The 144,179-nt window shown below is 44.2% G+C and overlaps 2 protein-coding genes across 4 annotated transcripts in view; one reads left to right on the forward strand and one right to left on the reverse strand.

Annotated features, from left to right (window-relative positions):
* Positions 1–13,868: 13,868 nt before the first annotated feature.
* On the forward strand, positions 13,869–78,485 carry RAI2 (retinoic acid induced 2). 2 transcript variants are annotated; one of them, XM_049766792.1, is made up of 2 exons: positions 13,869–14,001; positions 76,413–78,485. In XM_049766792.1, the coding sequence occupies exon 2, from the start codon at positions 76,421–76,423 to the stop codon at positions 78,077–78,079; it is 1,659 nt and encodes a 552-aa protein (XP_049622749.1). In that variant the 5' UTR covers positions 13,869–14,001; positions 76,413–76,420; the 3' UTR covers positions 78,080–78,485. The 2 variants fall into 2 exon arrangements, with proteins under 2 accessions (XP_049622749.1, XP_049622748.1); XM_049766791.1 differs by lacking the exon at positions 13,869–14,001 and adding an exon at positions 14,478–14,554.
* A 53,143-nt stretch (positions 78,486–131,628) lies between these two features.
* The window catches only part of NHS (NHS actin remodeling regulator), a 341,204-nt gene continuing 328,653 nt past the window's right edge, over positions 131,629–144,179 (reverse strand). For both annotated transcript variants that reach the window (XM_049766779.1, XM_049766777.1), the window contains 4 exons: positions 142,439–142,570; positions 138,225–141,197; positions 137,844–137,970; positions 131,629–132,495 (listed from right to left, as the gene is read on the reverse strand). In XM_049766779.1, the coding sequence (XP_049622736.1) occupies positions 131,799–132,495; positions 137,844–137,970; positions 138,225–141,197; positions 142,439–142,570 (3,929 nt within the window). In that variant the 3' untranslated portion in view covers positions 131,629–131,798. The remainder of the gene's footprint in view (positions 132,496–137,843; positions 137,971–138,224; positions 141,198–142,438; positions 142,571–144,179) is intronic.

The raw sequence follows: 144,179 nt of genomic DNA on the forward strand, positions 1-144,179 counted from the left end.
TATTCTCAGATGATAAAAATGACATACATGGCACAGGGGAGCAAATAGACTCAACTTTTAAAATGTAAAGTTCAGGGGCTGGAGTGATAGAACAGCAAGTAGGGCAATTGCCTTGCACTCACTGACTTGGTTTCAATCTCCAGCATCACATATGGTCCGGTGAGCCTGCTAGGAGTGATTTCTGAGTGCAGAGCTAGGAGTAACCCCTGAGCACTGCTGGGTTTTGCTCAATCCCCCAAAAAGTAAAAGTCATTGATATCAAATAGTAGCCATAACCAATAGAACAAATAAGGGGTGATCCATTTGTTGTCATTATTACCTACATTTATTTTATCAAGTAATACAAATACATGTATTACTCTGATATAAACACTACAATTTAAGTAATAAACAAGTTAAATCAATAAACTGACAGTTCTCTTAGATGTACAAATAGAAAGAACATGAGTACAAATGGCTCATCTCTCTAGTAGTTGGATAAAAGCAACTTGAAAAAAATTTATTAATGGCCTGAGTAGTGGGTAGAGCACTTGCCTTTTACATGGCTGACTTGGGTTTAATCCTTGGCATCCCACATGTTCCCTCAAGCTTGTCAGCTGTGGTTCCTGAGAACAGAGCCAGGAGTAATCCCTGAGCACAGCCAGATGTGGTCCAAAAACAAAACAAAACAAAAAACTTACATTTTTTATTAAGACACTGTGATTTATAAAGTTATTCATAGCTGAGCTTCAGGCATACAATGTTCCAACAACAATACCACCACCAGTGTCAACTCTTCTCCACCAGTGTCCCATGTTCCCTCCCACCCATCTAGTCTGCCTCGTTGGCAGGCACACTTTTTGATTGTTGTAGTCTAGATCTCCTGCTTAAAAGAACTGTTGGCTCTCTGGTTTAGATTGATATATAGACCTCGCTTCTACACCAATGATTTGCACAAGGCCCCTGCCCCCTGCCACTGTTACATTCTGTTTTCCTCTGCTTTTTTAAACAGGCTAAGTATTGAGACTGGGCTGAAAATGCAAGGAGTTAAGGCACTTGCAGAGAACTCCAGTTCCATGTGCTGGCTGAGCAGTGCTACATCCTCTGGCCATACCTTGAATCACCAGCTAGCCAATTGGCTGAGAATCACCCCCATTGGCTTCCTAAATACTGCTTGAGAGACCACCCCCCCCACAAAGGAGATAAGTAATTTAGCCTAGACTGCTGAGTACTCATAATACAAGTACTCTGAGTCCTCATCTTTGGAGCTGTAAGTGGAATATTTTTTTAATCAGTTGGCAACATGTAAATGTTTTCTGTGTCGGCCCTAGAAATATTACAGCTGTGTATTTATCTTGAGAAATAATTATTAATGGGGAACATTGATGTACACAAAGATACTAATTGTAGTGTTCTCGACAACTGCAGAATTTGGAAATAGCCTATACTTTCAACAGTGGGGTAAAAGCTAAGTATATAGTGATAAATCTAGTTAATAAAATTGTTTCTTGAACCATTGAAAATGTTTATTGTAATTATGTAATGTTACTAGAATGCAATGGCAAATGCTTGTTAGTTAAAGATCCTCAGAGACCAAAGCAGGACTAGAATAATATGTTTTATCATTTCAGTTGGCTAATTCTAAAGAGAAAACTTGAAGAAAATTTATAGATCTATTGGCAGTGACTATTATTGAATTTTTATACTGAAGAGAGAGTAAGCCTTTTATAGCAGTGTTTAATTTTTAATGAATGTCATAATGAAAAACAAATATAAAGGAATATATTTTGTATATTCAACTGCATTTCTAGTTTCACTGTCAATATTTTTTAAAAAGTGCATTTTTTCAAATATTTCTTCAATTGTCAAGAAAAATGTTTGTCTGCAAGAAACAAACAAACAAAAACCCCAAAAACCCAAACAGGCTTAATTTCTACTAAGAATCAATTGAACAGAACGAATGAAACAGTAGTCCATGACAGTGGCTGAAGGGAATTTCTGCAACAACTGCTGCTGTGTTGGGGGCGGGATGCCACAGACTGAAAAAAAACAACACAAACGGTAGAAACCTTAGTGAAACAGAGAAAATCCTTTGGTGAGTTTGGTTAGAAGGGGCCTGACTGGTGCTAAGTGATGCCTTTAGAATACAAAGCATTTAAAGCAGGGGTCTCAAACTCAATTTACCAAGGGGCCGCAGGAGGCAAAGTAGGGGTGAGGCAGGGCCGCATAAGGGATTTCACAAAAAAGTCCTCAAACGTCATTATTAACAGTTTTAATTATTTCTTCTGAGCACGAATAGAACATTGAGTGAAGATCATGAACAGTTCTTCTGAACATGGCATCTTTTGCCTATTCCTTGCTGCCAGAGACTTGACAGCGCTTCTTCTCACAAATCTGAACCACATTTGGCTTTAGAGAGGAAGCAGTTGAGACCCTCAGTATGCCTTGAAGATGATCATCATTAAGTCTAGACCTGTACTTTGACTTATTGAAGTTCAATGTGGAGAATAACTTTTCACACAACTATGTGCTCCCAAAAAGGCACATGGTGCGCTTGAACATGTGGGAAAGCACAGGGAAGCTGGGGGGCAATTCCCTCAAAAATTGCCCATGCATGTCTGCTTTTCCACTAATCTCCCTGAACTTGGCTTTGAGATCAGAGTTGTATTGCAGTTCAATGAGCTCCATTTGAAGCACAGGTGGGGCATCTTGTACATCAAAGGAAAGGGGGTCCTCAAAAATTTGGAAAGTGGTTCTGTGCATTTTGAAGTCTGCAAATCTGTGATCAAATTCCTTCTCTAGCTTAAAAATAGCATCAACATATTTCTCACCACTGAATGGTATGCCTGCATCCACAAGTTCCTTGCATGCTGGGAAATGGCAAAGGTTTGTCTGAGAGAGCTGGGATTTCCATAACACAAGTTTTGTGGAGAATGCTCTCACATTGTCATAGGCAGCACTGATAAGCTGCTCTGGGCCTTGTAACATCTTGTTTAGTACATTCAGCTTATGTGTGATGTCAACAAGAAAAGCTAAGTCCATGAGCCATTTCTGATCACTCAACTCAGAAACAGCATTCCCATCCTTCTCCATGAAGGCTTTCACTTCTTCTCTCAACTCAAAAAATCTTTTCAGGACATTTCCCCTGCTGAGTCAACGTACTTCATTGAAATAGAGCACATCTCCATATTCTGATTCCATTTCCTCTAAAAAAGCACGGAACCTCCTGTGCTTTAAGCCCTTGGATCTGATTTGGTTGATGCATTTCACAACAACAGACATCACATTGTCACATGGCAGCATTTACTGCAAAGGGCCTGCTGATGGATAATGCAGTGAAGAGCAATGGCCTTCTCTACATTCTCCTCTTCAAGTGTTTTTTGAACAAGTGCCACCAGTCCATTTTTCCTCCCTGTCATCGATGGCGCTCCATCGGTTATTATTCCAACAAACCTCTTCCATGGCAAACCTGCATTCTCAATGGCATCACACAGATGCCGAAATATCTCATTAGTGGTGCTCTGGCCATGCATTGGAATTATTGTGAGCAGTTGATCTGTCAATTCAAAATTGCAATCAACACCACAGACATAAATTGTGAGCTGCGCAGTGTCTGTTCTATCTGTGCCCTCATCAAGAGCAACTGAGTATGCATCAAAACATTTGGCTTTCTCACACAGTTGATGATAAATGTCACTTGACATGTCAGAAATGCGCTCTGCCACAGTGTTGGCAGAAAGGCTGATTTTGCTAAACTGACCTTTCTTTTCTGAACAGATAATACTTGCAGCCTGGAACATGCATTTTTTTTAACAAACTCTTCTTCTGTGAATGGTTTCCCTGCCTTAACAATCATCTCACTAACCATGTAACTAGCTTCAATTGATGCAACATTCTCTTTGGTTGCTTTCTTGAAGATATCTTGTTGCCTCATTAGACATGCTTTAAGACTGGCAACCCACTTGGCTCTCTCATTTCCCTCATATTTTGCACATTCCTCAGCATGTTTAGTTGAATAACGGCTTTCAAGTTGTATTCCTTGTGCACTGCAACTTTCTCTGAGCAAATAAGACATGTGGGGATGTCCCTGTGCTCAACAAAGAAATGCTGCGTCTCCCACTTTTCCTGAAATTGTCTGTGCTCATCATCAATCTTTCTCTTCATTGCAGGCTTTGATGAAGTCATGATGAAGGTATGACAAAATCTAATTCTGTAATAAATTTCTCTCCCTTCTCTCCCTTAGGCCTCCGATAATGCAAGGGACAGCAGGCAGGAGCAGTGGAAATGACGTCTATGCTAGGCGCAAAGTATTTGCGATTACTGGCTTACTGAATATTCACAATAAAAATTGCATTAGTAAGAAAAAAATCACATTTAACATTTGCATACCCTGAACGGAACTGCTCAGGGTATGTGAATGTTTAATGCGATTTTTTCTTACTAATGCGATTTTATTGCGATTATTCCGTAAGTGAATATCGTGAATACTGCGATATTTGAAGGCCAGCTGCAGGCCACAAAATGTTGTACGGAGGGTCGCAAACGGCTCTCGGGCCGCGAGTTTGAGACCCCTAATTTAAAGGGTGAAATGCCAGCTTCATCTAGACCCAATATATGACAGGTCTGAAATTAGAAATCGGGCAAGACTAAAAGGAGAAATGGGGAGCAGGGGATAAATTCAGCTGCAAAGTACTAACAGAAAAATCTATGAATGGTGAACCAATCCGGTGAGCCAAGTAGATGCTGACCCATCACAGAGGCCACAATTACAAAGGCTGACAAAAAAGAAACCTGCTAGCCAACCCCTACAAAATATTTCACTCTTGCCCTCTTCCTTCTATGAAGTTATTCTCTTCATAAAATTCTATTCTTTGAGAAGTTCTCTCAACTGAAGAAAAACAAAATATCATAATGTATTATCTGTATTATCCCTGGGTGACAAGTTCAAAATCGAATGACCTTGTAACTCTTTTACTCCTTAGAATTCAGGGCTGTTCAAACCTTTTCAGTTATATTGAAGAGCCCTACAAGGCGCGAGTAGGGACAAACTTATAGGCCATATACACACTGGCCACTTAGGAGCGTGAGAGCCTGCAATGCTTTCTGTGACACAGACCATTTGTGAAACTGATGGCCGTGTTCTCCTTTGTTTATAAACTCTGCACTAGCTAGGTCAGATCTGTTTTATCTATAGGGGAAGTAATCACTTCTAACAGGCAATAGGTTTTCTGGCTTAGCAATCCTTGGGAGCACTTCTTCTAAATGACCACCACAGAAATGGACTCTTGCCCTCATCACATTGCCAATCGCAGAGGATTGGGTGCCCATAGGGATATTTGGGGATCACTGCTAATTGTCCTCTTTAACGTATATGCTCCTGCCTTGGGCAGCTGTGTGTGTGTGTGTGTGTGTGTGTGTGTATGTGTATGTGTTTGGTTGGTCCTTTACATGCTGTATTTTAAGTAAGTTTATCCCATACATTGTCATTCTATCTGTCAAAACAATTCACCTCTCCACAAACAAATCTGGCTCTGTTTCACTTAATCCAAATCCATTGCCCAATTATTTCATACCTCTGGCTCCAATCATGACTCTTGAAGTTATGAACTTTTCTGCTTCTTTTTTTTCCCTCTGTGTGTGTTTTTACTTGGTGACATATAATGGCCCTACTCTGTCTTCTGTATGAAGTCCCACTTGCCTAGTACTCCCTTGACTTGGACAAACCCTGACAGTGACAGGAGACAGTCACATCATATCAAATCTGAAAGCTTCCTGTCCATATCTTCCACACAAAATAGGATGTCATGGGTGGCAGGTAGAAAGCTTGAGTAAGGGGTTGGAAAGCACCTTAGAAAGAAGAGACCAAAGCACAAGGAAGAGGAAGAGACTTGAATGTTGTTGCCTTCTGCAACAGAAAACAAGAAAGATACAGTGGGAGATGCAACCATTGCCCAATTCCGTTTTCCCAGGCAAGACCCAAAGACAGGACCTAAGGGTAAGAAGGGAAGTGCTGCTAAAGGGATGGGGACCTGAGAGATCACTGCTGGCTCAAAGGCATTGGGGCAGAACAGAAAGAGCAGGATCTGGGAAGGATCCCTCCTGGCCCTTTGTCAGAAGCAGGAAGGAGCAAATCCAGAAGGAAATGTGCCCTAAGCACCATGGACTTGACATTCAGCCACTGTTTAGAGTGATTTCCCTTTCCTCTTCATATGCCTCACATGTGTGTGACTTTGGATTCAATCTCTGGCACAGCAGAAGTAGCAGAAGCAGCAATAGTAGTAGTGTGACAGATTGAATAGTAGTCATACTAGTTGTACAGTTATAGTAGTAGTAGTAGTAGTAGTAGTAGTAGTAGTAGTAGTAGTAGTAGTATGAAATAAATGAAGGAAATTTCTGACTTTTTTGGTTACCTTCCTGTCTTAAGAACCATCCTTTCCCTATATGGTACCAAAACCAAACCAAACAATCCTGTAACTAACTGTACATGTGCCTTAGGAGAGCTCAGTTGCCAACAAAGAAGATCCTGACACACAACAGCTGACTTAGTGGGAAGTTCAAGTTCAGGTGGTTTCCCAGTCAATTGCCTGTGCTCTAGTGAAGTTATACAGGTGAGGGACAGATAAAGAATTATGCCCCTGGGGCCGGCACAGTGGCGCTAGAGGTAGGGTGTCTGCCTTGCCAGCGCTAGCCTAGGACAGACGGTGGTTCGATCCCTGGTGTCCCATATGGTTCCCCAAGCCAGGAGCGACTTCTGAGTGCATAGCCAGGAGTAACCCCTGAGCGTCACCGGTGTGCCCCCCCCAAAAAAAAACAAAAAGAAAGAATTATGCCCCTGATATGTGGGATAAAAAGAAATGAGACAAGGAAATAAATACACGAAGGCAACAAAAACAGAGAAGTGGACTTCAATAGGAAGCATATCGCTGTGCTGCAAATAGAGTTGGGGGGAATAGACAGGAAGAGAGAACACTGGAAGAATAACGGAGTAAAGCTGATACTGGTGGAGCGTGTGGTGATGGAAGGTTTTATGCATCAAATACTGCCATGATCAATATTGTAAATCATAGTGCATAAAATAGAATTGAAAAATAACATCTCAGAGACCCAGCAGGCTCTCTCTTTGTTATTTGCTGTCAATATTAGCTTACTCCTAAACTCATACTGCTATGTTAGGAAGACCCCATTGATGCCTTTTGCCAGGACATAATTAGTAGAAGCAACCCCTTTGTCCCCAGTTCTGGTCCAGTTTGGTGTATGTTCAAGTGTGTGGTTGCCTGCATTTGGTCATTGCTGCCAGTTGCAAATATTGATGGTATTATCTGCCCATCCACTAGTAGAAGTGGGATACTGAAGAGTGTGAACTTAGCCATCAAACTCCCAGAAAATCTCTTCCCTCATCTACTGTGTCTCAATTACAGTGGGAAGAATACATGCCATTTGCCTTGGATCAAACTAGCCCCACCCTGCAGCTGGGATCAAAGTCAAAGGTCCATGACCTAATGGGAGAGAGATGGATTCCTGGGCAACGTTGGTGTTCTGTTAGCAGAGGGAAATTAAGAATGCAGACTGGAACAGCCACAAGTACAGCCCTTTATAAGGAGCTACTTCAGTCTCATTAAGATTTCTCAAGCCCATTTGAAAGCAAATGCTCTCCTAATTATAAGGCAAGAAAAAGTGACCACTGAACTCCCAGAGAAGACTGTCCTTGATTTCTGTGTGTCCCAGCACGAAGTTGCTGATCATCAAGTAATAGCCATTCACAATCGACTTCTCTATTGCCTAGCTGCAGACACAACTTACCTGTCCTTTGTTAAAGTTAGCATGAATTGTCTATGAATTATATCTTTTAAATAAAATCAAGGTTTGAGGAAAGCCACATGAAATCTTCAGATGAAGATTTTGGAACTCCCCATGCAGATCATATCTCTGTTCTACAAGTACAAATAGTCCATTTATCTTGTGGGTTCTTCAGATCAAAAGGGCAATCTCCCAAACTATTTCTATTTATGCTTTCCACCCTCTTTCTCTGATTCTGTTTCATATTTCTCCCTTTAACTACCCTTTGCATTACTCCTTATTGCATTGTGAGTCTGTTTTCCAATGTGTGCCTCCCTCAAGCCCTATGGCATTCCAGTACACACACATATACGCATAAATTCAATTTCTGTAAAGTGAAGCATTTCTCCAACCCAAAGTCCAATGACAGATGTATGGTTCAAGAGTGTGCTACATACACACAACAGAAAATGCTATAGCCATAAAAAACATCTGCAGTTTTGCCATTTGCTGCAACTTGGAGGTTAACTGGAGATTATATATGCTAAGCAAAATAAGTTAGAGGGAGAAAGGCCAATGCCATCAGCTCTCCTCCACCTGTGGTATTGAGAGATTAAGCAATGGAAAAGACTATTGAACAATGTCAACTCCCTGGCATTTTATGACAAAACTAAAATGACCAAGTCAGGCGTAAGGGAGAAGTAAAATACTGATTAGAAGTAACATTAATAGCAGTGGTCTGATGGGGTCATAGTGATATCATAGCAGGTAGGGCATTTGCCTTACACATGGACAGCCTGGGCTCGGTCCCCAGCATCCCATATGATTCCCCAAGCATACCAGGAGTGATTTTCAAGCATAGAGCCAGCAGTAACACCTGAGTAATGCTAGGTGTGGTCCAAAACCAAACAAAAAATAATAGTGGTCAGGGCCAGAGAGATAGCATAGCAAGTTAAAAAACAAAAAAAAAGTTAATCTTGGGCACTTTGGTGGTAGTGAGGTGTAGTAACTTTGTACATCAAACCTACATGTTAATACTATTGAAACAACTAAGTTATCTCAGTTATCATAAAGGAAAATAGTCTCTTAATATCACTGGGTCCCTTAGGAGCACCAAACTGACAACTACAATGTCAGGGCTCCCTGTAACTTCTATAGAAACCACACCAGTGTCTTTCATTCAGATCAGATCAAATTATTCTGGCATATACCAGGGTGAGGGGCTCAGCCACCAGTTCAAGCCATGTCTGTCATTTGCAGAATCCTTCCCCTACTAGTGAAACCAGCACCCAGGTAGGCCTCTACAACTCCCCACTCTGTCTACAGCTTTGATTTTAAATGCCAGATCTCTCCATGCAAACCACTCTTTTATGTGACTTCATACATCTCTCCACTCCACTCCAGATACCCTAATCAGAGATCCCTGGAACAGATGATGATGGGGTTCCCCCCATACCTTTCAGAAGCTACCATGTCAATGTGTTTCACAGATATCCAGCTGTCAGCATCTCCTCTTTCCCAAAGAGGGCCATCTGCCCATGCTGGGTGGCAGGCAGAATTGCCAGAAAAATCGCACCCCTGGGCAGCCCCTCACCCAGCTCTCTCACCTCTTGAATGGAACAATCCAAAAGCACAGACTTTTATACTCTGGGTTAAGATCTCGAGCTCACTGGACTTAGGAATCCATTCCCTGTTCCCTGCCAGCATTCCCTTTACCTTCTGAAGGATTTGCTTCTAGGGGAATTGGGGCACATGTTATCCCCAGTCCCAAATTTGTTTCTCTTCTTAGGGACCTCAGCCTCAGTGATCACGCCCCACCTTGTCACCCCATTCAGTCAACCTCACGCCTACTGCCTCCTCTACCATTAAGTTCTGCTGATTATCCCATGCTGAGAATTTCCTGCCCTGACTTATTGTTCTCACTCCCTGCTGACACCCCCTCATTGAGTCCCTGGTCACTGCTGCTGCCTTTTTCAGTGGTTATCCCTGATGCCAAGTTCTCTGTCCTCCAATCAGTCCTTCACAACCACCAGCATGATGATTATTCCTCAGGCCCAAGACTTTTTCACTTACTTCCTTGCTTAAAGTCCATCGATGGATTCCCCAGTAAGAGGTAAAAATCTCCCTCTAGGGCCTCAGTGATAGCACAGCACGGTGAGAGTTTGCCTTGCATGCAGCCCACCCAGTTCCATTTCCAGCATCCCATATGGTCCCCCTGAGCCCACCAGGAGTAATTCCTATGTGCAGAGACAAGAGCGAGCCCTGAACATCGCCAGCTGTGCCTCCCCAAACCAAACCAAAAATCAAACAAAAAACTGACCCACAACTGACCCCCCAGCCTCCTTCCCCCAGTCTCATTCTAGTCTGCCAACCTTTCTACTCCAGCCTCACAAAACTCAACCAGCCTTTAGTACCTGCATTGTCATGCTCTGTTGCCAGCTGTTTCTGCCCCTTCTAATGCCATTCCCTTCCTTTGAGAGACTTCTGTTTTCCTGCCAATATTTTGCTCTTGTGCAATTTCTTCTGGTGCCCATGCCACTCCATAACCCTGCTCAATTCAGGATGGACTCCCCTGCAGTGCTGGCTGGCCCCTTTCAGAGTTCTTCATGAACCACAGTGTAACACTGGACAAAAAACAGTTTCTTTGCTGGCCTGTGAGCTCCTGGAAGTAGGTCAGCAACTATATGCTAACTACCTCTCTAAAGCAGCCTTGAGTTTAGCCATCAGCATACAGCAAGTGCTTAATAGATGTTTATTGGCTAAGGGAATGAGTCAGCCATCTGGTTAGCATGAGTGAAAAGGAGATTAGAAGGGGCCGGGCGGTGGCGCTGGAGGTAAGGTGCCTGCCTTGCCTGCGTTAGCCTAGGACGGACCGCAGTTCCATCCCCCGGCGTCCCATATGGTCCCCCAAGAAGCCAGGAGCAACTTCTGAGCGCATAGCCAGGAGTAACCCCTGAGCATCACAGGGTGTGGCCCAAAAACCAAAAAAAAGGAGATTAGAAGAAGATGCAGTATCAGAGAAGCAGGATATAGATACAAGAATCTTATCCGAGATGGAGATTTATTTTATTGCATCCTTTTTTAAAAAAAAGTCAGCAGATACTAGATTGCAGATCTCAAAAATCACCCTGCCCAATCCTGGAGAAATTGTTTTCATTCTTTCCCACTGTTGGGGCATCTCCTTTCTTCCCTCCTTTTTCTTAGCTACCCAATATGAACATAGTTCTTCCATATCAATATCCTCTGCCAGTTCCTCAATATCTCTCCTCTTCTCACCTGTTTATGGGTTCCTCTTCTTTCCCTTCTCTCTGCCAGGGATGCCACAAAGAAAATGTGGAGGGAGGTCCCTGCACGTTTCTTTGGGAATGGAGTCCACGATACAGTTTTATTATGCATTCATCTGAATCAATATAGTCTTTCCTGAAAACATAGCACATCAAAGGGCAGCAAATATAAATCGCAACTGCCAGCAAGGATCAAACATTAACCCAGGGTTGCGATGAGGCCAACAAAAGAAATAGGCTAGTAATTGCCTTCCAGGATATCAGTGCTTACCTTCCGCGCACATCTCTGCTCAGCACACACAAACCCTTCATGGAGCTTTCATCCATGAACTTGGCCAATTAGAAGTGCGCAGCTGTGTCTTCACAGTTGTATTCAGGCTAAATGCTGGCAACTGAGATCTCCTCTACCTGATTCAGGAACTTCGAAGAGTTCAGAGATAAGAAAGCCTTTGGTTACTGCAATGATTGAAAGACACATCCACAGACAAATATTTCCACAGGTCTTACTCTCAATTTGAAGAGGGCTGAAAAATCCCAAGAGTTTAATTGGGACGAGTAGGAACGAAGACTTTCTGTTGGTATTCCTTAGCCATTCTTAAAAGTGTCCCATATGCCTTTCAAACTCTATAGGGTTGGGTTCTCTTTCACTTTACTCATCTTTTTTTTTTTTTTTTTGTGGTTTTTTGGGTCACACCCAGCAGTGCTCAGGGGTTATTCCTGGCTCCATGCTCAGAAATTGCTCCTGGCAGGCACGGGGGACCATATGGGACGCCGGGATTTGAACGGATGACCTTCTGCATGAAAGGCAAACGCCTTACCTCCATGCTATCTCTCCGGCCCTACTCATCTTTTTTTTAGCAGAGCTGATGAGTAAGTAGCTAGGAAAAGGACCGCAGGGCTGACAATCACCGAAGGGACCTATGCCTTGGGCCCCAAATGCCAGAGGAAATGCTCCAATTTCTTTTCAAATCACAAGAACAAAGTGTTTTTTTTTGGGGGGGGGGCTGAAGAATCGCTTTATTAGGTAATAGTATTAGATTCCTCTTGGCACCAACACAATTGGGAAATAGTACTTTATTTTAAAATCAATGTAGACACCTACACAGAGGCACCAAGCCTGTGAATATGTCATAGATGGCCAGAGTTTCCACGGAATTGTGCTTTCAGCCCAAAGTTAGAAGAGAACCTTTCACAGGCAAGTTCAAGTTCCCGTGCTAATTAAACAACCCTTGGGAAGCTCTCCATGTATTTCCCACTGTGTGGCCACTCCAACATCTCCAAGAGGGTGAGTGCTGGGACTCGAGGAGGTTGATCTTCAAAGGACGCGAGATTCCGAACGCTCTCTGCTCTGATTAAAATAATTTCTGCTCTGCCATTCTCTCTCAAGTATCTTCATCCTGTTTTGATTAGTCGGGGGAAAAAATCTTTACATCTTTAGGGATTAATTAAACCAATGTAGTTTCTTTCTTTCCTCTCTTCAAACATTTATAGGATTTAGGGGTTTTCTTCTACCACCCCCCCTCTTTATTTTATTTCACAGTGATTCCAGAGTGCGGCCGATGTCTCTTATCCAGTGACTGGTTAGCAACGGGCAATTCATCATCTTTGTAACTCCCCGGCGAAGGCGCACACACACATTCGGCGCTTACTAAATGTTCGATTAACAAACGAAGCGCCCTCTGGACACGTGCGGAAGTTCGATTGCTCCGTGCATTAATTTGATCCTGCCTTATCTCCCAAGTAGGCGAGCTGAGCCTGAGCTCCAATCTGTTTCACGTTTTAGGGGCACCGCGGGGGGCCTTCCCCATAGCTGCTTTTCTAACACCACCTCCTCTCTTCTCTCTCCCTCCAGTCCAGGGGTCGGCTCTCTCTCTCTCTCTCTCCTCTCCCTCTCTCTCTCTCCTCTCCCTCTCTCTCCTCTCTCTGTCTCTCTGTCTCTCTCTTTCTCTGTGTCTCTCTGTATCTCTCTGTCTCCTCTCTCTGTCTCGTCTCTCTGTCTCTCTTTCTCTCTCTGTCTCTCTTTCTCTCTGTGCCTCTCTGTATCTCTCTGTCTCCTCTCTCTCCTCTCTGTCTCTCTGTCTCTCTTTCTCTCTCTCTGTGCCTCTCTGTATCTCTCTGTCTCCTCTCTCTCTGTCTCTCTGTCTCCTCTCTCTCTGTGTGTCTCTCTGTATCTCTGTCTCCTCTCTGTCTCTGTCTGTGTCTCTCTGTATCTCTCTCTGTCTCCTCTCTGTATCTCTCTGTCTCCTCTCTGTATCTCTCTGTCTCCTCGCTCTCTGTCTCTGTCTCTCTCTGTCTCTCTCTCTCTGTCTCTCTCTCTCTGTCTCTCTCTCTGTTTCTCTCTCTGTTTCTCTCTCTCTCTCTGTTTCTCTCTCTCTCTGTCTCTCTCTCTCTCTCTCTCTCTCTCTCTCTCTCTCTCTCTCTCTCTCTCTCTCTCTCTCTCTCTCTCTCGATGAATCTGGAGATCTGGAAGGGTCCCCAACCCCGGGGAGGAGACAGCTGTATCCCCCCACCCACCACGCAGAGCCGGCGTCCCCCCAGCACCCCTCCAAGCCCTCCGTGGGCGCCTCTGGCTCGGTGTAGCCCGCGCCGCCCACAGCCACGCCCTCCCCGTGGGCAAGATCACCTGTCCCTCCTCTGCCACCGCCTCCTCGGGTACCCTTTGCCCCCCCTTCTGCTCCCCCTCCTCCGCCACCTCCTCCAAGCCCTCCCCTTCCCCGCCTCCTCCCACCCCTCGGTGTATATAGTAAAGGCCGGGCGCCGCACGCAGACACACATTCGCCCGGACCCCGGCGTGCACCCGCTCACGCACAGCCCGCAGCGGCGGCGGCAGCTCGGTGACAGCGGCGACGGCAGTTCCCCCGCGGCGCATTCCCTCCGGCGGCGGCCGGCGAGGCCAGACCCCAGAGTTCCGGCACCGCGACCACCCCGCGGCTTCCTGGAGGCGGCGGCCCGCAATTGCGAGGTAGCGGCCACGGCGCCCCCGTGCGGGGCTGGGGTCCTCCCGCGCCGAGGACCTGTCGCCCGGACTTGGGGGGCTGGGGAGGGACCTGCCTGCTGCCGGGGGCCCGGACAGCACCCGAGGCCGGGGCCGGCGTGGAGGGCCCTGCGGGGGCGGGGACGCGGGCCGAGGCCGCCACCCGCGCGCTGTCCCCGGGCCCGCGCTGCGGCCGGCGCCGCGCACAGGGCGGCGGGGCCGGGGCCGGCTGGGGAGGCGGCGCCCGCCGCCGGGGCGGGGGCCGCCCAAGTGGATCTCGGGCCGCCCCCGGCGCTGGCACCGGGCGCCGAGGGCGGCGCGCGGCGGTCTCGGCGCCCGGGCACCGCACGCGGGGGGCCGCCCTGGCTTCTGCCGCTCCGTCCCTGCCCGGCACAGCCGGCGCCTTCCAGGCCCTTCGAAAGATGGATTCTGTTGACGTATCTGGCGGCCCTGGCGAGCTGGGTGGAAAGTTGGCTTTTGCCAGATCGCGCCGGGCTCGTCTTTGTGACGCTCGGCCAGCCCCGCAACCTCCCGGAGCCGGGTGAGTGTGCGTCGGCGCCCCGTGCCACCCACCCACCCCCTCCAGTGCCCCGAGTCCCGGGGAGGGGGCGCTGCCACCGGCTCAGCCTGGCAGCTGGGTGGGCGCCGGGCGCTGGGGCAGCAGAGCGAGTTCCTAGAGTCGCCGCCCCGGCTGGTTTCGGGCTTGGGGTGGTGCTTTGCGCGTTGGCTGCTTTGCCAGTTGAAAGCCCAAAGACTATTGTTCCGGCGAAGCTCCGCCTGGGTGGGGAGATGGCACCCTCCTCCCCCCCCCCAGCCCGGGTTGCCGGCAAGGGGTAGAAATGTTGCCAAACAGCTGCTGCTTTGTGTTTCCCTATCAGAAAGCCCCGGAGTCGGTTCGGGGCACGACGGATGGATGGAGGGCGAGAGGCGGCTGGGAGGGACAAGGTGGCCCAGGAGCGGCGAATTGTCACAGCACCCCTGGGCCCCGCAGTCGGCCGCCCTTTGCGCCTGCCAAACTTTTAGGAATCTGTCTTTTGTGGCCCGGGGGGAGCCGAAGGAGCCCGGCTCGCTCTTGCGGGGGGAAACGCCACCCGCCTTTAACAAAGGTTGAAGAACTTAATCAATGAGCCACGCAGGGGAGGCGGCGGCGGCGCTGACACCAGCGCGGGCTGTGGCGGTGGCTGGCAGAGGCAGGTGGGAGAAGAAGTGGGCAGGGCACATCGCCTCGGAACTGTCGCGGGCGCCCTTACCTGTGCCCGCTGCAACCACCCATCCTCGAGCCGCCCTCACCTTGCCGGAGAACTCGGGTTGGGGATCAGTTGATGGAGGGCAGCTTGGCGGAGCCGCGTGCGGCCGGCTGTGAGCGGGGCTGGTTCCCCTGATCTAGCTGGCGTTTTTAAGGATGTGTAAATATTTTGCAGCGGATAAGTGACATCAACAGAATGATATTCCGCAGAGCCCGGGCGTGCAGCGATGATAAATAGATTGAGCCCAACAAAGTTTTGATAACGGCGGATCCGCAGGGCTCGCTCTATTTCCTTTGGGGCTTTGTTTTTGTGGCTTGAGCCCGAGCGCTCACTCTCTAGTGTGACCCATTTCTGTACCCCGATTCTTGGAAGCTTCTCTTAAGAATCGAGGGGGAAAGCCACAGGAGAAAAGAATTCTCCACCTTGCGTGCCGGGCAGGGCTCGCTTCGATTTCCCTAGGGCACTGGTTTCCACAGTTTGCTTGTTTGCTAGCCTTCTGTTGTCTGTCTGTCTGTCTCCTCTCTTTCTCATTTTGGACGCAGCGAAATGTTTGTTGATTGACCAAGGGACTTCTGCTAACTTTGCCAAAGTAGTAGTATGCCATGTCTTTGTTATGGTAAAGCGCTGGTGGTGTGAAAGGACAGTGGCCAAACTGGGAGTGGCTCTGGGTATGATGCCCCCTTCAATTCTGCCATTCTGTTTTGAGTGATTTTTTTTTCCTCCAAGGAGGAAGATGGGGAACTGTGCCATTTTCAGACTCTGGGAGTGGGGATGATGGTTGTGGAAAGGGAATTAGAAGGCAAAGAATTTCACCCTTGGTGGCATCCCAAATTCTCTGCCCCTCAAAGACCAGAAAAGAAACCCACCCACCCCATAACTCACATCTTCACCCTTCCCCCATACAGCATATCTTGCCAGTGGGTACTCACATCCTTACAGATCTGGAGGCATCTCCAAACTAGAAAGGCACAGGGATGGGTCTGGAATTTGTGGGCTGCTGTTTTGACACTAACCCTAGGAACATTTTAGTCACCTGGCAAGGGAATCAGGGTCCTGGGAAGGGGGAGTTAATTATGCCAAGAACCTGCAGTTTCTGCAAAATCTCCACCTTCAGGTGTTCCTCCAGTCTTTTTTGTTTGTTTGATGGGGACACACTCTGAGGTTACTCCTGGCTCTGCCCTCCAGCAAGCATCCTACCTGTCCAGGTGATGAGTCTTGACCTAGACAGACAGCCTGCCTCTTTGGGAAATAAGTGGGAAACCCGTTTTTCCAGGCGATGTTGATGTTAGCATGAGAATTTGTTGGGTGGGCAGCCGAGCAAGGCCTGAGAGTGGGACTTAAAATCCCCGTTAAAACCACACCAGGATGGGGCTTCAGAGATGCAGGGAAGAAACAAAAAACCTGGGAGGAGCGTGATGAGGTGTTGTTGGGGTGCTACAGCACCTGGAGACCAGAAATAACACTACTTGGTGACCCAGAAACAGGCTATGACTGCCTCCCCAAGTGCATACTACCCAGGGCAGGGGGGGCTGTTACCCCATGTGCCCCCTAAAGCTACAATGCAAAATCCAGCAACTGCCTGTCCTTCTGGCCCTTTCTCTAGTCCTAGATTTCAAGGAGAAGGCAAGCGGAGGGGATTTATCCTTGCCCTCTGTCAGACATTTCACAAGTGGGGGAGGGCTTGATGCCACAAGGGCGTTATTTTACAGACCACGCAGCTGAGGCTCCAAGATCTTTGTAATCCCATGATGGATTCCAGACTTTGGGAGTTATGATTTCAAGGGCAATCTTCCTCTCTCAGTGGGGCAATCCAGTCACCAGGCTACCTGCTGATGTGCAAGTAGGTCCTGCACCCTCCAAATCCTCCTCTCTCAGATGAAAAGATAATGCCTTGGGCATCTTGGAACCCCAACATCCAACTCTTGCTGAGTAAATGAGATTTGAGTGACCCAGTGATGCAGCAAGGGTAAGGCACTGTAAGCCAAGGCTCTAGGAATGGGCAAAGAAGCAGAGATTTGAGTGAGTTTGAGGGGGCCTGGCCTGTGTGGGAGAGGGTAGAGCCTGCCATGAGGTCTCATGCATGAAGAGACCAAGAGAGAAGAACAGTTCAGACTTTTAATTGCCTCAACTAAATAAACTCACCATGTGTGGTCAAAGCCAGCTCTTTAGCCCATCTTCCAACCAGGTAGTAGCTAGTCACCCCAAGAAATTTTGAGCCCCCAGACAGTGAGCATGAGGTCTTTTTTGACACGGCAGCGTCCCTGACCAGAAAATGAGGGTGCCATCAGTAAACAAGCTTTCAAAGAGGGGTGTGTGGAGGGATATGTCTAATTGCACTGTGTAGTGCAAAAGCCCCGAGTGTGATTGTGAATTAAAGCTTGATTTGGGGATCAGGGTGTCAACCTAGCCATGGAGTTGGCAGCTCTTGTCTTTGGAGAAGGCGTCTGATTACCACTTCTCCATCCCACCTTGATTGTTTGCCTGGAGCCTTCGCTTTATCCGGCTCATTTTCTGCTGGCATTAGGCGGCTCTCCTTTTTGGAATTCACAATTGGTGATGAGCCTCTTGAGTCGAGTCCTCTCCTGGGTTCTGACGGCAGCTGAGGAGGAGGAGGAGTTGATTTGGGCGGCCACACATCGATTTGAATTGATCACGTGACCCTTCTCTCTGTAGCCAAGAGCACACACAGGAACACACATGCATGCGCAGACCCAGGCGCACATAATTTGATCATGTTTCTGTATCTGCTTCACCAAATTAGATTGCAAAACCAGAATTGTTATTGAAAGAACATACGTGACTGGGGTGATCTTGTGTCCCTGTCCCTGCCCTAAACAGACCCAAAGAGCTGAGCTAGAGGCCATTCATGTAGCAAATAAATTCCTTGAGTTGTGCTGTCCTGGTTTTACTGTGAGGGGTGGGGCAAGGATGCCCTATCAGTGCCAGGCCTTTACTACAAGCCTGTTGCATGGGTCCTTACGTTGCAAGGGCCCTTGGGCCTTTCCTAAGAGCCTCCTTTCAGCTCCCATTTGAGATAGGGCCAGACTCTTAGGAACACCCCAGTCCTTGCAGTTATGCTTTCATTCTTTGCTCCCATAGGCCTGATAATCCTAGCCTAACCCCCAGCCTTTTCCAGCCCATCATATCATAGAACTTGCTATGATGAAAATGCCTCCTCTCCACTCTGTATGCCCTCAGTGGCTACTATCCCACACTGCTCTAGAGCAATTGAAAGATGATTGGCCCAATAAGGATGTGCTAGAAGGATCTATGCACTGGATGTGTAAGACTGTTCAAAAATAGACTGCAAAATAGCGCATTAAGAATCTTACCTTGATTACATGGAGAAAGGTCATATTTTGAATATATTGGTTAAATAAACTGGAGGATTAAAATTAATGCCACCTGTTTCTCTTCATTCTTTTTTTTTTGTGGTTTTTGGGTCACACCCGGCAGTGCTCAGGGGTTATTTCTGGCTCCACGCTCAGAAATTGCTCCTGGCAGGCACAGAGGACCATATGGGGCGCCGGGATTCGAACTGATGACCTCCTGCATGAAAGGCAAACGCCTTACCTCCATGCTATCTCTCCGGCCCCTTCTCTTCATTCTTATTCTGTGCCTTACCAGACTCTGTAAAATGACACATTTGTTTCTGCTAGACAGTGATGCTCAAAGCTAACTAACCACCACCTATGCCTTAAGCTTGGTTTACACCCTCAGAAACTTGGGAAGCTCCATCTTCATTGGGACTGGTTTAGTAATGAAAATCAACTGGAATGAGGAGACTTTGATTTGGGGTAGCAAAGGTGCCATTGTGGCGGTCATCCATGAGCTCCTTTGCACTGCTAAATTGGGGGGTGCAGTGAGGAAGGTTGCCATGTGAGCACTGAAACTTGATGGAGATGAGAGCAGAGGAGAGGGCAGGGACAGGAGTGAGGGTGTGGGGTGAGGGGAGGGCAGCCTGAACCAAGCAGGCACTTCCTTTCCTTCTCTCTGCCCCCCTCCCCCCTCCCCAGGACACATCCTTCTTCCCTGGTCTGTCTCCTGCCCAGCAGCTGATTTCCTTGTTACCTTCTCTGTGGACATCCTGCCTAGGGTATTGGGATTGGGGAACAGTCCCAACTTAGCACCCTAACAAATACTGAGAGTGGCTTATTTGGGGCCCATCGTAGAGAAAAGAGGAAAGTGGGGGGTGCATAGTCATTTTCTGGAAAGCTTGGTGAAAACAAGAGCAAGGAAATCAATTAATTTCTGGGGAAAGAGAACAGTAAGGGGGTCAACTTTGTCCACTCGCGATGGATGTCGCAAGACGAGGGTCACTGATCAAGTGGACAGCTCTGGACCTGGTGGGGCATGGACGGTAGTAGTCACTGTGGTCTTCCTGGGCACTGCCCTGGCCCCTTTCTGAGTAGATGTGAAAAGGGCTGGAGCCACCCATTTGTGCTGCAGCAGTTTATGGGTCAGGCATTTGTGACTCGGGCTGCCCCTGCAGGGGACCCTTGGCTGACTTCCTTGAACTCTTTTGGAAGGATCGTGTTTGGCTTCCCATGGCAGAAGCAAGCTGTTTGCTGTAGCACAGGAAGAAGACATTCTGGCGAGAAAGAATTCATTAGCAGCCAGGGTATTACCCGGCCCCTGCCACAGCTCCTCCAGCTGTGCCCGAGCAACTGCTCCTTTTCAGCTGCAGCATCAGGGCTTTGCTGGCAGCCCAGGCTGGGTGGATAGGGCTGGTTTTTGTCATTGTTTTGATTATTGCCTTTGTGTATCTGACCACTTTGGCCTTCGAATTTAGAGGAAAGGAATGGCGGCCTGGAAGGGTTGACCTAGGCTAGCTGTCAGCCATTCTTCCTTTTGTGGTTTAAGCTTGGAAGCTCCTGGCTGACTCAAGAAAAAGACTTCTCTTTTTAAAATTTCCTAACCAAAGCCTGTCTCTAGGCTGGGGCACTCACTGCAAGGTTACACAGAATGGTCTAGAACAAAAGGAATTTTAGAGACTCTCAACACCTGCTTCTGACCCCCCCCTCCCACCCTGGAAATAGTTGACTGAAATAGTTAACTCCAGCCCCCATGCCACATGTCCACCAGGCAGAAAGTCCGATCTTGGCAGTGCAGAATTCTTTGCTTACTATTAATTGGCAGAATGGGGCCCAAATATGTGATTCATCATTCCAGTTTGGAGGGCATTTGGAAAGCCAGGCAGGCAGAACCAAGAGAATAGGCTACATGTTTTGCTCACTAAGGAATGATTGAATCTACAGTAAATAAAATGGAATGATTCAGGAAGCATTTTATGCTCTGGAAAAATCTGCTTTCAAAAATAAAAGGTTTTGTCTGCCTGTTTGTTTTTTAAAGCCTTGTGCTCAGAGTGTACCTCCAGCTAGCAAGAAATGGGGGTGACTGGCCTTTTCTTGTTTTTGTTCTTGATTTTTTTTCTTTTTAAACTGCAATTTCAAGTTAAATAAGATAGAACATATTGATCTTGGTTTTGTGTGGAACGTAACACAAATAATATTTTCTTTTATGAGAGATTAATTTCTATCCACTTAGATAAAGTATGCACTTAAATTGCACAGTGTCTAGCCCCACTGGTCTCGTACTGTGTCTTTCATGTTCCTAGAATCAGAGAGAACCCATTTATTTCCTTTTCTGGGAAAGGTAAATAGTCAATATATGTATAAACCAGGGGTTTTAAAGACAGTGAGGTCATCCTCTTGCAAACTGCTGAAGAAAATGAATGTGCACGGAGAGGCACTTCTGGCATGGTCTAGAGCACATTCTTGCATTCTAGCTGGTCCATATCATTCTGTACCACAGGCTGTACTGTATCTAGGAGGATGTGTCATAGCATCCTTAGCCTCTACCCAATACATATGGTTCCACTGGTCCCCACCCCCAATGACAACAACCACAGACTGTAGACTAGGTTCAATGTCTCCTCTGGGACAAAGTCTACCCTAGTTGAGGACCACTGGTCAATGCATAGATTTAAGAAGTAATTTTCAGTTTGGAGAAAATTCAATTTGAAATAATAAAAGACACAAATTTTCCCCCCTGACTTTGAGATATATAATTCGTGGGAGGTGATTAATTAGCAATTGGAAGTGGGTCATATGCCTGATTGAATTCTATGGTTGGTAGAAAAGTCTAGAAGATGATGGAAGCAGAGTGGATATTTTTCAAGGCAGGCCACTGAAGAAGTTAGGTCATTGGGAGGCACATAGGTAAAACAACTGACTTTCCTATTTCCAGTTCAGACCACCTGAATGTCTTGTGCCCAGGCACATCTGATTGCAGGTGTGTCTTTCAAGCATTAGGCATCAGCTGCCACCCCACCCACATCTCCTCTCCTCGCTGTCGTTTCTCCGGTAGCATCTCTAGCCTGAGCCAATTAATTTAGCCCTTTAGTGTACTTGGGAGAGCTCTGCTTGGAACACTGTAATAGATTCATTTCAGATCATGGCAGCACTTTTCCCCACCACTAATTTCTCTGTTGTCTAGTACTGTTGAGAGAGGAAGTCAAAGGTAGGGTGGATGGAGCAATTTTCACAGTGATCAGACATCTGAATTTAGGTGAAGGTGTCCCAGTGTTCCCTATTTCTCTTCTCTCTCTCTCTCTCTCTCTCTCCCTCCCTCTCTTTCACACACACAAACACACACACTCACACATTTGTTTCCTTGCAGTAATTCTGTTTTGCAACAAAATTGGCAGCAGAGCTGTTTCAAGTCACTCAACCCTGGTAATACCTGCTGCCCTCAAGAGCCACAGATGAAAATCTCCCTCCAGCACAAGCCCTCAGCCTTCTTCTCTCTGAAGGTTCCTCCCCAGGTTCAAAAGAATATTGTGCATTCACAGGGAAGGCATTGCAGGCTGAGTTTTGGAAATAAGATGGGTATTGGGAGCAGAAGGAAACAAGGGAGAGAGAGCTCACTGAAAAAAAAAAACAGACCCTGGGGATAATATTGGCCTGGCCAGTCTTGGAAGTCAGGAGGTATTTATCTGGTTAAGAAGGAATATACATTGCAGATGTAGAGGGACACACAGACTTCATAGCCCAGCCATCTGGGAGGCTGAAATTCAATTTGAAATAATAAAAAAATACTATTTCCTCTCCCCCCCCGACTTTGAGATATGTAATTCGCAAGAGGTGCCTGAGATTGAAAGGGGGCAGGAGTGAATTCCTTTGTGTAAAAGAGAAAAATAAATGTTCATGTTGTGAAATTACTTCACACATGGCACTGCATACTCAGTCCACCTCCACGAGGCTGTCATGGTGATAATTCACCAGAGGGTCAAATAACTCACCATCATTGAGGGGTCTTCTCTGTTCTCTGGTCTCTGGGTCCCTGTTCAGGTACCAGTTGTAAAATAAATCCCCATGTTGTGTATCACCCCACACATGTGTTTCCCTAGGAGGATGGGTTGAATGCAGGTAGCGTAGCCACAAAGAATTAATAAACCAAACTTGTCAGGAGAGGGTCATGGAGTTAGCTTGATTTTTGCCTCATGGACTCTCTTCCTCAGCTGCCAAAGCCAAACTGCTCTTTCTTTATTCTCCCAGAACAAAATCCACCAGGGCAGGGCAGGGCAGGGTAGAGTGATCCAGGTGAGCTTTTATATATCAAAGGAAGAGGTTTAAGGGAAAGAGGAAGATGGGGAAATGCCTATGTTTTGGGTTAATAGCTGGGCATCATCTTAAGAGACAGGAAGCATCAAGGGGTTGTCCAAGTTAACTAGAGTTGGAATCACTGTGTTCAACCATCTCTGGTGCTTCAAAAGGAAGAGGCTGAGCTGGCAGCTATCTTGCAAGCTCAGATCCAGGCACTCCAGAGGGGCACATGAAACCAGACTATTACATGTTGTGAGCCCCTGTGCAGGCCCAGGATTTGGGTGACAGATACATACTGGGAGAGGAAACAGGATTATAAATCTGGGCTTTGGAAGCCTTGCGCATGGTTGAAAGGCCATGGGGGCTGCAGATTTTTGCTGAAGAAGCAAAAAGATAGGTCTGAGTGGTATGTTGTTCCTCAATATAATGGCAATAGAAATGGCTGTGAAAAACATTTAGACTCTTGTCATAAAAATGCAAACAGTCTTCTTGCTATAGGGAAAAGCTAAATAAACTCTATTGCAGCTGTATTAAGTAGAAACAGATTTGAAAATTGGGTGGGTTTTTCCCCCTTTCCCTGAGACACTTATTTGTAGTAGATTGGGCAAAGGCTGCCACTATCTCTGGCCATTCCGGAAGACTGTTTTCCAGATGGCTCTTGCTGCTTTTCTCTTTATTAAGTATAGTTGAACATGGCTTCCCCAGGAAAGATTCATGAAAATTGGTGTTCTTTTCTTTCCCTTTCTTTTTTTTATTTTAGATGACAATGGCCATTGATTGGCTACCAGATCAATGGTGGAGGATGGATCGAGTCAGCAGCAAAGCATTTTCTCTTGCATCTATCTGAACATGTTTTTTTGAATGTCAAGGAAAGCTTACAATCGGGGTGTGCCTCTAGCTAGCAACATCAAACCTCAAATCATAAGGGGCTATGCTTTCTATTCATTTATTTGTGGTTCTCTGAAATAATGTCCTCATCTCTGTAACTTTATCATTTCCTTTCCAACATCTAAACAGTGTCCAGATACATTTCAGATCGAGCAATTAGCTCTGACTGCAGTTTCCTTTCATGGAAAAAATCCCACTAACCCACTAGACTAAATATGAAATTATTGAATGTGAAAATATCAATATGAGGTCTTTGGGAGGAGGAGCCAATGTGACTTATCACATGTGCTTTATGAAGGCTGGGAAAGGCCAGGAAAATCGGATTCTGTCCTGCTTGTCTTTGTTGTATACACCCAGGCCAGAAACCACAAGCTTTGCTTTGAGATATAGCTGGGCAGCAGAATTTGGGAAATACAAGCCTGATTCACAGCACAAAGCTCTCAGACACCATTTGGAATGTCCCATAAATCCATGGCCCCATAGAACTGGATGGTAGTGCAGTGGTTGCATGAGACAAAATTGGGGCCATTCCTCACTGACATAGAAGAAAAAAGAAAATGCAGCATTTTTGGTTGTCAAGCTCAGTCTTTCCCATTTTGTAGAGCTGTTCCTTATCCACAGATGGCCCTTGCCACTTTGGTGAGGGTTGAAGTCAAAATTTGGTGAATGGTGAAGAAATTACATTGCCTGACATTAGTAGTTTGACACTTTTTAGGACAGTCAAAAATGTACAATTTGTGTTGGATCTTCCACTTCTTTTCTTGGACTTTGGCAAGGGTTCCTCTTGGCTCTGTCCTCAAGAATCACTCCAGGCAGGCTCATAAGGGACCTTATGAGATGCTGGGGATCTAATCTGAGTTGACTGCATGCAAGGCCAATGCCCTGTTCCTGTACTATTGTCCAACCCCACCCTTTCCCCTTTTTCAAGAGTGACAGCCAGAACATGAGAGTTGTCTGGGATGCATTGAGGTGGCCTGTGTGGTTCAGGGAGGGGGCCCATTGTCATGATTCCTAAGCAGGAAAGAGCAACTGGGGGGTTCAGGAGCTGGGGCCACAGTTCCAACCACCTTTCTTACCTTTCATCCCATGAAATTTGCCTTTTGTACATTGGAAAATTTGTACATTGGAAAATTTGTACATTGGAAGAATAGAATGGTTTCCGAGAAGTGGGGGAGGGTTAAATGAGGAAAGGTGGACTTTGACAGCAATGTGGGGTGTGCAGCCTCAGTACTAAGAGCCTTCACCCATTATCCCTGCTGCCAGCTCAACTGGTCACCCCACCTAGCTCCCTCTTCTCAGTCCTGTCAACCTATTCCATGAGCACTGGCTTGGGCCTGGCTTATCCTGGCATAGCCTCTTTGTCCTTACCACAAATGTGCAGCTCGGGTTCTTCTCACACAGTTGCTGTTTCATACACCTGCATCAGCTCAGTGACTCCCCATTGCTATTTGAGTCTAAATCTGAGGCCACAAATGAGGAGGACACCCATGCCAGCCACCCTAGCCACTGCCTTCTAGCGAGACCGTCTCCCGGTTGTACAATTGTTCTGGGCTGGGTCTTGTGTATTTTCTTTTATTCTTTTTGTTTTGTTTTGTTTTGTTTTGTTTTTGAGCCACACCCGGCGATGCTCAGGGGTTACTCCTGGCTGTCTGCTCAGAAATAGCTCTTGGCAGGCACGGGGGACCATATGGGACACCGGGATTCGAACCAACCACCTTTGGTCCTGGATCGGCTGCTTGCAAGGCAAACGCCGCTGTGCTATCTCTCTGGGCCCAGTTTTGTGTATTTTCCAAAGATTCTTGGACATCCTTATCAATCAGAGACTACCAAATTTATTTGGCCTATTGTCACCTTTTCTCAAATCAACACCAATAAAAATATTCAGTTCACCTCACACCACACCCAGAACTCTGCCTTCATTAGGCCAACAAACAGAAAGCACCTTCATAAGTAATGGTGCGGTGCCTGAAGTTGCTATTTTCGGATACCTTCAGGCATCCCCAGGGTGGCAATATTGTTCCCCTTAGGAAACCTCAAAGGCTTGAATGTCATGTACTACTCCAGGCATTGTGACTGGATGGTTTTGAAAACACAGAACAACACCCACACCTTGAGGCTTGCTGATTTACAGAAGACAAGCCTTACCACAGGTCTTTCACACCTTGCTTCTGGATTGTTTGTAGCCTACCATCAAATAGGCTTTACTCTGGCATCGCACTGCTGGCTGGCCCTGATAAAACCTGAGCCTGTTTCACAGCTCTGAGATTTGCAATTGAAACGCAGTGGAAAGAGTCCATCCTAGCCTGTACAGATTGTCCATTCCATTAGGGAACCTTTCCACTGGCTGCTCATAAAACCATAATAGCAGCATTATTACCCACTATTTATCAAGCGCCTGCTGTAGACTGGGCAGTTGCACCAGGCAATTTACATATATTATTTTTCTTCCAGCACTTGAGCTACCCTATGAGGTAGGTAGTTATGAGGAGTTCCATTTCATAAAGAAGAAATCTGGGACTCAGAGAGGGCTAGTCACTGCCACACAGTTTCTAGGAAGTAGAACTGAGATTCTCTGCATCGCTTCATAGTTGCAGTGATGGTGGAAGTTGCCCTCTGTCCATTCAATCAATGGCCCTGAATTTACTCACTCACTCACTGCTGTGCAGCCACTACCAGCTGGCCTCCTCTCTGGAACTGTCTTCACCTCCCAAACTGAGTCCTCACACCCCTTAAATTCTGTTCCCTAATTCTGCCCTGCAACACCATCCTACTGACTTTTTTCCTTTGCTTTGATTCTTCCCTTACCCTCATACCCTGGGCTCTGCGCCATCTTGCCAGTTCTGATTACTCTGACTTAGCTTTTCTTTCCCTTCTGCCCCTAAGTCGAATCTTGCAATGTCTGTCTTTCTCTTTGTGATCATTTTATGTAATTGTAAATTTAAATGTCGTGAGTGGGTATAGAATAGGACCTCACAGCTCTAGAACATACTTGCATCAGTGAGTGTGCTACTCAATCCACTGGGCACTGGGCTGTTCCCTCCTGTGACATCCAGCTACCCCTTTCCTAAATGCTTCTCTCTCCACCAGAACAACCCAGAGGCCTGGAGATCAGGCCTGGTTTGCAAGCTTTAGGTCTGTATTTAAGTCTCCTGAGGTTACTTATTCTGAAATCCATATTCCTGGGATTCATCTCCAGAACAGAGCTAAGTGAAACCAAGATGTTCATTTCCAACAAGTGCTCAAGTGTTATTAGGTCCTCTGCTATTAGGTTCTCTGATTGGCCAGTGTCTACCTGCTTAAGGACTCATACTGGCATCTTATTTATTTCTTTTCGTGTTTAGGCCACACCCAGCAGTTCTCAGGAAATAGTCCTGGCTCAGGAATCATTCCTGGTGGTGCTGGGGGAATATGTTGGTCCAACCCATGCCAACCGCATGCAAAGTAAATGCTCTACCCACTGTACAATCACTCTGCCCCTTTTACTTGCATCTTTTTTTTTTTTTTGCTTTTTGGACCATACCAGGTGATGCTCAAGGGTTACTCCTGGATATGAGCTCAGAAATTGCTCCTGGCTTGGAGGGACCATATGGAACACCAGGGGATCGAACTGCAGTCCATCCTAGGTTAGCATGCGCAAGGCAAACACCCTACTGCTTGTGCCACTGTTCTAGCCCCCTTATTCTTGCATCTTAAATTGAAGTGACCTGAGAGATTCAGCTGTCATCTCCACCAGATACAGAGATTGGGGTCCCTGGTGGCAATCAGCTGGGAGAGACATCTTGCCAGCTGGCGATATGAGGAAATGGCTTGCTTCCTGTCCTAATTCCTCAGGCTGCAAGTAGGATAGGCCACTGTCCTAGTGATGGAGCTGAAAACTAGAAGGTGCAGCTCCTTGGGACAGAAGGATGAGACAAAATAGGGAGGGATTTTCTTGCTCCCTGGTCATATGGTCAAGCAGGGCAAGCTCAGACAGAGTCCAGTCTGCTTTTCTCACCAGTGAAACCTTAACAGACTAACTAGGGCAGCAAAAATATGAAGCAATTGGTGCATCTTATGAAACTTCCACTTCGGTGCCATTATATATCACCCTCATTAAGATTGTTTGCCCAATTTAGAGAGCAAAACCAGATGCCCTGGAAAGGATTGGATGCCAGGGCACTGTCAAGGATCCTGCTTGACTTGCAACTGTGCTGAGGATGTTCTTGGTAAAAATCATTTTAGGTGTAGTGGAAAGTTTTGGACACTGGTGGTGGTATGAACATCAACACACTTGTAACCGTGTTACCTCAACTCCAGTAAGCAGTAAGGACCAGCATGGGATACAGGTTCCACAGGAATGGCGCCGTTCAGCTTGTTTTCTGGTGACTATTTGGAAAATAGAAGAGGAAAATGGAGTCATTTCTCCCAAAGAATGTGCAAACCCATATTTTTCTCAAACAGAGCTTGGACTTTTTCTCTTTTCTGTTTCTCCTTTTTGTTTATTTTTTGAAAGCAGGAATCACATGTGTGTCTGTGGAGAGAGGAGAAAGAGAGAGAGAGAGAGAGAGAGAGAGAGAGAGAGAGAGAGAGAGAGAGAGAGAGAGTTGGTTTCAGCCCAACATTTGTAGTCTGGAGCCTGGTTGTCCTTGCTAAAGTTCATTTGCACCACAATTTCTGACCCTCCAGCTCTCCTTGGCTCTGATAGTTGCTTTATAGCAATTAGATGCTTGATTAAAAAGTGCAAACACACAGCCCCCTTCTTCTCCTTCCTGTTTGTCTGTTACCAAGAGCCAGTCTGCAGAGACACAAAGTCAATTGCTCATTTTTTGTTGTTGCAGGGATTTCTTTCCCTATTAATCGACGGTGACTTGTCACACTCATGCTCTAAGTACTTAACTCTGTAAATCCACCCACAAAGGACTCAGCATACCAGCACCCCCCCCCAACTCTTGTCACCTCTGTCACTACTTTTTGCTTTTACTTCTGCTGAGTCTCACAAATGATACTCAGGAGGCCCAAGAGCCCCTCCCAAGGAAATTCAACCATTAGAGCTAGCAGTTCAATACCAGGATCCCAGAACGTGGTGCTGTTTGAGCATTAGGGTGCTTAAGATTGCCTGGGCAACATGTACAGGGGCCACCAGGCTGCTTGGGTATAGTAGGCAGTGTTGGGGATTGAATTTGGCATTGCTGCTCACAAGTGCCTGGAGCCCTATACCAGCGATGGCGAACCTATGGCACGCGTGCCAGCTGTGGCATGCGAAGGCCTTGCAGTTGGTACTCGGGAAGGTCCGCAATTATGATATGTGGCACAGTAGGAGGCGAGTGTACCAGTGTCTGCTTTGCGGCTGCAGTGGCCATTGGGAGGACATGCTGGCACTTTGAGAAAATTCTTTGGGTTGGTGTGGCAGTTTGGGCACTCGGGCTCAAAATGGTTAGCCATCACTGCCCTATACTATCTCTTCAGCTCATTACCGCCTTGTTATTTCTCATGTTTAAGGGGTGTCTCTTCCCTTCCCTCAAACCTGTTGCTTGCCCCTTTTTTCTCTATGGACCCATGCCAAAGGCTCCCTTATTTTTAATCACTTCTGTGTCTTGGTATGAAGAACTCCAAACCTGTGCTGAGCTGATGTGCCCGGTCAGTAATTTAATTTTCATGCTTCTACTGCAACCCCACAGAAAGGTGTAGCAATGGTCTTTGAATTCGCAGACAAGGAAACTGAGGTGGCAGAAAGGCAGGTCATGGACAAGAAGCAAAAAAGCTCAGCAAGGTCCACATCAAGATGGATCTTGTAAACCTCGGTAGAGAACTTTTGTTTTCTCCTGAGCATTTCAAGGTGGCCCACATCGCCTATTCTTTAAAACTTTATTTTATTGGTTCAGTTACTATGAATTTAAAGTATTAAAAGTGATGGTTTTCCAGGACCATATTTCCAACACCAGACCCATCACCTCCCTCCCCCATAGACTCCAACACCCCTCCCTTTAGCCCCCCCTAAATAAGTTGTGTGGATTATTTCTGTTGTGTTGCCTTTGGCCCTTCACTCTTACCTTGCTGCATATATTTTAAGTTCCACCTATGAGAGGTCTTTCTGTATCTGTTCTTGTCCTGATTGATTTCACTTAGCCTGATAACCTTCATTTCTTCCAATTGTGGCAAATGGTATGATTTTCCTTTCTTTTAGAGCTGCATAGTATTCCCTAGACCATAACTTATTGATCCTGTTTTTTTTTTTTTTTTTTTTTTTTTTGGTTTTTGGGCCACACCCGTTTGACGCTCAGGGGTTACTCCTGGCTATGTGCTCAGAAATCGCCCCTGGCTTGGGTGGACCATATGGGACGCCGGGGGATCGAACCGAGGTCCTTCCTTGGCTAGCGCTTGCAAGGCAGACACCTTACCTCCAGCGCCACCTACCCGGCCCCAAAAGAATCTTTTTTTTTTTTTTTTTTATTTTTGGGCCACACCCGGTAATGTTCAGGGGTTACTCCTGGCTATGTGCTCAGAAGTTGCTCCTGGCTTGGGGGACCATATGGGACACCGGGGGATCGAACCGCGGTCCGTCCAAGGATAGCGCAGGCAAGGCAGGCACCTTACCTTTAGCGCCACCGCCCGGCCCCTGATCCTGTTTTTTGTGTTAGCTTTGCCCAGGTAGAGCATGGTTGGAGAGAAGGAGTAGATTGAGGAAGACTGGAAGAGGGCAGGTCACATAGGTTTGTGGCATCATCTTGGACAAAAAACAACCTTGAATGGAAGTAGAGTAATGGCATGGAAAGAGAGGCACATGACTATATTCTAGAACAATTTTAGGGGCCCAGCTCTGTGGGACTTGGTAGAAAAAAAAACACTTGGGAAAACAGGTAGACAGAACAACTGAAAGTAACTCCCTGGTTTCTGTATCTTATGTTCTCTCATGATAGGTCAGGGTACACAGAGTGAGAAAATGTGGGGTTCCTGGAATCCGCCCTCCTTTTTGCAGCCAAGGAGGAGCAGGGTAGATATAGGTCAATGGACAGAAAATTGTGGCATTAGTCAACAGTGCCTCCTGAATCTCAAATTGTCAAGAGAATGGGATAAAAACAATGAATGGGTTAGAAAATGAGGAAGAGATATAACTTGATGGGAACCCCCCAGGAACACCTTCAGTGAGCAAAGTACTCCCCCCTGCAAGACCTTGAAACAACTTAGGATTTGTGAGCAGTAGGGACCCTGCCTGGTATTGTTGGTTCAGCTTGGTCAGGACTAGGCCACAAGATGCTCTCTCGAGTAGGCCCCACTAGGGTGACGAGTTACCCTTGTTTTGGGGTTCCACTACTTCAGGCACAGCAAAAGCTATATTGAAGGTTTTTGTTTGTTTTTGTTTTTTTGGGGGGGTCAGACTGGGCAGCGTTCAGGGGTTACTCCTGCTCTACTCTCAGAAATCGCTCCTGGCAGGCTCGGGGAACCATGTGGGATGCCCGGATTCAAACCACCGTCCATCTGCATGCAAGGCAAAATGCCTTACTTCTATACTATCTCTCCAGCCCTATTAAATTTTTTGTTTGTTTTTCTTTGGGGGGATAATGCAGTTTTGAGCCTGGATGAAGACAATATCAGAGGAAGATGAAGCTTGGGAATAAAAATGCAGAACATACCCTCAAACTCTTCCAGATAGTATCTCTGGGTCCGAGGGCAAACCCTCTCTTAGTATAGGAGCCTCATAACTCCATTCTGCCCTCTTAGAAGTAGCTGTACCATGCCCAGCAGCACATTTTAGGCCGGTTTTAGGTGGGGGAACAGATTCTGGAGCTGCCAGAGCCTGGGACATGCCAGGTTTTGACACAAATGAGAATATTTTTGTTTTTTTTTTTTGGGGGGGTCACATCTGGCAGAGCTCAGGGGATACTCATGGCTCTGTGCTCAGATGTTACTCCTGGCAGGCTGGAGACTATATGGGATCCAGGAATTGAACATGAGCCAAGTGTGTGCAAGGCAACCTCACTACCTGCCCCTGACACGAGAATATTTTTACTGGGTCCTGGGAAAGCAGCCACCTTTCTTTACATTGCATTTTCCTTCATTCTGGAAATCTTGGGTAGTACAGACTTTATTTCTTTTATTCCCTAGGGAGCATCAAAATACAGAATCATCTGTAGCAGCAGACCATTCGGGTTTTATTTGCAAAGCCACCCTAAGCCTCCATTATTCATAACTCTTTTGAAACCAAGGAACAATTCTTCTTCAAAAGCATCTCTTTCCCCATACCCATCCCAACTATTGCTCTTGCAAAATAAACCTCAGTTAATAAGCAGACAACATGTAAGTTGTAGGGCAGATGAGTCCTTGGAAGGAGGAAGATTATGAAATAAGAGTGTTTCCTATAAAGACCTGGCCTGATGCATGCCCCGAGTTATAGAAATGCAAAGAGAAATGGCGAAGTAACACACTTACCTGACACTAGTGACTGGAGAAAGCATCAAAGTCCATTGTCAAAGTGAAAAGTTGCAGTAGGTGTTTGGTGCAGGGAAATATAAGGAAAGAGGAAAGGAGAGGAAGGTGTGCCTTGGAAGAAGAATGAGCTAGCTCTAACCTGACTCAGACACTGAAGGATCAAAAAAGGCTTCCAAAAAACACAGGTCCTTGAAAGAGGTTCTCTCCCCTGTCCGAGCATGAGTCTTCATGTGAAAATGAGCATGTTTATTTCTCTGTGTTCATAGGAATCTCATTATGGGGAGTAGATATGAGTTCTACAAAAATTGCCTTTCTCAAGTATATACTTTCCCACATATGGATGTGACGAAATGAAGGCATCAGCTTTAATAAAGGGTTTTCTGTTTAAAATGGCAGTTATGACTTCTTTTTTTTTTTTTTTGGTTTTTGGGCCACACCCGGTGACGCTCAGGGGTTACTCCTGGCTATGCGCTCAGAAGTCGCTCCTGGCTTGGGGGACCATATGGGACGCCAGGGGATCGAACCGCGGTCCATCCTAGGCTAGCGCAGGCAAGGCAGGCACTTACCTCTAGCGCCACCGCCCGGCACCAATTATGACTTCTTCCAGCAATTCCTAGCAGTGATTCCTAGATGGTGGGGATCACCAACACTGCACCAGGAATGTGTAATTTTTTTTAAAACAGTTATATGATCAGAAGAAGTCCAAGAAAGCATGGATTGTTGTTGATGTTATTGTTATTTTGGGGTCACATTCAGTGGTGCTCAAAACTTTATCCTGGCTCTGTTTTTAGGAATCACTCCTGCCAGGGCTCAGGGGACCATATGAGATGCTGGGGATCACCCAGGATTGGATGCGTGCAAGGCAAGTGCTTAATCTGTTGTACTATCACTCCGGCCTCAAAAGTACGCAATTTATTTTCTGATTTTGATGTCAATCCAAAAAAGGACTCAGCCCACCCCGAGAAGTTACTGTGCCTGCCTCATCTCCCCTGAGCATTGTATTGACATCCCGGGCAGTGTAGATGAGTTACATCTCCACCAGCAGTTTTCAGTCATAACTTGTTTTGTGCATTGAATTCCCTCTGCTTTGGCCCTGCAGCACAGTTGTCCTGATTGCAATAGTTTCCTAGCATATGGGGGATGAAATGGCACATTCTTTTTTTTAAAACTTTATTTATTGAATGATTGGTATTTGGGCCACCCCAGAGGTGCTCAGGGGTTACTCCTGGCTCTGCACTCAGAAATCACCCCTGGCAGGCTGGGATACCTGGAATCAGAATTGGGTCCCTCCCAGGTTGGCCCCATGCAAAGCAAATGCCCTACCTCTGTGCTATCTCTCTGGCCCCTGAAATGGCACTTCCTTCCCTCCCTTTTTCTCTCCCTCCCTCCTTCCTCCCTCCCTCCCACCTGCCATCCTTCCTTCCTCCCCCCCTCCCTCCCACCCATCCTCCCTCCCTTCATTCCTCCCTCCCTCTCTTCTTCTCTCCCTCCCTCCTTCCTTCCTTCCTTCCTCCCTCCCTCCCTCCCACCCTCCGTCCTTCCTTCCTCACTCCCTTCCATCCACCTTCCCTCTCTTCTTCCCTCCCTCCCTCCCTCCCTCCCTCCCACCCTCCATCCTTCCTTCCCTCCCTCCTTCCCTTCCTTCCTTCCTTCCTTCCTTCCTTCCTTCCTTCCTTCCTTCCTTCCTTCCTTCCTTCCTTCCTTCCTTCCTTCCTTCCTTCCTTCCTTCCTTCCTTCCTTCATGTAGGCATTTTGTAATGGATTCCTTTGTCAGAGCTGCTCTGAGTTTAGGCCTTCCAATAGGAAGTTACAGTGCAGGCTTGGAAGACTATTCTCTGCAGCCCAGAGAGAAGCCCAGGTTACAAGTCTGGTGCAGCCTTTCCCAGGTGCCACCTCTGCTAGAATCAGCCACCAAGCTTGCCTTATCAGCCTCATTAAACCTCTGTCAGATCTTGCAAAGACACATGTGCAGAAGCACCTCTAGGGACAGACAACAAAATGGCTGAGTCCCTCAAACATACTGGCTTTCTGGAAAGGAAGTCCCATCACAGCCTCAGAAACTACAGATCCAATGAGCTTGTTTTTTGGCAGCTTCCAAATGAGAGTGTGATTGATTGATTTTTCTTCCTCCTTGGTTTCCTCCTCTCTATGTGCTTTCTTCCGACTTTTTCCTTTTGCTGCAGGAGGCAAACAGTACAGATACAGAAATAAAGCTATGGAACATACATTGTAATGTGTCTGGAGCGGCATCAGAAAAGGACTTATTTGTTCTCTTGGGCTATGTAGTGCCGGGTGATTGAATGCTCGCCAAGCTGTCAGTTTTATGAAACAAATTCCCTAACCCTCTTGGCCCCGAGCTTTGCTCAGCCTGAGATGGAAAAGAAATAACTTTTAATAGAAAACTCATTGCTAAAATCTAAGATAAGATTTTGGAGTTACTTCTCTCCTAAGAATAAAATGAAATATTGAAGGAAACCTTTGAGATGGAAAAGGGGGTGCGGTGGGGGGGCTTTATAGGGAACCTGATTTCTCGGCTCTTGGTTAACAAACTGAATTAATAAAAATATTTAGAACTCCATGATGCATAATACATTTTAATTCCTAGTGAGTGGCCTGTTTGTATATACAGATGTTTCCTGTGGTCCTTCTATCTTTGCTTCTAAGTTTTCTGAAATAATATTTTTAGCAGGAAACAGAATCTTAAGAGCCTCAGTCCCTTTGCAGGGCCTGTTGGTTTGAGGGCAGGGTATTTTCATTTCTAGCTTTGATACTAGCAAGGAGGGGAATCTGGTTTATACAAATGCATGGAAAAGGCTGCTAATAAAAAGAAATCAAAAGCTAACATAATGACTCCTCTATATCAAGACATCATTAGATGATTCTTCCTTGGCTGCTAAATTGGGTCTGGCTGAGTCATCTAGGCAGATGCATGGCTGACAGAGCTAGATGGCTTCCCACAGGCGCCACTGTCACCGTGTTCGAGGAATGCCTGCCCTATCTTCCTGGGAATCTTAGGTGTATTCTAGTGCATGTTCTTGCTGTTCCCAAGCATGATTCTCGAGGATTCTTTAGCAGCACCAGGAGCACTGTCACTGTCCAGCGTCCAGCCCTGGTCTCTGTCATTCTTTGGAGCTCGCGGAAATCAATTAAAAGTGAAAAATCCATAGGCTAGTGGGCTAAGGAAGGAAATGAGGTTTTACACATCAGCACTTAAAAAAAAAGATGAACCTGTCTTAATTGAAAAATGGCACAATGCCCTAATTAAAAATTAAGCTCGAGGATTCCACCCCTTATATCTGAGTGATGAGTGTGTATTTCCTCCAGTGGCTACCCTTGTGAGCAAGCTCTGAGATAATCAGGCAGCATGTTGAAATAAGATATCACTCGGCATTACTATAGGAACAAGGCATCACCCTGCCAGGCCCAGTGCCAGCAGAGGAGGGTTCTGGGTCTTTGGGATTTTAGTTCTTTCTGTCAGCATTTTAACAAATTTCACTTCTCTCTGGTTCAAAAGGTCATAAAATGCCCATTCTAGAAACTTTGCAAATATAAAAAGTGCAATGAATAGTGTAAATGTCATTCCTAATTCACCACACAGAGATGGTTCATTATTTTGAGGTTTTTTTATTTGTTTGTTTGGGAGCCACACCCAGCAGTGCTGAGATCTTACTCCTGGCTCTGCACTAAGCATCACTCTGACAGTGCTCTATGACAGGGCCCTATGGGATGCTGGGGATCAAACCTTGGTTGGCCACTTGCAAGACAAGTGTCCTCCCCACTGTATTCTCACTCCAGCCCCTAGTGATTGTTCTTACCCATGTCTGGAGTTCATGTTTTTAAGAGACTTCTTCCACTTTATTGAGAGCTGTTATCTTCTCCAATCGTTGGAAAAGTCTGACCCAGAATTCAAAGTCTCCTTTTGCTTAAATTGACTGTTCTTTCAGCTTCTGTTGACATACGTGTTTCTAATTACCAACTTCAAAAATGAAAAGGTATCTGTCATATTACCTCTCATGGGTGACCAACAATTGGCATGTTTACTCCCTCTCTCCTCTTCCCCATCCCCTTTTCCACTCCACATTCCCAGAGCCTGAAGCCATGCCTGGTATCCAGCCATGCCCTGATACAGACTGTGGAATCAGTGGTCACTGACCATTCACCCTGACATTGCTTCCAGGAGGTGAGCATAGATGACTGGTCTGGCACCTGTTTGCTGCCTCTCTCAAGCAATCCAATAAAGCAGTGTCCATCCCTATCTGCTGGGTCTGCTTTCTGGACCTGCCATCTGAGTAGTCACCACAGCCACTCAGTGAAAGCTGCTGGTCTTTGTAATTCAACATGCTCCAATCCCCCACATCTGCAGATTTTAATACAATGGGCAAGCAAGGTTCTTGTTCTCTCTGGGCCTCAGGGATCCCATTTGGAAAATGGACAGTGGTGCAAGTTGCCTAAAAAAATGAAGGAGCAGTCCACACCATATCTGGTGCCCAGTAGGGAAGCTCTATTCTGTAACTATTGGTATATTTCCCACTTCTTTCTAAGGACAGCATATAGAGTCCTGGTGGTAAGGAGGAGGGAGAGAAACACTGGCTTCCGCTACACCCTTGCCGTTGATTCATCTAACCAGTATAGGAGACTTCTGATGAGTTATGTTTTGTTTCCATGCCAAGTCGGTCAGAGAAATGGCAATGAACCAAGTTGCCTTTCTAATAATCTCTGCTTGCATGGCTAAGTGTATGCTTCCTCCAGGAGCACAAACTTTGTTGTGCTGTGACTGTGTCTGCCTTAGTGACCCCTGACTAGATAGTGAACGAACTTTCAGTCTTAAGTTGTCTAAGCCTGAGACCTATAGACCTGTAATTTATGAGTCCCTCAATTTGGAATGAATGAATTAATGAGTAGTATTTTGTTGTGCACATAATGCCCTCGCTCAATAGTACATGTGGGCTGTCTGCAATCTCCAAAAGCAAATCAAATATAGAGTTAAGTGTCTAGTCCTGGGAATCAATAATGGAAATCTCTGGCAGATGCATAAGGATTGGATCCCCACATGCCAGCTAAAACGAAACAATTTTTTTCTATTGTCTTTGTTCTAGTTATTAAGTCCAAAGACGGTAAAAGAGGAGGGGCTGATGATGTGCTCGCAGAAATTCTCTTGTCTTCAGCTCCTAGTTTGAGTTATGTGTGTTGGCATCTCTTTCACACAGAATATGATGAGTTGGCATTTATTCTTGACAGCATCTCAAATCTTGTGAAAGTCAGAAATGGGGGCTGGTGTTATTTTTTAGCAATATCTCAGATGGTGGCAGGACAACCTTGAGAGTAAAGTAGGTGGGGGCTTGAAAAGATCTTCTTAAAGTTCCCCCAGAAAACTAAAAATTCAGCAGAGGTGGACTTCTCAGCTTCCCAGCACAAAACCTTCCTTGAGTACTGCCTTTTTTGCAGACTGAACACAAACTTACACAAACACACTATCACTGAGGTGTGTTTCCTCCTCTAATTTCCTGCGACAGCAGTTAGTGTGTAGTATCCCAAACGTGTTTTGTTCTTGTCCCAGACACCAAGCTGCATTACATTACCCAGCTTCCCTTGAACTTTTATATGTGACCATGCGACTGAGTTCTGGCCAATAGGGTGTGAATAGAAATGATGGTTCAATCACAAAAGCTTTCCAGGTTCTTTTCATAGACATTGGCTGTCTGTATGGAGCAGCATCCTAAGGGATCTTTGAAAGGTGGCAGAGCTTCCTCTTTCTGGGGAGGATCAATGCATGGAATAATCTGAAGCTCCCATTCTATTTAGTTATGTAAACAAGAAATAAGCTTCATGGATGAACTATTACCAGCATGTAGTCATTTATTAGATATCCCCCATATCTTAACCAATTCTACTCCAGATTTTTTTTTCAAAACAAACTTTCTGACCATTTCCAAACACCTTTTGTATGGTAGGAAATGTTTATGATCATAAAAGCTTTTACCTTCACCTTGCAGAATTGCTGTGATTTGACACCAATAGCTACAACTCCATGTGAGACCACAGAGAATGTTTGTGTATAATATGGCCCCTAGGGTTGGTTCAGAGAGTTTCACTGAGTGGGCTTTCAGAGAGGCTTGTTGACAATAATGAAAAGAGGCAAATGCTCACAGCTTACAACTAAAAAAAATGCTGAACTCACTGTTGTAGCCAGGTTTGCTTTTGAATAGCTGTCATCCAAGATTTCAAGAGAAATGGGGTTGAAACCAAACAGGAACCCTTTTTTACTATTCATCTTGAATTGTTGATTGAAAAAATAAAGTAGCACATATTTTTTAAATAATTGTTTTGTGACCAAAGTGAATTACTAATCTCTCATAGTAATATTTAAGGTACATAGTGATCATGAATTAGGGCCATTCCCACCACCAGTGTTATCCTTCCTCTACCCCTGTTACCAGCATGTATCCCATATCTCCCTCATTTGCCCCCTGGACTTCTGATGTAACTGGTCCCCTCTGTGTATAGCTTGTTGTAGGTTGGGTATCGATTCTGTTGTCGTTGACTTAGGGTTTGGTGTTTGAATCTGATCATTTTCGATTTCCACTCAATGTTCGTATGACTGTTTGATCCTGGTATCCTCCATTTTCCCTACCTCAATTCATGAGGCAGAACAAAATGATTCAAGTGATGTGGTTCTGTTGGGAAAAAAGAAAAAAACTGGGACGATTCCATCTAGAGGTTATATATATTTAAAAGAAGAAAGGTAAAAAAAGAAGAAAAACAAAACACACACAAACAGTAACTACAAAATAAGCACCCAGCTACTAAAATAAAGTACCACCATTATATAATAACCACGAGACCAAAAGAAAATAAAAAAATTAAAAGGAGAAAGAAAAACATAGAAAAGAGAAGAAAAATAAAAATAAATAAATAAAAAGAAGAAAAAGAAAAAAGGAAGGAGGGCTGGTGTGTCAAGGTTTTGTGCTTTTTATTTTGCATAGGCACAGTAAGTACTGGGGAAATTAGTAAGGGAATTCCCTTGGCCTAAGAGATACAGGGTTTCTCCACCCTTGAAGCATACTGCCATGGGAACAACTACAGGCTCCATACCCACTCATTTTTATGGTGCCAGGAAACTTTCCGCTCAGTTGTGGAGTGACACATATTTTTAAAGTGCTACCGTTGTAGGCATCTAAAGAGGGAGAGAACTAGTCATCTATCAGGCCAAAGAATAGTACAGGGGTAAGACACTTGTCTTGCTTGTTGCTAATCCCAGTTCTTTCCATGGCACTGTCTACCATTCCACTCAGCATAGCCAGTCAGGAATGAATGATCTGAGCACAAAATTAGAAGTAAGACTGGAACACCACTTGGGTGTGCTACTTCCTAAAAATACCCAAAAAAGAAAGAAAAAAGAAAGTTTTCTTCTGTCATAGAGAAAGGGTATATGACTAACTTTTGTCTTTAAAGTTGTAAGCATATATACACACACATGCAACAAAAAGTTAGGTTGCTATAGAAAAAGACTATCTTCCCTCCCACCACATAATCTTGCACTTATTTTCCTCTGAAATAGTTTCCTTGGATATTATTTCCATATCAGGACTTAACTTATTGGAAATAATAGTCTGTGGTGATTGCATATGTAAATTTCAACTGGTAGTATAATTTATGTGACAATCTATGATCATGAACTTGGACCATTCCTTCTTGCTTATCATTTAGGTTGTTTGCAAAATACAAAATACAAAATAGCTGGAATGGGTAGGTCTATCCCTTTGGGGTAGATTCTGAGGCAAATTATAAATAACCACAAAATGATTGCTTTAGAAATTCCCAATAATCAGCCACTGAAATGGACTCAGTAGATTTAGTGCTTCTAGAGCCAAGGTGGAAAGAGTTTCCCCACTTTCTGATGGTCGCAACCAAGCCTGTTGCAGAATTGGACAGTGAAGAGGCATTGGCACCTCCGCTGCAGGAGGGTGATCCTTGGGCCTTTCTCTTTAGGCTTCAGTGGAGATGTTAGTATCATCTGGAAGGCTGCAAGCAATGGGCCCCAGACTCTGTCCTGCATTGATAAGTAGCTCCAGCCTTCCTTCTTTTCTGAGGAGGGGACAGCACCATTGTCATCAGACTCAAGCTGGAGCTGAAGCTGAAGGCTGCAGGCCACACATCCTGCAGAGCCTGGCATAAGGCTGATGTGCTTGGACAGCTTGGGGGGCGAGCAGGTGGCTCCAGGCAGATGTCTTTGTCTGTGGACACATCTGTGTGTGCTCAGAGACAGCCATGACCACAAGGGATGCTCCTGGAATGATGGCGATGATGATAATGATGATGACAGTGGCGGTGCTTGGCAGCAGGAGGAGGGAGGTGATTACCCAGTGCTGGAGAAAGAACTGAACCTTCGAGAAGGAATGCCTCACTTCTCTGTGTGTGTTATGAGATCTTCTGGGATGGGGTGTAGGTGGACAGTGTGGTGTGATCATGCATTCTGCTTCGAAACCCCAAAGGCATTCCTGTAAGCTGTATAGGTTTGCACTCACTGGCTGCTGCCTATTTTTCCTCCTGCCTTCTCTGTTTCCTGTAGCAAAGCACAAATTTCACCTTGGAGAACCTTCTTGACCGTTCCTTCTAGGGAAGTGCTGAAATTTTCAATCTTCTGACCACATTACCTGACCCAGAGAGAGCTGGGTAAGTTCTCTCTCCAATTCTCTGTCTTTCTTCCTCCATCCATCCCCCCTCTCTCTTCATAGTCTGTCTTTCCTCTGTCTAGTGCATTGAGCACATTACTTAAATACGGGTTGATGGCTTCCTGTGTACCCACAGGTGTCACCTCCTCCAGATCAGAATAAAATTCCTTCCCAGCAACCCAAGAACATTTCCTTGAGTCCTTTTCTAGTATTTCCTAAAGACAACCATGACTCCAACTTCAGACACCATTAAGTGCCTATTGCAGAATTCATGGAGATGGCCACATGAAGTCTACTGCCAGGCACTTTTGCCATCAAACAGCACATTTGAGTTTTACTCATAGTGCCGAAAATCAGCATTTTGTAGTGGTATACCCTGCTGTGCTCTGGGGTATTGTATGATGGATTCTGGGCTCTTGGTGCATTAGCCTAGTTACAGATAGTCAGGTGGGTTTCAGTTCAGGGCTATAAGAAATAAAGCTGCTCCAAATCATCTTGAGCTCATCTTATGGTGCGAATGCATGGAGCTATCTTCACGTTGTCTGGGATAACATTTGACAAAGAGAAAACTTGCAAAGAATCAAACATCACTGGAAGCCCAGCTTTCCCCAGCTCACAGCCCAGAATGAATAAAGTGGTGGCTGGGCATGTGACTTGTCATGACCCTGACTACCCCTGTGCCTGGGGAGAAAAGGATAACACTTGGGAGACTGTGGCCAACTCCCTGGAATTCAAAGTTTCTCTGTGATTAACCCATAAGAGGATTTCAGTATTGATGAAATCAGTTGGCCCAGCATAAAAATTGTCCTTTTGAAAGACCTGGGCTCTTACAAGTACTGTGAAGAATGATGGTTGGGACTTTCAGGCTGAGGTAGTTGTGTTGGGAACCCCATAAAGCTGTGTGCAGAAAACTTCAACCTGTGTGCAATTTCCTTCGAGGGTGCTCACAGCTGGGTTGCCTGTTCCTTCCCAGGACTCTTCTAAAGCTTGTAGGAAGTGAAGCAGGAACTGTGGACAGGCCTACACTACTGGCAGTGCTTTGGGTGTCTGTAAGTTCTACCCCCTGAAACCCTGCAGAAACTCTGAGTACTGAACCCCATATAGCTGGCACTCAGTATTCTGTGTTCACCCAGACCCAAGGCAAGCAAGAGGTGCTAGAGATTATGCCCCTCGGGTATTCCCCGGCCAATGTTACAGTGGGGTTGAGAGATAGGCACCCCTTATACTCAGGTGAAAGAAGAGTATTGAGGTTAACTTTAGAGTACCTGAGCCCTGGTTGTCCAGAACAGTCACCTACTCACTAAAGCAACTTGAAGTGGCTCAGTGTCCAATACACACACACACACACACACACACACACACACACACACACACACACACACACACAGCACCACCACCACCAGGATCCCCTGAAGCATCCTGTAAACTATCTGTATTTGAGTCCCTGGATCTGCTTTTGGGGGGACATCAAATGAAATGCTGTCCTCCCCCAACCAAAACAAAGGACCCTCTGGCAATTTTGTCTGGAAAGTTTGCAAATTCCTTGGTGCCTTTTGCATCCTTCACTCTGGGATTCAGCTCCACCACCATCAGATAATTGTGGCTGCAGAGAAATCTGAGATCAGTGGCTGGCCCAGGGGAGCACAGGACTAAATAGTATTTAATTTTCCGACTGCAATGAAGGTTGACAGCCTTCGTCCCACTGCTCCCTGTGACTGTCGCTCCCAATACTGTGCACGATGGATGTGGCGCTGCACAGACATGTAGGCAGATGGGGTCACTGAAGCCTCCCCAGGATGCCGGGGTGGGGGGAGTTAGGAGGAGGACTGGGCATTGACATTTCAGGAGATTCCATGTCACACTATAGCCAGCCCCCGGGACAATGGCTTTTCAAAAATACAGCTCATCGATACCTGACCATAAGGATAGCATATTCAATCATCAAAATAAAGCATGAATATACATGAACTAGTAATACAGATGCAGAAAATAAATGATAAAATGATCTCAATACCCTGAGAGGTGGTTTTCTTTTCAAAAATCCCAGAAATAAATGCAATGAAATGAGCTGCACTCAGACAGAAAACTCCTGGATGTAATTCCTCTCCCTTTTGTTCTTGATTTTCAAAACTGTGGTTGTCGAGTCAGTCTGAACATCTCCAAAATGAATTGGAAGATTTTGTGTGTGTGTATGTGTGTGTATGTATGTATGCACGTGTGTGTGTGCATGTGCTTGCTTGGAAGGAGGTCATTTTCCAGGGGGCCACAGGGCTGGGCTGTGGGATGAGTTGGGCTGGAATTGGGGTTCTGGTCAGGACTTGTGGCACCTACAGGGGTGCTTGTCTATGGGGAGAGCACAGGGTGAGCAAGGAGGGTGAAGGTGACAGCTAGAGCCCAGATAAACTTCTGTCCAGGAGCAATGGTGAAAGGAGGAGGGCATGTGTGATTTTTCAAAGAACCCCCCTCTTGTCAGCATCTTTTTCCCCCAAAGCCCATTTGGAAGCACCCAGCACCTCAATTGTGTCAGTTCCATTTTCAAGCTAGGTTTTCCACCACATATCACCTAACTTTTCTCATAGGTCTTTTTTTTTCTTCTTTTTTGCTGTTTCACTGATTGGGGAATTAGAAACCTCCCTGTCAGTTAAAAAGTAGGTCAGGGAAGTTTCCGACTTCCCTCTGCCATGACGAGATTTCTGAATGGCATTCCCAGTAGCTTAGTGTGACGTCAGAGGAACCTGGTGATCACTCACTGACAGAGATTTTTGCATGTGAGCCATGTTTATGTTAAGCAGAGTGTATGGGGGTGAGTACATACTGACCCCAGGGGCTAGGGAACCCCAGGTTTATAGGTCCCAGGTTCAAAAGGCCTGTGCTGGGCTGCTCTTTTGAAAGCAAAGCAGGACTATATTAGGGCCTTCTCTTCCTGCGTCTCCCCTGTGGCTCTCTGCCCCTGATTTCTTCAACAGCCCTCACAGAGAACTATCCCATTTAAGCACCCTCTTCTCCTAGAATCTTCTTTGGCAGGGCCACCTGTCTCTGCTGCCCAGGCTTCCTCCCCAACTTTCTTTGTTTTCTCTATGTTCTGGTCGCTTACTATAGGGCTCCAGATCTAAGATACTTTTTCTGCTTAGAAGCCACATAAAGCACAACTCTATAACTTTAAAATAAGATACTCAGGGCCCAGAATGATAGGGTGTATGCCTTGCACCCTGCCAACCTGGGTTAAATCTCCGGCATCCCATATGGTCCTGTGAGCTCACCAGGAATAATTTCTGAGTGCATAATTTCTGAGTAACCCCTGAGCATTGATGGGTATGGCCCCAAATTCTTATAAAAAAAAAGATACTCAGAATAATTCAAAAAATACTTATGTCTTTAGGTTGTCTTGAGTGGGTGCGGGGAGCCAAGTTGAATCAAATTACTAAGATCCCGACAATGGCAGAATCACTGTATAGGGCATTGCTGCTGTCAAATCATTATTTAGCTGGGGTACCCTCAAGGGAGCTTCTGGGGTTCCTTGGCTTGCTCTCCACTTTCAAAATTAATCATGATCATTTGTTTTATTTTTTTTAAAAATAGCGTTGCCTTTGTTCTTCCTGAAACAACTGTATTATGATCAATTGTGTCAACTACGTGCTATATTTCCTTTAAATAAATTTTTAAAAAATAAAAATAATCATGATCAATTTTTGTTTAACTCACTTCTTTCTTCTCACTCCCCCAAAATGGTGATGATAATTGTGTCTGACAAAAACATACTGCTTGCTTGTGTTCATGTTTTATTTGAAAAATGACAATAGAGTTGTGTCTTGATGTCTCCTAGTACCCGGAACTACCCTACCACTGAGGCTTTAGAATACAGAATTTCCAAGAGGAGGGTAAAAAAACCAATCAACATAAAATGATGTCATAAAAATTCTCTTAAATAACAGCCAGGTAGTAAATTAGCATATACATGACCTTTGAAATGATGGTGGAAAGGGAGTGGAATCGAGCAAACAGCTGCCTATCTGCCCTTGACTAACAGACTGAGAGATACAGCTGCTGGAAAGATATTCCAGACTAAGTCCTTAATGCTGAAATCTGTCTCTTATTAGAAAAAAGAGAGAGAGAGAGAAAGAAAAGGAAAGAAAGAAAAAAGAAAGAAGAAAAAAGAGAAAAATTAGATCCTTCATTAGACAAACCCTAATTTCATTGGGTTTGACAGCATTGCCTTTGTCGAGCATACATTTAACAAACAAGATGGAACAAATGCCCTGCTCAGTTTCCTTGAATTTAAGTTGACAGCCAAAGCAGGTAGGTATATAATGCACTTATGGAGAGAGGTCAGGGCACTTTCCCAAGTTAACTTGCTGGCTCATGCTTAAAGCCTCCATTACTTTTTTTTTTTGCATTTGAGGTGTCTATGGAACCTTTATGGAACTTTTAAATCAAGATCTAAATGCATAGAGAATGCTCATTTTAATAACTTTCCCCAGTGCCACCATTTTTACCTGAAGTGTCAACAGTAGCATAGTGTCTATTCAAATGATGATATAGAAGATTCACTTCTCTGTGAAATGTTCACTTGCCAATTAATACAACCCCCAGGGTCTGGCTCTCAAGGTAACCACTGCTTTGAATTTGACTAGCTCTTAAAATAAGTAACCTTGGTTCAAAGATCATATAAAGAGCACCGCGAGCAGATACCTCTGTGTCTGTTCTCTTTCCATTGACGGGACATCCATCCAGTTGCAGAGTATCGGTACATCACTCTCTGCTATTGATCTCCATTATTCCATTCAGTGAAAACAACACAGCCATGTACTATTGTGGGACAGTTGAGTTGTTTGGGTGTGTATCTTGCCTTCAATTTTCAGATCTGTGATCCAGACTGTCCTTCGAAGGGCACCATGAACAGAGGCAAGGGTGATATACGCATGGGCAAAATGGTTCTAAGCTAGTGGGAAAGCCCACTGACTGTTTCTGCTCCCTAAAAGTCAAGCCAGCTGCCTAGTCTTTTACCCCAATTGTGGGTCGAGGAGGTAACTTCATCACGAGATAGAGGAAAGCTTCCCAGGTTCAGAAACTGGGAAATGAAAAGACACTCATTAATCATTACTCTTATAAAAAAGAACTGACCAAAAGAGGTATGGGCCAGAGCCATAGCACAGTGGGGAGGGTGTTTGCCTTGCATGTGGTCAACCTGGGTTCAATCCCTGACATCCCATATGGTCCCCTGAGCATGCAGGGAGTAATTTCTGAGCACAAAGCCAGAAGTAAACCCTGAGTGCCACCAGTTGTGGTCCAAAAACAAACAAGAATTAAAAAAAGCTGACCAGGAAGTAGAACTGGGGCAGACATTTGTCAGAAGAGTGTCCTTTTTAGGGGTCACAAAAGATTCTTCTCTTTAGTTCTACCTTTCTCTCAGGTGATGGGCAAGGTGAGAAGCTGTCCTTTGGTTGTGGCAGGGTGGGATCACCTGGGAGGACATATATATCAGCTGGACCCAGTGATTTGTCACAAAGAGAGCAGCAAGCTCCTTAGACTGCCTCGGTTTCCCTAGAGCTGTCAGTGTGAGCTCTGCAGGTCTGGTGTTGGGTGACCCCTTGGTCCAGCAAAGGTTGGTCACCCTGAAGAGAGAGACCAGTCTAATGGCTTCTTGGTGTTTACAAACAGAACTGAACGTCTGTTGCATACCATGCTGCCTGCCAGCTGGTTGGGGTGGGTGGCAGTCAAGACAATGCTGCCTGCCAGAGTCCTTCCTTTGAAGGAAAATGTGACAATGAAAAGAGAGATTATAATCCAGTGCTTCCCTGGCTTCCTGAGGACATGGATGCTTTAATTGGAGAAAATACCAGAGGTGAAGGAACCAGCAAAAGGGGAGAGAATCTTACAGGTTCTTTAGCACCTTAGCACATCCCCCAAGTCCTAGAAATGCTCAACAAAACTTGGGCCAAACTCTGTTGCATTCCCAATCACTGGTGATGGTGGAAAGGCATTAGATTAGCCTATTGATACGGTTCTCTGTGTAGCTTCATTCAACACCCCTGTTATCTCTCATGCCCTTGCCCCACCCACCCAGAGGGCATTGCTGAACATTGAAGCTGCACATGATGGGAAGAGGCTTGTGGAATTCTCTGTGCCCACGAATTTTCATTAGAGTACAGTCTTGGCAGACCTTATACAAGGTCATGCCGATAAATGTGCAAGAAGGGGGCAGGCGGGGATGATGTACTAGGATTAATAATGCAGTATGTTTGTAAACAAACTCTGGGAGCAAAATGTTAGCGCCAGATTCTCTGTGTGTTGTGACAACAGAACAGCATGTACTTCTAAGTATCTAAAGCTAATGGAAATGTGCTGTTGCTTAAGAGGCCCAGTTATTGTTGATTTAAAAAATGTTTTTAATGCACTAGAAATATGGCAGCTGTTGTAAGATTGGACCAGCCCAATGCCAGCTTGTTCATTCATTCAGTCCCAAGATGCCACTTTATATAGAAACTTTGAAGATCTTCATCCTCTCCCTCACCTGTTTATCATACATCCAGTGTGATTAAACCCCCACTTCACAAAAAACAATACCAACTAAAGCTGTTACTTCCATAGGAAGGCCCGAATATTGAGCTGAGCATCAAGCATCGATGAGCTGAATGAGTCCTGAATATTGATGTCTCTGGATTCCTCAGCTTTGAAGGTCTTGGTGGTGTTTCTCAAAGATGGACCCTTCAATTAAGGCCTTTGGAAATAATAGACATGGAGGAGTTTTCGAGAGAAGAGTTGATATTTTTGTGATAGAAAAAGCATGGATTGGGGCCGGCGTGGTGGCGCTAGAGGTAAGGTGCCTGCCTTGCCTGCGCTAGCCTAGGACCGAACTAGGTTCGATCCCCCGGTGTCCCACATGGTCTCCCGAGCCAGGTGCGATTTCTGAGCTCATAGCCAGGAGTAGCCCCTGAGCATCACTGGGTGTGCCCCCCCCACAAAAAAAAAAGAAAAAAAAGAAAAAGCATGGATTGTTTTTTTTTTAATCCCCTACTTTTGAGTGGGAACTTTTCATTCTCCCACTGTCCCAACTGGGTGGTCCAAAGGATTTTTCTTCTACCAGATAGAAATAATACACCATTCACCTGCTCTAGCTATAACCCGTTTTGAGCTTCCCAATAAATATTCATTGTTTAGCTTTACTCCAGACTGGCTAAAATGAAGGATTTCACCCTCCCCTAGATGACCTCCAAGCTTAACTTGGCTTGGAAGCAATAATGAAGACTTAGCCATGAGGAACAAAGTGCCTATCTGTCCTGTACAGTTAGACCATGGCTTCCTTTGTAGCTTGTTCTGCAAGCCTGTCCTGGTTTATGATTTATTTTTTGCCATCTGGTTCATTTCTCTTGTTGTTTTGTATTGGTTTTAAATATGCTCAAGGCCATTGTGAAGTGTTTTTTTTTCTTTTAAAAATACAGATGCAAAAAAGCAAATCCTGGGAGTGTCATTGGAAGGTTAAGGATAAAAGAGAATATTCTTTTTCTTTTCTGTTTTGGGGCCACATCAATTGGTGCTCTGGGCTTAATCCTGGCTTTGTACTCAGGAATTGTTCTGGTGGTGCTCAGAGGTCCATATGGGGTTCTGAAGATCAAATCCAAGTTGACTCTGTGAAAGGCAAATGCCCTAACCATTGTCCATTATCAGTCTGACCTCTGAGAGAGAAGTTTAAATAGTGTTTCCTGTGAAATTTACTAGTTTAAGTGAAAATATGTATTTTTACTTTGATGAATGCATAATAAAACACATTCTCAGGCATGCATGCTATGGAATGTGTTCATTATTCATATACTTATTGTTTGAGTTTTCTTCACTAGTGGTGTAATGATTTTAACAAATCATTGAATTTTTTCCATTAAAGATTGAGTGCCTACCAGTGCCAATCACTTGACCATTTTAAGGATCTCTCATTAGGATCACTCTGTGATGCTGAAGAGTTTTAACCAGAGATTGACTTGTTTCTCAGTTTGTCCAATCTTCTTTTAGTAAGCCAGTCTGTTCTTTCTAAAAGAAAAACAATGAAGAAGGGAGGAAAGTAGTCCTTCTGGAAAAGAAAAGGTTGGGGCTAGGTAAGAGTAATCTTTGTTGTAAAAAGAGACGTATTCTGGGTGCTGCGTGCTGTGTTTTGGGAAACCATGAAATATCAGTGACCTGGATAACTATGTTTAAACCATGGTCTTATGAAAACCAGCAGGCCTGGCTTTTCCAGACAAAGAAATTCTGAAACAGTTTTGGAAATACATTCACAAGAGTGGAAGTCATAAATGGAACCGTACAACCACCAGAAGCACTGTTTAGACATAAAGTTGGATGAGCAAAGGGGGAATTTTACAAGTATGGATTCAAAATTTTTAAATGAACTTTCCTAATTGGTAGTAGTGGCATAAAGCATCTTTCTGGAAGGAAAAACAGATTTCCTATCTAATATGCTCTTTTTGGTTTAACAGCAATGCAGCTTCAAATAATGCTTGTGAAACATCTTGGGAAAGGACCTGGGAGGTAATTTAAGAATCATGAGTGCCTGGCAGTGAGTAAAATCCTCCATACCAATTAGAAGCTTTTTCAAGAGATTCAAAACCCAATCCAGTTAAGCCTATGAGTGCCCTGGTGGATGAGTTTAGGACCTTCACATTCCTGCCCCATTGGACATATATCCAATCAGGCTCTTAGGGTTCAGGAGAAGTGGTGTCTCCAAAGAGCAGTCCTGGGGGCATGGTGGATCTAGTTGGAATACCACCAGGTGGTTCATTTCTCTGGATAGAAGATAGTCTATACCACCCCAAAAGCAATTTTGGCCACATCCATGAACATAAAGTGGCACCTTAGCAAAGGCCATTGGTTAAAAGTTTTGTTCATTAACAGAAGAAGCCCAGTTTTAAAATTCAATCACCTCTATGATTTCCTCCAATAAAGTCACACTGACACTTCTCTGGGCTTATTCTTGTTGATGGTTATTTTATGACATGTTTAGGACATGTGATTGTTACTAGGTTGGTGGGCTAGAGACCTAAATGGCTGGTAGGTCCCTCTTGTATGAAGATGTGGTGCTTAAAGGGGCCAGGATGGGGACACAAGAAAACAAAAAGATAAGCCGTGACAAATGAGCAAACAAAAGTCCCCCAGGGTTGTGCTTTTGTTCAAATGCAGATACTTACACACACACACACACACACACACACACACACACACACACACACACACACACACACCTACCCTTGATCCTCCTAGTATCTCCTTAGGAGTGTGAGGTACCCCCACTTCACAAGTAGAGGAGTGAGGGGCCAGGTTATAGAGTTCAGAGGCAGATCCCTGCTGAATCTTCAGGGTTCATCCTTCACCTCATTCTCGCTCTCTCCCCTGCCCTGTCTCATCTGGAAGTGTCTTCATTTTTATCAGCTGAGAGGATCATTTTTTTTAATTTTCTTGGATTCTACCCTGGGACCCAGCTTGGAGATCTGGATCAGCTTCAGCTTAATTCTAGAAAGGGCCTACTGGCTTCTCCAGGGAGCTCTAGCTTCTCTTTGGAGACCCAGCTTAGCTCTGTTCTGACTTGGCATGTTGGCGAACAAAGATAGTAGACCTGTTGCTTTCTGAATTTGACATAGATTTCCTTTCATTTTGAGGATGCAATGAAGAAAAGAGGGCACGAGGAATACCAGGTTCCAAGCCAAGAGCCTTAAGGAGTTGCCAAAGGATGTGGGTTATTCACAGGCTCTGTTGCATGCATGTGGGCCAGGGCTGCTCTGAGCTTCTCAGCGGGAGAGGGAGGCTGGGTGCCAGGACACACGAGAGAGGCAAGCAAACAGGAAGCTCTTGCCTTCTGCCCAGCAGATTTTGTAGAGGTGAAGTAAAATTCCTCCCCCAACCCTCAAGGCATTTCTGGGGATTCCCAGATGGGCCTCCCCTGACTGGCCTTAGCACTGTTTTTTATGAGTTTTCTGCCAGGTGGTCTCTGGCCCTTGACACTTGCGATCAGACAGTTCTTTCAAAAATTTCAATTAATTAATTTTAGTTGAATCACTGTGAAATGCACAGTTACAAACTTGTTCATGATTGAATTTCTTTCAGTCCTACAAGGCACAGCACCCTTTAATAGTGCACATTTCCCACCAGCAATGCCCCCAATTTCCTCCTTGCCCTGCAGTTTTCTCTATAGCAGAAATTTTTATACTTCTCTCTCTCTCTCTTGCTCTCTCTTCCTGTTTCCCTCTTAGACACCGTGGTTTGCAAGATTGTTACTGCAGGGATATCATGCATATCACTTTGCCTCCTTTCAGCACCCAGTTCAGGTCCAGAGTGACCATTTCCAACTCTCATTATCATAGTGTCTAGACCCTTCTTTGTGGGTTGATAGTGGGAGGGAAATCTCTAAATTTACAGGATGCTTCTCCTCCACCCACCAGATGCCGATAGAAACACACACGCCAGTACAACCACCACCACCCATAGAGGCGACAACAAGCATTAACAAATGTCCCTTTGGCAGCATGGACACAGCCCCAGCAGGCAAGTAGAACTATCTTTTAGTTCCAGTTCAGCCCACCAAGGAGGGGCTGGGCCCCTTGTTTAATTCTTCCTGCTCTCTCATCTAAAAAGCAGTGGGTGATAGCAAAATCTCCCTGGTAGGCTTATTTGTAAGCTCTGAGTATCTGTAAACATTTATAAGCACATAGGCACTTAATCAGCATTTTGTATAGGTTTTGCAAATAAACTGAAATTATCTACAAAAGGGACTTCCTACATATATATGTTGCTGTTCAGTGAATGTTTATTGGAGAGTGAACACGGCCCCAACCCTAACTTCCAAGGGCACAGAGTTTGGCTCTAGGCCAACACTAGTGTTGATGAGAGTCTAGACCCTGATTCTGAGGTCCTCAAAGGGCAGGGCCAAGAGAGTTCTCCATATACCAGTGGCCTTGCCAGCAGGCCTAAGACTCCATGCAGTGCTGCTTACTTGTGGTCAGTTGAGTGCTCCTTGACTTGGCTCCTGTTCAACATTCCATTTGAACTCTACTCTACCAGCTGGAACTAAAATAATTGGATGCAGCCACTCAAAATTTAGGGGACACCACTGTGAGGATTTGGAGGTTATACTAGTTTTGAGGTGCACTGGAGAGGAACAAAGTCCTTGCTCTCTTCCCTTCTTCCCTCCTTACCCCCTTTTCACCCTTCTTTCTCCTTCCTTCCTTCCTTCCTCCCACTCTTCTTCCCTCCTTTTTATGTTCATTCGTTTGTTCCTTCCTTCCTTCCTCCCTTCCTCCCTTCCTCCCTTCCTTCCTCCCTCCCTCCCTCCCTTCCTTCCTTCCTTCCTTTCTTCCTTCCTTCCTCCCTCCCTCCCTCCCACCCTCCCTCCCTTCCATCCTTCCTTCCTCCTTCCTTTCTTCCTTCCTTCCTCCTTCTTCTTCTTCCTTCCTTCCTTCCTTCCTTCCTTCCTTCCTTCCTTCCTTCCTTCCTTCCTTCCTTCCTTCCTATAAATATTCATTGAGCACTCACTGTGGATGAAGGCTTGTTTCAGGTGCTGAAGATCCTGCAAAGAAGGCAAGAGCTTATATTTCATTAGGGATGGAGAAGGCAGGCTATAAGTAACAAAACACTTTTTCATGAATGTCCTCAATGCTAAGAATTGATATGCGTGAATAAATGAGGTAAAGATGGAGAACTTACAGATGGTCATAGAGACTCTTCACCAAGGAGACAATTTGGGGGGAGGGTCACACGCAGAGATGCTCAGGGGTTATTCCTGGCTCTGCACTCAATAATTACTTCTGGCAGGGGATGATATGGAATGCTAGGAATTAAACTTGGGTCGGTCACATGCAAAGCAAATACCCTAAGTGCTATATTGCTTCTTCTGTTCCCATCAAGGAAACATTATTTTTCTTTTTTGTTTGTTTGTTTGGGGGATCACACCTCTGATGCTCAGAGCTAACTCCTGACTCTGCACTCAGGAATCATCCCTGTCAAGCTCAATGAACCTTATGGGATGCCAGGGATCAAACTCAGGTCAGCCACATGCAAAGCAAGTGCCCTACCCATTGTACTATTGCTCTGGCTCCAAGGAGGCTCTATGTGTGTGTTTGGTTTGATTTGGGGCCACACCCAGTGGCTGTTAGGGATTAATCCTGACTCTGTGCTCAGAGATTACTTTTGGCAGACTTGGGGGACCAAATCGATGCTGGATTTGAATCCAGTTATGCTGCATGCAAGACAAATGTCCTCCAAGCTGTGCTGTCATTTTGGTTCTAGCCAAGGTGAGAGTTTTAACGAGACACTTAAAGGAAGCATCTGTAGGATGTTGCCATTGCTCTTGGACTTTTGCTGTGGGGATGGAAGGAGTGAGCAGGGTGGCCACTAGAAGAGCAATAGCCTGACAGAAGAGGAATGTAAGAGGAGATGGGAAGGTATGAATGTGGAACCAAGATAGATAGGCTCAGTGACAAGCAACAGATGAGCTGAATGTGAATCTGCCTATGTTGTTTGACAAAGAAGGAAGGGTCATGGGTGAAAGAACCCTGTGAGATGAATAATAGATGCCTGAGAGATGTTCAGTGGATCTGGCTTGGTGGAGGTCAAGGTCATGGAAACAGGAGCAATTGCAGTGAAGAAGAGGTCAGCCGCCACTCTCCTGGTCCGGGCTTTCAAAGACGCAGCCTCACCAGACTAGGCATATGAAGCACTTTGATCACTTGGCAATATTTTTCAAAACACTGCTTTGGTCCATTTTCAGGGAGTCAGTCACTCAGTCCGATTCTATCTTCAGTGAGAGACAGATTGTATTTGTCCTTGGGATAGACCTGCTCTCATATCTAACAGCCAAGACCCCCACTGTGTGCACCATCAACCCCTTTGGGTATTTTCCAGCTGTGGAGCAAGTGTTCCCCCACCCCCCCACACACACAGATGTTTCTATTATCTATGTCCTGCCTCATTGTGCAATGGATCACCAAGGCAGGAGGCTATGCAGAACCCAGAGAAAGGACTATGCTCCTTAGAAACAGGCCATGCAGCATCCAGAGGATGGCCTTGGCCAGAAGACGATCATGGTCTGGTGCCTGTCTTCTGCATGGTCTTCCATTTCCAAAGTCCACCCAATTTCTTAACCTCCCCTGAACTTTCAAAGCACAAGAATGGTAGGAAATCCCTCCACAGAAATCCTCACAGAGGCATTTGACAAAGCTCATATATAAACTTAGACTTGGTGAAAGGGGCTGTGGAAACAAAGTATGTTTAGCACAAGCTTAAATATTACTGTGCTTTTTCTGTGGTCTCCCGCAGCACTTTGGAACTCTGACATATTTCCTGGCGGATCGTTCCCTTTGATTTTTTTCCCCTCCACTGCTTTGATTTTGTAACACAAGAATAATATTTTTTCTGGACTAAACCTCTTATAAGTGGTCTTACCCAGGGAATGTTTTCAAATTTAAACATGATTCTATTTTCTCCTAAGTACATACACACATAAACACATTTAAGAGCCTCAGACAGCATTGTTTGACGTTTTAAAGGCCTATTTGCAAGATTTGTTCCTCTTGATTCCAGTCTCCCATTCAAAGTCATAGTATTTTGTCTTGTTTTGTTTTTTCCAGTCGACATGCGGGGGGGGGGGGGAACTTCTGATGGTGAAAGAGTGGGGGAAAGTGTGGTTGCAGGAATTAAATTCAGCACCTCACCCATGCAAGGAATATACATTACCAATTGCGCAGGCTACATGTGCATCATTGACATGCAGGGGAAGGACCCCATCACCCGCACTGTAGAGTAATGAGGGGTGTAGGGGCAGGCCACAGGTCTTGAGAAGAAGGAGTCAAAGACACAAGTGCCTCCTTGTAGCAGAAAGGGACATTTGCCAACTGTCCCAACATCAGTATCCACCCTCAGTGTGTTGGCACCTATGTTTCTTGGAGCTGCAGCATGGGTCACTTCAGTAACCACACAGGACAGCTTTTGCTGTTGAATCACAGAAAGGAAGCTGGTTCAGATACCGGGCCCTGCCTTTCTGTGTGTTCTACCATAGTCACATACCCAGCACTTGGCTGTGATTTTTTTAAAGGCTTTCCAGTGACCAGCTGCCAGTACTTTAAATCTTCCTCTTAGCTGGAAAAGTCTCTTTCATGCATTCACCCTTGAGCTCTGCGGTCCAGATTGAGTTAGACTCTGAGAGCATATGCCAGTTACAACCCCTAAAAAGAAGAAAGGCAACTATTGGCCTTGTCTGATGGTGCTCTTCTTTCTCCTCCACATAATGTCGGTGCAAGGGCTCATTGCCCCAGAATATACACTTTCCCACTTGGACCACTCACAGATCTCACTTTAATCACAACTACCAGCACTTGGGAGAAAATTAGTCAGGGTCTGAGTTGCATTAGGGTGATCCCAAGAAGAAGATTTTTCTGGGTCAGTGACTATGAGTGCTTTTAAATTGCTCTCAAGGATGTTTTAAATCATTAAACAATTGGTTTAATGTTTTAAACCAATTATCAGCAGATAATTGCTTTGGCACTATAATCATCAATTTATCCACTCATCAACACCACCATCCTTCCATTATCCATTCATCATCCACCCATCCTCACTGTATCCATTCATTCTCTGTCCATCACTATCCATCCTTCACCATCCATCCATATATCATCCACCCATCTATCCATTCATCCATCATCCATCCATCCGAAGTTCACCATCTATTACCATCATCCATTTATTTATTCATCATTATTCATCATCTATCCATCACCATCTATCCATCCACCATCAGTCCAACCATTTATCCATTCAATCATGCCCCACTTATCCATCTATTTATTAATTTATTTATAAAACATCAGGCTGTATTCCAGCCACTATTGACTCACACACACTTAACAATTTCTGTCCTCATTGAGCCTTGATGATTTCTCTATGCCTTTATGAAGCAAGTTGAGACTGTTTGGGCCTCTTGTCCTGATGAGGAGATGAAAAGAACTCCATCCATGTTGGGAAAAGGAAAGTCAAGATTTCAAGATAAAGGTCTGCACCCCTGGCTGCACATTGCAGTCTTCCAAGATGCTTTAACAAAACCCAAGAGCCCTGCTCACTATAGAAGACTAAGACCTCATTGGTCTGGGCTGTGGCCTGGATTTCTAGATCTTTTGAAACTTCCAGGCCAGTCTTTTAGGCAGTTCAAATTTATAGTCCTCCCAGATATTTAATCCCGGGATCTGGGACCTCATGAAAACCCTCCTGTACTCCTGACCTTACACGTACCACTCTAGAATTGGCAGAAGTTATGAGTAAAGGTACCCTGTACATTTTGCCCCCACCATTGGCCATAGAATGCCAGTTTTAAATTGATTATGGAGGAAAACCACCTCCTATCTGATTTTATAGTTTATCATTTCAGGTGGGATGTTCATCTTTGGTTAACTTTCTACAATGAGAATCCCTAGGTCCCCTTGTTTTATAATAACAGTAGCTTTCCCCTTCTGAATGCATACTGTGTTTTGGGAACCATTCCAAACATTGGCAGTTAACTCACTCCCCTTTCCTGTTCTGGCAGTATGGATAATGTCACCACCCCATTGCACAAATGGACACACTGAACCAGATAGGTTCAGCCTCTCTACTCCCACTGGTTGAGCAGTGTCTCTTCACCCTATTTCTCTCAGCAGTGTGTTACTTTCTCTGCAAGTGTGAGAGTCAATCTTAGATCCTTTATGTTTCCACCATATTTTCTCTTTCTCATGAAAAGAAGTGCACATGGTGGGGCCCATCAGCCTCCTGAAACCTTCACCAGGACACAGCAGAGCTCATAGTTTCTCAGTCAGCAGTGACACCATTTTGTGTCTTCTTCTTCTTCTTCTTCTTCTTCTTCTTCTTCTTCTTCTTCTTCTTCTTCTTCTTCTTCTTCTTCTTCTTCTTCTTCTTCTTCTTCTTCTTCTTCTTCTTCTTCTTCTTCTTCTTCTTCTTCCTCCTCCTCCTTCTTGTCTTCTTCTTTCTTCTAGTCTTCTTCCTCCTCCTCTTCCTTTTCTTCTTCTTCTTCCTCTTCCTCCTCCTCCTCCTCCTCCTCTTCTTCTTCTTCTTCTTCCTTCTTCTTCCTCCTCCACACCTGGTGATGCTCAGGGGTTACTCCTGTCTATGCATTCAGAAATCGCTTCTGGCTTTGGGGATACTGGGGGATTGAACAGTGCAAGGCAAATGTCCTACTGCTTGTGCCACCACTCCAGCCCCTCAGAGACCTTCTCATCTATATATGCTCCTGGGAGAAGTTCCAGGCTCTGAAAGTTGGTAATTGCCATCTCTCATCTCTTGAGTCATAATTTCTGCAGTTGTCTCAAGGTCTGGGGTGTGGTTGAAAGTAGAGAGGCACAGAGTACAAGAGGCTAAAATCTCCCGGAAAGGATTGTCCATCAAAGAGGAAAAACAGATTTGAGAAATCCACTTATTCTGAAGTTTTAATAGGACAGTGCAGGTCAGCCATATTTAAATTAATGGCTCACTCTTTTTTCTCTGTCTCTTTCTTATACTGAACCCACATCAGAATTTCAAAAGAGGCCAGGAAGGAGATATTTTACACCCTGACCTTAATCTTTCCACCACATTGTTAACAATAAGGATTCTTGTCATTTATGAAACTGAAGAGACAGCATGAAAATACACTTGCAAGTGTGTATCTAGTATGTATATGCTTCCCATTCATTTGTAGATTAAAAATATCTTGCCTCCAGCAAACATTTTAAAGAACATCACTTGTGTAGCCTTGATATTTTTTCTCTTGGGAAGAAATATCACCTATGATACGAAAATAATTTGGAAACACTCACATGGTTGTGGACATGGCCCTACGGCCATTCAAGAATGTCAGAATCCTAATTAGTCTTCCAATAATCTTTCCTTGCCATAAAGAACTTCTGCTTGGGAGAGCACCATTTTAATCTACTGTTTCTCACCTCATTAGCTGCAAGGCACTTGGAGGCATTTTGTGGGCTTCCAACCACTCTGAGGGCCCAGAGGAGATGCAAGATAGTCATGACCTTAAACAGAGGTGACTTTGAATTCCAGCCAGAATCTTGCTCCTAACTGGATGCATGGCCCTGCGGCAGATGATTTATGCCACGTCTTAATGTCCACATCTGAAAAGTGGTTGGCCCTTGGTAATTATTTGAAAATGACAGCTAGAAGGCCCCATGCAAGCTATCTTCTTGACTTTCTTTCTTGCTGCTCTGGAACTTGCTCTTGGCTCTTTTTCAACACACACACACATGTTCACATACATGTCTTCACTGGATGGGTACTTTGCAATGGTATTTCCTGTCTTTCAAGTTCTTCCCACGTGTGTACTCTTCCATGTCCCTGTGTTAATCACTGGAATAACTTTCTTCATGGCACCTCACTCCATTAGAGAAGGGAATGAAATAGAAAGTTGAGCAAGAAATTCATCTTGTGAGTTGTCTTCACAAATGATTATTTTTTTACATCTTATATTCAAAGCAAAATCAGGGCCAGAGAGATAAAACAGCTTGAAAGGTACTTGCCTTGTGTTAGACTGATCCAGCTTTGATCCTCAGCACCCTATATGGTCCACAGAGCACCACCAGGAGATGATGCTGAGTGCTGAGCCAGAAGTAACTCCTGAGCATCACTGGGCATGACTCCAACCAAACAAACCAAAAATAGAGGCAAAAATATTCCAATAGTGTTAGTGTTTGGAGCCTGCCTCATTAGTGTACTGCCATCAAAGTACCAAAGACCCTGTACTACTGTTCTAATGTCACATTAGGTTTCTCCTACTTTACAAATTTGGTCTGTCATAGACGCCCAAGAATTTCAGAATTTCAAGAAAACATAATTTCAGAAGTTTAGCTCAACACTTCTCTGCATGTGTCCTCATTTCTACCTCTAGCATCCCAGTGCTATCCTGGTCCTCCAGAGATTTCTCTGTCTTTCCTTCCAACCCCTTCCCCTTCTCTTTTTGTTTGGTTGTTTATTTTGTGGCCAGACCCAGTTGTGCTCAGGGAATCACTGCTGGCAGGGCTCAAGAGCACCATATGGAGTGTTGGAGATAAAACCTATGTGGGACTTAAGAAACAAAGTATTTATCAAATTGTTCTGTCTCTACCCTGGAAACCAGCACAGATTTGGTAGAATATAGGAATCTGTTTTGTTGGAATTTGCCAGTTAGTTTGCAAGCAAACAAATAAAATCAGGTGATTCTTAAGTGGCCAGATGGCCAGTTGTGGCCATTGTATGCACTTGTGTTACCCTTCTTACAAAAGCCATAAAGGACCTTCCTTCGCATTGTGTGAGAAAAGTCTGCCTCCAGCCCAGAGACACCACTTCCTCACATGTGTCATCAAGTATTTGGCTGCTTTTTTTTTGGATTTTGTGATCACTTTACGCAGCCGTTATCATTTTGTACCTGAATTCTTTGGCTCCTTTAATATTACACAGGGTTCTCGAGACTTTGCTGTGTCAGAGGAGTTCACAGCTTTTTATTGCATTGTGTGGGTGTTGCACACTGTTCATTCGTTCACCTGGCAACAGACATTTGGGTTGTTTTCAAGTTCATTACCCTGATGACTAGAATTGCTAGGAACATCTGTGTACATGACTTCTTGTATGTATTCTCCTTTCTCTTTGGGTACCTAGCAGTAGTACACTGCTGGGTGGGGGTGAAAAGTAAGTAATGTTTAACATCATTAGGCCACTTTCTCAGATGGATGCACTGATTTGCCAGCCATGATCAGCACAGGCATTCCAGTTTCTCCATATCCTCAACAACTTACCATGTTTTATTTTTATCAGATAGAATATTATCCCTTTTGATTATTTTAAAAGCTGTTTGTAAGACTTTTCTAGTATGTCCATCAACACAGTTCAGGTTTTAAAAGCATCCTGTGGGAGGGCAAGTAGTGTTACCATTTTATGAACTGGAGGTTCCTGCCTAACATCCAGGTCCCTAAAGTATGCACAGTCTTTCCAGACCCAAGGGCTTGTGCTGCAGGGCCCACTCAAGACCAGAACTCCAAAGGCATAAGTAAGGCAGAAGAAAGAATCAACCGGACTGTGAGAAAAGGCAAGGGAAGAGGCTCAGAATGGCATGGGAAAGGTTTGAGTCCACTCTGGGGGCAAACTAAGGCATGCAAACACACACAATAAGAATCTGACGTGTACACAGCAGCAGGCCCAGACCAGTTCCTAAGCTTGTTCTAGGGAGACCAAGCCAGCTGGCCTTTCAGCTGCTGTGACCACACATGGTATGAAAGCTTCACTCCATGCAGTATGACAGCATTTGCGCAGCAGATTAGGTTGCCTTCTAGTTGGCACAACCAACCGGAAATCCTTCAAAGCCAATTGACAGGCAGGCACAAAGCCACTTTGGTGGTAAATACTAGAAATGTCCCTGGATAGAGGTAACTAACTCCAGGCTTTACTGGTTTCTCCAGCTCTCTTCACACAAAGATAGGGACCATTTCTACATTTTAGCTTGTGCGTACATATTTCAAAAAATGTTTATTTCACTCCCCACCCCTTTTCTTGCATTCAGCATGCTAATTGACAAGCTATCCATTTCATCACGGAGAGAAGATTTTTAGTGTCTTTGGTGCTTTTTAGCTAACCCTCAAGTATGGATGGAGATGAGGTTTAAGTGAATTCTGGCAGCTGCCTGGGGTGTAGATTGTCCTGACTTGAGCTGATAGTGACTTCCCTAACACCTAGATGTTTTATGAGCACTGGGTTAGGATTCACTTCACTGTGGACGGATGCTGCACTGCAGGATCCGGGGTCCCCTCTGTAGAGAAAGTGTTCCTATGTGGCAATGACTCAAAATCTCTATCCAGTTTGGTATATGGGAGAGGAAGCAAAAAGAGAGTGAGCATGTTGAGCACAAGGCAAGAGCCTACTAGTGGTGACCCTCAGGACCCAGTGGAAGGGATGATACTTTTGAACGAGCAGGTCTGAACATCCTAGGGAGGTCCTTAAGGAAGATAAATTATGGATGTGAACTTTCCCCAAGAAAAATCCACAGTGATAATTCCTATCAAAGAATTCTGTATGGCTTGGGGAAAGGGCAGTAATCCCAGGACTGCTTGCTTGCAAACCAGCAAAACATCAAAGGGTGCAGAGAGAGAGAGAGAGAGAGAGAAGGGGCTTTTGTGGGCCTAGCAGCTCTGGCATCTGTTTGATATGTTGTTCCAAGGCCTATTGCTTTCTCCCTCCCATGCCCCCCCAACCCCCAGAACAGTGTGTGCCTCCTCCAGATCCCTAAGAGGAGTGCTACATGACCAGTCCTCTCCCAGCCCTGGTAGCTCTTGTGAATGCCAGGGATGTGGACTCTTTTAGTGGAATTTGTATGGGGATCAAGGAATAGTCCCAAGCACAAACCCATGTGAGTAATTGATTCAAGGGGCAGGTGAAGTTGTAGGGCAGGTCAGGCACTTGCCTTGAATGTAGCCAACTGGGTTTGCATCCTGGTTTGTATACAATAAGGTTCCTTGAACACTGCCCAGAGTGAATCCTGAGCATATAGCCAGATTAAGCTCTGAGTATCACCAGGTGTGACCTCAGAAACAAACTAAACAGAGTCAAATAAAGAACAACCAGGGTTGTCAGTGCTTTTACAAGAGCAGAGATAACTAGCACATGGAATATTTGGGCTTTGTGGACTTGGAGGTGCCCACAACCCTGGTTTTCCATTAGGAGGGTGCAAAATGTTCTAAAGGCAGCAGATCAGCCTGCCCTGAACAGGTGATGTGAACAGAAGTTTGAAAGAAGTACAGTATAGCTTAAGGCAATGCTAGCTGCAGATAAAAGGCAACCGAGTATATATCCTGACTTAAAGGCAGTAGGTATTCACTTCTGATTTACATCAAGCCCCAAATGGATATTCTTCATGATGAGTGGATTCCCTCCAAGCCATGATTGAGGCATGCAAGCCCTTCCTTCTTGTGACTCCACTGTCTCCAACAGTTGGTTTCCAAGAAGTCTCTACACCGCAAGCTGAGGGTTGGTAAAGGAGATTGGAGCATGGTATGTGGAGGGTTTCTAGGAGCCAGTCACATCACAACCACCCACATTCTGCAGGATGGAACTCAAGAATATGGCTATGCCGAACATCAAGGGAAGCTGGCAAATGTAGTCCAGGCACCAAAGGAAATGAGGATGGAAGTCAGCCAGCTGTGAGCCACCAAAGAAATGCATTCCCAGGAAGGATGAGTATAAATCTTTGCCTGTTTCATTGAAGTGTAGAAATACAGAGCTGGGCCTTTTCCAAAGAAATAGAAATGCCTGGGCCCTTCACAGTCCAGAAATGAGTGAATAAATAGATACAGGGACAATAGTGGAAGAGACTGAAGTCAGTGTTGGAATAAGTATTTCCCCTTCTCTAACCCACCTGTCCTAGGCATGGGTCCAGACATCGTGATATCTTTTCCCCCACTCAACCTGGATGATGAATTGTATGTTGTTTCCCTTCTGAAAAATTCAGTTTCATCCTTCCATCAAAATACTCTTTCCCTGGGGATTCACAGTTCAGTTCTGGGAGGGGGGGGCGACCAACAAGCCAATTTACACCAGGCTGGTACTGATCTGCAGGGGATGTTAAAAACAGGGAAGAAAAAATGAATGTAAAATGCCTAGCAGGGTTCCTTGCACATAATAACTAAATGCTTAGTAAATAGTTTATTATTATCATGAGTATGTACTTGCCTATGCTTGAGAGAGGGGGGAGAGGGAGAAGGCAAGTAAAGCGGGTAAAGGAAGTGTGGGGGAGAAGAAAAATGGGATCAGAGAGGGAGAAGAGAAAGACAAAGAGAGATCATTGTGGGGGGAATGCTAGCAGAGCCCAGATTGACTCTATCTTTGCACGTCACAGCTTAATAGTCCAATGCTGATCAATGAGCCCCTGAGCATTGATCAGGCCTGTCAAGATCAGAACTGTAAATTGTGTTGGCAGTTCCACAGACTGCCAAATTTCATTGCTGGGGTACAACCTTTACCACCCTTGGAAAGACCCAGACAACATCCTCACTTCTCTCTTAGGCACCCATACAGACTGCTGGCCAGGGCCTCCACACATTTCCTCCTGTGCTTCTGTGCCCCATCATGTGCCTTTCTAACATCCTAGCCTGTGGCAAGACCCAGTTCACAATCCCCTTCTAGGACTAACATCTTGATGATTGCAACTAAAAAATGGAGCAAATGAAGACAAAGGAGAATCCACAAGACTTCTGGCTTGAGGCTCTGCATTTAGAGTTAGGGGACCAATAGGAGTTCTTATTCCCATTGACCCTTGGTGGTGTGTGTGTGTGTGTGTGTGTGTGTGTGTGTATGTGTGTGTAAGAGGGAGAGAGAGAATTTATGAGAGCAGTGTATTGCAGATTTCTTCCCCCACAGAATATCGCAAAGCATACTTGTAATCTTCATTGTCAACCAGCCAGCAGCTTTCCCCTTCTGCCAACCCAAGTGCACATTGTTTATACTATGTGAGTTGCAACCATGATACTTGTTTTAAGATAAACAGTGAATTTATAGGGACTTCAAAAGATTCTCCAAGTCCATGATTCTGCAGAGAGCATTGTTCTGCTCTGGAGAGAGTTCGCCTCCAGGCAGAGATGCTTCTGACCAAACAGAATTCCAGAAAGAAGCTCCCTCCAATAGACAGCAATGCTCTTCGCCCTCCTCTTCCTGCATTGCTTGTGTACTTCTTGGGTTGAGGTTATTATTATTCTTTTTTTTAAAGCAGAATGTAGCTGATGAGCTGAAGTAGCATTTGTTTATATATTGGTTTTTAGTCCCTGCTTTGGAACTCCAAATCATCAGAAGAGAAAACTCCCTTTGTGACTCATCCGAGGAACATCTTGTATTCCAGCCAGCATAAATAGGATTTTTCTTGAGAAAATATAAATTTTCTTCAGGGCCCCATTTATATTTCAGTCAAGGTGCGCATGTAGCAAATCTATCTTTGGTCTTCTATTCACCTGGTATTCTCTTGAGCTGATTCCTCTAGGCTTAATGATTGTTATCGTTAAAGAATGTCTTCTCAGGGATCATAGAAAGTGTCATGCATTTGGGTGTATACCATGAGTCTGTGGCATTTGGGGATTTACATAATAAACACTAGAACTTTCCAGAGCATAGCTGGTATAGCAGACATGGCTGATACCCTGGCCCCCACATGTCCCCTTCCATTGGCCTTTATATACCGTAAGTGGCTTATTGAAACTAAGTCTTTGGTTTTGTTTTGTTTTGCTTTTTTGGTTTGTTTGTATTTGTTTTGGTTTTCTGTTTTGTCTCAGGAAGTCACTATATCCCTATCCTGGGTGAATTGATATGCCAAGGAATTAATATATTATAGAACCACAGTGGCCCTTTATTGGGCAGGAAGTTGGATATATAACAACCCCAACTCTGAATCATGTATTCTTCATTGTCTCTCAGTGTCCCACAATGGAACTGAGTTGATGACAGTGATTACTTATTTGATAAACTGGTAATCTTCTCTGCTCTGTCTTACCAATTCAATGAAACCCTTATTAGAGTTTTCTGGAATTTTTTTAAATGCACTACTTTCCTTAAAGTTTGTTCAGGGGAGAATTCAAACTATCATAACTTGTTAATGGGTTCATCAAAACCAACAACTTTCCTTTAGACCCCACCATGTCCATCATGAGATTGTGGTCCTTTCAGAACCCCTCACTTCTGAAGAAAGTTAGCTCAGTAATAGGCCCTGCACCATGAAAAAAAGGCTAATAACAGGCACTAGGAAAATCTCTGAATCTAGGAAGCATATACACATGAGGGTCCTGCTTGATGAACAGTGAGCATTTGTTGATTGAGTCTATAAAGGAATTAATAATTGACAACATTTATTTCCTCTCTTAACTCTGAGTGCTTACATGTTGAGGTCATATCCCACTCCCTTATTCAAATCTCAAGTGCCTTTTAACAGAGACAACAGACTTGATCATAGTTAAAGGTTCTGATCTCTGTGGAGAGATTCAAAGACAGGAAGGTTCCCTGCCCATGATGTATATCTCAGATTCCTCAATTAGACTTTATTTATTTGGTCTATAACGTTATCATGGACAGTTATTTATGACACCAACAAAAAGAACATAATTCCTGAACCTATCGGTCATAGACAGCAATTAGGATGAGTTTATCTGCCTTTTAGTGAACAGCTCAATTTTGATGGGGGGAACCCTCCCTTAGGAGGTACTTGGGGTATGCAAAAAGGATGATCAAGCACCAAAAGGAGATAAATATACTTTTTTTTCAGTGAGTAACAGTACAATCAAGTCACAAAGTAAATGTGCTTCGTAGTGTTAAAAGTCTGGGAGTTTTCTATGGATTTGGCACACTGTCTTTATTTGCCTTAATACTGGTGAACAGCTCATTTCCTCAAACCCTCAATTGAGTGTGAAGTCCCATCACACTGTGGAGCAACCAAGCTGTTTTAAGTCAACAGTGACCCCTTGTGGCCAACTGAAATGGCATTCAGTGCCATTTCTCAGGGCTTTCCTAGATTTGTTTCCAGCTGAGCACCTGCTTTTACATTTGCACCTATAAAGACCTTTTCATCTGCTCCCTTCTTTCTTTCAACTCTTGAAGAGTCACCTCAGGAAATGTCTTTAGTTTTTTTAAATTAATCTTTTTTTATGTCTTTAGTTTCTTGATGATTCTTTCCTTACCTTCTTCTCTGCTCTTCCACTGTTCCTTACTTTTCTTGTCTTGTGTAGAAATGACTGCTCTTGATGACAAGCAAAAGAGAGCTTCTTGGGCCCTCTGTTACAAACTGGAAAATGGTAGGCTCTGAAGTGAGTTTATGCATTAAAACCAATCAGTAGTAGCCTTTGGAATCTTACAAAAACTCAAGAATCAAAAGATTCCTGCCACCTCTTTCTTCTCTTCTAGATTTTTGGAAATCTATGAGACACATATTTTCAATCTCTCTCTTTTTTTTTTTTTTTGGTTTTTGGGCCACACCCGGCTCAGGGGTTACTCCTGGCTATCTGCTCAGAAATCGCTCCTGGCAGGCACGGGGGACCATATGGGACACTGGAATTCGAACCAAACACCTTAGGTCCTGGATCAGCTGCTTGCAAGGCAAATGCTTCTGTGCTATTTCTCTGGCCCCAAGACACATATTTTCTTATTTAAGGAACTATTTCTCATTGTAATCCTTTCCAATAGTGCCACCATGTTGTTTTCTATTCAAACTGGAAGTGTTCAATAGTTATACTGAAAATTAAGTGAGTTTTTCTGGAAACCTTACTGGTAACCAGTATGGAATTAATTCTATGGTAAATGCTGTCCCAATTCCTAGCAGGTTCTTTATAAATAAGTCTTTGAAAAACAGTGTTTTTACCTGGCAATGAATATATAGCCTCATGGGAAGAAATTCTAATGATACTGAAGATACTCAAGGTGAATGGACAGAGAATCTGAGAATAATGACAATGATACCACAGAGCAGATGACTATGATGATGACAATGAAGACACAACATCACCATAATGGTAGTAGCTATGAGAATAATTATGAAGGAAATGATAATGGCATTTGGTGGTAACGACAGTGATTGCCATATGCTATTACATGTGCCAGGCATGGTGCCAACTATGTGCCAGAGATGGTTCACTTTCATTGCGAAAACCACTCTTCATCTATATTTTAACCCTCATTTAGCACTGAAGGAAATTGAGGCTTGTTATTACTTGACCAGAGTCACACAACTAGTGAAGATAGGCAGAGCTACATAGAAACATAGACCTAAGTTTAAATATTTTATTTCTTACCACCCTCATAAGGGAACCAGTGTCCTGCTTGAGCTGGGGCTATTTTCATGCTAGTGGTTGGTAAGGGATACATGCATTAGGAGAATGGGAAGACCTGAATTCCAGTAGTTTCTGCTTCACAAATCTATACCCCTTCCTTTCAGTGACCTCTTAGATGGTCTATTTCTGACACACTGATCTCTATAAAATGTCCTTCTAATGATACATTGTGAAATGGTGGGTTGTGCTTTCCACAATCCACAGAGAGGGAGAGAGATGCCCATGGCCTCTGTCCAGGTAGGACAGGAGACGCAGGTCTGGCAGCAGTTCTGACACGGAAAATAATCCACACACAGTTGGGAAGGTAGAACAGGCCAGAAAACTAACCACAAGCTGTTCACCCACAAGTCAGTCACTCCACCACATGGAACCACGTTCCTAGATGGCAGCTCATCATCCAGGCATCCTGAGTTGCCTTTAATTGGGATAAACAAAGCCCACCTCCAAGCAGAGGGGGAAAATCCAGATGAGAAGGCAATGGGGAAACATCTTCTTAACAGTAAAACTAAATGAACCAATCTAGAGACATCTAATTAAAACACAATATGAGGACCAATCCAAAGGCCTCTACCAACAATACAGAATTATAAACATCCCTCCCTCCGAATAAAAATCTAGTCTTTGCATCTAAATCTAATCAGAGAAAGTTTCTTTTCTAGAGGTAATCACACACATACATACATTTTGCTCCATACTTAAGAAATATATTTACTGCTAGAAGGAAAAGCCCTCGAAGGGGTCCAGATTAATAGTACAGCGAATAGGGTGCTTGCCTTGCATGTGGCTGACCAGGGTTCAATCTCTGACATACCATATGGTTCTCTATGCCTTGATAGAAGTGAGTCCTGAGCTCAGAGCTTGAAGTAACCCCTGAGCATACACCCCTGGTGTGACCCCTAAAAAATAAAAACAAAAAAGCCCCCCCCCACATCCATTTTTAAGATGACTCACTCAGGCCTGAATCCCAATCATGACCTTTTTTCCTGTACAAAATGGCCAACCTGCCACCAATGCCGAGGGGTTTGGAGTTCTGCATGTCTAGTGCAAGGCTGAGGGGCCTCTGGCTGAAGGCATGTGCAGATCCTCACTGATTTTCACAGTCCACTGTTTGGGTGAGTGATCCTGGCCACAGGACAGTTCTTGGTTTTCTTTTTGTCTTATTTTTTGGAGGGGGTATTTTGTTTTGGGGCCACACCCAGCACTGCTATTCTTCACTCAGGGATCAGTTGTGGCAACCTTGAAAGACCATATGGGGATGCCAGGAATTGAACCTCAACCTGAGTTCACACCATGCAAGGTACGTGCCATCCTCACTATACTCTCTTTCTCTGGGCCACCAGGTCTTGTTGAGGTGCCGAGATTTGGAAGCTACCTTGATCTTCTCTTGGAAAAATAGGTGCTTCTTGTCCACCTTAGAGAGAGACACAGCTGTCTCCCACTGCTGGCAGACTGGCTTCTCCTTTAAACATGTCTGCCTTTCTGTCTGTGAGAAACTTGCGCCTCAGAGGAGCTCCGGTAGAGCAGATAGAAGTGGGCGAGCATGGATCAGCTATCACTTGGGACAGTGAGCCAAGAGAGAAGGTAATAACCCTATGGAGAAACTGGACAGGAGTGAAGGAATAGGAAATGCACACAGTAAAATGTTCAGATTTGATATATTAAAAAAGAGTGAATTCAGGGCAAGAGAGATAGCATGGAGGTAAAGCGTTTGCCTTGCATGCAGAAGGATGGTGGTTCGAATCTCGGTGTCCCATTTGGTCCCCTGAGCCTGCCAGGAGTGATTTCTGAGCGTAGAGCCAGGTGTAACCCCTGAGCACTGCCAGGTGTGACCCAAAAACAAAACAAAACAAAACAAAACAAAACAAAAAGAGTGAATTCACATGATCTGTATTTCAGGCCCCTAGGTCCTTGTCCAACCCTGGAGCTTCCATGGCTCTTTTGTGGGCAGGCTGAAGGCCTGAAATAAAAGACATCTGACACTGTCCACCTGGATGAGTCCCTAGGCCAGGCAGTCCCATCCATGGTGCCCTCCCCAGCCACTGTCTGAGCTCCTCTTCCTCTCTGCTGGCACCCAGTGAAGTCTGCCATTAGCAAAGTATGTCTGGATGTTGTTGGCTGTAATCATGATCTTTTCTTTCATCTTTCTGGATTTGTCCAGCTTCCGTATTTCTAGTGTCAACCTGCTGCTTGTTTGCTGAGGCTCCACTCCAGCCCAAGACACTGAAGACAGCACGTGGAAGGCATTTTTTTAGAGCAAAATGGGGTGTTGGGCACTTGCAGGCACCACCCAACTCTGGACTGAAAAGGCAAATCTTTTCATTCGCCCTTCACTTTGCTAGTCTGGATTAAAGATGGATCTGAATTCCCCAAAGAAGCCACCTCTTCTCTAAACTCCCTCTTCACTCTCCCTGTCCCTGCTGCCTCCATTAAATCCCCAGTAACTGTAGCATTTAGGAGGAAGGGATATAATTATACTGTGTTCGTGGGAGAGAACCAGAAGGCTTCTTCCACAGCCCGAGTCTTTGTGCATTTTCCTTCTTTCTTCTTCCAGTTCTGCTTCATGTTTAATACTCCACTCCTTTGTAGCACTAAGCACTTCTTAGCAGGCAATCTTTGAGAGTCTGAGTTAACTTCCTCCACTAGCATGAGAGTATCATACCTCATGTTCCACCAGGGGAAACTGAGTCCCAGTAATGACTTCCTTACAGTCATGAAAAGCCTCTGTGTGTTGAATAGCATCCATTCAATCACTTTTATACTCGCTATCACAAAGTCAAAGGCCCTAGTTGACCACTTTTTATCAAATATGTCATCCATTAAGCTCTTTTTGATATTTAACAGTATTTAAAATATTCAACTATGACCATCTTCCCACATAGATGTTTGTCATTTGAAGCTGATTAAGACTGATTTGCAGCAAGTGACCCCCTGAGACTCAAGTGAAATGTAAAACTGAAGCAACAAACTGTGGGAATATTCAGCAAAATAGGGGGGGGGGGTGAACCAGGACAATGACATTCTGAAGACTTAGAAAAACAGGGAAACCTTGAGGGTCTCAAGTGGTTTTTGATAGTTTCATCTTACTCAGTAGATTCAACTTTTCAGTTCTGGCACTTCAAACATACATTCAAAGTGTATGCATTATGAAATTATATGTCTTTCTCTTTTTCATATGCTACCTATAGAAATGCTAGGCTATTATATAAATGCTCTACTGTATATAAAATATAAGCATATGTGGCATATCATGGAATAGCATATAGAATATGAGTGCTATAATAGAAAACTGGGGTTACACAGGAAAAGTTGGTATAATAGACATAAAAATAAGTTGTATAACACCCCAGGGATGACCTTACCCCACTCTCCAGGACAACCTCAGAGAACGTGTTGTAGCAGCTCGTCATGCCCTCAAGTCCCCCATTTACTGATTTGTGCACTTCTTCATCACATGATATCAGAAATAAGGTTGGCACTCTGGCAGAACGCCCCCACAACACTGTGCCACTTCATAAAGTGAGACTCAGTGGTGATCCACGTGGCCACCACTGTTTTAATAAATAAAGTAACAGTTGGTGACGTCATTTTCAAAGTAACTCTGGGTAGCCAAATTCCTTCTAGTAGGCCATGTGGCTCTGTGGATGTAAAAGGAAACTGGCCCTAGGTCCTGAAACTATGTTGTATATTCTCTGCATATTACCCAATCTGGGAATATTTTGTGGGATAATTATATTCACGGTTTCAGTGGAAAAGCATTGAGCTAATATTTCAAGTTCAGAAAACTCAGTCATTAGGGGCTGGAGAGAAAGCACAGCAGTAGGGCATTTGCCTTGCATGTAGCCGGCCCAGGATGGATGGTGCTTTGATTTTCATATGGTCCCCCGAGCCTGCCAGGAGTAATTTTTGAGCTCAGAGCCAGGAGTAACCCCTGAGTGCTGCCAGGTGTGTCCCCCCAAAATAGAAAGAAAATTCAGTCATTGGGGCAAGTTAGGAGCAATTATTTATTATAACCAATCCTCCTAGGGAGAACAAAACCATTTTTGACCCAGTTGGAATTACTTCTTTGGGAAGTGACCTGATGAGGTGGTCAGTCACTGTCCCATGAGTTAGGCTCAGTATGGATGCTTCACAATTGTAGCTTACTGCAAAGAAAAGAGCACAACATATTCTGCATTTGACATTTCTTTTTCTAGGTCTCTCAGAGAAACACAGGATCCTAGGGTACATTCATTCATACACCACCTACGATACGATCTTCAGTGTCTGCAAAGGACTCTGGCCTCTCAAGTCTCCTCAGAGTCCTCCACTGGTTAGTGAAGCAGAGTCTGTCATTGTTGTCCCCTTGAACCTGACCCCCTACTGGTTGCACAATGAGAACTCTAGTAACTGTGATCAGAGTTAACCTTGGCTGTGTCTGAGATGGAGGCTTTAATGACTCCTCCAGACTTGATGTACCGTGATCTCATAAATGAGATGAGGGAACCAGAGACTGGGGATGACCACACCAGGTTCCACTCTTACAAGCCTTCCTTCTGAAACTGAGTGCCTGCCCCTCAATAGGTCTTGGCAGAAATGGGGCACCATAGCACCACATCAGGGTAAATCAGGGTCAGTTGGAGCTCCAAGGATGGTCTCAAAGGAGAAGGTTCACTTCTGACAGATGGGAAGGAGGCAGATAGGTAGTGGCACACTTAAATCTTTCTTTAGTGGGTGTGTGGCCACACCTGGCAACACTCAGGAGTTACTCCTGGCTCTCTGCTCAGAAATAGCTGTTTTTAGGCTCAGGGGGCCACTAGGGATCGAACCCGGGTCCATCCCAGGTCGGCCACATGCAAGGCAAACACCCTACCACTGTGCTCTTGCTTTGGCCCTTTAAATATTTACGATGGTTAAACCTGAGTTTCCAACAATACTGCATGCTCTGTCTCCTGAGCCCATACCTTCCCATACCTCTTTTCATCTTCCCATCTGCTCTGGGCCCTGAGTCTATATTAAGGGGAACATGGATCACACTAGGGCAACACATACCCCCAGCCATCCAGCCTTAGCCACTGACCCCAAGCAGTCCAGTGATGCCCCAACCCATGACCCACATTGCCCTTCAGGACACACTATTCCCCTGCCCCATGGCCAGGAGTCCCTTTTGCAAGCAACGCTTGAAAAAGTTCAAACCAAATGTTCCCTGACACTTCTAAAGAATCTCGCCCCCTCCACTGGAGCAGCATTTGTATGGCTCCCGGGACACCCCTTGATTTGAATAAGGCCCCCATCTCTGCCAATGTAATCAGTGGGAAAGCCTCACCCAAGCTGGAGAAACAGCCTAGGGGTGACACTAAATCTTTGTTTTGAGTCTGAATGTGGACTGAGCTAACATTGATCTGTAGCACTGGTCTACAGTGCATAGACTTGTAAGTCCACATGTGTACAGATCACATCAGAGTGGCCATTCAAGGGATGTTTTCCATCTTGCACCATATGACTGGCCCTTTTTACTCCATTATCCACCCTTCTTCCCTCTCCCCTTTGGTACTACTGTTTTCTTCTGAAAGTCTAAGTCTGTTTTGTTCTGAAAGTTTTCTTCTAAACATCTAAGCATTTCTTTGTTGTGTTTATTCTATTTATCATCTCTGAATGAAATCAGACTCCCACTGACCCACTTCACTTTATGTCATACCCTCCAAGTCTGTCCATGGTGTTGCGAGGAGCAGGAGCTTATCTGCAGTAGACTTGGTTATTAGTCTATCATGTCTACTGCCACCCCTCTTTTTCCACTTCACTGTTGATAGGTACTAGGAAAGGCTGCTTCTCATTCTTCACTCTTAAAAATAATTCCATGGTGAATATTGGGGTACATATATTAATATCCAAATGAATGTGTATGTATTCTTGGAATAAATAATTCCAATGACCATTCCAAATATGATCAACACATCATATGCCAGTTCTATACTTTGTTTTCTGAGTACTTTTCCTACAGGTTTTCTTTCCCACCAATAGTACACCAGACTCTCATCTCTCCACATCTGCTCCCACGCACCTGCCTCTTGTCTTTTAGGTGTTATTCATTTCCACTAGTGTCAGATAATATTTCATTGTGGTTTTCATTTGAATTTCACCTGAACTGAAAATCATTTTATCATGTGCTTGGTGGCCATCTGTGTGTCTTTTACTGCCGTTAATTATGTATTTGGATTCTCTGCCCATTAATCTGTCATGATCTGGAATTATAATTCTAACCTCTCTGTCCCCTTAAACCAGTGACCCAACTTTGCTGTGGAATTGTTTTTATCAACAAGAAAATGGGGGGCCAGAGAGATAGCACAGCGGTGTTTGCCTTGCAAGCAGCCAATCCAGGACCAAAGGTGGTTGGTTCAAATCCTGGTGTCCCATATGGTCCCCCGTGCCTGCCAGGAGCTATTTCTGAGCAGACAGCCAGGAGTAACCCCTGAGCACCGCCGGATGTGGCCCAAAAACCAAAAAAAAAAAAAAAGGAAAGAAAAGAAAATGGGCATCATTCAGCCATCCTATTGGGCTATTGTTCTGGGAATTCAATGAAGCCATGCTTAGACAGTTCTTAACCATCTTAGCAGAGACCCTGATCCATATTCAGTGAGTTATAGTTCTTACCCTCTATGGGAGGAGCGGGGTACTGAGTGAGGCACCATGTTCTAGAAAGACACTGCCCTCTCACTCTGAGTAGGAAAGTTTAGGCACCTGGGCAAGGAGAGGAGGAGGTTTTGAAGGAAGAGGCATGAGCTATTGGCTGAGCTGAACATGGCAGTGCTGAGTAGTCAGCCTTTCTCCTTATATTTAGATGGGAAAGTGCTTGCAGAAGGCAGTGGAGAGCTGAGGCCAAGGCCTCTGGGAGGGCTTACGCATAGTGTCTGTTAAGAGAGAGCAGTCTCATGGCTGAAAAGTTCCTGAGGTGATCCCGAATATGTCTGTTGTATATGAAAACATTTCTATAAGATTATTCTTTAAAAAAAAAAATTATTCTTTGCCTGTTGTCCCACCTTGACCTTCCAGGTGGGGGCGCTGTTGAAAGCCGAATAAATAGTTTGGGAGCAAAGTGTTCAGGGTCTTTTGGGAGAGTTTGTTGGCTAGCTCAGATGTTTTTTGGAGCTAGCAGCAGGCTGAGAAAGGATTCTCTTCGCCCAACCTTTTACCCCTTAACCCTCCTGTCTGTGTGGATTATTTGCTGTGGATAAATATTACCAAGATCTCCCCCCAAAAAGGGAGAAGGGAATGGGAATCAAATTTCTCATTCTGGGAGCTCTTTGAGGACACACAAATAACAAATAAAGGAGTAAACGGGACCCCACAGGTGGGGCCACACATGTCGACTTCTATGTGAATTGTCTTCCTGGTCACTTAAGGTGTTCCCTTACATTCCCTTTCTAACTGCTGTTGCCCTGGTCCTCATCAGTCTCACCCAACTTCCTTTCAGCCCTTTGGCACCCATCCCAAGAGCTTTGGCCACTGGGAGGGACATAACAGACCCATATGCATGATTTCAGAGGTGCTCAGAGACCTTACAGGGTTTGGGGGCAAATGGCCGACAAATGCTGATGTGTCTCTAGACTTCTCAGGCTGGGAGGCCTCTGTCCACCCAAAGACATATGTGCCCACAAGATTCATGTGATCGCCTGATTCAGATCCCTCATGCCTTTCCACACATGTTGGAGCCAACAGCTATAGCTGCCAGCTGAGTGCTGGGCCCTCACAAGCAGGCATTCAGGGGAGTGGTTGAGTGAAGGAATGAAATGATTTGGGGGTGATTCTAGAGAATATGTATCTCTGGATGGAGATTGGGGAAGCCAAGTCCTTCAGCTGAGACAAGCCTTCCTCAGCCTCTGGAGAGCAGGTTACCTCCCTTTTCTGTCCTCAGTGGCTGATTCATTCATTTTGAGGTTTTAGGGGGTCCTTTCTGGAACCTTTCCTGAGAGACACCCTTTTTCCTAGGTCAGAAAAAGATCTTTTCCAGGTATCTGACACATGGCCATTGTCTAGAATGGGATGCCAGTATCAAAGATGCCTGTCTGGCATGGGGCCTTATTGTTTTTTTCCTAATCCCATGGTGCAGTGGGCTGCCCCTCTTTCTTATTTTGGAGGTTGTGTTGGAAATGTGAAAGGGAAGAAAGGGGGCAGCTTCCCCTGGACACACATCGCTCAGGCAAGTGAGTTCCAGAACTGGAGTTGCCCAGTAAGTCTGAGGAGTAGTGAATCCTTATTGAGCACCATCAGAGTTAGACATGGTGCCTGCCTTCTCCATGGTAACAAGTCTAAATATGGAAGCGTCTCCATGGAGAACCACATAGCAGATGTAGTCTGCTTCCTTTAGGAAGCACTATCCTGGGTGATTGGGTCCCGAGGTGGCCCAGATCTCAAGAATGCCTATATCAGCTTGGGAGCTTTGTTGGTTTCCAACATGCTCTATTCCTTCAGCCCCAGGGTCATGCACATCCCCTCCTCTTGCCAACACCAAGTTGGGAGAGATCATGTGTCTGACAGATGAGCTGACTATGGATGAAGCAAGTGGTGCTGATTGTCATGACCTTTCAGGCAGGAATCCCATCTACCCAGCTCTGCAGAGTGACTTTCCCCATGACTAGGAGGAAAGGGCAGCCATTGGTTAATGGGAGGCCTGAAGTCAAATATTGCGTGCATGCTCCACTGCGACCCCCAGCAAGCTTCATGATGAAGAATTATGGCCATAAATGCTGTGCCTAATTGGGATGGACCCCTTCCATGTTCATGTAATATTCTACCATGTTCAGGCTTTATTATTATCAATTGTGGCAGCAGTTTTGTTGATGATTAGGGGAGCAGAATTAGTAGTGCTTGGGGGAGGATGGTTCTAGCTTACTGCTCAGCATAGTGTAATTCACGTCATTCTGGGATGAAATCCAGGCATCCTGAATGCAAGGCATGTGCGGCAGTCCTTTGAATAAGCTCTGTGGCCTTTAACTGCTTGTCTGATTTTGAACCAGTCAAATTTCCAAATACCATAACTTTTTAATATAGCAGTGTGTAATGAAAGTTTGTGGAAAGCTGAATAGAGTCTCAGAGAATTAGGCTTAAAAGTATTGGGGTTTTTTTGTTTTTGGTTTGGTTTGGTTTGGTTTTTGGGTCACACCCGGCAGCGCTCAGAGGTTACTCCTGGCTCTGTGCTCAGAAATCGTCCCTGGCAGGCACGGGGACCCTATGGGATGCCGGGATTCGAACCATCGTACTTCTGGATATAAGGCAAATGCCCTACCTCCATGCTTTCTCTCTGGCCCCTAAACGTATGGTTTAGGGACTGGACTCATAGTACAATGGGTAGGGCATTTGCCTTGCATGCAGCTGACCTGAGTTTAATCCTAGCATTCCTATGATTCTCTGAGCCTGCCAGAGAATGATTTCTGAGCAGGAGTGACCACTGATCCACATTGGGCGTGACTCCCAAACCAATATGGATATAGAAATAGGTATATAGAGAGAGCTATTTGTTAATAGTATTTGACTAATTGGTCATGGCATCATCTGTGTTTATAGTTTAATAATCTGTTACATTGGACCTCTTCATGCACAGCCAATCACTTGGGTGTGTTGGCCTATCTTTAAAAGAGTTTGGGACCATGTATGTGTACAGAAGGAGTGGGTGTGTACATGGGTTGCCTGGGATGTGGAAACTTTTCAAAGAGGGTGCATCAGGCCAGTAGGAGACTCTCCAGCCAGCTTAATCCTGTTTGTTCTGTGTTGCAGGCTGAGTGATGGATGATCTGCAGGCTCAGAACCTGTCCATGGACATGGGCGACTCCTCTCCAGCCTTGGGCAACAACAGACTGGAGAACGGCATGGCCCAGCTCATCACCACTGAGGCCTGGAACATCAACTCCACCGATCTGGTCAAGAAAGCCCTGGTGACCGTGCCAGCTCCGTCCATTCTGAACCCGCCATCTGAGTCACAGAGCGGCATGGCTTTGAAGGTAGCGGCCACCGTGCTACAGCCCTTGTGTCTGGGAGAGAGCCCGGTGGTGATGCCCATCCACATGCAGGTGGAGGGCGGCTCAGCCCCTGAGCTCAACCCCAACACCAATGCCGCCACCTATGTGATGACCACGCAGGGCCCGGTGCAGCTGCCCGTGGTGCTGGAGCAACACGTGTTCCAGCATCTCAACTCCCCGCTGGTACTGCCGCAGGAAACACCCTGCTCCTCCAATGCCATCCACAGCAACCTGTTCCAGGGGGGCGAGGACCCCGAGGCACAGCCCCAACTCCTGGACCTGAGGATCTCCAGCCAACCACAAGAGCCTCCCTTGCCCTTTGAAGCTGTGCTCCAGAATCTGTTTCCCTCGCAGGGAGCGCTTGGCCCCCCACCCTGCCAACCTCCTCCTGGGTATGCCCCGGCACCCCCTCAAACCTTTAATTCCCCATTGTCACCCCTAGTCCCGCCAGCCACCCTCTTGGTCCCCTATCCTGTGATTGTGCCCTTGCCTGTGCCAATCCCCATCCCCATCCCCATCCCAGTGCCTCAGAGTTCCGAGTCCAAGTTCAGCCCCAGCTGCGCCAAACCTCCGCCCGCCTTCGGAGTGCACCCCTTGAAAGGCACCCAGACTCCCCTGGAGAAGGATGAACTAAAGCCGTTCCACCTGCTCCAGCCCAGGGAGTACTTCCAGCTGAGCCGCCACACGGTGATCAAGATGGGCAGTGAGAACGAGGCCCTGGATCTCTCCATGAAGTCGGTGCCCTGGCACAAAGCTGGCCAAGTTAGCCCCCACGTCTGCCAGGAGGAAGCAGCTCTGGACCTCTCCCTGGCAGCGCAGCGCAAAGCAGAGCGCCCCCTGGAGGCACCGTACGAGAGCGGCCTGGTGCTCCTGGACACTGCAGCTCCCGCCCCGATGGAGAAGCCGCCCAGCGGTGTGGACGCGCCCTTCTCCGCGGGCCCGGCCCGGGCAGTCCCGGGCTTGATGGAGAAGCAGCTGGGTTGCAGCGACACCCCCGAGCAGCTCAACCAGCCCCCCCAAGTCAGTGGCGGCGGCGGCGGTGGAGGTGGAGGTGGTGGCGGTGGAGGCGGTGGCGGTGGCTGCTGCGGTGGCGACGTCAAGGCAGAAACCAGCGCGGAGATGGCGAGCGAGTCGCAGGCGGCCAAGGTGATCGTGTCGGTGGAAGACGCCGTGCCCGCCATCTACTGCGGCAAGATCAAGGGCCTCTCGGGGGTGTCCACCAAAAACTTCTCCTTCAAAAGAGAAGACTCCGTGCTGCACAGCTACGACATCAGCAGCCCCGGAGAAGAGGCCCTGGGGAGCGCAGAGGCCCTGCGGAAGCCCATCAAAAACCGATGCATAAAGTTAAAGAAAGTGAACTCCCAGGAAATCCACATGCTCCCCATCAAAAAACAACGGCTGGCCACCTTCTTCCCGAGAAAGTAGATAATGGCCTTTTTTTTTTTTTTTTTTTTTTGAGATTTTTATGATTTGGGGGTGGGAAGGGGAAAAGGTACATCGCTTTTCTAAAAGGCATTTCAAACGCAAAAAAAAATATCTTTGTTAATTATTGGGGGGGAAGTAGTAAAGAAACGGGAAGGCAAATTGGCTGTAGAGGCCCTGTAAGCTAGTATCATTTTCTTTTTTTAATTTTTGACTTTTCACAAATGAGTACATAAGAGCAACCTATTTTTCAAGCAGATTGCACATTTTTTGCAGCTTTAATGGAATATTGGGTGAATGAGAGGGGGTAAAATAAAAAGCTATTTTCATTGCCACAAAGTGCTTTGATGATGTAATACCTAATAAAGGGTAGGATGAATATTTCACAATAAATGTTTGTTTGCACTAATTGCTTGCAGTATTCTATCATTTAGAACATTTGCATTCCGGAACTGGCCTGCTTTAACCAAAAACGGTTGCTCTCCTAAAACGAAGGACTCAGGACTCAGCGTGTATCTGTGTTTAGAGACCTGAGCTGTGGAGCTGGCACCAGAAGACAGTGGAGAGGGCACTTGCCTGGCATGTGGCTGACCCATGTTTCATCCCTGGTATTCCATGTGGTCTGCCAACACCATATGGGATACCAGAAAGACCTATGTGAGTTGAAATTGGTGGGCAGAGGGGATGATTTGGTGCCCCTTAGGGATAATCACCCTGTGCCAGGAGATAATTGGGGTGGTCGCTGCTTGGGAGGAAGGTGCTAAGACCAGGCTGGAGCTCAATATTTAACAGAACATGGGGGTTCCCCATACCAGAATGGTAGGCCCCGATTTCTCTTAGTTAACCTATTTCTTGGGCCCTGGAAGCGACACATCTGACGGAAGGGAGGGGCTCAGGGCACTCCAATCCCTGCAGTGTAAATTCATGGCCCCAAATGAGGAACAGGACAGCACATGTACGTTTGAAATAGACCAGAGAGGTGGCACATCCCACTCGGGCTGACACCGGGCGCGAGAGATTGCTTCTGGCAAGGCTGCTTCCAACCATCAGGCGCTTTCCCTCACTTCGGGCAATTAGCATGCAGCCAGCTGTTCCTGGGAAAGCGAACAGGCGGCAAAGCAACCGTAAGACTGTTCTTTTATTACCAGACCCTCTGCAGCTAGGTGACTGTTTGAAGCTGCTCCTCTACGTTACATCCACCATGCATTTTCTTTCGAATGCACTTTTCCTGTGCTGTTCAATGTTCCTTTTTTAAGGTAGAACCCAATGCTCCATAACCCAATCACTTGTTCCTTGTCAAGCTAACTAGACCTGTTCCAGGGCACTTGCCAGACACAGTCCCACTGGCTGCTACACTGTGCAGCCTTTTCCCCAAGTTTATTCCCCATGCAGGTTTCAGGTCTTGTATCCTGAACAGGGCCTGTGGCTTGATTTTCTGCTGCATCCCAGGCTGAGGTCTCGGGACTGGCAGGCCCCCTTTGCCCCAAGGTTATTTCTCTGCCCCTGCAGCTTTGGATACCAGCCCTTCAAGGGCCTCTGCCTCTGTGGTATCTAAAGTGAAAGCTGCAGTGTAGCTGGTTTGGAGAGAAATGAAAGTTTTCAGGTCACACCCTTCTAAAGTCAGTATTTCAAGGCCAGGACATCAAAACTTGGAAAGGCCATAGTAACAGGTAACAAATGAAACTCCCAACCTCAACCTCCAAATTTTGCATTGTTGCATCTGGAAATATCCTTGGCTCTTCAGATGTCAGCTCTTGTTGGAGGAGAAGATCCAGCACTGGCCTTCCCTTGGCCCCGGACAAATTCCTGGAACTGGTCATAGAGGTCAAAGGTATTGGGGTTAGGACTAGCTATAGTATCGGGAGGCATCCTAAAGACAGTGGAGGCTGCACATGGAATGCTTGCTCTGTTGGGACCTGGGTTATGTATCTGGGGCACCAAAACCTGCCCATTTCTCAGCCTTGAATGGAAAGGAATTCTCTTAGAGGCCTGCAGGCCAAGGAATCAGAAGAGCAACAGGTCACTGTTGAACTCACACTGACTTTTTCACCCCTCACAATGGTGTCCAGAGAAACTATCTTCAGGTTTCAGCCATGTGGGTTACCCATCAGGTTTTTCTCCTGACTTAATTTCCCATCTTCCCCTCCCAAAGTGTTTGGACCAAATTACCTCAAGAAAAAAAAAACAACTAGATTTTTGGAGTATTTCAGGAAAGATCATTAGGCCCAAGAATGTTGATCTTTGTTCAGACTTCTCGAGCTGGCTTCAGCTTCCTTCAGCACAGAAATGATAAGAGATTGGAACTTGTGGAAAAGATCCCATACCACCAGGGTGAGGGGAGAGATTCTCCTGGATAGAGAAAAAAAGTTGATGTAATGGGAAAAAGAAATATTCAAGATTCAAGAATGTCCTTGAATATGAGTAGACAATTTTAGTGTGCAGTCAGAGTTGTTTAGATTCAAAAGCAAAACTCTCACAGTTGAGCAAGGAAAAGTCTGCAAATGGTGAAAACTACAAATAATAGGGAGGATGGGAGGGAAAAGCAAACAGGAGAGAGCGAGGAATAAGATCTAGTGACTGAGATCTGATGTAGATGTGGCCGTTATTTTTGTAAGCAGAGCACTTAATAAACAGAGCAGGAATGCATAGAGATTTCACTTTACAAATGATGATGTGGAGGCTGAGAAGAGTTTTCTGAGAAATGGAAAGGTTTTTAAGTAGCAACAACTCCGAAGTAATGTGATGATTCTTAAGTACTGGGTTTGAAACCCAACGAACCCACAGGAATTTTGAGCCTTGGGGACCAAAAAAAAAAATCCCAGTATGAATTACTGAAGAATCTGAATTACAAAATTTTCCCCCAATTATTTTCAGTACCATTCCAGTTCATTGGAATGCCCAGAGCACTTGGCGCCATGGCAAAGGGACGATTTTGAGCTGTAGGATGGAAATGCCAAGCCTCTTAAAGCCACAACAAAAGCTGCTAAGCTACAAACCTTAACTGCAGGCGGAAAAGCATTAGAGGTCATGCTGGCCGCCTTTACTCCTCATTAAATAAAAAGGGCAGGTTTCCAAAACAGCTTACTATCACTCGGTCAAATAACTGACCTCCTGCATCAGCAAAACAAAACAAGAAGTATTTGAGGTCCTTCGGGTGCCATTTTCACAAATGGATATTTTACTTTAATGAACATATTGATGGCTTTTGTAGTAAGTACTACATAGGAGTACTTAAAAGAAGTCTTCCAATATACTTTAAGGAATCCAGCTACAACTATTAGGGCTGCAGATTTCTTTCTTTCTTTTTTTTTGGGGGGGGGGTTTGGGGTCACACCTGGCAGTGCTCACGGGATACTCCTGGCTCTATGCTCAGAAATTGCCCGGGCAGGCACAGGGGACCATATGGGATGCCGGGATTCGAACCACTGTCCTTCTGCATGAAAGGACCTCCATGCTATCTCTCCGGCCCCCAAGGCCTGCATATTTCTAAACACAGTGAAAGTTCCAAGTTGTAGGACACTGTTGCTGTTTACATATTAATCCCTCAGAGCTTATTTTCTATGCAAGTCTGTCTTCTATACATCCTCAAAAGTATAGGCTTACTCTACCAAACAAGATAATAAAGAGCACCTGTAAAGTCTGTTCAATCATTTTTTTAAAATCTGAGCCTCAATAACACAGTCAAAGAGTAAAAATGTATCGAATCAAGGACATCCATGGTGTGGTGATAGTACTGGGACCAAATTGTACTGGGGGTTTGGTTTTGCTTATTCTTGCTTCAAAGAAAGAGCTTGAAATTTTTTTCCTTGGGACACAATTAAACCATACCAAAAAACACCCCAATGAACAGACTAAATCTTTTGAAGCAGGAACTGAATCACAAGATTTCCCCTCAGCACTACTGATGTTTAAGATTGAATTAATCTCCATGTTGGGGGGTGTCCTGCATTCAGGGTGTTTAATCCCTTCTGTAGTCTTTATTATGATACTATTAGCAATCCCACAGCATCCCACCCAATCTCACCCCTGCCCAACTCTTGCAATAAAAATATCTGCAGATATCAGGGTACCAGAGCCATAGTACAGAGGTTCTCATATGGTTCCCCTGGCATAATTCTCAAGTGAAGATCCAATAATAACCCCAGAATATTATCAAGTGTGACCAAAACCAAAACCAAAACAAGCTAACAAACAAAACCTTACACTGTAATAGAGCCCAATGTTTTGTTTGTCTGTAATGGAAACAAAGGCTAAAGCACTTCCTTTCAGTAGTTCCTTATTTAAACATGATATGTTTACAGCCTCCTTGAATTTGAGTCCCATTTCCTCTCCCAGTCTGCATTCCTGCTTTATAATTGTTTTTGGTCATTTGGTTGCTTTTCCTGATTTCTCCGTCTACTCTGTAGAGTCATGAGTTCTGGGTAGGTGATGAAAAGAGTCTAAAATGAATGGGATGGTGGTTGTACAACTCTTGTGACTATCCTTTAAAAAAAACATTTATTTGCCCACATCACATAATGAACTGTACAGAGTTGAATCAGATATTAATAAAGCTGCTGCCCTTTGAAAAATTATAAAAATAGCCCAAGTTGAACTTGGAAATGGATGGTGCGTTATAGAACTGTCTAGTCACTTCCCCCTCCAATCAGTCATATCCCTGTGAAAAGCTCCCTACTTCCTGTTGGGCTTCACCATCTTTGATCAACTTTGTGCTAGTTACTACACCCCCACTTCCCATTGATTTCCACCCATCTGAGTCCTAGGCTTCTCTTTAGAGTAGTCTGAACTCTGCTTGGAAGACACGGCCCATCCCCAGAGCTCCGGAAGTTCTTTTCTTTTGAGCAGTTTGCCTGGAACAGACCTTTCCAGGCCTTCAACTTGGTCTCAGCACTTCTTTGCAAGGAATCACTGAATGTGGCCACAGGCCTCTAAATTCCAACAGTATTATTTGAAGTAGTTCAAGGTCTGAAAACATCACAGAAAAGCAGATGCTCAGACTGAGGATTCCTTCCCCAAACCCCCTTGCAAATCACATTGCATGCGGCTTCACAGAGGTGGCTGGTGTCCCTGCACTGTCCCTGTTCAGCTACTCTAATCACCATCTCCACCCAGAACCTTGATGCTGAGGAGCATGCCTTCTATGGCTTTGTTTTGCTTTTTGGGTCACACCCAGTAGTGCTCAGAGGTTACTCCTAGCTGCCCTCAGGAATTATTTCTGGTGAGCTCAGGAATCTAACTTGGGTGGGCCGTGTGTGCAAGTACCCACTGTACTATCTCTCTGAAAACACATTCTATGTTTATTTTTGGTTTTAAGTTTTACCCAGAAGTGGAAATGTTTAGTAAACCTGAGGCCTGATGACAGAATGCAAATTAGGGGACCAGGTTCTAGGTTGCCATTCCCTTCTGTGGAAGGGCAGCAGGGACCCCGAGAAATGTCAAAGGTCCCAGCACTACTGGGGGCTACAAACCAAACCTGGTCTTGCCCCAGTCTCAGATGCAAGTGGGTGTTCGTCTTCACAGTGACCAGGAAAGCTAACAGAGACTTTCACAGTGTTCTAGGAATCTGATCTTCCTGGAAGCTGGGCAGGCAGAGCGGTTTTCTTGTTTTTTGTTTGTTTGTTTGTTTGTTTTGTTTTTGTTTTTGTCTTTGTTCTTCACAAATGATACTTTTAAAACAAGACTTTCTGATTTCAGTACAGCAGTTATGGAAAGCAGCTCACCAAGCCTTGCTTGGCAGAAGCAGTGGGGGTTACCATGTTAACACAGGGGTAACATTCTTGGTAAACATTCTTGAAAACCCTTCAAAGATGAATAGGTACTTGGAAAAGGCTTGAAAGTGGCAGAGAACAGCCTGTTTCCTCTGTTTCCTCTGTGCCTTCTGGCGCAGCCAAGCACACAGCCATGGAGGACCCAAGGAAAGAGTGTGGATTCTGTGTTTTCCCAAGCCTTTCACTGCCATGGCTTTCAATGGGAATCTTCAGCTAAGCCATCAATCCTCTCTTAGCATAGGCAATCTCACCTGGAATCAGAAACCAGTATTGGTGGTGAGCCTGGGGGCAGGAAGGAAAAGAACAAGAAACGCTGAGGGCTTGCAAGGGGGAAATGGAGTAATGCTGTGCTCTAGCACCCACTGAGTTTCCTGGCCCCACAGCCTATTGCTGAGTTTTTATTTTCCCTTTTGTAAAATATTTATCTCTTCCAAACACCCTTTCTTGGTCTGCAGGATGACAGCACAGACCTGCACGGGCACATAATCTAAACCAAATTACATGACATGGTATCCAGTCTCTCAGTCAGCAATGCCCAGTACCCTGCAAGGCTCAGCTGGTGCCAGGAAGTACTTCCCGAGTCAGAAGGCTAGTCCATCATTTGGAGCTCCCAGGAACAGGCCCAATGCCTATGGGTATTAGCTTTGGGAGGTGCAGGGCTGGGCCTTCTTCCTCTCCCCCTCCTTCTCACTGTGGAGCTGGGCTTTATGTGCATGTGGGTGAAAGGATCCATGCAGTCCGCAGATGAACAGGACACTGTTGGACCATTTCATCAATGCCCACCCTCTGGGTCCAACCAGGAAGTGCTCTCCTGCTGCATTTTCCAGCTCCTGAGTGAAGAGCGGATACCTCATCTCAGCATCCTCGAAACTGCCCCCCAACCTCCACATCTTGCTGTCTCTATCTCCTTGAGAATCCGCCAATCCATCCTCCCTCTTCTCCACTCCAGCCTGCACTAATCTTTCCTGGCCTAGACTCTCCCAAAATTTCTCCCAATGGGGTGGGGGAAAAATGGCTCCATTTTCTGTTTCTCTGAAGCTCTTTCCTAGTCCAGCCATAGCAGAATTGGCAAAAGACAAGTATTGTTCTGCAAAAGGAGCACTTTGTGGGGCAACCAACTCTCCATACCCAGAAAAAGCCACCCCCCCCACGTTCAGGGTTTTTGGTTTTTGGTTTTTTGGTTTTTGTGTCACATCTGCAGAGCTCAGAAGTTACTCCTGGCTCTATGCTCAACACTCACTCCTGGCAGGCTCGGGGGACCATATGGGATGCCGGGATTCAAACCACTGTCCTTCAGCATGCAAGGCAAATGCCCTCCCTCCAAGCTATCTCTCCGGCTCCACACACTCAGGCCTTTTAAAATCAGGCCTCAGATGGTCCCTGTGCCTAGCACACACCTCACCCTACATTTATATTCTAGAATGCAGAGGGATGGCGAGTTACAAGCTCCAGAGTTTCTTTCTTGGGTGCCCTTTGTCTCACACTTCCTAGCTGCTCACTCTGGTGCATTGTCCATGATTCTCCAAATGATATCTCCAAAAAAAGGCTTCATGATTGTGCTTCCATAGGTCCTCGCCACCCATCATGACCATTGGAGATTTACTCACCCTCATCCATGACAGTATGTCTCTGCCCTCTATACACTCCTCTGTGGGCAGGATGGGGACCAATATTTCACATTCCTAGCATGGTGCTCAGCACATAGAGTGTGGGAGAAGGGTCCTTCAATAAATGCATGTGAACTGAATTGACCCCAGGGTGGAAACACCAGTGTGATCCTCTGCACCAGCCCAACACAGCATGGAGAAATTCAGACATGGAGAAGAGAAATATCTAACCTCCATAATTAACTCTGCAAAACAAAATGTACACAGCTGGTTCTATTAAATCTTGTGGTTCACTCTGCTTTAAAATAAGACAGATTGTCCAAAAGTGACTAGAGCTAGAAAGAGAGTATAGCGGTTAAGGCCTTGCACATGGCCAACCCCAATTTGATCCCCTGTTCTTCAAGTCCCGTAAGGAGTGATCCCTGAGGACAAAGCCAAAGACAATCCCAGAACACTGCAAGGTGTGGTCCAAACACCATCCTCTGTAAAACAAAGCCCACTAGTTGTGAGATCACCCAGGCACTGCGTTTCTAAACCCCATGCAGAGGGGTCTGAAGAAGCAGGATAGTGGTGAAGAAATAATAAGCCAAGCCAGTCAGAAAAGAAAAATGGAGCCAGTGGCTTCTTGTAGTCTCTCTCAGAGCTTCAAGCCAAAAACTGGTCTTTTCTTTATTATCCCAGAACCAAATCTACCAGGGTGGGGCAGGGCAGAGTGACCCAAGTGGGTTTTTACATATCAAAGGGAATTTAACATTTTATAATCCCGCAAAGTGATTTTCACACTCTTATGGATAATCATGAGAACATAAAACAAGCAATCAACCATCCAAATGCAGCTCATAACCTACAAAGGACCTATTTGAGCTGTCATATCCTCAGACTTTGTGGGTTTATTTTTAACTTGGAGCCTATAAGTTAGGAATATAATAGTCATATGATATAAATGCACAGACAATAATGTATGAGATAAAAATATTTAAAACACGAACATATGGGACAAGAATGATAGTAAAGCAAGTAGGGAGTTTGTCTTGCACTCAGCTGATCCAGATTCGACCCCCAGCATCCCATATAGTCTCATGAGCACTGCGAGGATTAACCTGTGTCACTGGGTATAGTCCAAAAGACACTCAAAATAAATTCATTAAAATTAAAACATGAACATGTCTAAAGAAATTCAATATTTTCATTCTGTGCCTCAATTCTTAAATCCCATGTATCTGACTAGGTTGTGAAATGAAACTACTGTCAATCTTTGAACCCCCCAAATGGAAGAGAACCCTTTGCCTTGAAATGTGGGTACATTTCCAGGTGTACCATGTTGTAGCACCAAAAAAGGGGACAGTTTGTGGTGCCGGGAAGAGAAGTAGGACACGAGAGGATGTTCAAAACTGGAGGTGGGGCCTTGATTCCCTTTCAATCCAAATTCTATCTCCCTCTAGCTATGTGACTTGGCTGTCACTTGACCTCTCTGCCCTACTTACACATCTATCCAATGGTCGCAATCCAATAGCTGACTCAGTGACTCTGCAGTTATGGGCCTCAAGCAGTACTTGACCAATGGGTCTGAATACTATTCTAAGGAGAGTAACAGAAAGCAAGGCCAATGGAGATCCCAGAAAGCCTTGCTTTAACCAAGCCTTGAGTAACAACTAGCAGGGTCTTAATTTCCACCACCAAGTTCCACCAAGGTTGTTTCTAGGCTATCGCTTTCCTCTTCCAGGTGATCAAACATTATAAAGCCCCAATGCATCTGATTTCTTTCTAGTTTCTTGTCCCAGGAAAGGGGCTGACTGTATTAGCCAATAACATTTGAAAAAAGGAATTGTTGAAATGGAGAACAAGTGGCTAGGCCAGGAGAAAGCCAGCTTGAGCATGTCGTGATCAAAGCCCTGTTCAGGAGGCCTCAGTGGAGAAACCAAGACTCGCCTGCTTTCCTGCTGGGGACTGGGGACTGGACCAAGCACTGGGTGGGATTCTGTCATGACGAGGTTGCTCTAGTGGGCTCCGGAAGGGGCCTGATGGTCTGAGTGAGACCTAGGGGCCCTTTGGAAAGGTGAATTTAAAGAAGCAGCTTCCCTCTTCCCAACCCATTTTGTAGTAGTTGATGCCCCAGGACAGATCAGTCTGGATCTGAAATGGAAACACTTAGGTCCTTTACAAGCAGTAACAGCAGTGGCTGTTTTATTTGCACTCACCAGAGCTTTCTTGACGGCCCATTCAGTGCTTTTCTGATAGACAGGCGACCTTTCTGAAACAACTACTAGAGAAAATGGGGATTGGGGGCAGAATGGTGTTTGAAATCATTACCAAAAAGCACAGATGAGAGGGGCCAGAGCGGTGGCACAGAGCGGTAAGGCGCTATCCTAGGACGAACCGCGGTTCGATCTCCCCCATTCCCTGGTGTCCCAAATGGTCCCCCAAGCCAGGAGCGATTTCTGAGTGTCACCGGGAGTGCCCCCCACCCCCCCCCCACAAAATAGCATAGATGAGGTAAGGGGTAGAAAAGGGATCCATGGCCCATTTATGTGAATGCTGATTAACCTCTCAGCCCAAACCCCTGGGAAGAGGAGCTTTTGCAGCAAAAAGATTTTCCAAGTCAGAGCAACCAGTGCCTCTCTGACAGCTGCTGGGAGGAAGCGACCTGCCTCGACCTCGGGGCTAATCTTGGGGAACAGTGCCCTCTGCTGGCAATCTAGGGAACGACCTCGAGGTACTCTGCAGCTTGAGCGGCCTGCTGGGGCAATGCCATCACCGGTCCTCCCAAGAAAGCGCAGTTGTGAGCGTCTCAGAACAGGATGAGGCACCCGTGTTTTCAAAGAGGCCTTCTCTCCCTTAGTCACGGACAGCTGTGTCCCCGCAAGGCCAGCAGAGAGGCCCACTGGCCCGCGCCTTCCCAGCTCCCTCTTCAGGGCATCAGCCAAGCTAGAGGTTGCAAACAGGCTGGGAAGTGTTTGGAGCTGGCCAGCAGGGCCACATATGTGGGACACAAAAGCAGAGAAAGGGGGTCTTGGAATGAAGGGTGTGTGTGCCTCCCGACGGTGCTGGAGGGGACAGAGGGAGGGTCGGGGCCAAGATTCTCAAAGCTCCGGTATCATTGCACTGATCATCAAGAAGTGCTCAGACCCAGGGGCCACTCCTAGAGATATCCCATATTCAGGCCTGAGGATTCGATGTTTGGGTCTGAGAAAGCTGTGTTGCCTGACCTCTCGGAGGCACAGGTGGGGTACACAGGTGGGGTAAAGTGGCAGACTCAGTGTATATGGGTCAGGTGACGCCTCACAAATGCAAACCATATGCCCTTGACCCAGGGCTGGCCCCATCCCTATGGCTGTCCTTGGCCCTAGCTGCACTTAACATCACCCAGAGAATTCAGACCCTCGCAGTGCCTGGCCAATATCCCAGAGTACCAGCTGGCAAGAAAGGGGTGCTGAGTTCTAGGCGGACACATTCAGGACATCAGCTGCAGGGCTCTGCTCTGAACCCCGAGTGCAAGTCACGGGGTCACTTCTGGGAACCCTCATGTCCACAGAAAATCTTGTTACCCCTGCTTTGTGGGAAGTAAGAGGGGCAGCAACAACGCAGTGTGAGGGGCACATTTGAGGCTTTCAGGGGGCATGATATTCATGTGGCCAGTACAGGCCCTTTGGGGATACACAAAACCCTGTAGGGGGAGCCACTACAGTGCTACACCTCTGAGATGGGGGCACAGGTGCAGGAAATGTCGCAGAACGCAGTGCCAATCACACACTTGACCAAGACCCAAACCAGGCCTTACTTCTTAGTTGAGGCAGGAAAAAATAGTTTAAGGGCTCTGAGTTACATGGTCTGAACCACTACAAAAGCAACAGCTATAGATTTTGGGGACCAGAGCAGAGGTGCAAGTGGTAAGGCATTTGCCTTGCCTACGCTAGCCTAGGACAGACTGCGGTTTGATCCCCTGGCGTCCGATATGGTCCTCTAGGCCCTGTTAATTCTAGGCTGTGTTAATTCTCCGGCCCCTAAATCATGATAAATCTTAAAGTTTTGCAGTGTTTTCACAAGTTCCCTGATTTGGCAGGAAATGAAAATATTTGGTAATATTTGGAAGGAGATGTAGTGCTGGTGACCAACGTGCCTATGCTATACAGCGCCTCTCTACTGTCCCCTGGTGAAGGGAGGCTCAACTATCACTGGTCACCTCAGGTATTTCAGGTCAACCCTAGTCATTTCTTGTGTACCTGAGCTTTTCCTAACTGAAAAATCACTTAAGATTTTACCCAAATCCATTACTAACTCCTGAATTAAATAGTTAACATATCAAATTAATAAAGCAGAGCTAGAGAGATAGTACCCGGATTAAACCACTTGCCTAACGTGTGGCTGACCCTGGTCGCATCCACAGCTCCACCTATAGTCCCCTGATTGCCAATAGGACTAATCCTTGAATACAGAGCCAGGAATAAGCCATGCACAACATGAGTGTGACCCCTCAAAACCTACATAATTTTAATGTAAATTCTTTATTTAAGTACCATGATTACAAACATGATTGTAGTTGGGTTTCAGCCATAAACAGAACACCCCCCTTCACCAGTGCAACATTCCCACCACCAATGCCCCCCACCCTCCTCCCCATCCCTTGCCTGAATTCGAGACAAGCATTTTACTACAGTTATATATTTTTTTAAGTTTAGTAAGCTGTTTTTGTTTCTTTCTTTCTTAAAGGATAAGTGTTAAAAAATACAGTAGTGACAGCATGAGAGTGGCAATCGCCATTGTTTGCATAGGCCCAGCAAAATATGGGGAAAACACCAAAAAAAGCCTTGGCCTAATTACAAGGAGGCCTCACCCCTGAAGTTTTCTGGCATAAGACCGACTCTGGGCTCCAGGCATACCAGGCTGCTCAACCCCTGAGTCATTTTCTGTGGTCCCGGTGAAACTTTTTCGCACATTAGCTGTTGCTGGTGTCAGGTTCCTGTAGTTAAAGATTCTGGTTTCTGCGCATTTCCTTCATCGAGTCAGGTTGATGTGGAGCATCCTCTAGTTTCACTTCACCATTAGATGAGGAGACACCTGAAAGCAGGTTGTTGCTGTTGATAAGTCGTCTGGGTGTTAAGAGAGCACTCTTTGAAGTAAGTCAATGCCAGAGCAGTGGTAGGGGCTTCCCTGGTAGAGGTTTACTTCCTGATAATGTTATGGGCAATTGTGGTTGTTTCCATAGATGGTATCCATGGTTCAGGGGTATATAGGCAATGCTCATTATGCTGAGCCACGTTATTATTCCAATGTTCAGGATATAAGGCCTAACTGCAGTACAAAATTTGTGTTCCCATCTCTATTAGATAAGAACTTGTTTGCATAATGTAGTATTTTTCCCATTTGAATGTGCCTATGCAAAAGAGGAAACAATGCCACAAGGTATTATTGGTACATCTGGGGGTCAAGGGAACAAGTCCAGCATTTCCTGTAACTTGGTTCTAACATGAATTCTATACAGAGAGACTCTTCTACCAGAATTCCTTATTGAACAGAGACCAAAGGGGAGAAAAAAACAGACAAAAAAAACAGTGGGCAAAATTGTTCACTTTATAAGAGGATATTCAAAAAAGAGTTATAGATGTTAAAAGAGAATACATCTAAGATATACAAAGGAGATACACATATCCCTTTTATGTCTTTAGAAATAGTCGGGGGAGGGTGTTGAGTCCAGGTGTTGGTCTGTGATTTGGCCACCTGGAGGCTGCAAAGGACTCCCAGCAGTCTCATATCAGGACTATGATATGAGTCAAGGTTTCTCAGAAACTGAGTATGGTAGCAAGCACAGGTACACAGTGAAGGAAGATGGAGGACAGGAGGCCACTGGGAGTAGATTAATAGGAACAGAGTATTGATTTCTTCTCAGGGTGAGATTCTAGTTTTTCACTTTAGGAACTGACTGGAAGCTGGCTCGAGTGAGGATAATGATCTGCTTCATAAGGAGCAAAGAACTGAGGGTAAAAATGAAAACCAACATAATTAATAAAGCCGTTGCACCCATAGAAATCAGTAAGCCTCACTCAAGAAAACATACATATGTTCTAGACACATTTTTCCATAGAGGAATGAGATATGTACTCATGTACAGGAAAAGCAAACAAGCAAGTATTTTTAGAGAAAAGAAAAAGAAAGAAATATACATGCCATATACCACTTCCCCTTAAAGCATTTGCACCAACTTCTCACTCCTCTGGGAGTTGACCCCATTCGGTCATATACAAACATTGAAAGACAAGTGAGGGGTGGGTAGGTGGGGGTGTCTGGAAAAAAAAAGACAAGTGAAAACAAAGTTCAGGCACTTGATCAGAGAGAAGATCTAAAAATAAGTACCAGAGCAGGTTGCACAAATCAAATATTTCATGCACCAAGAAGAAAGTTTGCATGTTCCTTTTTTCAAGGAGGCACATTCATGGCTTCAATAATCTTACTGGGACCGTGGACAGAGATTTTCACAGTTCCTATCTGAGAGATCAGGACTTGAAACAGAAACCAACTAACAAGAATTTCCTCTGCCCCCATCGGCAAGAGACAGCTTTCCACCAATCTTGTGGTCGTTATCAGTGGAGGGAGGTAATCAGGTGATAATGGTTTGGCAGTGAGGCTTGGAAACAGCAAAAATAATATTCGCACAGAAGTTTGTGACTGTAAAAACAAGCAGAAAAGGTAGGCACTGTTGTTTTAGTTCTATGTCACGGTGGAACAACAAACATTGGTTACTTCTGTGGGGCAAGAATCCAACAACTGTTTTACTGCCTTCAAGAGATCTGATAAGCTCACACCAGCTGTCAGTTGTCCTCTCTGCAGACCTAATGGGTGAAGTGAAGTCAAATCTCCTTCCAAATTCACTCTCAAAGTTGTTGGCCACCCTTTTACTTCACATGAGCTCCTTCCACAATACCTTGTGTGGGACACCTAGTCCTTGAGAGGAGACAGATGTTTTTCAATCTCATCAGAGGACTGACATCAGCTGGCTTCTATTCACTATTTCTCAGAAGGCACTTGGGAAGGCCCAGCCATGCTCAATGGAGAGGCTGCTCCTGAGTGCAGGACCACTGGAGCAACGATCATGGAGACATTTTCACTAGCGAAGAGAAGAACTGGTTTTTATGAGGTCTGATGGAATTGCTGAGTTTAATGAGATGAGAGGAAAGGCTCAGTACAGAAAATGGAAACAGAGAAAAGATAAGTTGGATGGTGTGGATATGTGAGCCAGGATATAGTGAAGAAAAGGGAAGCATCCACGTAGGAGAACAGAGTTGGAGAGCCCCAATTTGACATCTTTATCTGGCTGATGTAAAAGCTATCTTAAGATTCCTAATTCAAAACAGCAGGGATCAAATAATAATTTTTGCCCATTAGCAGGGCAATAATGTCTATAAAATAATGTACTACAGTGGGTAGCCTTGCACATAGCTGAGACACATTTGAACCTGGCATCCTGCATGGTTCCTGACCCTGCCAGGAATGACCCCTGAGCCAGGAGTAAGCTGTGACCAACACTGGGTGGGACCCCATATCCAAAAGTAAATAAATAATGCTACAAGAGAAGGAATTCAAAGAATCAGACAGAATCAGCCGTGTGTGTTTGGGTGTGTGAGAGAGAAAGAGGAGGGAGGAAGGAAGGGAGAGAGAGAAAACTTATTTCATATTGCAAATTGAGATTTCCCAAGGTACTTTAGTAAGCAGCACCCCTCTTTCCCCTGCTCTCAAATATTGAGAAATAAGAATAAATATGGGGGCAAAAGAATTCCTTAGTCTTAGAGCTAGATGGAGGACACAACTTGGGGTCATCACTAGCTGGCCCAACCCACATAGAAATGCCTTTCTGTCTCAAGAAGACATAGCTCACAGATATAGTCAGTTACTCTTCCCAAATTCACTGATTTGGGAACATCTGGTTTTACCCAGGGCTGAACTGAACAACACTGGAACAGAGACCAATGATTAAACTGCCTCACACTTCGAATTCTATTGCTCACGATTTCACAGCAGGCACTCAAATGGAGAGTTAACCAAAGGAATTATATTGTGAGAGCAGCTGATACTCTGATTATCTCATAGACCCTGAATATCAACCCTCTCTCAAGATGACCAAAAAGATGTCTCATGAATGCTTCTTGATTATCTCCTCAGACCCCAACCACATAATTCTGTCACTAAAACCACCATTAAGATGGACCTTTCCATCAAAAATTGATACCCCACTGTTGTGCTGTGTTCTTGGGGACCTTATCACACCTGTGTATGTTACTAAACTTCTCTCTTTTGTTTCCGATTGTGATCACCTCTGTTGATTACCCATGTGCGTACTGATGACATTTATGATGACCTACATGTTGAATCTTATGCTTTCCTTCTACGCTTGATTTGGGAGATTCATAATACATTGATGTGGCTGGCAGCATAAGATGGAACAGAAATTCATGGAAGTTATTCTCATTTTCAAGATCTGTTTCTCCCTTCTTCAAAGGTTGATGGATTTATGTTTCTGTTGAGAATGGATGCATCCTGGCCAGAAAGACTGCTAGATTTCAATTTTCAGTGCAATAGCACAATTGGTAGGGAACTTGCCTGTACAAGACTGATCTGTATGCAATTCCTGGACCCCATATAGTACCCTGAGCACTGCTAGGAGTGAATTCTAGGTTCAGAGCCCAGAGCATTGCTGGTTGTATGACCCCTAAAAATGTTCAGTGACTTCAGTTGACCACTGGCAGACCAATAACAATAACCAATGGAAGAGTAAGAAATGGCAGTCTGAGTCTTATCATCATTCAACGAAAAAGACTTTCTTCTCTCTGTGTATCTCTCTTTCTTCTGTCCCTTCAAGGAGAAGAGGTGACTGGTCATTCCTGCATCAATACGTGAGCACTACTGTTATAGACACTGACACAATTGACCATTCACACACTTTTGGGAGTCAATTCAAAGAGATAAATTGGGTACAAGCATTTTGTGCCCCCCTATTGTTTTTCTCTGGTCAATAACAGTTGGTACACCCCCCCTATATTACCAATGTCATGTGGGACACCAATCCTTGGGACACCAAGCAAGACCTCTGTAAATAGTATCTTTTCCATCTATTACTAATTCGTGAGAAATTATTTCCCCAAATTCTCCCCTGGGAAGCAATAGCTCACTTATTCTCTCAAGTAACAATGTTATGAGATTTCTTTTGTAATATGGCCCCAGAAGAAACATAATGCTGGGGTCAGAGAGATAGTGCAACAGGGTGCTTGCCTTGCACCTTACTGACCCAGGTTTGATCCTCAGCATCCCACATGGGCCCCTAACTCCACCAGGAGTGACTCCTGATAAGTTGTGTATGCCCCCATCACCAAACAGAAACATAATCTTTTCTTTTGCAATATTCCTTGACTTTCGTAGGATCAAGATATCAATAAATATGTCTGTCCCTTAAATGAAAGTTAAAATATTAACACAAGCACCATGCTATGATAGTATTTGTATTGTTGCTAACTCCATAAAAGATCAGAGTATCCATATATTTCAGTCTTTATGACCCGCTAGCAGATCCTGAATCATTGAGAAAAATGCCATTCATTTTTCATTAAATGTCCTGGTAAATCTGATCACCTAGCTGACCCTCCCTTATCTGGAAGTTACACTAACCTCTCATTTTCCACTAGAACATCCATTTCCAGCCTCACCTCCTTTTAATCTACCTCCTCTGTCTGACTATCCTTCAATTTTGACAAATGTTTCCCATGACCTTAGCCTTAGAGGAGCTTCCTCTTGGGAAGGTCTGATGTGTCTTGAATTGAGACCAAACTAGGGAATTCGAAGATCTCTTTAAAAGGATTAAGGGATTCAAATGCATATGGATAGCCTCTGATCATACATGACAGTATATTCATATTATCCTAAACACCAAACCACTTGGGAAGAGAAGAATCATATTTCGCCTTTGGTACAAAGATGCTGATTAATTCAATGCTAGACACTCTAGGTAGGAACAGAGATAGACCCCATAATGAGATACCAGACCTGGTCCTCTGACAGACAGGCAAGGGGTCACACAATCACTTGCCTTATAAAGGAAAAGAAAGGGGCACCATCAGACCTGTCAATTTTTCAAAACTTCAGAAGGTAACATAGGACCCCCAAGAGAACCTAGCCATTTTTCAATCTAGATTAACTGAAGCTATGTGTAAATATACCAACCTAAATATAGGGAGTCCAGAGATGGACAACCCATTTTGGCCATGTATTTTATGTTAGTCGGCCCTGGAGATTGGGCACAGTTGAAAATTTGGATTTGGGTTCCCCCAAACACCCACATCTACTCTCATGGACATGGCACTTAAAGTGTTCAACAACTGAAATGTAACTGAAAAATGAGAGCAAGAGAAGAAGGACAGGCTGAGGGACAGATGGCAGATTCAGATCATAGCAGCTGCTAAGACCCAAAATGTGTCCATTCATTATCACCCTGGTACTGTTAGTACCAATCAGATAGAGACTTCGATGGATTCCAGGGGTCCCACCATCTGTTTTGACTGCTGCCAGCCTGTATGCTGGAAAAAGGAACTCTAAAGAACACCTTGGTGCCCCACTAGGTCCCGCCTCTTGTGTCAGCAAGATGAGCTTTGGTAGATGATGTTTATCAGGTCCCTCAGGGCCTAGGGCTGTCACCACCCCCCAGTCTAAGAAGAACTACAGGAACCCAGAATCAGCTGCTTTTGGTGCTCTTTATGGTTTAACTCAGCGTTTTTCAACCACTGTGCTGTGGCACAATAGTGTGCTGTGAGATATTGTCTGGTGTGCCATGGGAAAAATTCCAATTTCATTCGTAACATGCAGCTTTGGCTCACAAATAGACCAAATCATTATCATCATTTATTGTCATAATAAAGTAATTATAAAATAATTTCTTTGTGTTTGATTCCTATTCAAGAGAATTACTTTATAGTCAATATAGGCACAGAGTTAAATTTTTTTTAACATTTTCTAATCGTGGTGTGCCTAGTGATTTTTTCCCCATGAAAAAAGTGTGCCTTTGCACAAAAATGTTGAAAAACACTGGTTTAAGTGATGCTAATGGAAATGACTAACACTTTCTAATTTGATGGCTCAGGAAATGCCCAAACTCTCTTTGCTCATCTCACAATGCTAAAACCAGGGTGGTGATCAAGGTGGCATGTAAGAAGATTGGTTTTCTTCTTGATACTGGAGCCACTTGATCTACCTTCCTGTACTGTTCTGGCAGTGAGCGAAACAAACCTTCTCACAAGAAGAGATGTCAATCCCTAGTGTCACCCAAACCTTGCCTTCTCTTATAATTCACTTGCTTTTCACATTCCTTAATTGTAACCATCCCAGCTCCTAGATAGACATCTAATGCCACAATATAAATCTAAGCTTGATTCCTTAGAAATTTAAACCCAAGTTGATTTCCAGAGGTCTCAAACTCACGGCCCACAGGCCGCAAATGGCCCTCTGTACATTTTGTGGCCCTGCTCTGTAGTATATGAAAAAGTTTCCATAAGATTATCCTTGGAATTGTTGTATATAAAAGTGTTTCCTTAGGATTGTTCTGTGACTATTGCCCCATCTAGCCCTCCGAGGTGGGGACGCTGTGGAGTTGGCAATAAATAGCTTGATGGAGAGGGGAGAGGGGTCATTTTGCGAAAGCTGCAGGCTACAAGAGGATTCTCTTGCTCTCTTTGCCCAATCTTTTACACCCTATCCTTCTTGTCTGTGTGGATTATTATTTGCTGCGGATAAATATTACCAAGGTCTCCCCCCCGAAAGGGGACAAGGGGATGGGAAGTAATTTCTCATTCTGGGGACTGTTCTTGGATTCACAAATACCCAACAAAGAATTTAACAGCCCAGATAATTTACACTGCCCCAGAGGAATCTTTTTTGTTTTGTTTTGTTTTGTTTTACTTGTTTGGGTCACACCCCCCAATGTTCAAGGCTTACTACTGACTTTGCACTCAAAGATAACTCCCGACTTTGCCTCCTGCGGCCCCCAGGTAAATTGAGTTTGAGACCCCTGCGAGTCTAAGCTAATCCCTTATGCCACTAGAATTTGACAAGCAGTTCCAGGAAACCAGCCATGATTGTGAAGGGATAGGTTTGGGCAGTTTTGAATTTTTGTTTATCTTCTTACTGCCCTTAAGTAAGTAACATGATTGCTAGAAGGTTCTTGTCCTGATTTCTGCTTCCCACGTGGCTGCACCCACAAATCTCCCACACCAGGGTCCTACTGTCACTTCTGCTCCTCCTACTTCACCCTACCTTGGTCACTGCAGCTCTGCAGTCAGAGCTCAAGGGAATGTTCTTGCCCTCACAGGGCCCTTCCCTCCCTCTTTTCCTTCCTTTGCCAGTGGCTTTCTCAAACCAGTGCCTTCTTTTTTTATTGGGGGTGAGGGTTGTCTCCCAAGATGTATTGAGGAGTCCTGGGAGGATTCTTGGTCGACCAGGCTGGGGATACTGAGGCATCTGAGATGCTGCTCATGCCCTGCCATGCTGGGGGGGGGGACCCGGACCACCCTTGAAGTGCTGGGCCCAGTGATGTTCCAGGAACCACATGGTATCTGTACTCCAACTGTGACTGAGCATGCCAGACAAGCACCCTAAGCAATGTCCCCTACCAGGGAGCCACCTGCTCTCTAGATACTGATATTTATGATAAGACTTGTCTAGTGACACAATCACCACCATTTGAACACAAGCCAGAACACAAGCCAAAGGTGATCCTACCAAAATCCACCAGGCTCACCTGGAACCTCTCTTACAGCAGCTTCACCTGGTGGACCCCAACAAGTCACCCAAGTATTTGTGGATGTGTATACTATTGAAGTTATGTGCATAAAAAAACCTGTATTAAGAGTACTGTAGGGGCCAGCGAGGTGGCACTAGAGGTAAGGTGTCTGCCTTGCAAGCGCTAGCCAATGAAGGACTGCGGTTCGATCCCCTGGCATCCCATATGGTCTCCCCAGCCAGGGACAATTTCTGCGTGCTTAGCCAGGAGTAACCCCTGAGCATCAAAGGGGTGTGGCCTGAAAAACCAAAACAAACAAAAAAAAAAACAAAAAAAGAGTATTGTAATCCAAAAAATCTTAATCAACAAAAAAAAATTAAAATCAAATTAGTTTCATTTTCTCCAGAGTCACAAAGCTCTCAAAACATTATTGCGGAAGAGTCAGTGCTTGGCAAAGTGGCCAGAAAATTACCTAAAGACTAAATGGGAATATCTGGCATTAATTCCCCGACCTGTGAAAGGTTCAGATGAAAGCTCAGAGGGCCTAAGGGAAGCTAAACTTGAGTCCTTGCAGGAAGCCTCAGCCAAGCGAGGGGCCAGTGCCACGCTGGACCTGTGGACAGCAAGAAACAGCTCCTGTGCCGCTCTACCCTGGCAGGACCACGGGACCACAGCCAGGTCAGGAAGCGCCTCGGCTACTGCTCCCCAGCTGTCTGCTGTCTGTCTGTCTGTCTGTCTGTTTCGCTCTCTCTCGCTTTGCTGCTGAGGCCCCGAACCTCACCCTCACCATTCATGGACTCAGCTGACGTCCAGAGGGGGGCAGTGGGCTCGGTGCGCCCCACGGGCACTCTGCCCAGCAAGAATTGAGAGGAAGCCCTTAGTGGGCACTCGCGGAGCTTGGATTGAGGCAGAGGGCAGGTCACCAAGACAATCACTGCATGGTTTTTGTAGGAATGCTGCTTTGGGTTGGCTGAGGGGGGCCCCACTGGGTAAAGGGGGTTTAAGGTCCACAGCAGATTACTCTGTTCTGTTCGGGGAGGACAGCGGTCCCACGGCCTCGGCTGGGACGGGACAGGAGCTGCTTCCACAGGGACGCACAGGATAAGGGTCAGGCACCCGGTGCCCCAGTCAAGGGTTATGGAGGATCAAGGGAGCCCCTGGGACAGTGTCAAGAGGGGAGGGAGGGAGGGAGGAAGGGAAGGAAAAGAGGGAGGGAAGGAAGGGTGGAGAGGAAAAGGAAGGAAGGAGGGAAGAAAGGAAGGAGGGAAGGAAGGAGGGAAGGAAGGAGGGAAGGAAGGTGGAAGGAAGGAGGGAGGGAGGGAGGAAAGAAAGGAGGGAGGAAAAGACGAAGGGAGGAAGGAAGGAAGGAAGAGGAAAGGAAGGAAGGAAGGAAGGAAGGAAGGAAGGAAGGAAGGAAGGAAGGAAGGAAGGAAGGAAGGAAGGAAGGAAGGAAGGAAGGAAGAGGGAAATGGTTTGTCTTATTTTCAGTTGAGCGCCCTGACTGACACGTCCAAGGCACCCTCTTCTGAGCAGCCCTCCCAGCCATCACAGGCACCACTTCCTTGGGCTGCCTCAGGCGCTGTTGCTAATGGCCAATTGCTCCCAGACTGGGTGGGTGGTCTCAGACCCCGTAGCTATTGCCGAGTTTTGTTGGCTAGTCTAGGGCTTTTTCTATTGGCTAGTTACCTCTGGACTTCTGTGGGCTCTGTTGCTATTGGCCAGTTGCCCCTCATTTTTGTGGGCGGAGTCTCAGGTTCTGTAGCCATTGGCGTGCTTCTTCCCACCGCACGAGAGACCGCTCTGGCCTGGCCCTCCCTTGATCCTTGGCACTGAGCTCACTGCCCTGAGTCCCAGAAGCCGATCGGTTTCAGGGCAGTGGCTCTGTGCCACATTGCTCTCTCTAGGCATCAATACGTTTGGCAGGGAACACTGCTTGTTTATAGACTCATTTCCTTCTCTTTCTGGGCACACTGTTCTCTCCATTCCAGCCTCGGGAGATCACATGAGCCCCAGACTCTGGAATGGGAAGGTGATGTGTATCTGTCAAAGGATCCCAAGGCAATCGTTGAGTCGTTTGGGAAACTGGGTGCCCAGATGACCAAGTAGAGGTGGGAGCTCTTTTGCACTAAGCAGAAACAGTGCTCTTCTGATGTATAGACTTAATGCATTTCATTCTAATGATTTTCAGCTTGGGTCATCCTAAAACACCATGTAGGTGCCCCCCCACTACCAACGCCCTGACCTGGCAGATACCTAAGTCACAGCCCATTAACAAGTTAAAAACCTGATAAAGGCGTTGCACACATTTTCCAATTCCAAACCCAGTCTAGTTTCTGTGCCAATACCGCCGTCAGGGTTGCTGTTCAGAAAACAGGGAGGCAGTGCTGCTCCCTCTGATGCACGTTGGGGACTTGTTTTCAAGTGCCTTAGGCTGCTGGACAAGGGAGGGGAACTGTGTGGAGGTGGATAAAAACCAACTTGTGTACATTCTGTGTTTTTTTTTATTGGGGCAATACCTGGCAGTTCTTGGAGGGTTACTCCTGGCTCTGCACTCATGAATTACTTCTGACAATGCTTGTAGACCATATGGGATACCAGGGATTGAACCCAGATCTGCTATACACAAGGCAAGTGCCCTACTTACTGTTCTCTCTGGTGCCTCTGCATTCTGAAGGTAGACTATGGTTTGCATCCTCCCCATCCTAGAGGGCTCTTCCTCCCTCGAGCCCTGCCTCAGCCTCAGAGGTTTAACAAGTCTACATACGCATGACCTCGGGGCACACTGCAAAAACAGCTCCAGCACTTTTCTCACTCTCGATTCCTCTGTTCCTAGAGAGGACAATACCTTAAAACAGCTTCAATGAGCACCACTTCTCCTGCCAATTCCTTCGTTCCCACCCGTGGTGTTTCATTTTTTATTTCTTGTACTCATGTGAAGTCCTCTCTGGCTCAAGCACTAGCAGACACCCTTACAACTAAAAATGTGGAGACCAAGGCTCGGGGCCCTTTAGAGCTCAAGCTGCAGAATTCTGCTAAACTGCTAAAGTGGTGAAAGTGGACGGGAAGGAAACCGAAGCAAAGGTTGTTTTCTTTATACTTTCTAACTTGTTCCATTTGTCTGAACAAATGAGTGTTCCATTTGAACACTCACAGGAGGTGGATCCAGGAATATTCTGCACATGGAACATGGACATCAGCTGTGGACATCACCACTTGTGTCTCACAGCAAATCCAAAGCCCTGCCACAGCCAGCAGAGCTTCAGCCTGGAGGCCTCACTTGGGCTTTATCTCCAAGGTCTTGCAGGAAGACATGGGCTGAGTGGCCGGATTGGATCAGGAAGTGTGGATGGCTGGCCCAGAGACTCTACTTGAGGCAAATTCAGATCACAAAAGCTGCTCACACAAATCCTCAGTCTCTTGGGCCTGGCCTCTCAAACTGTGAGTCACAACCCAATATGAGAATGCACATTTGAATGTGGGGGCTGTAAAAGTTTTGTTTGAAAAAAAAATAATGTTTTCCGTAATTTTTGATTTGTATACACAAGGTAGTGAAAGGTTTTCTTAGACAAAACCAGTGGGAAAAGTTCCAGAAGCCCTGCTGATGTTACTCACTCATGGAGTAGGTTGGGAAAAGATGGAAGCAGAGCAGTGGTAAGTTTCAAGGTTCCATGGTGGAGCAGCCAGAACCCAATCTGGCGCGGGGAGGTGGCGGCTCTCTCAGGGTGCTGGCCTTTCCCAGCAGGCTGACACCTTCACATTTTAGGAACATGGATCTGAGCCAATTTGAGCCCAAATAAAGCAGATTTGCTGAATGGCTCACTACTCCCCTTGGGGTCTCCTTTCAGGCCTTTACAGAAATTAGCCCTTTGCTTCCATCAAACGCAAGCATTTGCATATGGAAAAGCACACTCTAGAGTGCTTCATTTTCAATGATTCAGAGACTGATATGGTGAAAGTAAAATAAATCCAAGGCATTGGTATTAATTTTTGAAGTTATTTAACTTTATTATATCTTAAAATCTGCAATCTGTAAAACAGTATTTTTAACAAACACCTGAGGTCTGTTCAGCTGGGCACAGCATCTTCACACAAACAGTTTGAAAGAAGACCAGGATTAAATTATAATATTGTTTTATAACATAAGAGGAATAACATAAACCAAACCACCCTTTAAATAGATGAACTCACTTATAAAGTACATTTGGTTTTCTAAAAATGAAAATGTACATTCTTGCCTCTGATGAAGATTTTTTGGGCAATTGCAACATATGGCTAATACTTTTAGCACGGATTCTCATAGCTTATAAACATTATACCAAAGTTATACAAAGTAAAAACAATAAACATGTAGCACCATTTTCCCTTAAAAATTCTAACTTAAACAATTAAGACCAAAATGGTAAGTCAGAACGAATCTACCTTCCAATTTTTCGCAGAATAAATGGCTCAGAATTAAGCAAATTAACTAAAAACATTGCACAGGACAGAGAACTTCCTTGTACGGAAACCAATCTATGGATTGTTTCTTATCCCCTGAAGACTAAGCTGAGAGGTACTAGTTAATGGTAGCAAATGATGACTATGTTGTTTTACAGAATAAAAATTGGTCATTACCTCTGTGGCAGTGCAAAGTGCCATATTAAGTTCAAAAAAACCAGATTTACTTGTTTGAATACCTACAGATAATAGAATAATATATAAATATGGTATACTTCCATATGAGGAATAAAAAAAACAATAAAATATATTTTTTTAAGTTTGGGGCACAGGTGTATTCATATAAAGATATGTGAAATGAATGTGTAGTTTAAATGTCTTGGCTTAGCAAAAATAGTAAAAATTTAAAATCATAACTGTTGAAAAAATGAAACGAGAATCCATCTAAACCACCTTTGTAATATAATATATCCTGCATAAAACAATAGTTCTATCATAATTGCTTAAAAACTGAAAAGAATGTTTTGTGGGCGTTTATAAGTTTCTTTTCTTTAAATATGAACAAATATAACATATAAAAATAATAGTGAAAGGAAATTAATTCACATAGTTATTTCCTTTCTGAAAACTGGCAGGGCACAAACAAAACATGGTAGTAAACAGACATAAAAATCTTTTTTTGAGAATGAGATGAACTTTCTAGTTGCATTTGAAAACTCTTTCCTAAGGAAAAACTTTCATGAATGTCATTAGAAAACATGTCAGTTACTGATACTTTCCCCTTTGGGATTTAGCTGTTTTGGTTCTATATGTATAGATCAACCAAAATCAAAAGTGCCACTGTTTTTTCTATATGAAATACATTTGTAAACTACACAATTAGTAAAACCATACATAACTTGCTATTTAAATATGCTAATCATATAATAAATGAACTTTAAAGCAGTAGACTGGATTGCAATGTACTTCTGTAATTTTAGATACAGTTCTAGATAGGGAAACAGACTATAAAACAATAACTAAAATAATAGCTTTAAATAAAAAATTAATATTACAACTAGGAATTATATCCAGTCTAAACTTACAGAATTTTTCAATCATAATTTCCTTCTTTAATTTTTTCAATATAGTAACATAATTTTAGGACTGGCCCCAGGGGTATACCCAGGTAATTCAGCATAATATCATTTGTTAGTAGTAGTAAAGCCAGGCCATCAATTTCCTAAAGAGAGAAAGAAATTATAGTAACTAATAAAGCTATTGTAGTTTGTCAAAAGTTATTTATATGAGCATGTAAAATAGAGCAACTGTACATTTTGGATATGTATTCTTTTTATTTATTTTGTTTGTTTGTTTTTGGGCCACACCCATTTGACGCTCAGGGGTTACTCCTGGCTCTGCGCTCAGAAATCGCCCCTGGCTTGGGGGGACCATATGGGATGCTGGGGGATTGAACTCGGTCCGTCCTATGCTAGCGCTTGCAAGGCAGCACTTTACCTCTAGTGCCACCTTCCCAGCCCCTGAATATGTATTCTTAATATGCATTTATTTCCTAAGAGCTAAAACAATATCCTTTATAGTGAAATATAATTTTAAAATTTGTAAATTCACTTCAAATAATTTAATTTGCTTCAAACTTTGAGTAAAAGGAAACAAATCCAGTATCTTTGAAGGATAGCATAAACATACCTTATTTTTAAATGTATCTATAATAAAGGTTAGAAAATTATGTATTGTAGAAATGTAATAAACAATTATTAACTTTTCCAAAGAATAAGAAAATGAGTATGTCAACATCACTGGTGTATTTATATTGAAGCTAATAAGTTGTCTGGAGTTAATTAGATCTTAAAACTAATTACTGACTTCCATAGATTTTCTTCAATTCTTCACTTCACTTCACTTCTTAGCCTTAACTCTAGCTTTTGTCGGGTGTAATCTGGGAAATAAATCTAACACCTTTGTAAACTAAATGATTTTATTTTGTTTTTGGGTCACACCCAGCGGCATTCAAATTACTCATGGCTCTGTGCTCAGAATCCACTCCTGGCAGGCTCGAGGGACCATATGGGGTGCTCCTGTGTTGGCTGCATGCAAGGCAAATGGCTTACCGCTGCGCTATTGCTCCGGCCCTCATGTAAACTCAACGATTTTTAGATTGTTCTCTGGAGCCAACCCAATCCTTACTGGCTATACTCTCAAGCTGCTTACAGTTCTGGTTTTTCTCCTGTGTCCTCCCATTCAATCTGGGCTGCCACAATCAGACAGAAATGTGAGGACACTTTTTTTGTGTCTGTAGTGAAAACCTTGCAGATTTTCACCAAACAATTGCTGCAAGTCTGTTAAACAGATGCACAATTACTGACATTCTCACAATACTGAAAAATACACCAGGTATTTGGACATGACCTAACTGAATAAAGAAACTATAAACATAGTCTCTAATTGCTACGAGGCATTCTCCTAAAATGCTTTTCGTCCTAACTGACTAGTTTGAGATGGAAACATTTGGTATTCCTGGATCCCTGTTTCAAGTAAAGCTTTACATAATCTTCAGTTTCTAGTTTCATTGGGCATCACAACAGGATATCCTGCCCCAGTTTCTGACTCTGAGGGAGCAGATGGTGAGGAGGAGCCTTGCAGCTATTGTTAACAAGGCCTGAAAAGTGGCCAGGCGGAATCCCCTTTTCTTGAGAACTCAAGGGTATGCATGTAGTATTTTAGGTACTTGGGTATCAATTTAAAAGATTCAGCCTCTATTGTGTACAGGATCCAGCACAAAGTAATCTTTCTCATGTACAGAAAACTCAGTTGTTCACTTCTCCCACTTCCACACTTATCAGTATTCAAGTGAAGGGCCTAGAGCAGTCAGTCAAAAGCACTATGACAAGAAAAATAGATCATGAAAAGGAGATACTTTACCTGCTGCCTGAAGAGGTCAGCGAGAGAATCCCACATCTTAGGGTCTTTGTATTTCATGAACTCCATCACTTCATCCACAGACCAGGTTGAAGGCTCCTTACAGAAACCTTGTTTCGGGTCACTGGGGTCAGCTATATAATTTGAAGTTTAAGTGTGAGGGGGAGAAAAACACACAACAAATCATACTTGACCTTATTGTAATTCTAAAAGAGGTGTTATCAGGGAGTAAATGGCGTCATTCCTACAATTTCAAGTACCCACAAAGTACCAGAGATTTGAGTATAAAATCTAGTGAAAGCCTAGACAAAAATGACTAGGAGGTAGGGAGGGAAGGAGAGGGCTCAAAATGTCGAGGTTAAGTTTTGCATTTGGGAACTCCTGGTTCAAACTCCAGGACTGCATTGTGCCCCATGTACCACTGGGGAGCGATCCTGAGCACTGAACACCTCCAGTGTAGACCCCGAGCATCACTCCAAATCAAAAGAATTATCTGAGGCTAGCTAACCAGGAGAGAACCTTCTGAATTCCCAGCAAACAATAAAGTAGATTCACAAAGGACCTTAAAGTTTCAAAGGTAGTAAAGATGGGTCGGAGCCATAGTATAGTGGGGAGGGCATTTGTCTTGCACGCAGCCAACCCAAATTTGATCCCCAGCACACCCATGCATTGCCAGGGTACAGAGCTAGAAATAATCTCTGAACATCTCCGGATATTGCCCCGAATCCAAACAAACAAAAAAAGGAGAGCAAGTAAAAGAAGCCTCTGGACCACAAAAACTGTTACTTAGGTTAAGTCAGATTAAACTAAACTAAGCTATTATTCTTATATATATGAGAGTATACTCATACGAGAGTAAACTTTCTCAATCTCTCATAGTCTGTCTACATTACATTTACTTTATATAAGCTAATGCAATAAAAAAATTTCCAAATTTTAGTTTATTATTTAACTATATTTAATCAATAAACTGCAACATCATTATCTTTGTGAAACAAGATACCAAATCTTTTACCAAATCTTTCCAATGTATGCAATATGGTTATTTTGGGCCTTACTTTACTGTCTCTCAAGGCTCAAATGTGTATCTCAATTTTGAAACCAGATCATTTTCTGTGTGTTCAGTAAGCAGCTTTACCATGATGTTGAAATTTTCAAGTTTAACTTCATACTAATGGGAGGACAGCTTGAAGGTTTATAAGTGAAGTTATAAATTTTAAGTATTCCTACCTCAAGAAGTTTTAGTTATGCTGGTCACTAAGTTGTGCTGAGATTTATTCGTGTCCATACAAGTATTAATTTGTTACTCGACTCCCTAAAGTTAGTGTGTGATACTAGAACTAGGTTTTAAAATGAATTATCCAGGAAGATTTGTTTTTCTAACCAAGGACCAACAGTACACATTAGATCTTTTTGCATGTAAAGAGACAAAGGTATGCCATTTTCTTTCCTATCACCTAGAACTGGCTATTTCTGAAGCATTCTCAGAATTTAGTCAAGGGAAAGAAAAACCATGAAAAACAGAAGTTAAAAACATATGTAAGGGTAGTTCAGAATTTAATGTTTTACAATATCATTACTTTTATGTGAATATATATCCTTCCTCCCACTTGTCAAAGATAAGAAAAACGTTGGCCATTATCTATTTATAAATAATTTCTGAGCTCTATCAACCCAAGTAAAAATTATGGCGGAAACAATATGTTCCCAAACTTACTTGGGCTACCACACCCCTGTTCTGCCCTTGACCCCAGAAATCTACCTCCTTTATGTGAACAGAGAAACTGCCTACCAGTGTACTGCCCCAGGAGCAGTGCTACCCACTTTGGGAAACAATGGTTAAATAGTGCCATGCCTAAGGCTTACTGTTTTGGGACCAGACACCCAGCAGGGTACTCAGAGATTACTCTGGGTTCTGTAATAAGGTATCACTTGTGGCAGGCTCAGGAGAACACATTGGGTGTAGAGATTGAACTTGGGTTAGTCGCATTCAAGCGAGCACCCTAGCCCCAGCATTCTAATGATTTAGTCTTCTTTACTCAAGAAAAATAAAATCTACTAATAAATAGTATTGACAAGAATAATGTACCTATAAACTGACATAGGCTTTTATGGGATTTTGGTATAGAATTGTAATTTTACCTTAAAAATAAAATGAGGGAGCCGACGAGGTGGCGCTAGAGGTAAGGTGTCTGCCTTGCAAGCGCTAGCCAAGGAAGGACTGTGGTTCGATCCCCTGGCATCCCATATGTTCCCCCCAAGCCAGGGGCAATTTCTGAGCGCTTAGCCAGGAGTAACCCGTGAGCATCAAATGGGTGTGACCCAAAAAAAACAAAAAAATGAGATATAACCTTTAATAAAATATGAAAAATAATTTGATTGGGTCCACGTCTTCAAAAAACCAGAAAGAGGTTGCAAACCTTACACATTAGTGTTATTCAAATAGTTACATAAGACTAATTATGTGAAAAATAAATTCTAGTCATATTTCTCCTGAGTGTTATAATACACTAGGAAATTAGTAAATATTTTAATATTAACAAAATGTGACCTCATTTATTTAATCCCCAGTGATTTACTACATGATTAGTTTTCAGTAATCATTTGTTTCCTTCAAATAATAAATATACACATATAAACTCCTGATTAATCAGGAGTAGATTTAGTTTCATGTAACAGGTCTAATACCTTAAGGAAAATAATAGATTTTATACCTCCAAGCTAGTTTCCAAGTGAAACTATCGTTTATATCAACAGAACTACCTACGTGTTCGAATATAGCCCTGGAGACTGAGAGTCTGGTTCAATCTTAGTCAAATATTTCTGAGATTTCGCACCTAAGGTTATCTGTCAGTTGCCATCTGCACCTCAAGAAATAGATGTAAAGGTGTAATATAAAAAGCACTGTAAAATATTACATGCCTAGAACATTTCAGATATTTATAAGTATTATTTCTACTAGTAGATTCTTAGTTGTAAATATAAATGATGGTGATGATGATGATGATCTCTGCTACTAGAGAAGCTAATGCTCTCAAGCCCAAATACAGGCTTCTTTGGGGTGGTGGTTAGGGGGTCAGATACTCTGCGTTTGAGGTAAACTTTCAGGTCCTTTTACTGAGAAATCCTGTTTTTCACAGTGTATACTTTAGGAAAATATCTAGAAGTCTAGAAGTCCTTTATGGAATATCCTCAGATAATATGAACAACATCACTTTCTATGGGGCAGGAAAGATAAAGTAACATGAAGCATGTGTCCTAGAATGCATAGAGTGAAGCTTCCCTTATAATACCTATGATGAAAGGTAAGGAAGTTTTTTGGGCCAGAGTACAGTGGGGAACGAACTTATTTTGGCATGCAGCTGTCTGGGATGGGTTCTATCCCCAGGATTCCAGATGTTTCTCCGGGCCTGCTAGGAGTGATTCCTGAATGCATAACCAATAGTAAGCCCTAGGCCCAATCACAAAAGCTCCCTGGGCCCCCCAAAAGCAAAGTAAGTTTGTTAGTTTCCACTTTTTCACTCCTCAACCTTGTTAATCTGGAGATGAAGGATGAAACACTTATTTCTATTTTTCCTTTCTACTCCCCCACACTTTAAGAGGATGAAAGGTCGTAGGTATCTTGGTACATGGAAGGCTGTCTGTCCTGCCTCTGTCCAATAGGTAACAAGATGTTGACCTGTTTACACATCATGTCCTTCCAGGAAGTATAAGAGAATGACCGAGGGTCTGAAAAACTAGGGAATGGCTGTAGGGAGTATCTGGGAGGGGTAGCCAGTTGGAGCCAGGGAAGGTCTGAACAGAGACAAGGAAGAGGACATCAGAAAAGGAAAGAAGAGATCTTTCCAGACCATTGCGAGTCATGGGAAATTTGTGAGTCTAGACTGCATCCAAAACAATGGTAGAACATAAGGGAAGAGGAACCACTATTATAAAAGTTCGTCTTTGAGACATGATATAGGCCCCTAAACACAGTGTAGAGGTTCAGTGAGGACTGGAGTACTAGAAGTGATGGCCCTGCAGTACTGTGAAGGAGAGGATCTGGCCTCAATTTTTGCACTTTCTCCTCACTGATACACATTCAGGAGTATGAAGGGCATGGAAACTTTAAGGGGAAAAGATACAGACACTGACTAAGAATTACTGTTCTAGAATATATCTTCACTTTTCCTTTGTTTTTGGAATTTAATTTCATGGTGGCTGCTCCTGGAAGATGACTTGGGCCCAATAGTAATAAACTTGAGAGGCCTGGCTTATTTGGAGGAAAATTCTTGGAAACTGCAGTATGAGAGCTTCTAGAACTTCTGCAGGCAGCACTAAAATATTTCACTAGATTTAGTGTTGAACTCTTGGGACCTTCAGTAAGCATTTTGGATATGCCATTCCCCTCAGAAGACAAGGGTTCTTCTAAAAGAAAATAAAAAGACAAAGATAGGGCCGGGCGGTGGCGCTAGAGGTAAGGTGCCTGTCTTGCCTGTGCTAGCCTTGGATGGACCGCGGTTCGATCCCCCGGTGTCCCATATGGTCCCCCAAGCCGGGAGCGACTTCTGAGCGCATAGCCAGGAGTAACCCCTGAGCGTCACGGGTGTGGCCCAAAAACCAAAAAAAAAAAAAAAAAAAAAAAAAGACAAAGGTAATCATCTTCAACAGGCTTAAAGCTCAAGGGGCCCTAAAGATAGGATAGTGGGTAAGTTGCTTGCCATCTATACAGCTGATTGGGTTATATCTCCAGCACCTCCCTCAAGGTCCATCAGAAACCTTAGGCATAGAGTTTGAGTGAGGACTGGAGTACCAGAAGTGATGGCCCTGCAATACTGTGAAGGGGAGGATTTGGCCTCAATTTTTGAACTTTCTCCTCAGTCATACACATTCAGGGGTACGATGGACATAGAAACGTTAATGGGAAAAGATACAGAAACTGACTAAGAATTACTGTTCTAGAATATACCTTCACTTTTCCTTTGTTTTTGGAATTTAACTTCATGGTGGCTGCTCCTGGAAGATGACTTGGCCTCCAACAGTAATAAACTTGAGGGGCCTGGCTCATTTGGAGGAAAATTCTTAGAAATTGCAGTAGGAGAGCTTATGGAACTTCTGTAGGCAGTACTAAAATATTTCACTAGATTTAGTGTTGAACTCTTGGGACCTTCAGTAAGCATTTTGGATATGCCATTTCCCTCAGAAGACAAGTCTTCTTTTACAAGAAAATAAAAAGACACAAGTAATTATCTTCAACAGGCTTAAAGCTCAAGGGGCCCTAAAGATAGGATAGTGGGTAAGTTGCTTGCCATCTATACAGCTGACTGGGTTATATCTCCAGCACCTCCCTCAAGGAGTGATCCTTGAGAGTAGAGCCAGGAGGAAGCCCTGAGCAAAGTCAGATGTAGCATAATAAACCAAAAAGAAAAGAAAAGAAAGAAAAAAACAGATGAAAAAGTTCTAAAGGGATCATAATGAGTAGCAGTACAGAAGAGGCAAATCCAGACTCTAACACTCACCAAAAGAACTTGAAATCACTCCACAAAAAGAAAACAAAACCGTTTTCATGCCAGAGAGCACCCTGCTAACACTACTTCCATCCTGACACTATATATGGTCTCCTGAGCATCATTGGGTGTGGATGGAACAGCTCTTGGTAGCTTGCTTTGGACACTGTGGGACACCTATGTACACTAAAGCATTATTTATAATAACCAAGATCTGGAAACAACCCAAGTGATGAGTAAAAAATAACTGGGATAAAGAAACGGTGGTGTGTGTATGTGTATTTACACAAACATAATGGGATACTCATTAGTCGTAAGAACCTTTGCACTGCACTGTAGTACAACTTGCACTGTCCTGGATGGCAGAAGACCAATGAGTAAAGTGAGTCTGAAGGACAAAGAGCAGATGATTTCACTCCTGTTACAGAAAGAATCAAAGCAAGGGAACAGGCAAGGGCAAGTACAAAGGAAACCCTGAGATTCTGCCAAGAGAACGAATCTGCTACAGAGTAGAAAGTGGGACCCTGGGTCAGTGGTGGAGGGACACTGGCATTTTGAGGGTGGGTTGGTGGAGTAACACTGGAACCCTAAAATATTAATACTATTGGATAGCTGAATAGGAGAGTCCCTGCTTTGTATGCATGAAGCTCGGTTAGATCCCTAAGCATTGTCAAAAAACTGCTACTACTGGCACCAGAGCGAAAGTACAGTGGCAAGCATTTGCCTTGCATGTGGCCAACCTATGTTTGATCCTGGGCATCCTAAAAGGTCCTTAGAGTACAGTCAGGAGTGATTCCCGGGCATAGAGCACCAGGAGTAAGTCCTGAGCACAGCCAGGTGTGACCCCAAACCACACAAACAAAAATCATACAACTGTAAATCATGACACCACAGTTCCAAAGGTTGAAGACTAAAGGTTCAAATCTTTTTTATACCTGCAGGCCAGTGTCTATCCTGTATTGTGGTCCATGGACCAGCAGTGAGAACCAAGACTGGTGGTTTTTAGCCTTTCGCTGCCTGAAAAGTATCAGTGTCAGGTAGAAGACCCTAAGTTCAACAGTACTATTTTTGAAAGGTTTTTGTTGCTTTGGGTATCTGGCTCAGCACTCAGCACTTGAGGACCATATAGGGTGCTGGGGATATAACTTGGGTTGGCTGTGTGCAAGGCAAGCTCTAACCCCACTGTACTGTTGCTCTGGCCCCTAAACAGTATTATTTATAATGCATCTCAGTTCACACTCACCCAAGGTTCTGTCAGAGAAAGATGCATCATGATCTGAACTGCAGCTCTTGATTTTCACTGAATTGTCATCAGCCATCATCTTGGGCTGACTGGCCTGATGCTCCTCCACTGTTTCTGGAACAGCTTCAGAAAGTTGAACAGATGAGCTGGAGCTGCTGGAGCTGCATTGGCAGGACTTGCCCAACGGGATCTTCTCGGATGTCAGATTTGCCTGGGTGTCGTAGTGGACGGACACTTGTGGATCGTGGGTGTCGTAGTGGATGGACACCTGTGGATCCTGGGTGTCGTAGTGGATGGACACCTGTGGATCCTGGGTGTCGTAGTGGATGGACACCTGTGGATCCTGGTCAAGCCCTAGGTCAGGCTCTTGGAGGACTGGCACCTGCTCCAGCTGCAAGGGTCCCTGTGCAGACAGAGACGCTTCGACAAGAGAGGCCTCAGAATTAGCACTTGGTGGCATTTGAGGCGGATCAGAGACATAACGAGGGCGATTCTTCATTTTCAGCCCGTGCAACCGTTTGATCCTTTCCTGCTTGTATTTCTGTTTGATCTTCTGAGAAAGGTGGTATAAAAACGTTTTGTTTGAAGCTTTAAAATAAGGCTGCAATGAAACAACCCACAGAACAATACTATGAGTGCAATGGAATAGAAACGTTGCTTTAGATAAGCCGGTCTATTTGGCTATAGAATTTTTCATTCCTTTAACCCTAAACTTCAATTCTTAGTTATGTATTATTTATGGCGTATCAGGAATACATATTTCTATCCAATTCTCATGTCTAAACTGCAACTCTCTTCTCCACTGTGGCTATAGTAAGTGCAGAAACTCGTGCTTCCAAGTGACTGACATCTTTATAAAACAGATTGGTAATAGCTGCGGAAATACATTTTTGACACTTACATAACATTCCCACACTGCCTTTTTATAAAGATGATGAGTTTTGGAAACATCTTCAGAAAAGATATTCAGCTTCTTTCCCAGGGATTGAAGAGAATCATGGATGACCTATATAATGAAATCAGCTGGTTAGTGTGTGTTTCCCAGAGATGAAAACTGGAAGTCAGTAACTCCTCAATTATTTGTCCACATATTAAATATAGTTAAGATGGGGATGGAGTGATAATATAGTAGGTAGGTTGCTTGCTTTGCATGTGGCTGACTTGGGTTTGACCCCTGGAACTCGATCTGATCTCTTGAACCTGTCAGTAGTGATCCCTGAGTGCAGAGTCAGGAGGAGGAAACCACTGAGCAGCACTGGATGTAGTCTCCAGACAAAAACAAACAAAAACAAAACTGGGGCCAGAGTGATAACATAGCGGGTAGGGTGTTTACCTTGCATGATGCTAACCAGGGTTTCATCCTCACATCCTATATGGTCCCCTGAGCCTGCCAGGAGTAATTTCTTTTTTTGTTGTTTTGTTTTGTTTTGTTTTGGTTTGGTTTGGTTTTGGTTTTGGTTTTGGGTCACACCCAGCAGCACTCAAGGGTTACTCCTGGCTCTACACTCAGAAATCGCTCCTGGCAGGCTCAGGGACCATATGAGATGCCGAGATTCGAACTACCATCCTTCTGCATGCAAGGCAAATGCCCTACCTCCATGCTATCTCTCCGGCCCCGAGTAATTTCTTTCCTATGATTATTTTCAGCACCATGGTTACAAAATTTTTGCAATTGAGTTTCTGTCATAGATTGTACAATACCCTTCACCAGCGCACTTTTCACGCCACCAATGCCCCCAATATCCCTCCCACCCACTCCTCTGCCTACTTCTGGGACAGGCATTTTACTGCCTCTCTTTTTTTTTCTTTCTGACACTGTGGTTTGCACTGTAGTTCAATGAAGGGCTATCATGCATATCAATTTACCCCTTTCAGCATCCAGTTCTTGTCTAGAGTGCTCAGTTCCAACTATCATAGTCAGAGTGTTTCCTTCTCTGCCCTACCTGCACTTACTACTCTTCGTGGACCAGGAGTACTTTCTGAGCAGAGCCAGAGGTAACCTCTAGCATAGATGGGTGTGATCCCAAGTCCCCCCAACAAAACCAAAAATGAAACCGCAACAAATATTTACAAAACAAAAACAACCTACATATAGCAGTCACACAACTGGACTTTCCAGGAGAGAGGATGACAGCTACTTGGACTGCAAGTCCAAGTGATGGAACTTTTTAAACCGCAGAAAAACGTGGCAATGTGAGGCAGAGGCTGAGGATATGCAGGAAGGACCAGGAAGGGAGCTGTCCTATCTCAGAGCAACAGACCAGGGGCCTAGACCAGGGGTGGCGAACAGGATTTTTACCCTCACTCAAAATGGCAAAATGCAGTATGTGTTTAATATATTATTGTTAAAATTGTATGCTTTTGTGTGAGTGTTTGTCTATTTTGGCAGGTCACTGCGTGGTGTGGCTCTCTGACTCTCACAGTTTAAAATTTTGGCTCTTTGTGTTGAACTTGTTCGCCACCCCTGGCCTAGATCATTCCCGGCCCTGGGGGGCATGATCAGGAGGGAGTTGTGGGGGCTGCTGGGGTAAGAATGGGACCGTGGAGGGGTCCATTGCCTACACTCCACTCTCTCCATGGAGAGCCAAAGGCAAGGCACTCAGTGCTCTGCTGCTCTTGGGAGAGGAAGCAGGCAAGACACATATGTTAGGGGCATGGGTCAGTGATGCCAATGGCCACATCTCCCCCAAATCCTAGCCAGGACCAGGATTTACTAAAGAAGGTGCATGGCCAGGAGGCATAAACTAAAGATGCCAATGAGGCGGCAGAGATCAGCCATGGGCAGCACAGGAACAGGGCAAAGGGTGAACTGAGCAGCCCAGGAAAGGAGAGACTTAGAGAGTTTGCTCAGGGACTGGACTTTGAACATGGGCATTTTTTTCTTTGCGTTTTGTTTGGGGTCACAGCTAGCCATGCTCAGGGGTTATTGCTGTGGTTATTGGGGAATAATAAGGGGTAATGAAAATCATATGGGGTGCCAGAGATTGAACCCAGGTAGGCCGTGTGGAATGCTAACGTCCTACCTGCTGTCATGTGGCCCCGCCCCCTGCATCTTGCCCAGGAATGGGGCATGCTCCTTCTAAACCTATTCTCAATAGCGAGAAAGACTCCAATTTTCATTTTTACTTTCCCAAGACTGGCATTCATTTTATTCAAGACATTTTATTTTTAAGAAACATTTCAAATAATTTTGCGTTGTCTCTAGGGTCTGCGGTTTACAATATCTTTGCTTAAATACATATATTCATCTGTCTTTTGCCAACATGCCTATTTGTGGTTGGGGTCATCTCCCACTGAACTCAGTCCCTAGCACCATCATACTAAGTTTTATAAAGTGCCTGTAAAATTACTTAAGGTAAGATTTTTTTTTAAAAAACTGAGATTTCAACTGGGATATCCTGATATGCATTTAGGCACAAAAATGCACTTCCTCCACACTAGCAAATTTCCTTTAAGCGTTTGTCAATAAAATTAATTCACTATTAAGCAATCTAGATTAAAAAAGACAGAATTAAATTTAATCAGATAAGGGCTTTGGGAAAAAAGCTAACATAAAACTGTTTAAAAAAATTTTTTTGGTTTGGGGGCCACACCTGGCGGTTCTTTGGGGTTATTACTGGCTCTATGCTCAGAAAGCACTCCTAGCAGGCTCGGGGGACCATATGGGATGCCAGGCATCAAATCTGTGTTGGCTGCATGCAAAGCAAATGCCCTCCCTGTTGTGCTATGGCTTCAGCCCCATTTTAAAATTTCTATGTGGAAACTCTAACTAGTAACATTTAATAAGCATTGCAATGGGGAGATAATCCTAAATCATTTAAATCAGAAAAATTTCAGTTAATTGTATTTTCCTTTAAAGAAATCAATCATTTTAGTTTCATATTATAACAAGCTACAGTGAGAGATTGAATGTTTGTACCTGGAACTGAGAAAGGAGACTCTCATCTTTCATTTTAGGTTTCTTGCCACGGAGTGATGCTTCAGGCAGATTTCTGTCGCCCTAATATTTTAAAAGTTAAATAGTTAATGCTTCACTTTCATTAGAGCCTGTTTTTCAGAGTTTCAGAAAGCAGAGACAATATAGAAGTAAACCTCACATTTATATGACAAAGAAAAGCAAAGTCATTCTTCAATCAAAAGGATCTAGGTTTATACAATAATATTGCAAACTAATAATAAAAATATCTGAAATAGAAGAGAGGAAAACAAATAAAATGTTTACGTGTTCACTGTCTAATGAAAGAGCATATAAATTCTACGTTCTTAATACCAACACTTGAGCTTAGAGAAACTGTAGTCTATGAAGAATTTATCTTTTTATCTAAGATTTCAAGCTAATTTATTTGTTAAGTGGTGACAAGTATTTTTTTACATTAATAGAATGGGAAGCCTTAAATTCATTTGCATAAAGGGTAATGCCATCTTCATCAATACAATCATTTAGTAAGATATTAAAAGATGCAATAGAACTGAAAGTTTAATTTTACTTTATAGACGCTCCAAAAACCTATTACTGCTATCAAGGGTTCCTTAAAAAAACTTCTTTTTTGGTTTCTGTGACATACTCAGTGGTGCTCAGGACTTATTACTTACTCAGCTCAGGGATCACCCTTGGAGGGGCTCTGCCTCCTGGACAGTACCTGGTAGCAAACCTGGGTGAGGTACATGCAAGGCATATTTGGGAGCCATACCCAGCGGTGCTCAGAGATTTCTCCTGGCACTGTTCTTAGGTATCACTCCTGGCAGGCTTCGGCGGTCTATGGTGTATGGAGTGCTGAATCTAGGTTGCCCACTTGCCAATGCCTTACTAACTGTACTATCACCCTGGCCTCTTAACATTTATTTTTATAGTTCCCAACAGTGCTGGTGGGACCATGGCCCTGAGAGATCACTACATGTAATGCTCCTCAGCAGTGTTCAGGGGCTACCAAGGTGACTCTTCCAGCAGCTGGAGGTCATGGCATGTAATGCTTAAGCTAAGTACATTGCTAGATACATGCTTTGCCACTTGAGCTAACTCCCAGGCCTCTCAAAGGCCCATTGTAAATACTTAGCTAATATCTTAATACTAAGATATAATTGCTTATACTATACACAAGATATCATTTTCCCATAAACATACCCCTCATGCAAATTAGGGGATCAAGACTGGTCTGTACCTGAAGTGTTTTAGGGAGATGGGAGACATTGGTGGTGGGAATGTTGCATTGGTGAAGTGGAGTGTTCTTTTTATGACTGAAACCCAACACAATCATGTTTGTAATGATGGTGCTTAAATAAAGATACTATTTTGAAAAAAACAGTTTTTTCTAAACTCAAACAAAAATCCCGTTATGTGGACTTTGATTTTTTTTTTAATAATACAACAGTGCCACTCTGTGGACAAAACAAGAAACAATTAAGTACCTACTTTTCTTGTATGTGGGTCACCTTCCGTTTCCCACCCCCCCAGGAGGGGGGCCAGACAAAGGATAAAAATCTACAGCAGCCATTATATTTCATTCTATTTAATACCTCTGATTTAGGGGTAACTTATTTACTTACTTGGATCATTTAAAAGTCAGCATATTTAGGAGCTATGTCTTTTCTAAGAGATGCAATACAAACTACACAGTTGGGTGACCAAAAGGACATGAAATTGCTAGATTAGTGCTTAAAAACATGTCATCTTGGGCCCGGAGAGATAGCACAGCGGTGTTTGCCTTGCAAGCAGCCGATCCAGGACCAAAGGTGGTTGGTTCGAATCCCGGTGTCCCATAGGGTCCCCCGTGCCTGCCAGGAGCTATTTCTGAGCAGACAGCCAGGAGTAACCCCTGAGCAACGCCAGGTGTGCCCCCCCCAAAAAAAAAAAAAACAAAAAAAACATGTCATCTTAAACTTGTATAGTGTCTCTGACCTAATTAAGAATTATGTCAGAAAACAATGCTCTTGTTAGGCGGTTAGAATTGGTTCCAAAGATGAAAACCACCGGAGTTGATAGAAGACAGAACTTCAGAGTTTCCTGTACTTATTTAGATGACATTGCTAGTCACATCCTTATAAAAATGTGCATTCTATCAAGCCTAATTATACCATTTAACAAGCTATAATTTCATTCAAATTCAAGAAAATCGACACAGAAATATATAAAATAGCATGGCTACTGTGGAAAATATTTGAGAACATCTCATCAGGTTTTTAAGTTTCTATCAACTCGATGTCTGAGCAATTTAGTTCCAGAGCCTGTGGTCAAAATAAAGTGCAAGTTTTTAAACAAAAACTTAGATATAAATGTATAAAGCAGTTTTATATGTTGGTTGAAATGAGTGGTGTCTACATGTATAATATGCCTATTTTACAGTGAATATTAAAAATAGGAAAACATCCTGGGTTGACAAAAAGGATTTACAATGTCAAATACAAACCATGTTGAAGAAAAGGGGACGTCTGGACATCTTTCTCCACTGCCACTTCTCGACTGGATCTTATTATCGCTAAACTTGCTGAGAGTTTACCTGAAAAATTGTTTTAGTCACTTAGGTGTTATACTCCTGAAAAAAACAATAAAGAAGTTACTTGAGGTGTACATGTACTCCTTGCGCCCAGGTCCATGGTCCCCGCATCCACTTGCAGCTGCCTTGCTCCTGCTGAGATGTGCACTTTCCTGTTGGATTGTGTACTGGGGCTCTCCCACCTGTGAAGAAGTCTGTGTTCTCTCGAAAGCATGTTACTCTCTCCCTTCCTGAACCTCTCCCTCTGCTTCCTCAGTTCCTTCGAATAAAGTCTGTTTTACTGAAGAAACAAAATTAGTTACTTCACACACATACCATGTCAATCTACCCCACGAACATGGATAAATTCTTAGAATGACAACTAGAGTTGAGCTGGAATTGTGACTGAAGTTTTGAGTGACAAAAGAAATCACTTATTAGTGATGTGATTTATTTGGGAGGGGGTAGTGTTAAGGAAGGACAGAACTAAATATCCAACCACAGGGTTAACAACACCGAACTCATGAGGGCCAAACTTGAACAACTACACTTTAAAAGGTGCTAGCTGACATAGCAGGCTGGGAGAGGGACGGATGAGACAGTCTGAGAAACTGGGTGGAGGGTGGTTGACATTGGTGGTCGGATCAGTGCTGGACTATGGTATGTCTCAAACACAATTCCGAATAACTTTGCAAATTACAGTGCTCTAAATAGTTTTTGAAAAAATAAAGAAGATCAATCACGGGGCCGGAGAGATAGCATGGAGGTAAGGCATTTGCCTTTCATGCAGGAGGTCATCGGTTCGAATCCCAGCATCCCATATGGTCCCCTGTGCCTGCCAGGAGCAATTTCTGAGCCTGGAGCCAGGAATAACCCCTGAGCACTTCCGGGTGTGACCCAAAAAACACACACAAAAAAAGAAGATCAATCACAACTCCAAATTGTGGTGCACAACTCAGAAGCATCGAGTCAATGCAGTAAACAGAAAATTCCTCTTTAGCAGAATAGTCCAAAAAGCCATTTGATAAAGAAGTGGCAGGTAAAGTTGATAGTACAGCACGTAGAGCACTTGCTTTGCATGGACTGACCCAGATTCAATCGCCAGCACCCCCACTGTTGCCCAGAGTCTGCTAGCAGTGATCCCTGAGTGAAGAACCAGGAGTACACCCTGACCACCACCAAGCGTGGACCCAAAAACAGAAAAGGAAAGTGTCAAGCCTCAAAATGTGAGTTCAATCTTTTCTAGTCTGCCCGCCTGCAGTGGGGAGAGGACAGACCACATGACTCCTCCCTCATCTGCTTGGTAACATGGATTCCAAGTAGCTCTTCTGTTTGTTTAGAGGCCACAGCTGGGGGGTGTTCAGGGCTCACTTACAAATTCATGCTCTGTGATCAAGGATTACACCTGACAGTACTTTGGGCATCATACATGGTGCTGGGTTTCAAACCTGAATTAGCTGTGTGTAAGGCATACAGCTGCTTATTGGCTGTACTATGCCTCTGGTTTTCCAGTTTGAAGTATCTCAAAGACTATGACTGCTTTACAGTTATATTTTATATTACACCTAAAAGTGCTATGTGAAAAATATGCCCCAAATCTTCTAGAAGAGTGGAATCTCAGCTGATTCTGAATCTGAAAGTAGTAAAAGACACTGAGTCCACTGGCATTCTAGTATCTCATGTAGGAGAGATTTGAATGTGCACTTCATAGTCTGATCCCAGTATGCTAGTGAGATAATTCCAGTTACCCGTTCTGTGACTGGGCAGTAGAGGCAAAATGGGGAATGATGTTTCAGGTTATTTAAATGTAGGCTAATATAGTTTGGGGGGAGCCACACCTGATGATGCCCAGGAATTATTGCTGGATTTGCACTCAAGAATTACTTCTGGTGGGACTATTTGGGGTGCTGTGGATTTAATGTGGGTCTGCTGCTCGCAAGGCAAGTGTCCTACTTGTGTACTACTCCAGCCCCTAAAATTTTGGCTCTTACACAGGACACTGCAGAACCCATCTTACACTCTAATTTGAACTCTAATAGAAGATTAGGAAGTTAGTTTCCCAACTCCCGTTGTGATTCTTTTTTGTTTTATTTTGGGGCCACACCTAGCAATGCTCAGGGGTTACTCCTAGCTCTACACTCAGGAATCAGTCTTGGCAGTGCCTGCGATAGTGGAGATCAAACTCTGTTGTTTGCATCATGCAAGACATGTGTCCTATCCAGTTGTACTGATTGTTCTGACTCCCATTTTAATTCTTTTTTTTTTTTTGGTTTTGGTTTTTCAGGCCACACCCATTTGATGCTCAGGGGTTACTCCTGGCTAAGCGCTCAGAAATTGCCCCTGGCTTGGGGGGACCATATGGGACGCCGGGGGAATCGAACTGCGGTCGCGATCTTTCCTTGGCTAGCGCTTGCAAGGCAGACACCTTACCTCTAGCGCCACCTCGCCGGCCCCCCATTTTAATTCTTAAACTCACTGTATTTGTAACAAATTTATTTACTGTCACTAGAGAAAACTGCTGATATGAATAATGTCTAATTCCTTCGCTTTGCCAGGGAATGTTCAAAACATCTAGTGTATGTGGGGTGGGTGGGGGTGCGTGTTAAAACATCTAGTTTTCCTAGATATTAAATGGTATAAAAAACATCATCTAGTTATCCTGACAACCTCACCAAACTCAGGCTCTATTATCATCCCCTTCACTGTTCAGAAAAAATATGGAGGCAAAGAGAACTTCATTCATTCATGCCTCAAAGCTAGAAAACAGTCTGACCCCACAGTCTGTGTTCTTTATTATTACAATCACCCTGAATTACTCCTAAGAGAATGCAAAAATAAACCCAAATTTCTCTGGCCTAGAGTCAGAACCCTCCACATCTTTCAATGCATAAGCCTAAAACATATTCACTATCTCATGTATGTTTTCTTTGATTTTAGGGCCACACCAGGTGGTGCCTAGGGGTTACTCCTGGCCCTATGCTCAGAAATCACTCCTAGAAGGCTCAGAGGACCATATGGGATGCCAGGGATCAAACCTGGGTCGGCCCTGTACAAGGCAAACACCCGCCCTGCTGTGCTATTGCTCCAGCACTATTCATGTATTTGTTGACACAATCTGTTAATTTTTAATTAGTTAAATTTTAATTTGTCAGAGACTAGTAATCAGATAATTATTACGGGTCTGCTGTTCAAATGTGGCTGCTGTTAGATACAGAAGCAGCCACGCAGTATGTCCCATATTTGCAAATTAACACTGACTTTGCACTTCTTTTGCTCTTGACCTGCCCTGTCTACAAAAACTCTGCTGTTTCTCCATGGAGAACTCATTCAACTTCAAGGCTTAATTGAAGTTCCCTACCCACAAAGCAGAGATGCATGACACCCCAGGAATGACCTCTTGTGGTACTTGGAGGGGCATGTACAATGCCCGCTGGCTGCTTGCAAGGCAAGCACTTTCGCTTCTGTACTTGAGTGCCTTCTTTTTAAGGTAAACATCACTGAAAGGCAATATCAAATAGCACTGAAACCCTAGGTCTGGGGCCAGAATATATTGGCTTGGGTCCCAATTCAAGTCACTAGTTTGTGTGACTTTTCTTTTTGTTTGTTTTCTAAACATCTCTGTGCTTTTGAAAAAATATCCTGAGAAGGGGGCCAGAGCTGTACTAGCTTTGCACGCAGCTGACATGGGCTCAATACCTAATGCCCTGAGCCCCTCCAGAAGTGACCACAGAGCACAAGAGTAAAGAGTAAGACCTGAGCAATGACAAGTATAGCCCCCAGATCAAAATAAATTAATAAATATAATCTCTGAAATAGCTAATAAAATTATTATATATAATTATATTATATATAATATATAATGAAAAATCCTCACAGAGCTGTGAGAATAAATGAATACATGTCAAATGCTTTAAACAATGACATAGCAAGCTATTTTTTATTATTTGTGAATTCACATCTTCATTGAACTAGATTTCAGGGAGCTATGGGACAACAAGTCTTCAGGACAACATGGCATTTTCATTTATTTTCATTTTCACTTGTGGTGCACCTGTACTTTGCAGACAGAACTAGCATTTCTTTCAAACAAATTTTACAGAACATAATGCAAAGATGGATCTTTACGAATACTTGAATACAAATCGCCAAAATGTGCTATTTTGCTTTTAGTAAGTATTTCAATCTCTTTATGCTTCAATTTCTTAGTCTGCAAATGTGCGGTAATAGCCACTTCACAGGATTGTGTAAAACCAAATGACACAGAGGCAAAACATGGATTTGACTTTCCTCTCACTTCTTTTCATAAAGGGAATAAAATAAGTGACATTTCCTTGGCACTTTTTTTTAAAGCACCGTCATGATTATATTATGCAAAATTCAAGAGTACTTTTTATGAATGTTGACACTCTACAAAGTGAATTTAAAATGAAGCTCATTTTTACTTGTATAATCTAAAGAATTTTAACAGAAGAACAAGTCATTACCAGTTATTTTTAATGGCATTATTTCAGTCATTAAAGGCAGTGATTTTTTTTTTTGTTAAAGCCAATGATTTTGTTCATAAAATGAAATGCATTCACTTGCTATCAACTTATCACTTAGGTGAGGGTTGAAAACAGCTTTTCACTCAAAATTTACTGCAAGGAATAAATGGCGAGAGAGGGCAAATTCAGAGGCTGGAGTGCTAGCAGCCTGTAAGGCATTTTGCCTTGCATGCTGCCAGCCAGGGTTTGATCACCAGCATCCTAGAAGGTCCTCAATCACTGCCAAAGGTAATTCCTGAGTGCAGAGTCAGGAGTAAACCCTGAGCATTGCTGGGTGTGGCCCCAAACCTAACGAAACAAAACAGGGCAGATTCAGATGATCACAGCAGATTTCACTCTTTTATTTCCCTTTTATAATGAAACAGGACCTCATACATTAATACCTTTGAAATTTGGCAGCACTGTCAAAAACAAAACTTCCTGGAAAACTCCACTGAAACATGAACTATATGGGGGGTGGGGATAATGCCTATCAAACCATACCACCACTGCCCAGTTCTCCCAGGAGGTAAATTCGACACTGAATTCAGCCCACACCCTACTTAACAAATCATGGTTGATGTAGTGAAGTTGCTTTATAAAAATCCATTTTTAAATATTTTTTAAAATATAAAATCCATTTTAAAGTTTTTTTAAAAAATCCATTTTTAAAAATCCATTTTATATTTTTTTTATAAAGAATACTTTTTTTGAACGTTATTTGGGTGGGGAGGGGGTGGACTTCTAGTGTTGATGAGGCTACTCTCAGTCATGCTAAGCCAACTGAAAAGGACAGCAGGAGATGCAAAACTGGGGATTCAGGTCTTGGATCCTCCAGAGCAGTGGTTCTCAAATAGTGGGGCACATCCCCAAGGGGGGCACGATGCTCTGTAAAGGGGGGCGTGTTTGACCTAGGCAAATACTGTCATAACATGACATACATATAGAGACAAAAACAGTGGGCTTAGCTTGTTATGACAGTGCTCACCGAGATCAAATGAGCCCCCCTTTATGGAGCCTCGTGCCCCCCTGGGGGTGCGCCCCCCTATTTGAGAACCACTGCCCTAAAGCAATACGAAGTTTGGGGAAATTCCAAAGCAATTCCTAGCCCAGAATAAACAACTGGGCTCAACCTTCAACTTTGTCCAGTTAGGATTTGACTAAAGCAGCATGGCTGCCCCTGAGCAAACGCCTCAACCATTAGCGTCTCCACTCCATGTTTCCATCCCCCCCACTAAGTGGCTTAACGGTTCAATCCTATAGTTCATCCATTCCTTAAACACACCAAGTCCATGTCAAGTTTGAGAAGCTAGGTCAGCCCTGGCCTTCCGCCTAGGAGGAGAAGAATCATAGAAATGACTCGAACCAAACAGCATCCATCGGGAATACAAGAGTCGCCAAAAGTCAAAGGTCACCATGTGCAAGCCAGGAAGGGACACCCCAGAAATACCACCTCCCCGGAGCTATTAGAGTCTCCCCAGACTCCTAGAGTCTGGAAGTCCAGTTTCTCTTCCAGCTGAGAAATTAGCTAATGGCCTCTAACTGCTGAGTTTGAGGGTGGGGAATGTTACTTGACCTGTTGCGAGAACGAATTTTCTCAGCTGGAAGAGGTCGAATAATCGCGAATACTGTGAAATTTAAGGCTGGCCAGAGGCCACAAAATGTTGTACGGAGGGCCGCAAATGCTTTAGGGCAGTGGTTCTCAAATAGTGGGGCCATGAGCCTGGAGGCTGCAGGAGGCCAAGTCAGGGTGAGGCAGGGCCGCATAAGGGATTTCGCTTACCGAATATTCGCAATAAAAATCGTATTAGTAAGAAAAAAATCGCATTAAACATTTGCATACCCCGAACGGTAAGCGAACAATCGCCATAATCGCGAATACTGCGACATTTAAGGCCGACACAAAATGTTGTACGGTGGGCCGCAAATGGCCCGCGGGCCACGAGTTTGAGACCCCTGTCTTTAACACATTTGAAGCTGCCAAATACAGGAAAATATTACCCGGGACATACTTTGTCTGTGCTGGAGCCTGCGCTACGCCTGTACAAAATGTCGCGTCTGTTTGTCCTGCGCCACACAGAGAACTGGCGGCAACCGGTTCTACCGTTTACTGGACTTCTTTCTGGTGGAAATCTCGCGAGAGTTCTCCTCAGGCGCTCGTGGACGTTCGGGATTTAGACTCTGGAGGCCGGGAATTGCCTACAGTTCCCGCCACATGCGCAGTGGGAGTCTGGTGGAAATCTCGCAAGAGTTCTCCTCAGGCGCTCGTGGACGTTCGGGATTTAGACTCTGGAGGCCGGGAATTGCCTACAGTTCGAGCCACATGCGGCGGCGGGAGTTCGGTGGAAATCTCGCGAGAGTTCTCCTCAGGCGCTCGTGGACGTTCGGGATTTAGACTCTGGAGGCCGGGAATTGCCTACAGTTCCCGCCACATGCGCAGTGGGAGTCTGGTGGAAATCTCGCGAGAGTTCTCCTCAGGCGCTCATGGAAGTTCGGGATTTAGACTCTGGAGGCCGGGAATTGCCTACAGTTCCCGCCACATGCGCGAGGGATTCTGGGGTCTACAAGTGGGAGGGGCTTGTCGCCTCTCAATGGCTTTTATCAACAGCATCGTCAGTAGCCCACGCCTGTGCCATGGTGCTCGGGAAGCAAACCCTGAGAAAGGAACTTTCCTGCTCTCTGTAAGGCAGTCGAACCTGCCTTGAAGCCCTGTGCTCTAGGGTCTAGGACACAGATTCACTGTTGGTGGTGGAATTGGGCCTCCCCATGCTATGTGCTATGTCTACCACAGAGCCGAGCCTCCAAAGCAGAGAGCGTTATGTGGTAGCTGTGCTGCAGCCATGTTCTCCTTTGGAGGGACTATGGCTCCTGGGAGCAGCCAGCTCGGGAAGATAATCATGTGCATGGTCACATGGTTCTTTGGTTCTTGACAGTTGTTTCGATTGGCTATTCTGCCCTTCTCCCCAATGACGCACCAAGAAAATTCTAGAAAGAATGCCCTTCGCCCCAAGTATTAGAATTTGAAGTAGGAAGTGGTAGAGTCTCAAACAGCCATGGCATAGTGGGAAAGTGTTCGATTTTGTTTCATTTTAATGTAGAAACTCTTACTTCACCACAGAGTTTTAGGCTTCTCACCAATTTCAACACCAGTGTCAACTTCTCTCCCACCCCTCAGTCTGCCTCTGCAGTAGAACTATTTTTCAGTTTGGTTATGATAGTTAGGGTCTATGCTTGCAGTATTATTGGCTTTTTTTTTTTTTAGTTTTTGGGTCACACCCAGCAGCGCTCAGGGGTTACTCCTGGCTCTATGCTCAGAAATTGCTCCTGGCAGGCTCGGGGGAACATATGGGATGCCAGGATTCGAACCAATGACCTTCTGCATGAGAGGCAAACGCCTTACCTCCATGCTATCTCTCCGGCCCCTATTATTGTCTTTTTGATTAATAAATATAGTTCCTGGAGCTCCTGACCCCACCCTGTTATCTACCTACCCGCTGACTTTTCTTCCTCTCAGTTTCTGGGAGTGCAATTTTTATTGATTTGTTTTGGTTTTGATACCCCCACAAGACGGTGGAGTGACCCCCAAATGGCTTTGCTGGGAGTAACCCTCCAGAACCTCTAAGTATGATTCAGAAGCATCCCTTCTCCTCTCAAAAATAGAAATCCTGGAGCACATTTCCCCAGGTTTGAATCTCAGCCTGACTTTTCATTGCTTTTTTTTGATATTATATTATATTATATATTATATATATTATATATTATATATATTATATATATTATATATTATATTATATAAAATGTTCCAATGCCAATATCACCACCAATATGACCTTCTTTCTACCTACGTCCCCAATTTCTTACCCTCCTTCCCAGATATCCTCCTTGTAAGAACAAATAAATTTACCTCCGTTTATATTCACAACATGAAGATAAATGATTTTTTTTTGGTTTTTGGGTCACACCCGGCTGTGCTCAGAGGTTACTCCTGGCTCCACGCTCAAGAAATCATTCCTGGCAGGCTCAGGGGTCCATATGAGATGCTGGCATTCTTTTTTTCCTAAGTAAGACTGTTTACTTAAAGTACACACTGACAGAGTAGGACTGAAGGCATATACAAAATTAGGGTTTCTCAGTGGGGAACCCTAATTCTATGACCCCCCTTATCATACCCCCAGGATGCTACAAAGAGACCACAGGTCAATGTGGGAGAGGGAAGGAATGATACAGAGTAAGATCAGATGTGACAGAGGAAGCATGAGAAGAACACAAAATCAGAAGGAGGCCATTGTCAGAAAACATTGAGAAATGCTGATTTGATACATAAATTGCTAGGTTATAGATAGATCTAGAAAAGAGATAAGTTGAAAAGGGGTGGAATAGTATTTCAGAGGAGATGGAAACGAACAGGTGCCAGTTTTCTGGAGTCAAAGCTCTAAGTAGAGTTGATGGCTTTCAAGACCTGTTGTAACTGGCATTTTGCAATGTGATTTTTTTTCCTGTTCTTTTTTTTGTGTGAAAGATATGTAATCCACTTTTCATTGCTTTTTAATGTTGTACTTTCGTTCTCCCATCTGTAAAGTGGTCAGCCATGGTGAGGACAGAAGTAACGTGTTTTGAATAGTTACTGGCACTTAACTGTGCCGTGGACTAAAGGGTATATGACAGGATTGACACCCCACCAGCCTTCCAGAGAAGATGGCACAACCTGAGTAATTATTAGAAGCAAATCATGTGATATTTCCAACTAAAGCTATAATCTTTTCCTACCCAAGATGGTTTACAAGGAATATATCATGGGCATTGAAAATGAATTCATTTTTCCTATGAAAGGCAAAGCTAGGCTAACACCCAGAAATAATGATTATTATAATTATTTGTTGTCATCATTTGTTTCTTTGCCCCTATTTTTCCATAGTAGGCCCCACCTCTCTTCTCCTGTACCCTATAAAAACACTTGAAAGCCCAAGAATTCAATTACACAACAATGATGAGAAACGAGGTTGATTAATTGCAGTCACGTTTATTTGCAGTTTCTATACACACTTTCTAGGTAATCAAACTTTTCTGGTACATTTTTTGAGGGGTTCACAATGAGACTGTCACCATTTTTACTAAAAATAAATACAAGACTTAAAGTGTTGCACAGCTCTAAAATATACAAAGGCTTGGATTGAATGTAAACGTTGAAAACATCTTACCAAAAAAACCATTTTTTGCAACGATTTAAAAAGTTCATATTTACAAATATTACAAAAATACAAAATGGATGCAAGTCCATAAACCATTGTCTTTTCGGCCAGCATGAACTGGTTCTAGTACCAAAATAAGTTACACTGTAACCTTCTTAGTTTTAAATCTTTGTCATGATCTACTTCTCTAAATCGGCCACCACTGCAGCAAATGTACTCACTTACTGACCTTTGGCAAGAGCAAACAGTATGTTTTGTTTGCTACGACTAGTCCATGTCCTCTACTTAGCCAAAAACTAAAAATCCAAAAATAAAATCAAAAAGCAAGGAAAAAAATTCCCCACACCACACAGACATGTTGTAGAAATAGAAAAGAACCGTAAATTAGCATCAGTGCAAACAGAAGAAAAGTTTGGATTGATGTTCTTTACAATACCTAATGTGTGTACCCTGCAGTGATTTTTGAAAGACAGCCCTCTAACTCTTGGTTTTCTATGCTATGTTAATGAAGCCATGTAGAACATTCCAGATTACTAAGGTATTTCTTCCCTTTTTTGTTTGAAACTTCGTTTATTACTCAGGACTCTCCCACAGTGAATTTAAATTCCATCTTTATTTGGGATATCTTTAAATCTATGAAATATAAAATAGAGAAACTCTGCTATAGATTTTTAGAGTAAACAAAATAAGTAAAACTATATTCTAAGGGTTAGTTCTGTGATCATTACATATAGAAGGTATCTTATTGCCTCACAGTTCAAGTCAATATGTATTTTAAAATATATATATATGGTACCATTACTTAAATTAATGTCAATAATAAGGTGACATTTTTTATTAAAGCCAATTCCTGTATTTTCTATTCGAGATGTAGATCATGTTTTAAAGCCCACATACCTTTCTTGACGCTTAAAAAAACCCCTAACTACACAAAAGTCATACTGCAAACGAACTGCTTTTATGAAAATTACAAAAGATCACCTACTGTGACTAGAAATGCCTGCTTATCCTTGCATTTCTCTAAAAACTTTATTTTTTTAAAATTTTGCCAAGTGTACTTTTCGAAGTATGAGGAAAAAGTTATTCATGTTTGCACGTGGTGTCAAACCATGCTGGTTTTCTTAACTAATGCGTTTCCATGAAAAACGATGATCCAGGTTTTCTTTTTTTCAAATCCCCAAACATTTTTATTTAATAATAAAAAAGTAACACTTCATAAATGTTCCAATGTACCCTTTACCAAGTAGCTTATCTATCCCAGCACAGGCAGCCACACACACAAACACACACACACACACATTCTCCCTGCTCAACCCCACCACCCCAGCACCCATTTTACAGACAAAAGTGACAAGAATTGAACAAAATTTGTTCGTGAAAACAGATAGTAGAAGCCATTTTTTCTTTACAGACAAACAAAAATAAAAACAACAGCAACCAGATGTTCTAGTTGTACATCTGTAGCATTTAAAAACACGTTTCTCTTGAAAGAAGCATTAATCTTCAACCAGGTTTTCTCCTTCCTATGACAGGAGTGAAACCACAACCACAGCTCCCGTATCACACATCCTACTTCTCCACTTAGCACTTGCATCATCTTAAAGCCAGCTCCGTATCAATTTCTTGGTAAATCTTGATATATCCTAGTCTTTTAATCCCCTCCTACTATCTTCTAGACCATAACCCTGCTTAGTTCTCTCGACTCTCTACCTTCTTTCATTCAAAATATATTCTAAGTACATAGCTGCTTATATTTTCTGACATATCATTTCAAACACTAGTACAGTTCGTGTTAAAATCAGAGGGGCAAAAACCACTTGCAGATTTCAACTTGTAACTACATTTTTGTTCTCAGTTTTAAGACAAGAAAATTCAAGTAATTTCAAGTAATTCAGCTTGTTTCCCTGCCTTCATTTTATCAGAGCACTTGCCCTGACATTTTCTTGCCCACCCACCTCCCCTCCCCCTTTGCCACCAAGCAGATATAGTAAAACCAGACAAAAACTCAGTTGTATGTAGCGGTGTGAGCCAGAGCTGTCCCTGGTTCCCAGTTTAAGAGTGAATATAAATAATACATATACACAACAATCCTATTTCCCAACTTCATTGTTCACAGTGTCATTTTTGTTCATGTTTTAGGTAGCATCAATGTCATCAGCACAGAGAGAAAGCTTCACTGAAAACTCATTGCAGGTACTCAGCAGCTCTGTGGCATGCTTACTTTTGATTATTTTTTCCTGTTAAAGAAACTGGAGTCACTTGCTTAACTGTTTAAGGAATTTCAAGATGATAGCCATTCGACTATGATTGTTGATGACCCCAGTAGCCTAATACTAATACGTAACAAAATTAACGGTTGTCCCTGCTCATCCTCTTTAAAGCAATCCATTAAAAACTAAAGTCTAAAGGACACTGTCAAATGCTGTTGCTCAGGGCTTGTGTTGAGAATGATGAGTTCTCTCACTGATTTTTGAAAAAATCAAAAGCATGCTTTTCATTCGATCCAGATCACCATATGGCAGATCCCTACCACATGTTATATTATTAGTTTCTTGCTGCAATTGGTCACCAAAAAAGTGGTTAGGTTACAGAATTCATTGTTTTAAATGAACCACATTTCAGTATATGACCTCAAGGTTTCCTTTATTTCTCCGGTTTAAAATTCATATTTGAGGTTTATCTTCTCAGAAATATTGGTGGACACTTAAATATGATATTTGATATGAAAATGGTATTCACAGAATACAGTTATTATATTTTATTTTTGTTTTCTATAAACAGTTGATGTATGGTAGATAATTGGCCAAGTGTCCACTCATTAATGAGAAATCTATTTACATTTTTTATCAAAAATATGGTATTTATATGTGTGTAGTTCTTTCTTCTAAATTTTGCTTTAGTTCATTTTAATGTAAAAAAATACCAAACCTTCGGAGGAATTCTCATCTTCTTAAGAATAATGACAGTGAGGCTTTGTTTTCTGAATAGGCAGCTCTGGGCAACCCTTTTTTTTCTAGGTTTCATGTAAAGCAGACAGTTGGAATTCTGTATTATCAAAAGGAATGGGATTCGGTAACTCAAACTAAGGTAAAGAAAAAGAAGAAAGAAAAAGTGTAGCTAGTTAAAACATGGAAAATAATCAAGAAAAGACCAAACCACTTTCTGTGTCCCCACAAGTATATTCCAACGATTTATTGGAATTCAGATAAAATCCAATGAGTGTACCCCCACAAAGGTACCATCGGATAGTTCCCCAGCCCCCTGATCCTGTTCCCCATCTCCCAGGACTAAGGGTTTGACCTTGGCCAGTGGGCCTGGAGGGGTCCCCTCTAAGTGGAACTCTGGGAGGACCGGTCATCGTGGGGGCTGCCATCCGAGTTTTCTGTCTCTCCCTCGGAGATGGCCTGCATGGGGGCATTATACAGGCGACAGCGGACACTGTAGCGGCTGCTGCTCGCCACAGGGGGCACCCTGGACCGGCCAACCCTGGCCGCCGCCGAGGTGCCAAAGTTCTTGGTAGAAAACCCTTCTGCGTTAACCCGTGGGGTGCATGGAGAGCGTGGGGATAGTGCCTCGGAGCCAGCAGCCCCGGGCTGGGGCCCCTCCTGGGTGCCTTGGGAGGACTCAGCTAGGAGTTCGCCTGGTGCCTTGGGCAGGATGGGACTCTTGAGGATCTCGGTCGCCGACATGCGGTAGCTGGAATCAGAGCGGCTGCCTTTCTTGAGCAGCAGCAGCTTAAACTCTTCGTTGGACGTGTTGGACTTTTTGGCATTTCGGTAGATGAGGCCTGGGGACCTCTGGCTGTTTGGGGCCGTCACAGTGCCGCTGGGTGACGTCACCGAGGCAGCATTGCTGCTGCTGCTGCTGCTGCTGCTGCTGCTGCTGCTGCTGCCGCCGCCGCCGCCGCTGCTGCCGCTGCCGCTGCCGCCGCCGCCGCCGCCGCCGCTGCTGCCAAGAGAAGCTCTAGCTTTGCTGCGCACAGACATATCGCCAGAATCTTTTCTACCCAGGACTTTCCTCTTGGACCTTTGAAGAAAAAAAAGGAGGATTTAAAAACCTCAGCCCACATATACTTTTATGAAGCTAGAAGCGTTAAGTCACCTTCAGTCTATCTTTTTTTTTTTTTTTTTAGTTTTTAGTTTTTGGGTCACACCCGGCGTTGCTCAGGGGTTACTCCTGGCTGCCTGCTCAGAAATAGCTCCTGGCAGGCACGGGGGACCATACGGGACACCGGGATTCGAACCAATCACCTTTGGTCCTGGATCAGCTGCTTGCAAGGCAAACACCGCTGTGCTATCTCTCCAGTCTATCTTTAAGAGTGTTTCCATTCCCTGTCCTCCCTCTCCCCCCGTTGAATATTAAAGCCTTAGTGCTACAGGAGACAGTGACAGAAATGGCACCTTTCTGGCCTGTGTGGCATTACAAGCCTAAGGTGCAATCCTCCAAACAGGACAGACAGAAACTAGGTTCTGGAAAAGATTATTGCAAAAAACAGCTAAGATAGAGAAAGACTTGTTGGAACATTTGACAAGCAAATATCTGGCTCCAGGTCTGAGTATGGGCAGAGAAGAACAGTAGTTTTCTTTGGCCCAATATGGCTCTGCAGTTCAGTCTACCCAGGCAAAGGGTTCTGCCCTCTGGTCTGCCAAGGACCACCAGAAGAATCAAGTGGATGGAGGGATGGATGGGACAGGATCAGCCAAACACTGATCAGCTTGGAAAATGAGTAGGAATAGGTCTGTGTGCGGTGGACTCTAATTCTTCTTCAACTCCTCTTTATAACAGAGTTTTACATTACTTTAAAAGTAATTAACCAACCCAGTTTTGGCTGCAAATATTACTTCTTTTTTTGGGGGGGTGAAGCCTCATCCCCCACCCTTTCTCCCTAGGTAACTTGACCTTACCTGCAAGACCCCGCCCATTCCTGGGAGGGGTCTTGGAAAAGGTAGATAAAGCCTTTGACCCAGGGGATTGGGGCCTTTTTGGGGCTCTGCCCTTTTGGTCTTTGGCCAGCATGGAGGTGAAAGGGAGTTAAGATGCAGGGCTAGCGAAGAATGGCTATGCTTGAAAGGTTATGATATAAGCCACACATGTGGTGAATAGGGCATGAATAAAGTTGATGCTTCCTGATGCCTGCCTGTGAGTGAGTTCAATACCCGTCGCTTTCCTGGACCCCAGACCCGCCCATTGATGGGGGATGAAGCCACGTGGCCGGGGGCCTAAGGAAAAATCCCTCCATCCACCTCCATCCAGCACCATCATTAATTATTTAATGCAACATCGGGTATCTTCACCTGGAAGTGCTCAGGGACTATTTTTGGTTCTGCATGCAGGAATGACCCCTGGATGTGAGGATATCTGATATCTGATATTGGAACTGGGATCAGTCACATTCAAGGGAAGTGATTTAATGCCTATGCTATCTCTCTGGACCAAGAACAACATTGTTCATAGCTGTCTGGGAGCATACACAGTATACAAATCAGTAAACTGACTTTTGGTGAGGATCTGGGAACTGAGAACACTAAAGCTCTATGTAAACTGTGAGCTTTTGAGAAAACAAAATGTAAGTAAACCTCATGCAAGTGTCTATCTAAGGTTACCAAATGTAGGCTATAAGAGGTCTAAGAACTTATTATGTTATATCCTTTAATAGTGTTGCAAGTCAGCCCCTGAAGAGCTTGACTGATGGAGGGATGGAAGATGAGGTCTTTACCCTCCAGCTCGGAGCATGCGTCTGCCACCCTGTCCAGCCGACGGTTCTGAGGTGAAACGGTGGGTAAACAGCTCGCAGACAGTCAGGCTTGTGGAAATATTAGCTTTATTCGGTGGACAAGACTGAAGTCCAAAGTCTCAGCCTCAGTTCCAGCCAAAAAGCCTCTCGCCTTCCACAGACCCTTGTTTTTATCCCCCAGAATCAGGTACCACCCAATGGTGGGATCAGATACCACCCAATGGTGGAAGCAGAATCAGGTACCACCCTAGGGTGGGGGCAGGATGCCATGTCACACCCTAGGGTAGGGCACAATCACCGATCAAGGTAGGGTCAGTAACATAATCCATAAAATGTTTACATACACAACAAATAGGTAAATAGACATACACTCAATTTTTAGTGTAACTGAGTTTACCAATAAGTCTTGGCCATATGTGCTCTTATCTAAAACTCCAGATAGTGTATTATCTTTGCAGTTAGAGATTAGCTTGTTTATAATTTTGTGGTTTTGGGGATACACCTGTAGGTGCTCAGGGCTTACCCCTGGCTCTGAGCTCAGGGATCACGCGTGGAGGTGCTAGAGGGGCTATATGGGATTACAGTGATTGAATCTAGGTCGTTCACGTGAAAGACAAGTGTCTTGCCCACTGGAGTAAGTCTCTGGCTTTTAGCCTCATTATCTTCTGATGAAGCCTCTATGATTATTATGTTGCATATACCAGTAATGGCATCCTAGTAGGGTAGACATCTTAAAGCAATATTATCTCTTTTAACATTTGCATAGTTTAGAGACAGAAATGTTCTTTTATAATCAAAATTGAATATGTGAGTTAGAGGATTCCCATGCTCCATAAGATAATGGATACAGAGACTTCAGTTGACTAAAGATTGGGCAGGGAGTGGTAAGCTGGAATTCAATTCCAGGTTTTGTGATGTCACCCCCTAGACTCATTTAGTACAGTGATTGGTAATTAGTTGTCTGGGTAAAGATCTTGGCTCTGTAACTTCTATATGACTTAGTCATTTGTGTTATGGTGGAGGGTCAAATGAAATAAGGGATTTTAACCAGAGCTTATACTACACACAGGGGCAAAGAAAAGTAAACCTTCACCATCTGAGTGGAAAGTTTTATCAACTTAGGCACACGCAGAAGGTTTTTCTGACGGTTTCCTTTTTTTTTTTTGGTTTGGCCACACCCGGTGACACTCCTGGTTATGCACTCAGAAATCGCTCCTGGCTCAGGAGACCATATGGAATGCCGGGGGGATCAAACCGCAGTCCGTTCTAAGCTAGCTCGGGCAAGGCAGATGCCTTAATGCTTGTCCTGATAATTTCCTTTTAAAAAGACGTTCAAGAGCAGTGTCCCTTATTTATGAAAGGACATTTAATTGAAATCAAATGTTCCCTTCAAGGAACATCTGAGTGATACTACAGTAGGTAGGATGTTTGCCTTGAATGCTGCCAATGCTCCTTGATCCCCAGTACCCAATGTGGTCCCCAGGACATTGACCGTAGTAATCCCTGAGCATAGAAGTAAGAGCACCAGCGATGTGGACCCCTTTAAAAGTTCCCTTCAAAAATAGAACTTCAGGGTAAAGAATGGTAAGCCTTTATTTTGTTTTTGGGGGGGCACACCCGTTTGATGTTCAGGGGTTACTCATGGTTAAGTGCTCAGAAATTGCCCCTGGCTTGTGGGGACCATATGGGATGCTGGGGGATCGAACCACGGTCCTTCCTTGGCTAGTGCTTGCAAGGCAGACACCTTTCCTCTAGCACCACCTCACCAGCCCCAGTTTGTAAAGAGAACTTGCTTCAGAAGATTAAACTAAGCCATCAAGCCTAGGAAAAGAGTGGCCATATCCTGTTTAGACAATGCAGTCTAATGTGACCTGAGTTTCCAAGAGCTAGTTCCTACCTTAGTTATACTTTTTCAGGCATATACATTTTGTCTTTCTTTGGGATTACACTTTGTGGTGCTCAGAGCTAACTCCTGGCTCTGCACTCAGAGATCACTCCTACTGGGACTTGGAGGATCATATGAGACTCTAGGATCAAATTCAGGTCAGCTGCATGCAAAGCAAGCATGTCAGGCATATTCCTGAAAATATGGGTTGTGGTCACAAGGCTACACCCTCATCTGTACAAGACAGATAAAAGATTACATATGGGCAACCTGGATATAATGCTGTCCTGGAAAGGCAACAGAGAGTCCATCAGCCCCTCACGTAGCATATGAAGCATCACTTTTGTTTCATTTTATCTCTTGTGGTGTTGGGATGGAACCCAGGGCCTCACAGAGTCAAAGTATGCAGACTACCACAGAGACATCGCACAGTCCCAGGATTATTAATTTTAGAGAAGCAATGGTTAAGTGTTCTGGGCTATGGAATGAGCTGTCTACACCAGGGGTCTTTAAACTTTTTAAAGTGGGGTCGGATTACGGTCCCTTAGAGAGCTGGAGGGCCGGACTATATGAGCTACTAATTCCTACTCACACTGCACATATCTTATATAAATAAAATGAAAACCATTTATAAATAAACAGATCATGCGCCAGTATTTCAATGGGAACTGTGGGTCTGCTTTTGGCTAATGAGATGGTCAATGTCTGGTTCCATATTTGTCACTGCCAGCCGTAACAAGTGATGCAAGTGGGCATCAGTTAATCTTGATCTGGTTGGAGATTTCAGATGTTTCATTCTTGAAAAAGTCTGTTCACAGGCATAAGTGCTACCAAAGATGGTTACCATTTTGAGTGCATGGTTCCTGATATTTGGATATACACTGAGTGTATATGCTGGCAGGTATCTTGGCAACCAAACAGTGCTCACTGCTGGCAGGCCGGATCAGACTCCTCTGCGGGCCACATGTGGCCCTCAGGCCGTAGTTTGAAGACCCCTGGTCTACACTATCTTGTCTCAAATTTGGGTCTCGGCTAGAATAAATTATTTAACATTATCTCTGCTGGAGTAGTACTACATTTTTAGGTTCAAGAAATTATTTAAAAGTCAGTTTTTAGGGGGCCAGAGAGATTAGTACTGCACGTAGGGCTCTTTTCTTACACACAACTGAACCAGATTTGATCCCCAATACCCCATACTGTCCCCCAAGCTCTGCCAGAACTGATTCCTAAGCACAGAGCCAGGGAGTAATCCCTGAGTACCACTGGGTATTTCCCCCCAAACAAAAATAAACAACAAAGTCACTGTTTATACTAGTGTTGGAGTTTTCAAACCATTTTACATATTTTTCCATGATGAAAAATCTACTTCAGAGAGATAGTAAAGGGGTTAAGGCACTATGCATGAAGCTGACCCTGCTTTGCTCCCCAGTACCACATGAGGTCCCTTGAGTACTTACTGTCAGGGGTCAATTCTGAGCAAATATCCTGAACAACAGCCAGGTGTAGTTCAATGCCTCTCTCCCCCCTCAAAGAATGAAAAACACCTTCTCTCAGTAGTTGTGATGAAAATCCGCACAAGTGAGATCTTAAATATATATATATAAACTCCTAATAGAGTATAAGTCTACCAATTTGACTTAAAAAAGAAATTTTCCTTACTTCTTGTTGAATGTCTTATTAATACAAAAGGGTTCCTACATTTCAATTTGATGAGAAGTTCTGTAAGAAGCAAAATCTTCACTACTGTTGCCTTACCTATGAATGACTGCAAATAAATCCTCAGTGGTTCGAGGTTTATTGGGAGAAACGAACACGCCATCAGCTTCAGCCTGAGAGTCTTCACTGAGTGGTGAGATCAGAGAGTCATCACTTGGCGATGATTCTTAAATTAAAAACAAAACCATCTTATGTCAGAAATTGACCTGACTCCGGGAATAAACACACAACACTTCCCACAGTGCCATTTTCCAAATGAGTGCACTATCTGTCATGCTTAATCTCATTGTATTAGTATGTGAAAAGAAATTTTGGAGGGGAAACCCCTACTACGGATGTTAATAGGGTTCGTGAGAAAGACACAGACCAGGAAGGGTCATGAGATGCCTTACCCTTATGACAAAGGTAACAACAACTGACCTTTAAATGACGCCTCATCCACACTTCCTGGAGTCTCCTCTGCTCCGCTGTAATCAGAGGCACTTTTGGCTGAAATACCTGAAGCGATATTTTCCTGCTCAGAACATTTGTCAGGGCATGAATTTACAGTTGATATATCTGTTCTGTAGCTGACAGTCCCAGGCACTTTGTCATGGGGGTGGCTCATCCCAAGCTGATGCTTAAGTTGATTGCCTGTGTCCGTGACTCTTGAGGCTGAGTTGGACTGAGAGGCAAGCACATCCAGGGACTCGGGGTGTGCGCCATCCTCCTGATCTACAGAGGGCACCTTCAGGGCCTGTGCTCGGATTCCATCCAGGCCAGCTTCATAGTGTGGAATCTTAGCATCCATATCATTGGGGCAGGCAACAGAGACCCTCTGAAATCCCTTTGGGAGAAAGTCACCATGTTTACTTGTGTTTTCTGGAATAGGCTCACTCTCCATATGGATCTGGTCTTTGGGGACAATTGAATCTAGCAGATTGCTGCCAGCTACCGTTTCTGGATCACAAGGATTCTTCACATCAAACATGCGCTTTTTTTCTAACTGTAGTTTATCTGGCCCCATCTCCCCTGCAGAGGAGTCTAACAAGGAGAGTAGGGTGTCTTCAGTGGAGAACTGACGTGATAATGATTTATTACCCACATGCGGCCTGATCTTACTCGGAGACAGAGCAGTCATTGTGAGAGCACTTTCCTTTAAGTAGGGGAGATCTGGGCTGCTGCCTTCTTTTGGCTTCACTTCTTCAGATTTACTGATGGATCTAAGGTTCACAGATCTTAGGACTGTTGGTGTAATTGCAAGGGATGGAGGAGGATTCGACCTTAGTGTTTCTCCTATTGTGTTCTGCTTATTATGACTGAAAACATGCAATGGGTGACGGTGATGGAATGGTTTATTCAAGACATTATGAAGAGCACTTAGGTCAAGATGGGTAGGAGGTATTATTGGAAGTTCAAGATCCTTACTCAGTGATAAAGCTCCATCTTTCAGAGAAGGTTGCTGGAGCGAGGATTTCCTTTCTGGGACTTTCGGTTTCCTTTTGCTGCCTCCAGGAGACAAGGGGCCCGAAAAGAACGCTGTTGGGAAAGAGGAGGTGGGTGTTTCTGACTGACTTGAGTAGCCACTGGATGGTGATGCCAAGCCAGCCAGTTTTTCCGGTGAAGCCAGTTTAAACTCATTGTCAACAGAAGGAAGGGATGGAGTGGTGGCTCTTGATTCCGACTGGGACGTTTGGGATTCCGAGCTCTCTGGAGATTTGATGCATTCAATAACTGTAGTGCCCGTAGCAGTGCTAGAATTAGATAACGATCTGTAAGGATCATTTGTTTTCAAGTCATTTAGAAGCCAGAGGTCCGCATAGTGAGTTGAATCAGCACCTTCGTCTTTGAATGATGGAATATCGGATGTATCCAACTGAGGTTCCTTAAGAGCGTGTTCATTCTGGTTCACCCACGAAGACTCCTGCTTGGCGGGAAGATTGGCAGTCTCCACTCGGGAAGGCGCATTGGAGAAGTCAAGGGGCAGCTTCATTTCCCTGGAATTGTGAGGCAGAAGCTGGCCACTGCTTATCTTTGGTTCTTTCTTCTCAGACATGTCTGTGTTTCCATCCGACTTCCTCAGCGATGAACTACGTTTAGGTGGGGTTGGCTTGGCCTTTGGTTTCCTGAAAGAGATGCTAGGTCTCCCCTGCCTCCTGTGGTCTAAGTAGTCCTGCCAGGCACAGTCTGGAAGGCCAGAAGGAACCCCAATCCCTTGGCCATTCTCTGGGCCCAAAGCTGCATAGTGACAAACATAGCTCTTACTACCTTTGAGGCCACAGTCAAAATGCATGGAAGTGTAGTATCCCTCCGTGTCTACTGAAAAGTGAGAGCTAGTGTCAGCCTTGTCTGATGGTGACTTCTCCAGGAAGCTGTCATAAGTGGCCATGCTTGTGAAGCTTGGGCAGCCCAGGCTGTCTGCCTTGGGGCGCTCGGGACTGAAATCCTGGCGGCAGGAGGCATCATGATGATGGTGAAGGTAGTTCCATTCACTGTCACTGGTGTTGCTGTTGTTGGGGTCGTCCAACAGGTCAGCCACAGTAGAGGTAAAGGAGTTTGCCCGGTGGCCTCGCCCTTTCTCCAGGTGGTCGTGGTACTGCTCCATCATGAAGACACTGGCATCTTCATTGGCATGAGGGGTGGTGTTTAATGACAACTCAGAGTCGCAGTGGGAAGAGCCAGTGAGGGGAGGGGAAGCAGCAGGCAGGATGGTCTCTGATGTCTGTGAAGGGCAGGTGGAGCTACTTCCACTCCAGTTGCCACTGGATGACTGGTGGTCATCTTTCTGGTCCATGTGGCTGCTGAGGAGGACGCCAGCTGTGGAGATGCAGTGAATGGGGCTCCCGAAGGTGTCCGAGTTGGAAGAGATGTCGCAGCTGCCTGAGTCAGCAGCCATTCGGGACAGACGGGACCTTCCTCTTTCACTTAACTTGTGCTGGGGGCTGTGCAGATGCTGTGAACAGGCCAGGCTCAGCGCAGGCTGGTGTTCTTGTGTAGCGGGGCTGCTTGTGGCCTCACTGCCATCATTGGGATTTCGCTCTCGGTTGCCAGCGAACGGCTCTCCCTCTTCATATGAGGACGGCTTAGTGCTACCTTTGGGCTCAGCATCACCACCTCTGTTGCCCTCCCGTGGCAGACTCCGAGATCTGGTGCGGCTGTTCACTGCGGGGGTAAACATGGTGTCGCCTTTATCTGCCAACGCAGAAATGTTGCCAGCCGAGTGTGAAAGGGAAGCTGCAATGCTCTGACCCCTCTGTGCTCGGATTCTCCTTCTTGATGGAGCCGCAATCAGAATATCCTCAGTTTGGCACTCCGAGTCTCGGGTTCCAGACCTCCTATTGGCAGTGTTAGAAGGGTCTGGATTTGTGTGCACAATCACGTTCCTTTCTCTGGCCACTGGTGACTCATCAGAATCTAGGACACAAGACAAGCAGAATGAGATAGTTTCTACATCCGCAGATTAACACACTTTCTGAGAGATGTTCCCAAATATGGGTGCTTGCATTTTTTTCAGCAGAAAAAATACTCAAATGAGGTTAAAATGCTTTGGGCAATTTGTCTTTACATACACATATTATGTGCATGCATGTATTCAGGGAAAAAAATCTGCTTTTAAGATATTTTGTGAATTTTCTTTCTTTGCTATCAACTTAACTTGGCCCCCATAAGTGAACTACCTTTTTAATACAAAAGGGAAATGGGGGACATTGGTGGTGGGAATGTTGCACTGGTGAAGGGTGTATACTTTTATGTAACTGAAACCCAACTAGCAAACATGTTTGTAATCATGGTGCTTAAATAAAGATATCAATTAAAAAATAAAATTAGGGGCCAGAGCGGTGGCACAAGCAGTAAGGCATTTGCCTTGCATGCGCTGACCTAGGACGGACTGTGGTTTGACCTTTCAGCGTCCCATGTGCTCCCCCAACCCAGGGGTGATTTCTAAGTGCATAGCCAGGAGTAATCCCTGAGCATCACCAGATGTGGCTCCAAAATTAAACTAAACTAAACTAAAATAAAATAAAATTAGATAAAATTTAAAATTAGTTAAAATTAAATAAAAGATTTATCTTTACTCGCCATGGCTATATTTTGCAATATAAGCATAAAAATAAAAATCATTGAACCTATGATAAGAAATAGCAATCTTAGAAAAGATGCTATAGCAATAACATAGAGATAATCTAATGACCTGTAAATATTTTTAAACTGTCATCAAGGACATCATGTTATCAGTATTCAATATGTTATTTACTATGCTTACATATATCTTTTGGAATAATGAATATCATAAAAGTCTTTCTCCAGATAAAGGTACACTTTTCTAAAAGACTCTTTCATAGTCTTATTACATTTTATTCAGGTTTGGTACCTTAATGGAACTTTTCAAATGAGTACAAAATACATTCAGACATAAGACCTAAAAATATATGCCCAAATCTGTAAGCTCAAACTTTCATAGTCAAGAGCAGATATTTAAAAATGCAATACCATCTACTAGCTGAACACAATTCAGTAAAAACCATTTTAAAACCTCTACAACAGACAATGCTGAGTATTTTTAAGGAAAGCCATTAAAGGCAGGCTTTCATTTCATCTTATAATCTACACCACCCAACAAACAGAAAGTTAACTATTAATATTTTATACCACACCTATTTCTTGTTGGACTCTTCTGGGGATACCAGAGATGGTTTTCCTCCTCCTCAGTTTTCGTCTGCGCTGTAGTACGGATTGTGAATGAACAAGAGAGCAGCGTATACTGGCCTCTCTGTCAAAGCCAACTCCTGCAACCCACAAATAGGTCTCATTAGCCTTTAGAAATGGCAAACACAATTTCATTTGGTTGGAATACAGTGATATTTATTGATTGGAAGTAAAGGAAGAGTTTGGATTAAGACTGTGAACAAATATAAGGGAGCCCTTATTCAGTCCTTATTTAAATTGTGCTGCAGTACATTAAGCTTTACTTCTAAATTCAGCTCTCCACAAAAGCGTGTACTGCCAAAAGTAACACGGAGGGAAATCAAAAAAAGGAGAAGGAGAAAATAACATCAAAGGTTTACTCTCCCACAGAAATGGTTCCTTAAGGACTTACAACCTTCAGTTACTACGATTTACTGGTCTATTTCTGGGCTCTCTGAAGCTGATATCTTTAGCCAAGCTGTCAACCTGAATCAATTCAGCTAACATCCTAGTCCATTTTTTCATTAAAAGAATCTTTGTTAGAGTTTTCCCCCCTCCTTCCATCCACTATGCCCACCATACAATCACACACACACACACACACACACACACACACACACACACACTTGCTGTGAGGAAACAACAGCCTAGAGATTCATCTTCTAAATCTTCATGTAACTCTGTCTCCTTTCTTCTACCAAGTAGAAGGGTTGCATTTTTAATTTAGCATGGTGTCTTGTCAATATAAAATAAAAATGCAAGGCAAACTCTGGTTCCACTCTTACAACAGATATAGCTTCTGTACCAACTGTAGGTAAAGTTGAAATTTCCAGTCTTTAACGCTTTAGTAAATACAGGGGCAAACCATGATTGATACTTATTAGTGTCTCTCTTCATAATTAGATCATTAACACTACATAAAGTCTGATTAGAGTTAGAACTCTGAAGGAGGAAATGAGGATCTTAAACCCCCCCCATCTGCTATAGGCAGGCACCATGAATTTCTCAGAGTGAACTTAGCTTCAGAAAACTATAATCCCAAAACTTTGAAATCTGGTTGCCTCATAACTTTTCCTGATTTTTTTAGAAAGTTGGCAGAATGGCAGGTTTTAACCTTGGCTCAGTTATAAAATGAAAGAGTTCTGCTTAGCATGACATCTAGAACCAGCAGTTTCTAGAACTATGGACAATCAGTCTGTGATAACACCTGACGAATAATGACAAAATTATTGGAAATTGTATATTAATGTAATTTTCCATTTTAGTTCTAACTGACAATCAAAATCCTTTACCCTAGTAATACATGGCATTCAGAATACTTTGTGGTATGTGGGCATAATTAATACCATTTTCATTAAAGTTTTTTTTATTAAAGTTCTATAAACCAACATAGAACTAAAATTTGAGTCTGAGAATTCCTAAAATTTTCTGAAAGGAATTTCCTGAATCAAGAGACTCAAATGGAAAGAACTAAATTTAAAAACAAGATTTTACTTACAGTGCTATGAAGAAAGCAGGTGCTGCTAATAATTGAATGTTCCCAGAACTGAAAATTTAATATGATGTCCAAAAGATCCATTTTGACAATTGAAGTCTCTTAACCCATCCCATTTAGATTATAGGGTTTGGATAAGTACACGTTCTTAGATTCATTTATCATACAAATTGAACAGAATACTAGAAAAATTAATGACTAGCTCACACCCTTCT

Source organism: Suncus etruscus, chromosome X (genome assembly GCF_024139225.1).
Source record: "Suncus etruscus isolate mSunEtr1 chromosome X, mSunEtr1.pri.cur, whole genome shotgun sequence".
In the NCBI taxonomy this organism is placed as follows: domain Eukaryota; kingdom Metazoa; phylum Chordata; class Mammalia; order Eulipotyphla; family Soricidae; genus Suncus; species Suncus etruscus.

What these genes read in the sequence shown, in the direction of transcription:
- RAI2 (XM_049766792.1), top strand. Translation starts at nt 76,421, where the DNA reads ATGGATGATCTGCAGGCTCAGAACCTGTCCATGGACATGGGCGACTCC.